At 32.4% G+C, this 144,179-nt stretch overlaps 2 protein-coding genes and 1 long non-coding RNA gene across 3 annotated transcripts; 2 read left to right on the top strand and 1 right to left on the bottom strand.

The window, feature by feature from the left end:
- Nucleotides 1–15,481: 15,481 nt before the first annotated feature.
- LOC148271541 (ubiquitin-conjugating enzyme E2 T-like) lies at nt 15,482–28,539 on the top strand. The gene is made up of 2 exons (XM_088241270.1): nt 15,482–15,884; nt 19,310–28,539. The coding sequence occupies exons 1-2, from the start codon at nt 15,641–15,643 to the stop codon at nt 19,522–19,524; spliced, it is 459 nt and encodes a 152-aa protein (XP_088097396.1). The 5' UTR covers nt 15,482–15,640; the 3' UTR covers nt 19,525–28,539.
- LOC148271540 (kxDL motif-containing protein CG10681) lies at nt 27,203–31,286 on the bottom strand. Its single transcript, XM_088241269.1, has 3 exons — nt 31,071–31,286; nt 29,199–29,372; nt 27,203–28,677 (listed from the first exon to the last, which is right to left on the bottom strand). Exons 1-3 carry the CDS (start codon nt 31,208–31,210, stop codon nt 28,254–28,256), a joined length of 738 nt encoding a protein of 245 aa, XP_088097395.1. The 5' UTR covers nt 31,211–31,286; the 3' UTR covers nt 27,203–28,253.
- Nucleotides 31,287–59,202: 27,916 nt separating this feature from the next.
- Nucleotides 59,203–124,298, top strand: LOC148271539 (uncharacterized). The gene is made up of 2 exons (XR_015825068.1): nt 59,203–59,650; nt 122,676–124,298. It is a non-coding gene; the product is annotated as an uncharacterized LOC148271539 (long non-coding RNA).
- The last annotated feature ends 19,881 nt before the right edge of the window (nt 124,299–144,179 follow it).

The raw sequence follows: 144,179 nt of genomic DNA, 5'->3' as shown, positions 1-144,179 counted from the left end.
GTTATGTGTTTATTGTTACAAATATCATTTTATGTTATTCTTGTACGTATATTTTTGTTGTCTATTGTTTGTGTCCATATTGTTATTTATTGTCTTTTCTATTTGTGTTGTTTTCATGATTATTATAATTTGTAAATCCATGTAACTTGTTTTCGGCCGATGTTCTCATGTTTTGGTCAAAGGCAATAAAGGAAAAAAAAATTACAAATCTTTTGGCACGGCTCTTCACAGCCTTTTGTTTATAAATCTGTACGCTATTTCCCTGTGAGGATGGAACGCCATATCACTCTGTCTTTGCATACCCACCTCGCTTCCTCTACATTCATACGCTGATTATTCCAACTTGTGACATGTCCACCTTGTTATTCTCGGTCTTCCTTAATTTTTGCATCCATCAATATTTGCATTGTAAATCTCCTAACCCGTTCTTTCGCTCTCCATTTGTCCTACATGTCCAAACCAGCGCAGAACTCTTCTCTTGATTTGGTCGATAATGCTTGTCTCAACCTTACAATACGAATGAACCTCGACATTTGTGCACCCATCATACATAGTTTTATCACAGGGAGATCGGATTTTGACAGCATCCAGCCTACTTTCATCTTTGTTTTTCCAATTCCATACTTTACTTCTATACATAAGGCTCAGCGCCAGGACTCCATTGTGAGTGGCTAATTTCAGCTTGTTTAAGGGCCGGATTTATAAACATCCGTTAGTAAGCTCGAAAGCAGCATTTTTAACAAATTAATATTTTATATATCTGCCGATTATAGCATTTTATATACGTACGTAGCATTAAAAGTCATTAAATTGATGGTTTAATGGTAACTACCCGATTTCGGTCGCTTGTCAATGTACTCTACAAACTTAAATTTAAGACGTACGTATTATAAAAAAATTCATAAGAAAAGACTCTTGTCAAAGTAGTAGGTGTATCCTGCTCCGGAAAATTCCTTCAAAGACATGAACCTGATCAACATCTAGAGCGATGTGGTTCAGCATAGCGGTAGCCCTTCCGACAGGCATAACATCGACAAGTTGGTCCTGTATATTGGAATATGACACAATCTGTACTGACCCTGTCTTACGTATTATCAGGAACATACAAACCAATGCTCATCATAATCTCAAGATTATCGATCATACCGCGCAACAATGGATAAAAATGTGAAGACAAATACACATTCCTTCTAGCCTCTAAACTGTTGTAGCCAAGCGAACCCTGGAGAAACTCGGTCGGGCAGAGCCAAGGATAATACCATTAAGATAAATGCATTACGATCTTAAGAGCCAAAGCCATATTTGACGAATTCTTATTTGATTATTTCTTACATATTAATTACTATTTATGTATTTTTACATCGCGTTGTATAAGGCAAAGATTGTACACAAAGTATTAGATATATTATTATATTATATAGTATTCCAGTCTCAAGACTCGAAGACCGAGTTTTCTAAGAAGCGCTACTTTCCATCTGATTACGTCGTCAAAAAGATTACGCCACTGGCCGGTCATTTTTTCTAGCATTGCATAACATGCAATGACATGAATGAAATCTGTCGTATCAAAAAATAAATCTCTGTTTATGAGAAAGTTTTATTTTTTCTCACATAGATAGTAGTAATAGTATCATGTTATGTCAAAAATTAAAAAGTTATCGCGTTTTTTACATGAAAATTCACTCAGGTGGGTGGTATTTTTATTTTGGGCGGGTGGCTCCCGCCAAAGAAGTTCCAAGGCTTAAAAATCTAATTTTGGGTAGATTTAAACTTCCTGCTTGTTGCAATTTTACAAATTCTGTTCAAAACATAATCATAGAACGAAACAACAAAAATCTTTAATATTTCTGTCACAAATATTCATCACATATTTTTAATACTATAATTTATATATTTTGTTAACATGTATTCTTTGCTATCATGTTCATTTTATATCCTGTTGAAAATATTTTTATTCTAATGTTAGGTTAGGATAGATTCTGTGCTTAAATGATGTTAGAATTGACGTTGTTTATAATCCGCTCCAAAGCCCTAAGACAATAAAAGACTTATCAATGTTGATATAATCAACTCGAATACCCCTTACAAAAATTATAATATTTGTATGAAATTATGAAGTTGGTATGTTAAGCTATGGTTTCCTAAAAAAGAGGTACCGTCATGAAGTGGTGGATGATATCATTAAAACATCTGTACCAACCAGATAAAACGTATTTGTGTTTGAAAATTACTGAAAATGTGATTTGGACTATCAAACTTTTTTATTGATTTTGTAAAAAAATTTGCTCTAAACTAAGACAGATTTTGACTTCCAATGACTCCTCATCTTCCAAATATACCTAATCATAGGCTATGTTTGTCTAGATTGTCGGTTTTCCACCACGGTGCAGTTTCATAAAAATAAGTTAATTTGACATCTCTGGTCACCGTTCAGACGGCCATCTCGTTACGCCCACTGCATCACAGAATATCATTGCTGATAGATAATGGCAACGCTTTCCTAGGGAACCATAGCTTTAGAGAATTAAGACATGGAAGGCAATTTGCCACTGGAAACACCATTTGTTATGCGCTTATAACATTAATTATTTATCATTGATGTTCCCAAGTTAACTCAAAATTTCATACAAATATTCCAATTTAGAGTTTGTATTAAATAAACATTGATATTTTACAGTGCGTTTGTAATTAAGGCTCTGGTAAATCCATAGTCTACTGCGTCATATTAACACTAATCTTCATACAAATCTGCACAGGTAATCAAAATGGCCGCCAAAGTAGGCCCTTCAAATTGTTTTGACACAAAAAGTACCAGGATGAATATTGAAGCTGTCCAAAGCTTAAAAATAGAAAAGAAAGTTTAAATGGTATACCTACTCAAAATATTGATTGCTTTTGCTAAGGTCACCGCGTTTAATTTTCGAATTGGTGTTGTAAAAGTGTAACCATAAGAAGCCACAAGAAAAACAGAGCTCTTAATTTTTTGTCTATCATAAAAAAATATATAATAAACAATAGAATATTTTCACAAATCGGTAAATGACGTTGAAAGTATATTTAATATTTGAAGTGCATTTTTACAATTCTAATGATATAACTAACAATTTTCGGGTTGAAAAACGAGCAAACACAAAATGGCTTGCTGTTGGCGTCACGTCATGCCCGCCCAATGAGCTTCTAACAAACATTGCGTACAAGTATTGTACCTGCTGTGTGTCCCACAGGGCGCGAAACATCTCGTTTTCAGGTAATTGCGTAATTTAAACCACTGTAGAAAATTTATTCGATGTCGCACAGAAAAAATAATAATACCGTTACTATCTTAATTTTTTACTTATTTAAAAGTAAATTTTAAAATGTGAAAAGACGCTTCTGCATTACTGAAATATATTCTTAAATGAAAAGAGACAAACAGAAAAAATGTAAATAATAGGGAAGATATAATAAAATAAAATTGCATACAGGTGCTGTTTATGGATCGGTGTTTAAATGGTTAATTAAAGCTCGCAATTTTTATGTCTCGGATGGGGTGAATGCTCCTTATAATGCTTCCAAATCTTATATTATGTAAATGTATATTATAGATACAAGGGTATAACAAATAGATTTAACACAATACTTTTGTAATATTGTACATTGAATCAATTTGTTACTTATCAACTTTTGGTTGCCTTTTTGCCTTGGGTTTTATAAATTATAATTATAAATAAGATAAATGTTGAGCATAATAACACTGACATATAAATAAACACGCTATTCCAATACTAGCTGCTACATCTCATATTTAGCAAATATTGCGTTGCCCCAATTCGAAATTGAAAAGATGGCAAATTACACATGAAAACGTTTGTGTGAAAAAGAGATATCCATGCATATTTCATCATACTTTTTACGCTACACTAGAGGGGTTCGATTTTATTTTTGAAATCCCCAAGATAAATTGTTGGGTCTATGGACCTTAAAATAGTGTACACCCAAAGAAAGGATAATATTGTCCCGTCCTCGTGTGAATAGAAATTTGCAGAAAAGGACGATAGACCGAGACTTTGACACAGAAATAGACAGACAGGCTATCTCTGCGGGGCAATGGGTTGCCTTCACCACCGCACGAGGCCGCATTGTCCTTGTATGAACGAGCACAGACAAGACAGTAAGACAGTAGTCACTTTTGCGCGTGCGTATCGCTTCCGCTCATTTATTCTGATGAAAATTTTGGCAAAAAAATGCCTTTTTTATTATTTTGTCCTCCGACAATTCCTATACGTCTCGATATAAAATAAATAATATTTTTGGCAGACTCTGCTCTTAACGCGCATTGTCGTGTATTTATTTTTGCAGCGTTCTGCGTGTGAACTGTGTCAACTTGTTGCATTGGCCCATCGTCCTGTCCTGCACGTTCAAGGCTGTTTGCGGAGCTGAAACAGGACAATATTGTCTTCTCTATTATACTGTTCTTGTGTGAACCCAACTTAACTCACTCAATATTTAAATACATACTTCTTCCATACTTTGCAGTCATATGGATCGCTCACTTAAATGTTCCAATATTTTGACAACGAATTATGCAATTAACTGTAAATATCACATAATATTATTATAAATGTTGGGATGTCACCTTTTTTAAATGTATTGCACCGAGGATATATAATTTAACAAGATTCTATTTATATGTTTTGACATTAAAATATTATGTCAATCAGGCCCATTGGCCTCAAAATTTTCACTCTTGTTTTTTCGTTAAATACATGTTTTGAGAATTTTAAGATGACATTCGGTGATATTTCATAACTTGCTTATCTTACTTAATTGAAAAACCCAATTAAACAAATGAAAAAAAAATGTACTGTTTTTTAGAAAAAATGTTTGGGATTTTTCGCCCATTCTATGCAAATTAGGCTTGAATTAAAGGGATTAAAACCTATGTCCTATTATATTTGCTTTATTTTGCTTACATGTAAACTATGTTCAGGTCAAAACCACAATCTGTAAAAAGCGGTTTCATTATTTAAATTATGTTTAAAACCAATCTCATAGATCATACGCATTCTGGCAAAAGGATTTAAATCAATAGAGGTTTGCAGTTCAAATCCTTTATTTGAATTCCACGTAAGACTTACGCAATTGGTTTAAAACGCGTTTGAAATAATGAAACCACTTTTTCCAGATTGTGGTTTTAAGCCTGAACACGATCAATATTTAGTATCCACCTGTAAGATTTACATAATGTAAAATTCATAAAATAATATTAAAAAATCACTGGCAGCTTTCTCGCTCTTACGACATCTAATATTTTGGAGGGGTTGTGTTTTAAATGAGGTTTAAATTTAACCTCAAGGTTAACGTACTGCCTTCAGTTATAGACAATATAATGACTCGGTTATTTATAAAATAATTGTATGAATTGGACGTGGAAATAAAGTCTTACAAATCTTTTATTAAAAATATGTACATGTATTTTAGTTTTTTCATTTATCTGTGAATTTTCAAATACAAATCTGGTCGGCGTATTACTGTGTAAAATAATTTATTTTGTATTATTAAGATATGCACATTGCGGAAAGAGTAAAATAATATTGCCATATAAAAAATATTCATAAAATCTTACACTGATAAACAGAAGAAAAAGACATAAAAAAGATCATTATTTTTCTTTACTATTTTATTTTATTAAGTAATATTGACAGACAATTGGGCATGCGTACAGTGGAATCTCTATATTTGTCAATCCCCATATTTGTAGCATTCGATATGCGTCACATTTTGATGTTAATTTTTTTCCTATTTCTGTTGTCACTCCCATTGGATGACACAAACAGACAACATTGGTCTAGTTCCTTGTTCAATTCAGCATTTCTGAATCATCGGCAAGACTGGCCCCATGATCAGAATCGGAATTATCATGGGCTGTTTTGTTTTAATTGATAGTAACTCTTTTTGTACCATTTTAAGGAGTTGGAAACTGGTTAGTTAAATTTCAGTTATTAACCATGGAAAAAATGGTTTCTTTATTTGTTAGACCCTCAAATTAATCATGAATATAGAGGTTCCCCTGTATACAGATTACATACAAGATCATATAATATTGCTAGACCGCTCAATAATTGAAAAAAGGTGTAGTTAATGATAAACATCGCTTCTGATCCTCAAACTGTTGTAACCAAGCATACCTCGGAGAAACTCAGTGGAATAGAGCCATGCATAATACCTGCACTCTCTCTTGTAGAATAATCTAAGAAATTTATTTTGTACCTTTTCGATTATAAGAATGTACTTAAACTCAAATTTTTCATTTTATTTACAATAAATATGTTTGAAATATAATTTCATTATTGTAGTATTAAATAATATAATTTTAATATAATATAACATAAGGATTATCTTGAATGTGGTTAAATTTGAAATAAAATGAAATGTTTATAAATAACTTAGTATTTCTGATATAAATACGTACAAAAGGGTATCAAATGTTTGCCTTCTGATTGAGAACAAAAAGGAAGCCACAATCATGGACACAGTACGATGTATACAAACTTGGTTCTATGCGCTTTCTGGTATATTATAATTCTACGGTGACGACACTGATTCGTATAATGGCCACACTGATGATTAAACGTCAAATTAAATAGCTGCAAAAACGGAAACAAAACTATTTTTTTTATTTAAATTATTTATTGACAATTCTTGATGGAATTCCATTGTAATTTTATTTTTTTATATATTTTTTTTATTTATTAAGGAAAAACAACAGTTGTTATATAAGAATACAAAATATAAAAAATAATACACACATCCAGTTAAAGTTTTTCACAAATATAATGAGAGAACATGTTACACAGTAAAGAGAAAAATAATATATTATATAAGACATGAGAAAAAAAAAGAGCTCTGAAAAAGATGAGGAAATAGAGTGGAGGAGTGAAAGAGAGGGATTTTCATAATATAGTTGACCAATTCAAAATTTTGATATTATAATAAAATAAACATAATTAAAGAAACATAAACTTATTACACACTGACACATGTTTTATTTTACAGTGTTTCAAAAAGTTTTTTTTTGAAGTCACAAAATTTTGAATTAAAAATATGTAAATGGGGACAAAGTAAATTAAATTTGGAGCAGCTACGATAAATAAACGAGTTTTGAACATAATTTTTTTCGGGCAATAAATTATAAAAAAATTTAACTTGTCGTGTTGACTTTACGGGACAATTGATTGAAATACGCTCCAAGAGATATGGACTATCGATAAAATTGTTTAAAATTTTGAAGAGGAAAGACAGATCAGAAATGCTTCTACGTTTAGTTAGGGAAGTTAAACTATGAAAGGAAGAAGAGTCTTCATACGAGTCAAAATATGTAAGAGATTTACGATCCAGAAGTTTAAGGAATCTATTCTGTATTCTGTCTAGTTGTGATATATAAATTGTATATTGAGGATTAATGATGTAATAACTTATATTTACATATAAGTCATTAATTTAAAAATACTTGGTACACTTCCACTTATTTATTTGACCAATTACACCAATAAAATCGGGGGTTAAGGGTCATAAGGGCGAAACTACAAACAGACAAACACAGTTTTGAGATAAATGATAAAATAGTTTTAAAAAAAAAAAACTGTCTTTTAAGGGTAACAAATAAAGAAAATAAAAAATACAGTTAATAGAGCATAAAATGTTTTAGAGACAAAAATATGAAACTACGCTTTCGTCTATATGACCCTAACTTGCGCTTACATTAGTAAATTAACAAAATGATGTAAAAGGTGTTTTATTCTTCTGACTTTAAACAAAACGCTTCATTTGTAGTTTCACACAAATTTATCTAGGTAACTACTTATCGGATGAGTTTCATCTTTTTGTCACTAACAGGATATTTTGTTTGAATATCAGATTAGTACTTAACACAAAACAGCATTTCTTGTAGTTTCGCCCTTATGACCCTAAGCCCCCGAAATAAAACAAGTGTTCCAAAAATTTATCTTTTAGTTTCGTTTTATAATAAAAAATCTTTAGGCCAAACATTAATTAATAGCAAAGGTCAGGTCAACAAATGAAAAAAAAGCGAAATATATGAATTAACATGTACTTGTCCTGGTTCATATATAGGACAAAGCGGGAGAGCAACTAAATATAGACTGAAAGAACATTTAGCTTCACACAGATTAAATAACGATGTATCAAACTATGCATCACATTTAAATAAATTAAAACATAATTTTGACGAATCAAAAAACATGAAAATTTTACTTGGAACATAAAGGTCAAAAGTTAGATAGATTAGAAATTTTAGAAATAAATAGGATAAAAAATAATAGCGCTAGAATTTTAATAAATCAGCAGATAGAATTTAAAAATTCACCCTTATTAGCCCCCTTAGTTGGACCCTGCACATTGTAATAAAACAATAAATAATTTCATATAGTATAATCCTCTCTTAAAGTACACCGCCAACACATGTTTCAATAATTTGTCTCACTCTGTTCCATTGAATTATTGAGCATTGTATCTTTTTCAACTTATTTTTAAAATGTACCTGCACTTAAGATAATATTTAGTTTTATATAAATTATCCTTACACTGTATAATATTCACCAGTCTGAAGACGCCCATTAGAGGGTGAAAGCGCTAATTGGTCAAATAAATAAGTAGAAGTGTACAAAGTATTTTTAAATTAATAACTTATATGTAAATATAATTTATCACATCATGGAATAAAACTAATACGGTTTGGTCAATTCAACCTATAGTCCTTAAAATGTAACATGATTAGAATGACAGTTGTCAGAAAAAGTGACGACATAACTTTGTAGTAACGTCAAAGGAGTTATTTATATTGACACACGAAAAATCATTTGTATCTGGTGTGTTAATTTATTTTTTTAATACAATGCTTGAAATATAAATCAACACTAATATATAAAATCAGCTTTAAAACTAAAAAAAAACTAAAATAAACTTAATTATTAACGACGTTCTTACAAGGTTACATCATTTTGTAAAAACATTAGAGATGGGACAATTTGATCAATGTAAATTGATTGAATAAAAAAATAATTCATTTGGTATTGTTCATGAAAAAAGTATAAATGTCTCATTTTTTGGTGAATAATTCTGTTAAACACACTATAATAGGCTTGTTTTTGCGTTTTTCATATCAGTTTTTGGAAACAGAGTTTCATGATTGCATGAAATAACTGATAAAATCGATTTAAATCAGTAATTTCCCATTACTATTTACATTAGTTTGGCAGCTGTCATATTAATCAAGCTATATTTTAAGGACTATAGTTAAGTGTTTTGGGTAATGTTTAAGGTCGCAATAATGTCCTAAATGAAAATCATCATGTTTGATTTCACGTGTTCATATTTTTTGACGTCTAATCATCAGTGTGGCCATTATGTGAAGCAAGGTCTCGTCACTTAAAAAAAATAGAACTCTTCAAATTAATCACTCTAGGGCAGTGGTCGGCAACCGCGGCTCGCGATCTGCATGCGGCTCTTTGGCCACTCGAGTGCGGCTCACACAGCGCAACTTACACTTTTTGTTCAATTTATTTAGTCTACGGGTTCCATAGAAAAACTTCAAGGACTATTGCCTTTTGAATTATTGAGGATATTGCAAATACTGTAATTGAATGCATGGAGAAGCATCATATTAAGCTTGATGAAATTATTTCAATTTCAACATAATATGGAGCGAGTTAAAAGTATGACCAAAGTGAGGAAGGTTTTTTTTATATTTTTGAAGAATAAAACAGTCACGAGATACTTGTTTAACATTGCATCATTCACCAATAGGCGAAAAATATCAAATGTTATGAATTTGGTGATCAAGATTGTCAACACAGTTGTCGTTAAATCTCCTTTTCATCGCCAATTTAAAGAATGTTTACTCAGTAACATAAAGTAAATACAGAGATCTTCACTGCAAAATAAGGTTCGTTGGCTTTGAAGAGGAAAGAGTTTAAAAGTAAAAGAAATTTGACTCTCAAAAGAAATCTTAATCGTCGTAATGCTGATCTTTGGCTCTTTTGACTAATGAGTTTGCTGACCACTGCTCTAGGGGTAGAGAAGATCCAGAACACCACCCCCGGTTAAGTACAGTGTTAAAAATATTTATAATACCGGTTTTAAATTAAAACCTCAACTGAATTTTGCAGATTCTTGCAGATTTCCAAAATGTATTATCAAATCAGTTTTATTTTCAAATTAATTCATTTAAATAAGTAAGCCTACATCATACATTGAATCCATTGTAATTATGTGCAAATTGTCAATTAAAACCAATTAAACAGTGGTTTTAATAAATAAATAATTATTAGTAGTGCCTGAGAGGTATAATGGATTTATAAAGATATGTGTATTATTAATTGTTATGTTATTTGTATTTTAGAGCTAAGACATTGTAATAATTTATTAGACAACTAAAATAAGCATGAAATTTCTCTAAAAGTATTAAAATATAAACTTTAATCCTTTACGCTACATATAATATGGTTTTATATAACTTTTGAATTAAATGAAACGGCCACATTTCATTGTGTAATCTTTATTTTTTAACGATGAGATATTTTAATAATTATGTTTAACAATTTGTATTATTAATTTTATTTTTGAATCTTGCTTATTTGAATGAGGTTTAATCCATGCTCGAGATGCATACAGAGTTTAAGTATATTTTTATACACTCCCAAGCATCACTTTGTTGGCGGCCATTTTTTTTTGTTGTCAAATGCTCATTGGTCCTTGTCATTGGTGATATATATTTTTTTCCATATACTAATTTAATTCGCTAAAATTATTTGTTATGAGGCTAACTTCATATCTGACCTCGCTGATGTATAATAAATAGACACATTTTTTTCTATACTAGCTACGTTTTATATAAAGCAAATATTGTATTGCTCTCAACAATAAAATATATTAATATTGGGAGAAAAAATATACCCCAGGCATAGAATTAAGAACAATCCGCAAACCGCATACGCGCAGAACAGAAGGCGACTAAACTACTCTTAAAGGAGTAGTTTCATATTTTGACCCGTTAGGTTCTTTGTAGACGTCGCTCAATACGCAACTTCTGATTTGAATTCTACTATGCCGTGTTGTGTCGTATTTAAGTGTAGAAATACTGCTGGGATCTTAAAAAACAGGATGGGATCACATTTCATGTGTAATTAGCAAATGCATGTATAAGTAGCAAATGCATTACTTAAAAATGTAATTATTTTACCATCCGTCAAATTGTCAAAGAAAACAAAATGGACATTTTCTTAGTATCGCTAGAGTAGTCAAATTTTTATGCTTTTTTGCTCATCTAATGAGGGAACTAATGAAAATTAGACCTCTCGGATTAAACAACGCCGTAGTGGATATTTGACCGACATTATCTTTAAAACATCAAATATTATTTTACATGACATAAAATATCCATTTTATGCTAAATAAAATTTGTTTTATTTGTAAGTTCAAAGTTCATTGATTAAATTACTCTTAATAAATGACCCTTTACTTATCTTCTCTGTTGTGTCAATCAATGTTTCCGCATGTATAATAAAATGTTAGAGAAATTAACGAATTCCTTTTTTAAAAAAATATAATTACGTTTCATTTGTATTATCTTTATATTTTTTATGATCCAGCAATATTACGCGGCAAATTCGCGCATGCGCGCGGTGAAAGTGGGCCAAAATGGGGGGTTTTTAGGACACAGTCCGATGTATTTAAACACGATTCTACGCTCCTTCGGGATCATTCTTAATTCTATGAACCCAGGGATACAATATTAATATTGATAATTAAAATATAAATTCTGTGGATGGAATAAAGTATCCCAGAGTTTACTTATATAGATAAAGGGGAAATTAAAAATATACAATTTTTTAAAATAAGGCTATAAGGATTATACGCAAAAGAAATAATGTACAAAGAAATTAGTTTGCTCACAGTAAAGCAGCAAATGAAATATAATGTAGTAATTTTTATACGTAAAATAATTAAGGGGATGAATAATATAAAAAACTAATCAAATTTAACCAACAATGTCATACATATGAAACAAGGGATGAAAAAATATAAGATTACCAATGAGGAGAAAAACAGAATCTCCAGACTCATTGTACAAGGGATTGAAGCTGTACAATGAGTTATCTCAAGATATAAAAGAAATAGAAAGAATTGAATTATTTCAGATAAATTTAAAAAAATGTGTTCTTGAGAAATTTTGAAAAAAATAGTAATATTAATAAAAAAAAAATTTTTAAAAATTCAAATCACGAAACACATACTAATATTTATATGAAAGAAAGAGATATACATATTTTAGCATATATATTTCTGTGCACCTTGTTACCATAGATACTACATTGACTGTCAGCTGTCACTGTTACTATTAATGTAGTTTGTAATTGCAAAAAAATAACTTATTATCTTTTAAATTGGGTTTTATTTATGAATGAAACAATATATATGTGCTGTTTTTTTCAGTTACAGTGTAATTAAAGCTTTTTCTTATCACAGGAAGCGGTTTTCTTTGTAGAATCGCGTTTGATCACGACGAAAGTCTGTTGGAGAATGAAGAAAAGTAAGAAAAATACCCATGATTTTACGCCCCTCTAATGTGTCTATTTAATTATATGTCATTGGATGTATGGAATGAACCTCAGAGTAATAATTTGCTAGAGAAGCCCAGTTCTATTGCATAGAACTGAAGCTTACCAAATTTTTGTTTTGGTTGTTAGTTTAGTAACAAACGTGTAACGGATGGTTTCAGTTTGCGCTTGTAATCCTCGACCTGAGTACCTACTGCCCGTTATACTGCTGTAAACTGTAGCTAACTTTGTGGTTGATAATCATAGAATGGTTTTTGTCCATACGAGTGACCATTAAGCCAGTGGCGTACTATTACTCTAAGGAATGAACCAATGTTGAATTAAAATGAGGTCACAGTGAGCTAGTAAATATTAAAAAAGGCTATAGTCAAGATCCGCAATGGTGGCCAGCGTTGCCAACCTATAATTATTCCCCCAAAGGCCATAAGCAAAGATTGTTTGAAATTTCACAGATAAAAAAAATCTGTATTGAAATTTTATTGAATTCGGTCGATCGGTAGATTGCTCCCAAATTGGCAATGCTGCTGGTGGCACGCCAATGAAATTTTAAATGAGTTAAATTATCAGTAGCCATTTTGTTTTGACTCATTTGAAATTTTGTCTATGGAATTTGTTTTAAAATGTCATCTGCGTTTGGTGACTTTGTATTTACATTTTTGGACACTATCATGGCCTTTAATTATAATGGAGTAATGTATTATGTTATAACTTTTTCAGCATATGTATGAATACAAAATGTATTAATTATAATAAATTTATAAGATACACCAGTTATTTTTTCAAATTGCATTACATGAATTGTGTTAATTTGACAGAGGTAAAGTATAGATTGGTTGTGATGATCTTATATAAATTTAATAAATAATATGTGAACTAAAATGCGTAACATGTATAGTTTGCCGATTCCTGTATATTATGGAGAAAATATATGTTCTGTTAAAGCAATTTTGTTTTCATTTACCAAAGTTATATAATATTATAACTCTTTCATTGCTATGTTCCATTTTCTCTGATTGCTGTGTTAAGTTAGTGCAATTGATGGCTACGTACTCCGATGCAGCAAACAAACTTAATCAAATGTCTGGGAATTAACATTGATCCCATAGAATTATAATAGTCCGGAAACCGCATATGCGCTCATCAATTTGATGCCGACTAAACTATTCATAAATGAGTAGTTTTACATTTTGGCTTAATAACCTAATGGTACTCTGCAGATGTCGCTTAGTACGCAACTGCGGATTTAAATTCAACTATGCCGTGTTGTGTCGTTCATAAGTGTCAAAATACTGGGATTAAAAGGGAATACGGTGGGATCACATTTTATGTGTAATAATAGGTATTATTTAAGAATTCGATTATTTTACTATCTACCAGATTGTTAAATAAAATTAGGTGAACATTTTTTTTAGTATCGCCAGGGTAGTCGAATTTTTACCCGACTTTCTATTATAATAAGTCTTAGTTTAATATTAAACGGTATTAATTTACTCAATTACTAAATGATTTTTTTACGTTTGCCTGATAAAAGTACCTGTTTTTTTTTAGTTCAGTCAGTAAAATATTTTTTGTGGTAAAACAATAAACATAACACAAAATTACCTTATATTTGTGTTATAATAATATATTGTTCACGGTCTGGCAACATTACGGGTCCACTTCACGCATGCGCGCAGACGGGATGTTGGGTAGAGGGGGGACTTTTGGGCACAGTACAATGTTTACAAACTTGGTTCTATGCGCTTTCAGTTCAAGTTCAGTATATATATGTTATATACAGCGGTTGCTACGGATTTTCTCCAACGGGTCTGTTATTGATACAAACGCAAGGCCAAAACCATAACTAGAAACGCGGAAATCTGGGAGCCATTGAAGAACTGCAGCCGAAACCGAAAAGGAGAACATATTAACACGGGATGATTTTTAGAGATATAAATTAATAAATTTTTCATCACGATTTAATTTGTATGGGGTTATGTTTTATATTAGTAATTATAATTACAATAATTATGGTCAAAATGTTCCCACTTATGTCCTAGGGCTTAAATGTTACGCAGTGTGTAAAGTGGCCACTTAAACCAGCAAGTCACAGGTCATTAGCCCTGTTAATGCCTAGACTTCCATATCCCTTTTCAAAACCACAAATGCAAGGCGGCCTCCGTGGTGAAGTGGTCAAGACGCTTGATTCACTCACGGGAGGTTCCGGGTTCGATTCCCAGTGAGAACACAAAAACAAACTATGTGATTTTTCTCAAGCCGTTCTGTGATGAAATTTAACACTGTAATCGGGCTTGTTGTGGTGCAAAAAAAGTGATTATAAAGACAGTGGTAGGTATTTATTTTAAAGACAAAGAAAATATTTCTGGATAATAAATTAAATAAGATTCATTTAAAAGAGCAAGATTATTGTTAATAGATAAATTACCCATGAAATAATAATTAAATACTTAATTGAAGAATTTGATGTTCAAACATAGGCAGAATAGTAAATCATGTAATAATCATAGAATTATTACAAACTAGACGTTGACAAAAAGCATTAGCAATGTATTGTGTTAGTATGGAAGTGTTTTGATTTTGTCAATATTTCCTGTAGCAGATGTTCAAAAACTGACTCCATCAACACGTTATCGATTTTGTAAAAAACTTTTGAGATCTAAAGTCAACTTGTTGTTTTTTTTCAGTAAAATATACCATCTAGCACTTGGTCAATTTTTTTTTTAATTTGACTGAAATGAAAATGATGGATTTTCCTCGTTTTTTTGTCATAAACGAATGTAGAAGATGATTTCCCGCCAAAAAATAATTATTGTCTATTGTCTAATTTAAAAGTTCCGGAACGTCAATGTCAAACGTCAAAATATGCCATCATACGCGGTATTCGGTGAAACGTAGTGCGCAAAAATACTTCAAAGTGAATTTTTCACGTTTTCATATTGAATAAAAGGTTTTCAAGTATCTATTTTGAAAGTACAATCCTTCGAAATTTCTAGAATCTCTTCACATTCAGTTGACATGCAAAAATGCGTGCCGTTAGAATAGCGAAAGAGTTGGACAACTTAAGGAAAACTCCTCCATGGGGTATATCTTGTAATACGGTCAAAGACGGAGTCGTGGACAACTTGGAGGCCACGATAATGGGCCCCAGGGAGTCTCCCTACGACGGTGGCGCTTTTAAAGTACAGATCGACGTGCCTGAGAAGTATCCTTTCGAACCTCCGGTAATCAAATTTGTGACGCCGGTTTATCATCCAAATATTGATAAAGGTAAGTTATTTATATTATTGGGTAATTATTATAACCGAGTAACTTCAAAATCAGCATTTTTGAGATATCCACTAAAAACACACTTTAAAACCAAACAAACCATTACGCCGTTTCTCCGTAAGGGTAGGCAGAGAGGATAGAACGCCACATCACTCTATCTTTGCATACATATCTCGCTTTCTCTACATTCATACATCTTTTCATGCACGCGCGCCGGTTATTCCTACTCTTGACATGTCCATCTTCAAGTATTTGATGGACTTGATCGTGCCATGTCTTTCTCGGTGTTCCTCTATTTCTGCATCCATCAATATTTGCATTGTAAATATTCTTAGCCGTTCTTTCACTGTCCATTCGCTCTACATGTCCAAACCAGCGCAGAGCTCCTTTCTTGATTTTGTCAATAATGCTTGTCTCAATTGATCTCAACATTTGTGCATCTATTGTACATAGGTTTACCACACATTCGCCTGAGAGATCGCATTTCGACAGCATTCAGCCTACTTTCATCCCTGTTTTTCCAAGTTCATACTTTGCTCCCATACATCAGGGTCGGGACCAGGACTCCGTTGTGAACTGCTAATTGTGTCTCTTGCGACAACTATTTATTTGCCAAAGTTGATTTAAGCGCACCGTTCACTCTGTTCCCGGCACACCCTCCTTTCAATATCTTTCTCAGTCATATCATCCCTTGTGAACATACTTCCCAGATACACAAATTCCTCTACTTGTTTTAGTATAACTCCATTCACAGTGATTTCACATTTAGTGATACTTTAATTTCTTTAAAAAATCATCACATTCGATTTATCGACATTCATCAGCAAATCGCTTCCCTCGCATACATCGTAGACCTTTGTTACCAAGAATTGCCGTTCCCCTTTGTTGTTAGCAAGAAGCACTGCATCATCAGCATACAAAAGAAAGTTGACATTCAAATCAAAACACGTTTTTGTATCCATGAATGCTACGAATAAACAAGTGCTTCATTCAAATCATCATAATATTGTTTAAATGCATCACGACTTATTTATAACATTTTAAGGAACTGTTCGTATCATTTGAATAACAATATTTTTAAAAAATGCAACTAAAAACTACATATCCCACCTTTAGGACGAAAACCACTTAACTAAAAAAGAACTTAAAATGAGTCAAGATCATAAAACTACTTCAATCCATATTTCTGCATTTGAAAAACACAACATTCGGGTGGGAATAGGACAAAACCGTTCCATCGGTCTCTTTTTTACTCATAGAATTTAGATTCCGTGTCAGTACGGAAGCGACGCTATTAGTGTTGTGTTTACATTGCTGTGTGAAGGACCCAACACAGACAAACATATAGTGACCGAAAGTCGGCTGAATCGATTTTATTCCAATACAAATGGCTAGTTTACTTTATTTTTAAAAATATTAAAATGACCAATTTAGCTTTGTGATTATTTCGTTCCGACTTACTGATAATCTTAGTGACTTATTTAAGTTTATGTCATTTTATTATTTAAATTATCAATAATCTTAGTGAATTATTTAAGTTTATGTCATTTTATTATTTAAACCATTGTTTTTCAACCTGTGGGTAAGGATTTGGCTGCAAGAGCTTGGCGATGGAGAAAGCAATGCATCCAACAAGCGTTTGGCATCTGTTCTTTCAGTCTAGCAATAAATCCACTCTTCGCACCAGTCATGGCTTTTGCTCCGTCACTACAAATAGCAATGCATTTTTGTGCCCAATCGATATTCATATCTTGCGTAGCTTCAAGGAACATGTCATGCAAGCATTGACCTGTAATATTTTTGGGAAGTGCCTTGCAAAATAGTATTTCTTCCATTATTATTTCATTGGATTCAAAACGCACAAAAGCTACAAATTGCGCACAACTCGCAATATCCGTTGATTCATCAAATTGCAGGGATACAAAAGAACTTTTCATTATTTTTTCTATGACTTGATCACGAACATCAGTCGCCATATTGCTTATCCTGCGTTGAATGGTATTGTCAGAGAGAGGTATACTTTTGAGCTTTTCGACCTCTTGCTTGCCAAACATAATCTCTGCTATATCTAAAGCCACTGGTAAAATCAAATTTTCGGCAATAGTGTGAGATTTCCCTGCTTTAGCCACACGAAAAGCTACTCGATAACTAGCGAGCAACGCTTTCTCATTCAGGTTGGACATTTGTCCTATAGCAGTTTTTTGACGTTCAAGAGCTTTTAATTTTTGCTCAAAAAATTCCACGGGTTTATTTTTTCCATTAGGATGGTTTGTGTTTAGGTGGCGTACCAACTTCGGTGGCTTCATGCTTTCTCTTGACAAAATTTCAAAGCAAATTACGCACTGCGGTTTACTGTCAATCACAGTAAACCCAAATTTTAAATAAATGTCGTCATAAAGACGTTTTTTCTTTATTCCACTACTCCCGCTAGACGTTGATGGTTCTGATGATCTTTTCAGGAATTTATCTATTTTAAATTATAACAACTAAAATAAATGCGTACCGTAAAACAAGTGGTTCGCGCTCTTCAAACAATTAAACAGCAGACATGACCACGCGTGACTTACGCTCACAAATCAGTCTATAATTACTCCAACTCCAAGGCACCTTACAGTCCACATAACACCGAATTTACACTTCTGAATCGTTTCCACTTATCAGGATTGCTTCTGATTCCACTTGCTTCGCTGTCTTGCATCAAACTGCCATGGCCGCGGTCGACCGCCGTATTTATAGGCCAGCGCATTCTAACAAGAATTATCTCGAAGCGTAAAGAAACGTCTCGAAACTTGTGGATCTTTCGGACTACCAGCGCCATCTGTTGCTAACATCCGGAACCTGCACTAGTTCCTAGTATTACCAACAGATGGCGCTGGGAGTCTAACCCTAACGATATATTTTATTTATTTATATACATCTAATATGTTTGTATTTGTTTGTTAGTTATCAATTGGCCACGTATTCAATTTGAAATTATATGTTTTACTTACTTAATACTTAATTATATGTTTATATCAGATTGCAAATAACGCAAACGCCTAAAATTTTTGTAAGTATTATATATTTTTAACATACATGGAAAAAAGGGTTGGGGGGTCGCGAAATATTTTTTGATACTAGGGGGGTCGTGTCATGAAAAAGGTTGAAAAACGCTGATTTAAACTATCGAGAATCTTAGTGACTTATTTACAATTATGTCATTTCGTGAATAAATAAAAACATGTGTTTGGCGACCCGATCTGACCTAATAAAAATTATGTCATCTTATTTATCAAAGTGCTTTTGTTTGTTGTTTTTTTTTCAATCTAATAATGAACCATTGATCTCATGTATGCCCAGCCCCGTCATATAAAATCAAATTACGACAATTTTTAAGATGACTCCTTTTATTTTTTTACAAAATCATACAGAACTTTATATTTTAGGTGGCCGGATATGTCTGGACCTAATCAAGATGCCTCCCGCTGGGTCCTGGAGGCCCACAGTGACCCTGGAGTTCCTCCTGCTGGCCATACAGACCTTGCTGGACAGCCCCAACCCTGACGACCCCCTCATGCTGGACATCGCCAATCAGTTTAAGATCGACCGGGCCGCGTTTGATGCGGAAGCCAGGAGCCAAACAAAGAAACACGCCATGTGAATAATTGCATCTGTTGATTTTCTGGAGAATTTAAGAAATACGATGTTTAAACATAAGCACAGTGTGTACAGTGGACACTTAAACCAGCCAATGACAGGTGATACACCCTATAAATGTTGTCCATCTCTGTTGTAATATGTCAATCACCATTATTGTCATCATTAGTATTTTGTCAGTATATGTTATATTCCTGACGTATGCAGGCCAAAGGTTTATGGTATGTTGCATTGCTCGAAAATGAAGGCAGTTTTATCTTAAAATTATTTTAATTTGAACTCATTTATTCTCATAATTATTTTGAAATCCTTGCAAACTCTGATACTTCGTAATATATTATATTTGTTAGACTTCAGTACAATAATTATAAAAGTTCAAGAATGTGCGACTAGCTAGGAAGGCAAAACCCGAATGAGCGCAGAGCTATTATGCTGTTGGTCACGACAAAACCCGGTCACTGGTAGAAATTATAAATAAAAGTGGAAAAACGAAATGCAGTATTTTTAAATAATGTAACTATGTATTTAGTTTGTGTAAAATCACTAAAATAAATTTAATATGCCGACCGGTTTCAGAATATGACTGCTACTTTGTCATGGCTTAAAAATAAACCAACTCTAAATAATTTATTATATAAATAAAAGACGAGTGATACATTAATCCACAAATCTGGAATACCCAGTGACTGGTTTCATCGCTTTCGCGACATCTTCAAGTCCTCGAATATAATAAATTACAATGAACTTCCATCAAGAATTTTCACTTACAAACTGAAATGTTTTAACTCTAAATAAAACAATGTGTAAGTGCCATCGTTAGAAGTCGGAGAAAATGCTCAATTTTCAAACAAACCATCACGCCGTAGGGGTAGGCAGAGAGGATAGAGCGCCATATTACTCTATCTTTGCATACAGACTTCGCTTCCTCTACATTCATACATCTTCTCATGCACGCACACCGAATATTCCTATTCTTGACATGTCCATCTTCAAGTATTTGATGGACTTGATTGTGCCATGTCTTTCTCAGTCTTCGTCGTTTTCTGCATCCATCAACATTCGCATCCTAGATCCTTTTAGCCGTTCTTTCGCTGTCCATTCGCTCTACATGTCCAAACCAACGCAGCACCCCTTTTCTGAACTGCAAACTGAACTGAACGAAAGTGCAACCTGTCAAAACAAGTTTGCATCGCTTATCATTTTCTTGCAATAGTCACATGACCGTCAAGTTGATCAAATTATACTGCGTAAACCAACTAAGAGTCGTTTAATTGGTTTTACATGTTAGCAATGAATGAAAAAATTCTCATTTTGTTTACATGTTAGCAATGAATGTAAAAATTCTCATTTTTGGTGAAGCGTTTACGATTATTGCAATATAGACGGTTCTCACAGAACAGTTCCTATGGCAGCGTAGTGCAAACAATTGTCTAGTAATTCCGTTTAAATGCTTCTAGCACATTTTTCATGAATATCTAACATTTTATTGCATAAATCTAAAAGAAAAACAGGTTATTTTTATTTTTTTTATTTTATTTTATTTTATTTCATTGGAAAGCCAACAGACATTTATACATTTATAAGAATCAATTATACCATAAATACATATCATAAAGTCCAATTAGAGGCTTCCACATAATATTGTTATTGTAAATGTTGTCACATAAAAATTATACATAACATAAAATAACTAATCATACAAAACTTATAATATTACTAGAAATGTAAATGAATATTGGTCACACAGTTGCACATTACAATAAATAATACAACTATAGTTGACCACACAGTGTTCATTTATTATATGCCTACATGCAGAACTGCACATCACCTGCATAATATAGGCTGCGGATTCAAGGCGCAACATCATAACTTGAATTATTTTTGGAAATTTCACTTTTAAAGGAAGTTAAAGATATATTATTAATATCAATACAATTTAATTTTTGATTACACATATGGCAGGTTCTATTTACAAATGAATTTTGAAAAGATTTAGTTTTACATTTGGAAATTTTAAAAAGAGATTGGTTTCTGGTCTGCGTTACTGGGACTCTAAAATTAATAAGTGACAGAATCTTAGGGCAATCTATCATGTTATTCAAAGTTTTATACATAAAAATGGCATCAGCCATGTTCCTTCGAGTTTGGAGAGTTTGGAGTTTAGGTAAGTTTATAGACTCATCTGGACCTGTATTCTGAGTCAACCGTCTAAAATTGCAATACGATAAAAATTTTGATTGTATAGATTCAATTCGGTTAGTGTATTTTTTGTATTGAGGGCTCCAAGCGGGAGATGCGAATTCTAATTGACTTCGAACAAATGTGAAGTAAAGAGTTCTAAGAGTGCGCGCATGATTGAATTCTCTCCCTATACGGAAGAGGAAACCTAACATTTGGTATGATTTTTTCACAATTGAGTTGACATGTGCCTCAAACGTTAACTTATTGTCAAGTAGAACCCCGAGATCCCGCATCTCATTAACTTTAGTAAGTACTTGATAGTCAAGGCAATAATTATGGATGATTTTAAAGTTGTTCCTTGAAAATGTGAGCACAGAGCATTTTTTAATATTCAATTTTAGTAAGTTTTGTTTACAATATAAATTTAATCTATCGAGATCTTCTTGGAGTTTGACACAGTCTAAATTATATTTTATTTTTAAATATATTTTCATGTCATCAGCAAAAAGTAAAAAATTTGCAAATTTAAAGCACTTACCAATGTCATTGATAAAAATTATAAATAGTAATGGCCCCAAATGCGATCCTTGTGGAACGCCTGAGGGTACATTTACAACATCGGAACTAAACCCGTTTACGACTACTGATTGTAGTCTATTATTAAGGTAAGACGTCAGCCACCTATGTAGATTACCGTGGATACCCAAATTCCATAATTTATTGAGTAATATACTATGCGTAACAGTGTCAAAAGCCTTTGAATAATCAGTATACACTACGTCTACCTGAGTTCTTTCGTCCATTGCTTTTAAAACAGATTCCAAAAATACAACAAGATTAGAAGTGACGGATCTAAATTTTACAAAACCATGTTGGTTCTCGATGATAGTGTTTTTGACAGCATTATAAAGTTGACTGTAGACTATTTTTTTCAAAAAGTTTGCTGATAATAGTTAATTTTGAGATTGGACGATAATTTTTTATATCATTTTTTGAACCAGATTTATATATGGGTGTTATAAGGGCGCTTTTCCACATATCAGGAAATATGCCTTCACTTAATGATAATTGAAATAATAGAAATAATGGTTTGGCGATTTCATAACAACACATTTTAATGAAATATGAAGATATGTTATCACTACCCCCGCTTGTACTGTTTGACAAACTTTTAATATGACCAATAATCATCCTTTTTGAAATTGAAATAGAAGATATGTTGACATGATCATCAGTTTGTATGTTTGTATAAGGTAATTGTGTGTTGGGGGTGCAATGATTGAAGGAAGTAACAAAATGCTTTGAAAATAACTCACAAATATCACTGGGATTGTCCGCTGTAATATCATCAAGAACCATAGATTGCGGCAAACCATGATTTTTGTTTTTAATCTTAACAAAATTCCAAAATTGCTTTGGATCTTTACTAATTTTAATCTCAGAGTCATTTACAAAACTTTTAAGGCAATCTTTAGCCATTTGTTTTTGTCTTGCGCGCAGAATATTAAACGCAATCTTATCAAGGGGGTTATTAAATTTCTTCAATTTTTTGAAAATTTTGTATTTTTCTTTAGTGAGTTTAATTAATGCTGGACTATACCATACAGGATACGAGTTATTTGCTTTGCATTCTCTCGTGGGAATATTTACAGATATAATTTCCCTTAAGATGTGATAGAATCTATCCACAGCAGTGTTACAAGAAAGATTAAAAAATTCGCTATCCCAGTTGATATTCTGAAGGGAGTTATTAATTGTATTATAATTTGCCTTTTTAAATAATGTTACAGTACGGGAGTGATTAGGCATCGGTGTAAAAACGGATAATTCAAGTTTAATACATAGAGCGATATGGTGCCGACACTCAGGGATGAGAGGCTGGCTAATCTTGGAGACTTCCAAATTATGAGAACTTACGACTAGATCGAGATATTTGTTGTTATTATTTGGTATACTGCAATACTGTGATAGACTAGTAAATGATAATACATCTGAAAATTTAGCTGTAGTAACAGTTTGATTACTATTTGCCATATACATGGTCCCATCGATACTCTTATGCCAAGAGGCTTGGGTTATGAATGCTTATATATTTTTTCAAGCCAACATTACTAGAAATAAATAACAAGTAGATACCTTAAATACATCTAACACATGTGTTCAGTGTTTTACATCAAGACTACAGATTCTCAGAAAAGAAATTAGGGACAGAGTAGGCTTAGAGTAATAACCTAATAGAGTCGCCCATATGGAGAAAAGCCATTTAAGATTATTGACTACGAAGTTAGCTACATATTACAGCGATACAACGGGCCATAGGTACTGGGTTGAGAATTGTAAACGCAAACCAAAACCGTATACTGAATGTTTGTTGTTAAACTTAAAACCAAACCAAAAACTTTAAACACTTTTGTTCCATGCAATAAAGCTTGAGGGCTTCTCTAGAGAATTATTACTCTGAGGTAGTAGGTATTCCATTGGATATTTTTAAAAATGAAACATTTTGAGTGAAGGACTGTTATTTAAATCTTTAATTTGGTTAGAAAGATTATTTATTGACAGCTTAATGGATTTCTAACTCTACACAAAGTAAATACGTAGTTATATTATTTAACATGGAAAATCACAAAGTTAGTGCTTCAAATATTAATTTCACAGTATTTTTATTATTATAATATTGTAAACAGAGTGGTGTGGCGTTCTATCCTCTCTGCCTACCCCTCCGGAGAAATGGCGTGATGGTTAGTTAGTTAGTTAGTTTATAATATTGTAAATGAATAAAGCCTAAAGAATAACACAAGAATTTTTTATTATTAATTTATCTTATTACAAGTACTTAAAATACAATATAAAATATATGAATAATATGTATTATAATAATAAAAATATGTATACAGTTTTATTACACTTTTATTTGTGATTTTTTACAGTGACCTGGTTTCGTCATGACCGACTGGTAAAAATTGTAAATAAAAGTGGAATAAAACAATATATGTATTTTTATTATTATAATGAAAATGCAGTTCCACCAAGAAATGTCAGTAAAAAAACTCAATCTCATAACAAATATTTTAATAAATACACATTTTGAACTTTATTTTGTTTCATTTTTGTACTAAACAAGCCAAGAGAAAAATCACATTTTAATTATTGTGATATCACTGGAAATTGAACGCTTATTCAATTTCAAACATATGTTAGGCTAACTCCTTAGTCCTTACATTGAGGGAGCCGCCAACGATGAAGACAAGATTAAAAAAAGTCAACCAAAACCTTTATTTCCAATCTGTCTCTCTGGTTAGTAAAAAAGAGTACAGGAATTGATATATGTACAGTAAAACCGGGATATAACGAAATCCAAGGTACCAAAAAATAAAAATTCGTGACAACGAATTCCCACATATAACAAAAAAAATCTGGTTTTGCAAGACTTAAAAACGGTTATGAATTACGCTATTACTTTAGGTAGGTAGGCTTTTTGTATAGTCTATTTTGGCATCAATAAATAATTTTCCGTTTTTGGTGGAGATTTATAAGACTGCTTCTTATACCCTCAATTATAGTCCTTAAAATATAGCTTGATTAGAATGACATTTGTCAGCAAAAGTGACGACATAACTTTGTAGTAACGTCTAAGAAGTTATTTATATTGACACACAAAAAATCATTCTGTCTGGCGTGATATTTTTTTTTTATACAATGCTTGACACATAAATATAGAAAATTAGCTTTAAAAAAAAAAAAAAACTAAAATAAACCTAATTATTAATGACTGTCTTACAAGGTTACATCATTTTCGCATTCGCAAAAACGTTAGAGATTGGACAAATAGATCAATGTAAATTGATTGAATAAAAAAATAATTCATTTGATGTTGTTCATGAAAAAAGTATAAATGTCCTATTTTTTGGTCTTAAACACACTATAATAGGCTTGTTTTTGCGTTTTTATATCAATTTTCGCAAACAAAGTTTCGTGTTTGCATGAAAAAACTGATAAAATCGATTTGATCGGTACATGATTAGTGATCATTAATTTCCCATCATTATTGACATTTGTTAGGCAGCTGTCATTTTAATCAAGCTAAATTTTAAGGACTTTAGTAATTGATAGTAGAAATATGCATTACGAATAAAACATGGATTCATTATATCATACTCTTACAACATTATATTCAATACTAGCAAAAAAAGATCTAGGGAGATGGACTCTAGCGGACGATTCTATCATCTTGCCTCCATGCGCAATAGTCATCGAGCATTTTCTGTTTTGCACATTCTTTTACCCCGAATTTGTATGAAAAACATGTACGTTATAATATTAGTGTGTATAAAACAGTACGAAAACAAAAACAATGGCATATTTAGCGTTCCTTGTTTCAATGCGCGAGTTGTCACATATTATTATCGCTCGTTTACCATGCCAGACTTATCATACTGTTTATAATATAGTTAAACTTAATATACAAGTTGACAAAATGTACCTGTATTAAGTGTAAACTCATCATTATTTAAAATACCACAGTGAGAACGCATTATTTATTATTTTATAAAAACAAATAATGATTACACGTGGACAATGCAATATTCTTCTGTCCCAGAACTCGACCATTGTCCACATATAAACAGCAATTTGTAGGACAGAAAACTGTTCCGAGACATTGTCACGGAGATAGACAGGCAGGCTATCTCCACTCATCCTAATTTTCAGGCAATGGCATAATATTATTTATACGTTCTCCATACTCTTCTGCTTTGAAGAATTGTTTTTTGAAGCAGATTTAATATGATGAGAAACTACAATCATGGTCATTTGACTTTTAAAAAATAATACACAAAATTAGTCGATTCCTCCTTACTCGTGAAACCTGTTCTAAGGACGACTGCACAATAGGGTGAGCCGATATTTTTTTCCGAATTTCGAAATGAAAGGGGTCTAAACAGTTGCCTTTTGTCTTACTCGGAATGCAAAAAATATCAAAAAAATATTCGAAACTACTTTGGGCCCTCAACCTTTTTTTTTTTCCGAGGTTTTTACTAAACCAGCTGTCCTTTCATATTTAAGTAAGAAAATCAGTCCAATTAAATTTTATAATGTGCATCAAACCTTATTAAATAAGCATCTCAGGGCGTGAGTTGCTCTTTGTTTTGTAATAAATTGGTAGCATTGTTTTAATAAGCCATTGTTTTCGTCAATATTAGCCAGGCGCTCAACGGAATCAGTTCCGCGGAGTGTAAACTTTTTGCATTTTGGTGGTTTCAAAACGTGTTTGAATTTGTAATGTGATTAAGTTATATCTTTACTAAAAAATAATTTTATCAATATAGATAATTAACAAAATGTTCAGACAGTGATAAACTTCAAACCTCGGTTGAGGGCCAAAAGTAGTATGGAATATTTTTTTTATTAATTTTTATGCTCAATTTCATGCAAAATGCAACTTTTTAGACCCCTTTCACTTTGATGTCTAAAAGAATAAAAAAACTTCATACATCATCCAATGTTAAAAATTTAATTTATTTCATTTGTATGTCACTCAAGCATATCAAACAATTTGGCAGAGAAATAATCCAAAGTTTTAAAAATTTATACAGCTTGCCCACCACATACCGCACACCGCATCAGAGGACATTAGTCTCCTTGGCGATGCCCACATACACGGAAAATTTGCTCATTGTCAAACGAGAAAAGCTTCCCGAAGGAGCTTTCTGAAATCTGGTAGCCTTAGCATCAAATATGTACTTCATTGGATTGAGAAAAGAGGGAAGTGAATTCTTCACTGACTGGATAAAAATTTATACAGATGGAGTCGTTGGTATTTTTGAATAACTTTCATAATGCCTTTTGCACTTTAATTATTTACCACATGTGTAGCTATAGCGAATCCCACCCTCTATTGGTTTGTAAAGTGCATAGTATGCTCTTTTTCATGAGTAGGGTTCGAACTTCAGGCCTCTGATCCGTGAAAAGAATCCACACTAACTCTAGCGCCAATTTTAAAGCTGGAAACTAAAATATAATAAAAGAAAAAAACTACATGGCTATATTAATCATGGACACCTAACGTTTGTACGAACCCCATAAACCTAACCATTCGACGAATGATTTTTGTGGTGGAGATCTAATTGAAAACATGTTTATTATACACATATGAAACAAACGTCGTTGGACATGACTGTCTCTTGAGAGACCGTGGTAAGAACCGAGTTGACAAGCGATAACATGATCATCGACGTGCTTGGCAAAAAGATACAACATATTTGCTATCAAAGGTGAGGTGTCTAGGGTTAAAGTTCCACAAAAAAATATGACAAATTTCTCTGGCTTTCTTTCCATAAACACCAAATTTGTATGAGCTGTTAGTTTACATATTAATACTTAACTTAATCATTTTTAATTGAAAACAAGCCATAAATGTTAGGAAGCCATTTTGCCAAAAAACTGTTTAAATGTCACTTAAGTTTCTCTGGTTCTCAGCGCCTTATATGACTTTAAAAAATTAGTTTTTAAAGTTAATTTGAACATTGACTAAAAAAACTTCTGATTATTTTAACCAGTATCTGATGTACAATCCCCGGAACTATCACTGGGATTAGAATTATCAGAAGAACTACTTGATTTGCGGCTGTTTTTTTTTGTCATCTTTTTCTTTAACACATATTTTTTATCATCTTCCTTCCCAGTGCCACTTTCTTCTATCTCGCCACCTCCCTTGAGTCTCTCTTGTTCTTCAATCGCATCTGTTACTTTTTCATCGATCTCCTGAATAGTCTTGTTTTCCTGGTCGCTAGGGCTCTTTGAGAACACTTGCGAGATGCTTGGCCGAAGCGTTTCCGTAGATTTAGAAATATCTTTGGTCAAGCTGGTTGAGGGTTTAGGAAGCTGGGCGTTTTCCTCTTCTTCGTCATCCTCTTGAGAAGCTTTCAAAAGAGCTGCTTTTTGAGCGATGTCGAATGCTTCTGGATATTGCTGGCTGTAAAAGTAAAAGTTTATTCAGTTAATCACAAATGCGGGAATCTGAATAACGCAGCTTAATCTTGGTATCTTTTTCTATTATTTTATTTTATTCGTCCCTTGTTTACTATGCAAACCTGTATCAAAACAAATGTTTTATATATTGATCGTTCAGTTCAATATATAAAACAATTGAAGGTTTGGGAGCAGTAGTGACAGGGGTTTAAAGTACATATTTTGAACATTATAATTTTAAAAATCAATGTAGACATTAATGTTTGTTTTTACTGCGTGTTTAATATGTTTCTTCCAATTCTTCCAGAATAAAAAATGTCTGCTTTAAAACAGGTTTCACCTAGTTGGGCAGAGAAGATGTATTCCAAGGAAATCATTGAAATAATATAGTTATAAGAAATGTGCAAAAAGAGAAAAAAACATGTAGTAGATATTATGACTTTATTTTTTGTGGCAAATATTAATATCAAATATTGGAAGTGTCTAACTCATGAACTCGATGAACGATTGCACAGTAAAAATTACCTGAGTTTGGTCTTCAGCACTCTGATCTTTTTAAAAATAAAATCTAGGTCTTTTTTCATATCCACTAAGAGTTGAGTGTGTTTCTTGAACTCCGCTGTTGCAACTTTAAGCCGGCTAGAGCTTAACGCGTTGCAATTGGTTAACATTTCATTGGTCTTCTCAAATCTTTGGAGCCTGTAAAAATATGAAAGAGTTATATTTTAGCTTGTCAAAATCTTCACCGACTAACAAAGCTCATGGAATAATGTAAGAATTTTCTTTGGTTTATGCAAAAAAATGAAATATTACAACTTTCATACACATTTAATATATTATATGCATATATTTACGTTTCCCAGAATGCAAAAGAGATAAAAAAGCTTTTTCGTCTACCATATTGGGGATTGACATCTTACGATGATGTTCTTTTTATTTTTGCTTAATAAATATTACTAAAATCACATAATATACCGTGTTTCAATGAGTGCCAAATAAAAAAAATGTGGATAATTTTTTTAAAAAAATTCTTAAATATTTTGTGTTCCTAGCTGCACTGTTATTTCATTAGTTCATTCAATCAAAGAAAAACATTCCTTTGTAAGCATAATGATGTCCAGTTCCTTATTTTGGAATTAAGATATTACTAACAACAATTGAAGAGTGATTTTTCAAAGAGTCCTGAGTCAAAATTGATGAATTCCATTGGTAGGTGGAGAGGATAGAACGCCACATCACTCTGTCTTTGCATACATACCTTGCTTCCTCTTCATTCATACGTCTTCTTATGCACGCACGCCGATTATTCCTACTTTTGACATGTCCTTCTTCAAGTATTTGATGAACTTAATCTTACCATGTCTTTATCGATCTTCTTCATTTTCTGCATCTATCAACGTTCGCATCGTAGATCCTTTTAGCCGTTTTTTCGCTGTCCGTTCGCTCATGTCCTTACATCTCCAAACCAACGCAGCACCTCTTTTTTTATTCTGTCGATAATGCAAGTCTCAGCCTTACACAGTTCACGGATCTCGACATTTGTGCACCTATCATACATCGTTTCACCACACATTCGCCTGAGGGATCGCATTTCGACAGCATTTAAACTGCTTTCATAAGAAATGTTGATGATGGCAAATTACCAAAGTGTATTTGAGTGATCTGATGCATAAATCGAGTCTAACTTGATCTGATAAACACGGACAAAACACAGATAACTGTTTTTCTGTAAACAATAATTTTTGACTATGAAAAATCACTCTTCAATTGATCTAGATCTCATACTTATATAAATACGGGACAACCCAGTGAGGGAACATTATTCTGTATAACAAAATAATACAAAATTGTAAAACCATAAATAAATATAGGGCTACATACTATTGTTGGGTTTCTTGCACAAGTTGGTAACTAAATTTTACCAGGAGTGAGATGTTGCACTTTTAAAGTTAAAAGCTTACCCCAAATTAACAATTCAAATAAAACTGTAAGCTGAATATTATAAACGATTATTTTTTGTATTTATAAAAGACAAAATATTTTCATTTACTTTTTAAATAAAGATTATTTGATACCATTTATGAAGACATATCATTTTTCGAAAATTTGTAGTTACCGACTTGTGCCAGCAACCTGATGATATTATGACACCGAAAAATTGGTTCAACGATATAAAAAGAACTTAGGATGAATGTAACGAATTGATTAGTAGAAAATCTAGAATGAACTGTGATGAAATTATAAAAAAATGTTAGTAACGATATTTTCGCTGAAGAAGTTTCTAGTAATTAAATTAGTGTGAAGAGTTATTGCCAACACTGATTGTTTTTTTTTTAAAATCATTTTGAACACAAATACACCAGGAACACATTATAATCAAATAAACAAAAGTATTACATTTGTTTTTGGGAGCGAATCATTGTTTCTACATCAGTTTGATTGACAATTCCGGCTAAACCTTGAATAAAAACCTCAGGAGCCGAATAGTTCTGGAAACATTCGATTGAAAATTCACTCTCCGGCGTCCCGTTCGCCATTTTCTAGTATTATTGTTTATTTAAATAAAATTATGAATAATATTTATAAGAATTTGACATCTGACGTTTGCCGATAAAAAGGTCTGACAGTTAAAACACAGATAATTTTTAGACTCTTCCAATAAATAAGTAAGCATATACCATAAAGTATAATTTTAAGATGGGACCTACCCAATCTATTCAGCAGCCATATAACATAAATATATGAAATTGAATGTTTTTTACTGTTGCTCATGTTTTATCAATTCAATAATTATAAGTGATATTAGATAAATAATCCAGTAAGTAACTAAGCTTTTAAGGAGGAGAAATCAAATAAAATATCATTATTGCCAGCTGTACAAAATTTAAATTCTAATTTTATTGTCAATATTATTACAAAAAACTACCAATTTATAATATTTTTATCAAAGTTATACTGGATTTTCATAAAATTTATGCTGAGCGTAAAGTAAGTCAGACGCTATGACCGCAACGAAAATAACAACACCTGGGATGGTATTCCAAACGCTCTCGTGGCCGTATTATCTCGTGTATTTTGTATGTAAATACTGTTTTCTCGTGCCACGAGAGTGGTTCAGAATAGCACCCCTGGAGTGAGCCCTGGGCTGCTATTCCAAATGCTCTCGCGGCCGTAGAAAAAGCTTTTATCTCGCGTGTTTACATACAAAATACGCGAGATAAAAGTGTTTTCTCCGCGCCCATGCGCGAGAGCGTTCGGGATAGCAGCGCTGGGCTGGTACTGTGAACGGAATTGCGCGCAAAGAGATCGCTCTGTTAGCGTGTATCTAGAACGTAAATGCAGGCTATAAATGCATTTTCTACGCTCGCTTTTGCGTTCAGAATACCACTCCTGCAGTGCGATTTTAAACGCGCTCCAGGGGTACCCACTGAAGAATTGCACTGCTGGAAAAAAATATATTTATATCACGAAAACAGTTATTATTTGTATATGTTTTTGCCAAATAAAGCCCCCGCCACCTGCGATTTTTCGTTTCTTCCGGAACGTAAATTACAATGTCGAGGAATGCGTTTCGACTTGAAAAAAGCCCCAAATCGCTATAAAACTAATCGTCATTATCAAATCCTCATCGGCACCTGATGGTGCGTGGGGTACCTACTACATGGCTACACCAAACGGAGCAAATCTCAATCATCTGTTACAGGAAGGTAAAGTGATCAGTTTTACGCTTCAGGCACTAGTAAAATATTGCAGCTTAAAAGGATATGCGATGCAAGACAATTTTGATGAATATTGTATTTCTGTCACTTTTTTGCAAATGCACCCCTGAAAGTAGCCATCGAGTCAAAGCACTCTTATGGCTTTCTGATGGTTATTTTTCACACGCAGAACTGTATTATTTATCCAACTGGAAACAGACAAAGAGTTAAATTCCATTTCAAAGGCTGAGACAAGCATTATCGACAAAATCAATTTTGAATGGAGAAAAAATGACTAAAATAATTTACGGTACGAATGTTGATGAATGCAAAAATGAGGAAGATCGAGAAAGACATGGCATTATCAAGTTCAACAAATATTTGAATGCGGACACGTCAAAAATCGGAAGAATCGGCGTGCGTGCATGAGAAGCTGTAGGAATGTAGGGGAAGCGAGGTCGGTATGCAAAGAGAGAAGGTATGGCTGGTGAAGCTGGCGGTCGTGAGACGCTGGCACAGCTAGTATGAAGCTGGCGGTCTAAATGGACGCTGGCACAGCTCGCTTGATGAAAAGACACGCACTTCACTCATAGAATGTTATTTGTGTGCCGATTTCAATTTTTAATTTTATTTTTTCATATATATAATATTTGTAAAAAAAGTAAGAGAATCTTGTAACGAAAAACTTCCTCAGAGACGTGAAAAATGTCAATGTCCAAAGTAATATTGTTCAACATAGAGATAGCCCTTCCAACAGGCATAACCATTGGCAGGTTGGTCCTGTATATTGGAATGTGAAACAGTCTACGCCGACGCTGTCTAAGGTATCCGGATCATAATTTCAGGGTTGTCAATAATACCGCGCAACAATCGAAGGTAGTACGTAGTTAAATTCACATTCCTTCTAGTCTTCAAACTGCTGTAACCGAGCACACCCTGGAGAAACTCAGAGGGATAAAGCCATGGATAATATCCGTACTTCTTCATGTAGAGAAGCCGAAGAACTATCTTCTGAACCCTCTCCACCATAAGAGAGTACTTCAACTCACACGGTCCCCAAATCATCGAGCCACTCTCGAGTCTACTTCGCACCAACGAGTTATAAAGAATTCTCAGTGCTACCAAAAACCCTGGCAGTGCGCAAGACGAATCCTAACATCTTCAATGAACTACTACAAACTGTTTCGATCTGATCATGAAATGTCAGGGAACTCACAAAAGTGATGCCTAGATCTTTAACCTTCGCAATGCGCATAAGATTCTAGTCAATAATTCTTTAGCGGAAAAAAAGCGTTTTGTGGGCCGTGGTGAAAGACATAACTGAGCAATTTGAAATATTGAACAATAATGATAATTGATGAAATATCACGTTTTTTTCAAAACATTTTTAAAGTAATAAAGGTCTATGAAATACTATACAGTAAAAAAATAATATTTTTTTACTTATTAGTAGCGTAAAAAATATTTTTAAATATGTAATTTTGAATTCCTGCAAAAACGGTCATTCTATTGGCCACGTTCCTAATACGTCACGACTCGTGTTTATTCGTTCCTGACCATTTCAAATTCGTTAAGAATATTATCACGAACCTTGACGTCACGACTATCAAGGCCAAACATGTCGCGTTTTTCTAGTGAAGTGTTTTTAAAAATAATTTTATAAATTTATGTATGAAAACATTTCTCCATAATATCCATATTGATAAGCCAGTTCATATATTTTTATCGGTATTCGTAGTATGTGCTATTTCCCTATTATTTTTTCTGTCTTTCGCAGTGAAAAAAATGTTTGTAGCTCGTGTACATTTTTATTTGGTACAGTGACGGTTGTAATATTTTTTATTCCCAACTGTACATATTTTTGGTTTTTAACTCATAGGCGATTTTTCCTTTATTTATTTTTATGTTTTTGTTACTCATATAAAAAAAGTATACTTTGTTGTTGTATTTTTATCAAATTTTACTTTTTTATTATTTTTTGGTATTTTTATAACGCTTTTTAAAAATTTAAAAAATAAAGGCGTTTTTCAACAAGTCTTTTTTTTTACTGGACAGTATTTCACGGTCACTGGTCACATCAAAAGCAGACACAACTGAAAGGCATGTATCGAGACTCAAATGCGTGTCGAGACTGGACCCTAGTCGAGATAGGCCCTTTTGCACATGCCACGCCAATCCACCCGGCCCGGTAATTTTACCGTGTACACCCACCCTTCAAACGCATACAAAATGAGTCACCTTTTGTAGGGTGTACCCGGAACAATTACCGGGCCGGGTGGATTGGCGTGGCGTGTGTGAAAAGGGCCATAAGCTGTTGCGTAGTTGTTACGTGTTCGCATACCGTTCCTGAGGTCCAGGGCTCGATTCCTGGCAGGGTTGAATGTAAACATTAAACATTGATTTTACAGGTTATTTTAACTGCGCTGACCATTACAAATTACAACTTAAACGCGCTGAGAGGAAAAAATAAAGAAAATAGTTCATTATTTTTGGTGGGAAATTCTTTATTATCTATTATTTGAAAATATTCCTTTTCCATTGTTGTTCTCACTCGCACTTGTGAAAACGGATTTCCTTGCTTTTTGTCCCCGTCGCTCTCATTGTTTGAAGCCGCATCTGGAATGGAAGCCAGAATCTCTGTTTATGATATATGGACCCGTGCGTCGATACGAATTCACAACATTTAATTAAAATATTTACAAATTCAAATTAAATTTGATTGGATTCGATCATTTTGTTAATAATCTCTCTCTTATTATTATGGTTGCTTGCTTAACACTAATATCATAGTCTTAGAGTTTTATCAAACTTATTAAAATATGTTTCCAAACCTCTAAATTGTGTTTTATGATCCAAGTAGATATGGGATTTTTCAGTATGCTAGTAATTTCAAAGAACTCGAATTCCCTTCTTTTTTGTTTTTAATATAGTTTAAATAATTGTTAGTTCAGTATATATTGTTTTCTTGAAGGTAACACATATTGGAATATCTATACCGTGGCTTCAATATTATAGTCCCACACCACCGTATGGACTTTTAAGTAAAAATGCATGATGTTTATTGCCGATTACCTGAAATCCGATAGTATAAAATAGCTTAGAAAAATCAGATATAATTCTGAAAATTCTATTAGTTTTGTTGCTATACAAATATAATTTTATTTCTTTTAATGTGTTGTGTATTTATAAAATTATTACTTTCTTTGTTTGTATATTTTTTTTTATACTTATAAGTATATGAAAATGTATTTATTTTTTTGTTTGAATTCTTTACAAGTTACTTACAATTTGCTTTTTAATTCAATTACTTTTATTATATCCATATAAAATTATTTTTTTCTTTTTTACTATGTAAAGTTTCACTTTTTATTTTGCATGGCAGTATGCTTCTTATTGTTTCTAAATGTATACAAAAAAGCATTGTTTATCTTTTAAATTTTTACGCACTATGTTTGTACTTAACTGTATATTTTTTGTAAATGCCCCTTGGGCGTATTGTAAAATTAAATAAATAAATAAAAATAAAAAAAATAATATTCAACACATTAGATTATGTCTCATACCTATATGCAACAAGTTTTTCATTGAAGTGTAGCTAAACATAACAATTCTAATGGCTTTGAAAATGTATTTCCGTATATAAAGTCGTCGTTGTATATTTTCACATGTAAAAATAAAATTAAAAGTATATTGTTAACAATATTTGAGTTTGTCCAAATGTTTGCGAACAAAAGATTGGATTTCACCCCCTCGGGAGCCAGTAAGATAAAAAAATTACAACAGGGATGGAGAATACCTTAAATAAGGGAATATGGAAGTCTAGGCATATTTACAAGGCTTATGACCTGTCAATGGCTGGTTTAAGTGGCCACGATGTTCAAATATGGGCAGAATGGTGAATGTTACTACACAGTGTGTAAAGTGGCCACTTAAACCAGCCATTGACAGGTCATAAGCCCTGTAAATGCCCAGACTTCCATATTCCCTACTTTAAGGTATTCTCCGTCCCTGTTGTAGTTTGTTAAGTATATTGTTAAGTGTTTTCGGCACGGGTACCCAGTGAGGTCACATTATTTTTATTATTTATCATTGTTTATTTTGGAAAAAAATGAATAAATAAATAAATTTTATGTCGAGATGACAAGTTGGTAAAACATACCGAGGTAGATAGAGATAGTACAGAAGTTAAGTAGGTATACCGTCTCGGTATGTACCGATGAAGATTGCCTTTATGATCGCGGTCCTGAAGCGCATATTATCTTTTTATATAAAAAAACGATCAAGATACTAATGATGGGAATAATCGAAATATTTAGATAATCGAAACACGAGCATTCGAGATACGCAAATAATCGAATTCAAACATCGAAGTGAAATGTAAGAAAAGGGCAAAAAAAAAAAAAAAAACAACGTACGTATCTGACTGCTGGGTAGGAGTAAATATATGTGTAGTAACAAAGTACTTCAAAATAACAATGATAAGTTCAGCCCTACGGGAAATTTGATATAAAACATGTTTTATTACGCACGGTAAAAATTACAACAATAAATTGTAAATTTCTTGAAAATTTGAAAATGTATGAAAGAAAGTTTGCCAAAATCAACCAATAATATAACGTTGTGATAGTTATATGTCGGCCTACCATGCAAGAGGTCTCGGGTTCGATTCCCGACATGGTCTATTTGAAATATTTATTTATAAGGGTGTTTTCACACTAAAATATTTCATAGTTCCTGGACTGGTATCTAAAGCGTAAGACTGATCATCTGACCTTTATGCAACACAAAATGATCAAAATATGCTAAGATTGGTTTACCAATACAGTGCCCTATGCACCATTAGGTGTGGAAAGGGAATGATGATGACGATGATAGTTATCCTATTTCCGGGAAACAAACTAACAGACGTGAACTTAATACGTCACACGCAGAGTAATTTCAAAATAAAATCCAAATTAAAATCACAGTTCTGATGATACGACACACAAAAATGTTAAAAGTTGTGAATGTTTACCCACATGTCAGAATTCATATCTCGATTGTCTCGAAATATCAAGTCCGAATTCATATCTCGATTGTCTTGGAAAACCATTCCGAATGAATCCACTCGAGATATCTCGATTATTTCTCCGATTAGTACGAGTGAACTCGATTAAGCTAGGGTTTCCTAGGACAGCGGTGCCCGTATCTTAACGGCCGTAGTGAACGGTGATGCGGTGGACAGCCGTCGGAACGGTGACTAGAGAGTGGTTTCCTAGGAAATCGGTGTTAATAAATGTTATAAAAACCGTTTTCCTAGGAAACCACTCTCTAGTCACCGTTACAACGGCTATCCACCGCATCACCGTTCACTACGGCCGTTAAGATACGGGCACCGCTGTCCTAGGAAACCCTAGCTTTAGTTGTAAGCATTTCAAAATGTCTCGATCTTTTTAATAGTCGAATATTTCGATTATTTTAATTCGATTATTCCGACCATTTGCGGCCAGATACAGTGCGATTGGTATGCCGATGTAGTAAGGAATGATGATAATCTTTTTTTAATAAAAATAAAGATTTTAGAGAAGGTAATAAAGAAGTCTAGGCATCCACAGGGCCTATGACATGTCATTGGCTAGTTCGAGTGGCCACTTTACACATCGAGTAACATTCACCATTCTATTAACATTTATTGTACCATTTTTAATACAATTTACAAGTTTTAAGCAAATATATTATTTTCATACGCACCCATACACACGCACCCTCTCCCTCTTTCATTCCCACACGCACATGTATCCTCTCCCTCATTCATTCACGCATACACACATTCACATACACATGAATACAAACGTCACACAAATACAATTACTAAACTTCTTTTCTTATATATTATGTGTCATTATATTTACAGTGGATTTTTTTAATTGGCTTTAGTATTGTTAAGATTTTTCTAATTATTTTGTTTATGTAATAGCTGTAAAAATCCCAAATAAAATGAAATAAAGAAATAAAATAAATAAATAAACATAATTCAACAGAGATGAAGAACATTTAAGAAAGGTAATATAGAAGTCTAGGCATCTACAGGGCTTACGACCTGTCGATGGCTGGTTTAAGTGCCCACTTTACACACTGTGTAACATTCATCATTCTGCCCATATTCGAACCTCTATATTCCTTCAATTATTTCATCTGTTGATGTTGGTGAAGTTAAAGAGCTGAAACCTTTATTTATGCGGGTGAGATTCATCCAAATGAATTATTTCACCTACATATTAGGCAACACCTGAAAATGTTACTTTTCCTGTAGATGCCTAGACTTGCATATTGCCTTTCTTAAATGTTCTTCATCTCTGTTGAATTATGTTAATAAGAACAGCTCCCCAATTGAATCCAGTCCTTGTCTTTGTAATTTTTACAAACTCAAAATATTGTTGATTCACCATTCTGCCTATATTTAAACATCTGTTTTCCTTCAAATCTTCCATCTGTTGACGTTTGTGAAGTTAAAGAGCTGAAACCTTTATTGTTGCGGGTGAGATTCATATGATTGAATTATTTCACCTACATACTAGGAAACGCATAATTTTTTTTTTCAATTTCTATACTTCTTCATGAACCAGAGAGGATTTATCAACAATATTTTGAGTTTGTCCAAATTTTTGTAGACAAGGACTGGATTGAAATCCCCGGGAAGCTGTTAATATTAACATATTACAACCAATATGAAAATGAAGGTTTTAGCTCTTTAACTTAGCAAACATCAACAGATGAAAGAATTGAAGGAATATAGATGTTCAAATATGAGCAGAATGGTGAATGTTACACAGTGTGTAAAGTGGCCACTTAAACCAGCCAATGACTGGTCTGGACTTGCCTAGACTTCTACATTAACTTCTCTTAAATGTTCTTCATCGCTGTTGTAATATGTTAATATTAACAGCTCCCCAGGAAGTTAAATCCAGTCCTTGTCTACAAAAGTTTGGACAAACTAAAAATGTTGTTGACCTAACATATTTGTTTTAAGTACAAATTTTGAGCAATTTTTTTTTGACCTTTCTTTTTTTTTTGGTTGGGCGAATGATACTGCTTTCAGCAATACGCCCCCGCCATGCGTACATTTTTGTACTTGGAGTTTATTAACTCTTAAAAGACTGTGGTAAATAATCCCTTTGCGCGCGGTGATGTAACATCGTGTTACCGCTAGTAAAAGGTAGAATATTCTAAAGTTAAGACATTTGAAAAAAAAAATGGTGACATACTGTTTAATAATTCCTTTTCCATAATTTATGCAAATAAACATAAAATTTAGCCCTGTTTTTAATTCGTTTTTGTGCATACGATGACAGTTGAATATTGTATTGTTTAAAGCGTATTGAATTTCAAAATCGATATCCAGTAAAAATAAATAAATAGGAAGAAATTATAAGGAATTTAAGGAAAGAATCTGATTGAGATCTACAAAAAACATGTACTGTTTGTAAACATTCAAAAACATTTTTTTTTCATACACTAAAAAAAATCTTTCCATCTTTTTGTAAATGCATTCTCCTCGAATGTAACCCGGGTAGATCGATAAATAAAACATTTAAGCTTCTTACTTCGTTTTTAAATATTAGATTGAAGATTTATCTACGAACACGCACAGCGCAAAGATCTATATTTTTCTGAAAACCGCACGTAAATCGGTTTAGCCGTTTAGGAGTTCAGTGACATCACACGTACCGAGGAATTATATACATAAAGGTACTCGCATATAGGATTGTACGAGTACTGTGCAATTTATTTATTTATTTTAATAGTATAATTATACATTTTCACAATTAAAAAAAAAAAATTCACTCGTTATACTTTTACTAAAATTCCACCAAGCCACTTTCTGTAGTTTGTTGGTGAAGATTATATTTATACTAACTTAATAATATTATGTACATTTATAAAAACAATGAATAACAGATAAAAATGAACAGCCGGAAAGATCAGAATAAACATGTTTATACAAAAAATAATAAATAAATTTATTTTTTAAATACAAGAAAATATATGAAAAAATAAATTATTTACACATAAACTACTTACTATTCATATATAAACTTTTGATCGAGTGGCCACTCACTTATTTTCCTCTTGTTACAATGTGAGTTAAATTTATATGCTTTTGGTAATAAATTAAAAATTCTAGGAACTAAATATTTAAGAGTTCTATTTCCATACTTATTACATACTTTTGGTACTACCAAGCCATCATTAGACTTAATTAACTAATAACACTTTGAGCACCGGCCGAATACACATAAAATTTACCCTGTGCCCGGCCCATTTTTGTGAAATTTCATGCTGTGTGAAGGGTTTCTTCAACGTGTCATAATTATGAAAATACTAGGTTAAATCAATTGTAACTTCTCATATTTATTTGGGTCAATTTATTAAGTCATTTTTGAATGATAGTTTTTCCGACATTGGCCTCTATGGAAAGCCACATTGCAATGTTTGCACATATATCTACAGGGTCTCATTCCTTTTTTGTGTTTTGTATCCCGGAGCCGTAAACACGTGATTATAATAACCACGCGTTGTGTCCCGGTCCCGTGTTTTTATGTAGTTTACCAGCGGCAAAACAGTACTAATAAAAGTAACTAGATGTCAATAAAATGCACTTTTTTGAACAGCTGGTAAACCACGTGAAAACACGGGACCGGGACATAACGCGTGGTTATATAATCACGTGTTTACACGGCTCCGGGATACAAAGTGTTAATAAACTATTTTTAGGTTAGGTTAGTCTACGAGCATTTTGACACACCCAAACCATTGGTATATCGACGCTTAGTTCCTTTTGTGAGCATCTCGTCACTGGAAACAGACGTCAGTTCCAGACATTTTCCCTTATTTTCTTCAAGGGCTGAACGGTAGCTGAAAAAATCCTTTCGAAATTATATTATTTGTTGGCGTTCAGAAAGCGTAGTCTAAATCACATTTACGAGCCTTAATTTAATTACGTATTTTTTGTTTTATAAAAATCCAAATACTCTAGTAACTTTATGTTTTTTTAAATAATTACAAATACAGTTCTAAGAATTGGGAAATTTCAATTGAATTTATATAACAGAATGCCCGTACGAGGTTTTCGCGTAACCTATTTATTTATTTATGACAAAATACAAGGTTTTTAAACTTTACATATTACATTTTATTATATATTTTATTTGTACGAAATATTCCCAATCAGTAAAAGTGCTGGTATGAGGGGATATTACATATAATAACACAATAGTTTAAATAAAAATTCAATAAAATAACATCACATATCACTCGTCACACGGGCTGTAAGAACTGTTTTATTTAGGTGTTTTTTAAGTACGTACATGTTTTGTATATTTTTTAGATCATTAGAAAGTGAATTGTAATAATTTATTGCTGTATACAAAAAACTGTTTCTTTTTCTGTTGGTCCTAGGTTGTTCGCAAGTTAAATCATTTGATGGTTTCGTATTTTTTTTTATGTATGTTGTAGTTAAAATGAAATTTAATATTTGTCTTTATTTTATTCTTTTTCATCTTAAATATAATTTTAATTTTTTCTGTGTAGATCAATTCCTCTAGATTGAGCATTTTTGTTGTTCTATATAAATCTGTGGTTCTAGTATATTTATTAAAATTAAATGTTACTTTAAGTGCTTTATTCATTGTTCTTTGATTGATTCTTGCATATGTTTACTGCATTGCGACCATATTATTAATCCATATTCAAAGCTAAACTACTTAATTCCGAGAACACATACGATGTTTGCTCGGAGACACTTTTCATATATAGCTCCAAGAGTGTTCAACGTCTTGGATGAACATATTAAGTTCTCCAAAACATTGTCTATATTTAAGATGAAGATCCATAATTGGATTTTAATCGAGGGGGAGAGACCACTGTATAAGATTGGTTCGGGAATAAATTTATAATATCGATGCTGTCTTCATTATTATTCATATACGTGTGTATATCATCTTTGAATAAACTCAATAGTGATGCATAATTATTTGTAAATAATTGTAATAAATTTTAACTTGAATATTATGTTTATTAAATTACATATTCTACCATACTCGTATATGTAGATGTGTTACTGTTATTACTTTATTGTATTATTTTGTATTTATTATTAATATCAATTTAATAACCGAATTGAATTATAAAATTACTGTAAATTCTTAATAACTTTTTGCCATGTATTATATAACTTTTCTGCATTCCATTTTATGACATGTATAAATTTTCATTATTTATATTTTTCTATTATTATTGTGTATATTGTTTCGATTATTATGCATATTGTTTAATATGTTTATAAATGTTTTTGATTTATATATAGAAGAGTCCCGACTTTCTAACAAAGAATTTTCTAACAAGTTGGGACATAAAAAAATATATTTGTGCTCTATGATAAAATTGTGTATTTTGCGCATTAAATAAAAAAATAAATAGATGAATAAATAAACAAATAAATAAATAAAAAAGAAAAAAAAAAGATGAATAAATGTATCTATGAATAAATGAGTAAATGTATGTATAAATAAATGAATAAATGAATAAATGAATAGATGAATAGATTAATAGATGAATAGATGAATAGATGAATAGATGAATAGATGAATAGATGAATAGATGAATAGATGAATAGATTAGATGAATAGATGAATAGATGAATAGATTAGATGAATAGATGAATAGATGAATAGATGAATAGATGAATAGGTGAATAGGTGAATAGATGAATGAATAAATCAACGAATAAATAAATAAATAAACAAAAAAATAAATAAATAAAGAACTAAATAATTAACTTAATAAATATATAAATAAATAAATGTGTTAACAGGGGTGGGCTGCCAATTTTTTAACAATGGGCCGCGGGGGAAGGTGGTTGGGAGGGGGGTTGGTGGGAGAGGGGTTAGTGGGATGGTTTTGGATGGGGAAGGGGGAGGGGGGAGGTGTATCAATTAGTTCTAACTAACCAAAACACTAATACATAATAATTAAAAATACTTAATATGCACATCAAACAACAAAAATTATTATTATAAAAAGTAGAAAATTCAACAACTCAAATATCGAATATTAGTTGTAAATGTACTTACCTACCTCAGATTTCAAGAGTGAGGTGTTTCAAGATTAGCGCAGAAATTTCACGTTGATTAAAAATGTTTTACTATTATTATGACCAAAAAATTATCAAGAACACCAAACACACATCACATTTTTGAATGGTATTTTTATGACCTTGTTTGTATTGAAGCAGTTCTCATAATTATATCTGTCGGGGCCTTGTATTTACTTAAAATATTGAGTATCAACTTAAATGTTATATATATGTGTAATCATTTGTGTCCAAAAACAGTGCCCATAAAGGGAAGAAAAATGTGCACGTGTGAAGCAAGACGGATAATCGTTAAAACAATCGCAAAAACGTAGCGTTGAACATCTAAGAACATATGGAAGCAAAATAGTGTATTATCAAACATCGGCGTTTTAAAGCATTGTTAGGCAATTGCAAGCAATTGTTACCCTATATGGACAAAAACGGATAAGTCTCTTTTATTGCGCATCCCTAATAAATGTATTTATCTAAGCCTCTATTTTAGAGGCTTGTCAGCAGGTGGGTAAGAGGGGATATGGAAGAAGGTAGTGAAAAATTCACCACAACACCCAGACCCATTGAGAAGAAAATCTTCTAGGATTTTTGCTGCAACTGGCGGGAATCGAACCCGCGACGCCAGTTTCCCAGTCGGCCATCTAACCAACTGCGCCACGACGCCTGTCAATAAAAAATCATCATCAGTTGACTGTAAGAAGTTGCCATTTGGCAATAAATCCACCAATGTACAATTTAAATTATGTCTAACATGTTAAATTATATAAATAAAAATCACGTATTCCAGGAAACAAAGTTAAATTTAATAATATATTTAAAAATGAATCCATTATTGTTCTAAAAAATAACGAGTGAGAATACGTTTTAACTCATGAACAGAATTAGTATTGAAAATATCTAATATTTGTTTTAATTCATTTCCATATCGATGTATCCTGGATATAGGTAATTCACCCTTTGATAGATAATTATGTAGACAAAGCCGATTTTTTTACTATAAAATAAATAATATGGAAAAATGTGATGCCAGAGGCTGATGGTGGCCTTACGTACAGCACGGCGGCCATTTTGTTAACAACTCAGGGAAAATATTACCAGATGGTTTACTTGTCAATAACAGGGAGTTCGCCTCGAGGTTCGTTTGGTTAGAAAAATAATAAATACAATGTTTTTGGGCAATTTTACAAAGAGTTTTACGTTGGGACACTAACCGCCGATGGCGAATTTTGTAATTCCGATTCCGCTAGAAAAAAACATGATAAATAATTGAATATGTTATTGATGTAGAACGAATATAAAAAAAAAACAAAAATGTAATATGTATTTAACATAAAAAAACAAACTAAAATACCATAGAATTAAGAATAGTCCAGAAGGAGCGTCGAATCATATTTGAATTGTTATTATTATTATTATGGATAACTTATATATCGCCGTTTTCGTAAAATAATACCTCAAGGGCGCTTTACATAGTGATTCTGTAGTTTATTATTTTTTTTAAATTTTATTGAGGCTTTTAAATCTGTAACTTAATTAAAACGGTTTATTTTGTTTCACATGCTACGGATTTATTCAAATGATTTAGAGAACAAGTGGGTTTTAAGTTTTTTCCGAAACATCACTTCACTTTTACAGCCTCGCGCCTCTGCTGGGAGAGCATTCCATGCCATAGGGCCTGCGACCGCAAATGCGCGTTCACTAAATTTAGTGCGCTGTTTGCGTAGAGGTACAATAACTTTTCCTCTCGCCGTAAACGTAGCTGATCTAAGCGTGAGACGTCTGTCAGCTAGTTCATCTGGAATGCATAGTTCCCTTAGATATTCCGGAGCAGAGTTGTGCAGTGACTTATACATAAACCAACAGAGCTTGTATTCGACCCTTTGTGGAAAACGTAGCCAGTGTAGTTCCCAAAGTAGTGGAGTGATATGACAACTTAGAGATTCCGAAAATAAGTCTCGCTGCACCATTCAATACAGATTGTAGGCAAGTCATTTTGTTCATTGCTAGACCTGCATAGATACCATTACAATAATCGACTCTACACATTACAAACGCATTTATTAATTTGACGGGCGGCATCAACCGGCAAATTTTTGCGTATGCATTTAATTTGTCTCAGCTGGTAGAAGCATGAACTTATCGTCCTACTTATTTGAGCGTCAAGAGAAAGATCAGAATTGAGTAAAACTCCCAGTAGTTTAACGGTGGGTAAAGTGGTACTCCTACATTGGGTAGGGCCGTATCCTGGATCAAATTCTGGCGTTTGGCTGAAGCCACCCATAGTTGTTCCGTTTTTGATGGGTTTAATGTTAGTCTGTTTTCAGCCATCCAGTTTCCTATTTTCTCGATGCATCCATCAATTAAATTCACAAGCACACTTCTCTCGCCTGGTTTGCAATAAAAATAAATCTGTGTATCATCTGCATAGCAGTGAGACCACAATCCACATTCTTTGATAATGTTCTCCATATCTTTAGTGTAAAGGAGATAGAGGAGTGGTCCGAGTACTGACCCTTGAGGCACTCCTGTAGACACCCGAAAGTTGGTTGAGCTTTTACCCTGGAACACAACTGCATATTCTCTTTCATTAAGATATGAACTGAATCACATATGTGCCTGATCACGGATACCATAAGTTTTCTCCAGACGTTCAAGCAAAATATTATGATCTACAGTATTGAATGCAGCACTCATGTCCAGAAGAGCCATCAACACCAGATTACCAGAGTCTACCGCCGTTATAATATTAGATAGTACTCTTATCACTCCCGTCTCCGTGGAATGAAAACGTCTCGGATTAAACAGCGCCGGTGGACATTCGACCGACACTATCTTTAAAACATCTTATATTATTTAACATGATGTAAAAATATCCGTATTATGTAAAATAAAATTTGTTATAAATTTTAACTTCAAAGTTCATTAATTAAATTACTCTTATTAAATGACTCTTTACTTATCTATTGTGCTGTGTCGATCAATGTTTCCGCGTGCACAATGAAATTTTAGAGAAATCGAAAAATTGCTTTTTTTTAACCTTACATTTGTGTTGATTATATTTTTTCCCATCAATCAATATTACGTGGCGACTTCACGAATGCACGCGGCGAAAGTCAGGCAAAGTGGGGGGATTTTCGAACACTGTCCGATGTATTCAAATATGATTCTACGCTCCTTCTGGACTATACTTAATTATATGGCGAAATTTCACGATTGCCATTTATATTTTGAAAAAAAATCTTTGTTTTCATATTTTAGTTTATTTATTTTAACATTTATGAACTCATAAAGTTTGACAGTAAAATAGCCTATTTTTTTGTATTTTAAAGTGACTTTCAACTCATTAATATAATATGCTTCGGTTTTGACTGAAACTAGAACATAAGTCGAAATTTGGTTTCTGTTTTTGGTTAAAAATCTTGTTTCAGTTATACGGTGTTTTTATACATCAAAAACATTTTTTCCGCCTTTCCGCACCCAACGGTGCATACGGCACTGCATTGGTACACCGATCGCAGCGTATCTTGATCATTTTCGTTACATGAAGGTAAGATGATCAGTATTACGCTTCAGGTACCAGTCCTGAGACTATGAGATTTTCTGGTGTGAAAACACCCTTTTAAATAAATATTTCATATCAACCATGTCGGGAATCGAACCCGAGACCTCTTGCGTGGTAGGCAAACGCACTGACCGTTATATCTCGAGATTTCATGTATAAAAACACGCTGAGATATTTGTGAAAAACTTAAAAAAAAAAATTGTGAGATTTCTAATTATGCTTCACTTACTCGATGAAGAAAGTTAAGTTTGCGGTGTCAATTAGTATAATTGAAATCTGTTTTAGCAAGATTTAGAGACGGTTTTGAAGTACGCTATTATTTAGGTAGGTGGGTTTATATGTTTAGTTCAGCATCAATAACTAATTTTCGGTTTTTGGTAAAGATTTCTAAGGTTGCTTCAAATACCCTCAAATATTATTTCAAAAGTTTTGGGGCATTTTTATGCATTTTAGATAAGATCATTTATTTTGAAATAAAATTCTAATATCATAAAATATCTCACATAGCATAGTTATTATTAAATACAAGTGCTTATTACTAAAATGATTTAATAGTTGACTACATTTTAGTGTTTTCACATAACTGCCACCACTGCTTTTCCGTCCATACTGTGCGGGGGAGTCCGTGTGTCGTATCAAACAGTTTTTGTGCTTTGCAACCTGTCCTTTGTGCTTCTGACATTTCTCCACCACTGGCGTAGGAATAAAACCGTTCATCTTATATTATTATTTATTTATTCTAAAAAAGGAAATCAAGCACAGAAAAATACAGAAAACTAGAGCTGTGGTTGACACTTTCGCTTACAATGTCCTGGGTTAGGTTATGTCAGAAGATATAGATACGCGGCGTTTGTTGTATTAATGCAGTGCCCTATGCACCACTATGTGATGGTGCCAGTAATCGGTTATTTAGAGTGGTAGTATATTTATTTATTTATTAAATATTCAAGAGTTTAATTATACGGCTTAACACGGGCACAGACTAAAAAGCCAAGTTAATAAATTTATAAACAAATGTATTTTTAAATGAAAAAATAAATTGGATATAATTAATTAAAAAGTGCATAATATTAAGAAAGGCAGCTGCCAGCTGATCTCGTATCTACGGTGACGAGTAATACATAAATACATTAAGAAAATATTTATGTCAAAGGTGTGACTAAAAAATATGGTGAACGAATTTTATAACATCAACTGCTGACGCTACATACATTTTAAGTAATTATTTCGATAGCCTGGTGCCTGTAGTTCATTATGAATTTTGAACAACGCGTCATAATTAAGTTTTGTTTTAATTTAAGTTTAGCTCATAATGTCAATATTTATTTTAGCTAATATATTAAAATCAGTGTATGGCGATAATCTGGTGACTCTGAAGACTGTTTACCAGTGGTGTGAGCGATTTAAAAGCGGCAATTAGCCGACAATGGCCGGGACGTCCTTCGACCTCAAAAACAGATTAAAACATGTAAAAATTGTCAAAAATGATTGGTTCAAACAGACTATTTGAGAGTTTTTCGAAGAACTAAACATCTCATTCGGGTCCGTGCAAAGCATTTTGACTAGAGATGCGCCGAATATGGATTTTTTTAATCGACCCGAATATTCGGTTCATTACACGTGCGGTTTGTCGCGCTGAACAATTTTGTATAGGTTCTATAAGCAACAGGAAAAATGTTAAATACTTCAAATTTGAAATAAATTAGGGTACTATTTGCAAACCCGGAAAAATCCATCTTTCTTTATTTTGAGCAAATCACAAACAACTAATACAATATTTATCAACAACATTTAAAAAAAAAACTTTTATGATAATCAGTTAAGATTTTAAATGTAATCAATCATGACAGAAGCATGATTATGTCAATAAATAGCCGTGAAATAATAAAATTAATTTTATACATTCCAACTTTACAATATTCAAGTAGAGGTTGCCATGTTTGCAACAAACCAAATAATTTAAAAGTCAAGTTCTAACAAATAAAGCCGTATTTTTAACTGAAAATGTTATAATTATTGTAAACAATTGTATTCTGAATAAGTTTAAATTAAGATTTTGGATTTTGCTGGGTTTGAAAGTAGTACCCTCAAATGTAAATTATATAGTACGCTTTTTCACTTTTTTATTGATTGTATTTTTGGAGATCCTCATTTCATTTTACTCTGTTTTTACTATGTTTGTTTTTAAATACGTGATATAATACAAGGGGAAGCGTACGTCACGGTACACATATCTACGCTCTAAAATGCCATAGCTATAGTTTGACGTCATAGTTGAAGAGAAAAGTCTCCCGACCGACTACAAAGATATACTACCGATACCCCCACCATCAATTTTTGATGTAAGTACATCGGTTTATACCGACGGGTCTAGAACCCCTCGATGCGTTTATCTACGCATTAAAAGGGACAAAAATTTTGTTTCACCGACCAATTTTTCCTTTAATTATGATTTATTACAAATTTTAATCGTTTTGAGGTTGGCACTTTTTTTCTTAAAAGCCAATTAAAAATATGAGAGAGAAATAAGTACATTTTGAAGTCGAATTAAATTTAGACATAACTGTCAGTTTAATAAAACGAACGCCTAGATGCGAAAATAATGTCGCCAGGTTCAGTCCTATTAACATATAAGAGTATCTAGGCGTTAGGCAGTTACCACAGTAAAATCATAATTTAGTTATTATATTTTTTCCATCTGTTTTACTATCTTTCTGAGAGAACGTATCGAGAGTCGGCCTTGTAATCGCTCAGTACTACTTCAGTAGATAAATGCAGACGATCGTTAAGCATATCGTTCTGGCAATGGTTGAAAGTCATATAAAAATCATATGCAAGCGAGCTTTTTTGCTTGAATTGGGATTTATTAAAGTTTATAATCGCTTTGCAGTGGGCACTTTCTACCACAGAAGCCTATTTAAAATATAAATGAGAACTATTTTAAATGTTAATGGCGTAAGGAGCGCGGACTAATTGTTTGCGGTCATTCCATTGGCTTGTTTCGATCATATAATGTCGATATGACAAGTAGGTAGAACATACCGAGGTAAGATACAGATAGTACAGAAGTTAAGTATACCGTCTCGATATATACAGATGAAGATAGCGTTCATAATCGAGGCACAGGAATGCTTCCAATCATGGAATCAACGTTAAGCAATGAGCATCACTTTGATGTTGGCATTGAGTTGTTTTTAAAAAAAAAATATTTATTTAAAATAAGTGTTTGTATTTAAAATTTATTTATAAACCCTTTACACACATTTAACCAAATAAAATTTATTGGTCAAATTCATATTCTAATATTAATTATAGTATTTTTCAGAGATTGTCTGAGTCTTTGGCTTAGTTTTATCTTATTGTATAATTTCAGTCCCTGTAGCTCAATCACAAATAATTATCGATGTGCTTAAAAACCTGCTAAGCATTTGGGCGATCACAATAAACAATAATGAGCATGCTTAAGTTATCGCGGTCATAAGTCAACGCGTGTGTAATCTCTAAGTCAACGCTTGTGCCGGTTTGTTTTTTGTTTTCCTCGTAAATAAATACAGTTCTCTGGAGAAAAATCGGCGTTTACTATAAAAAATAATACAATATATTGCATTTGCAAAATAGTAAGGAGTATCTAATACAAAAAAGTGAAAAATAAATTTAAAATTACTATGGCGACTGTTTTTCTTGACATTTGGCTTGCCAACCGCCGCGCAATTGCAATAAATAGCGTGATAAATAATAAATAAAAATAGCAGTTTTGGAATATTTTCCATATTTACACCGGTGAAACTCAAATATGTGATTGCGCAGCAGGATTATCCGTCGCGAAACATAAATATTTTGACATTTAATATTAGATGTTCACAAATGTTTCATTGTGATCGCGAATACGATAAACAACCATGGTGATAAATTGTTAGCACGTCGCTTATTGGCACGTCGATTGTTATTTGTGATTGAGCTACTGGTTTATTTGTCTCGACTGTCCTTGTCTCGTTTTATATAATGTTGTATGTGATATTGTTCTGATATTCTCGTATTGTGTCCGTGTTAACTACATTTTTTTTCAAGTTTTAGTTCTTTGTCTACAATTACACCAGTGCTAATTTATGAATAAATTTGAAGGATTCTAGTTGACAAAGTTCAGTTACATTCATTTTTTTAAAGAGTTCATTGACCATCAAACTAAGCAAAAAAATAAATATATACCGTACTATTATCGCTACGATAGTTCTCTTCGGCGAGTTGTCTTGATTGGAGGGTTGGCTTCCTGTAAACTGGAAATCTATCACAACACTTTATCTTTGGTCGATTTAGAAGAACTTGTGACATAATTTAAGTTATTATGAAAATAAAACTTTTTTATTAGTTTTACACAATTTTATTTTTGGGGTTTTTTCCCCTTATCTAAAGTGACCCCCCCTGCTCTAAGTTTCACTGATTAATTTGTTTATTTTTTGTTTAAATTCTATGACATTGTGAACAATATTCTGTGTTTACAATATAAGTTTTATATCACCCGCCGATGGGACGAGTGCTCTCCCGAAACTATAGTAGTGTTCTTGTAAAATAATAAAATTGTGTAGCACTAATAACAAAGTTTTATTTTCATAATAATTTAAAATGAAGTGTTACGAAGTCAAAAATATTAATTTAAGTTAATTCATTTTCTTTTTTTTAATACATTTTAAAGAAACTTCTGGAGTGAAATCACCCTTTTGGAAAGATATTTTATATCAACCATGTCGGGAATCGAACCCGAGACCTCTTGCATGATAGGCGAACGCGCTGACCATTACACCACGAGGCCGACAGTTTTTTTTACAAAATTAAAATTTTGAACCTTTCTTTGTAAGGTATTTGGTTACTGTACATAACCTGGAATATGCATCACAAATATGGAATTCCATGTACAATGTACAGATATCACGCATTGAAAATATTCTTTAGAAAATCTTTAAGTACGTGTGTTTCCGGTTGAAACTTGAGTTTAAATCCGATCAATATATTCAAATATGTAAAAAAAACATCACCTCTGCAAAAACGTCGTGAAATAGCTGAAATAATGTATCTATTAAAAATTGCCTCTGGTTCAATTGACTGTCCTGAACTACTATGCAAACTCTCTATTAATGTTCCTTCCAAAGTTCTAAGGAATCTCTTGTTTCATGTAATTACAGGCAAAATTCATATTTATGGCGAACTTTTAATAATTTTAATGTACTAACTAAATCATTAAACATAGATTTATTTGCGAATAATCATAACGAAGTGCGGAGTTTGCTTTCGAAATAATTCGTTGTGTTTTTTTCTTTTCTTTTCCATTTGCTTTTACGTTAGATTACGGTTCATCGTAGAATTAAGAATAATCCAGAAACCGCATACGCACATCAAACAGTCTGCGACTAAATTACTCATAAATGAGTAGGTTTACGTTTTGACCCATTAGTTTCTTTGTAGACGTCGCTCAGTACGCAACTCCTGATTTGAATTCAACTATGCCGTGCTGTGTCCTTTTAAAGTGTAGAAATACTGACAGGATCTTAAAGAAACAGGATGCAATCTCATTTCATGTGTAATGGGCAATTATCACGGATTTTATATAGTATATAGTATATCACTATATTAAAAAAATAGCTTGACGATTCCATTTCAAACTTCTTAAAATCTTACTTGAAATAAAGTTATATAAAAATTGCATTTAAAGCGTATTCCGTATTACCATTAAAAAAACAGTTAAAATTTACCGAAATTTATTAATGATCAGAAGTTATAGAGATAAATATAAACAATATATCCACTGATCAAAGTCGCCTTACGATTTAAATGTCGCCCCATTTTACGGTCGCCATTTATTTCAAGGTTGGCTAGAGAAGGGGAAAAATCATGGACAGCAATACGCGCCATTTCAATTTCTATTCGGATTACCAACATTTCAAACAAATGGACGATTCGTGGTGTACTGTTGGGTGGATTTGGATGATCGAATTTAGTACCAACCGAATAAAATAGCTTTTCTGAGATGTTGAAAATAGTAAACGAAAGTTATGAATGAAATTATTGATTATTAGAGCTTTTATAAACACTAAAAGAGTCATTGAGAAATAGTTTATTTTTACAATATGTTAAATACGATATTCCTCCCGGGTGATAATACCCTATTAGCAAATGAATGTGTATATAACAAATGCATTACTTAAAAATTGAATTATTTTTCCATCTTGTCAGATTGTCGAAGAAAAAAATGGAAATTTCGTTAGTGTTGCCAGGGTAGTAAATTTTTTTACCCTACTTTGCTCATCTAATAAGAGAATTAATGAAAATTGGACCCCGGATTAAATATCTCTGTGGTGGAAATTTGACCAACATTATATTCAAAACATCAAATATTATTTAACATGATATAAAAATATCTGTTTTATCTAAAATAAAATTTGTTTTATACTTTTAGTTTAAAGTTCATTAATTCAATTACTTTTATTAAATGACCCTTTGCTTATCTATTCTGTTGTGTCAATCAATATTTCCACGTACACAATAAAATTTTAGAGAAATTAACAGATTGATTTTTTTTACCTTACATTTGTGTTATGATTTTTTTCCCCACCAAGCAACATTACGCTGCGACCACACGAACGCGCGCGGCGAAAGTAGGGCATAGTGGGGGAATTATTGGACACATTCTGATGTATTCAAATATGTTTCTACGCACCTTCTGGACTTTTCTCAATTCTATGCTGTTCATTTTATGTTCAAGAATATTTTTTAATTTACTGTGATGCGACTTGTGAAAACCTGTAATAAGCTAATTTGATATTTGTTTTGTTTCATATATCAGACAAGTATAGCTGTTGGTTATCCAAATAAAGAAAAAAAAGAAAGATATTTTTTATTAGTAAAATACGCATAGTTGAATGAGTAGGTCCTCAGTTATCTTTGCGTCAGAATTTTTTGGCCCATAACATTTCAGTGCCCAGGCCTTGAGCCTAGGTAATGTTGGTTTACCGCTACCAGGGCACCAGGAAGTGGAAAGAGGTCTCTTGTTATGTTCTTCGCACCGCGGTATTATGTGTGTATTTACCCTCAGGTGAACGTCAAAAACAGTGATTGTTCCCCCGCAATCTCCCCCACCCGGGTCTGCGGCCGGACGGTGGTGGGGGACCACCCGCTTCACAACTGAAACTTGAAACGTTTGAATTCATTAATAATCTAAGCCTTGCTTAAATTTCCGTATACCAAGCTTATATCCTGTGTAAATTTTTACCCGGTATAAGAAAAAGGTTACTTTTAAAATCATTAAAGACCTAGTATAACTATACTTAGCTTATACTACACAAGGATATACCTTCTTATGCTCCCAATGAAATCAGAATCTTTACGGATGGTAGCCTGCTCGACGGCAAAGTGGGAGCGGCATTCGTACCAGGAGCCTAATGCTGGAAAGAGGTGACATTTTGTCACCCACTCGACAATAGTCGATTGGGCATCTCGATTGCGTTGTCATAATGCTATTCTTGAAAACTCTCCGACAATTTAATTACAAGGACGAATGAGAAAGTGGCAACACTAACAAATCCGGATTTATCTATGGCCTATTATGATTGAATGATTTTTAAAGTCTCGCTAAATACCTCGGCAGCATTCTAACAGAGACCCTCGACCCAGATATAGAAATTAAATGCAGAATTGAGACAGCAAGAGCTGCTTTTAATAAAATGAAATCCCTCTTCTGCAATGCTAATCTCAATTTGAAAATAAGGCAAAGATTGGTAAAATGTTATGTGTGGTCTGTATTGTTGTATGGCTGCGAGACTTGAACTCTGAAAGTGAACACTATGAATAGGCTGGAGGCTTTTGAGATGTGGTTGCATCGCAGAATGCTTAAGATATCTTGGACAGACCTGATAACGAACTCAGAAGTCTTAAGTCGAGCTAGAACGAACAGAGAACTCTTTACCACCATAAAAGTTCGCCAATCTTCATATCTGGGGCATATAATGCGTGGAGAAAAATAGCACTTGCTTCATTTAATTTTGAAAGACAAGATTGAGGGTCACAGAGAGGCTGGAAGAAGACAGATGTCCTGGCTGCGAAATATACGAGACTGGACTGGCTTCAGGACTGTGGAGCAGATTTTCCGGGCAGCACAGGACAGGGAGACTTTTGCCAGAGTGATTGCCAACGTTGGGGATTCTGACAGGGCACCAAGAGAAGAAGAAAGTCTCGCTGACCACAAAATCTATGATATGCATTTTGCTGAAAACAGCCAGCAATAGTAAAACTCTGATGAGTGTTATTTATTTATTCATTCATTTAGAATTACACTTGTTTAAATATAAATGAACTTATTAAGGTTTTTTATGCTGTAATAAAAAATACATAGTAAAATTAATTAGATTGAATTTTAATGACATGTGATGCAATATAATAACAATCCAGAAAAACAAGGCAATAAATAAAAAAATTAAAAGATAAACTGTAAAAAAGATAATCAGATATAAATTTTAAAAAAATAAATACAAATTTAGATTCATACACAATCAAATATACAAAATAATACTATCATTGAAATCAACCAAATGATAGTTAAATATAGTAGTATTGAAAAATAAATAAAAATAGTATCATTGAAATTTAAAAAAAATATATACGTATATAATATATATATATATATATATATATATATATATATATAAACACTATTGACATGATAATTGAGATTTGGTTTCTAGAAACTTACTCTATACTGTTGTAAGAAATAGGAGTAATAAATAATATGCCGAATAAGAGTGTGTACTAAATTAAATAAAACAAAACTACATAATGAAAAAACATAAAAATATCTAATTAAAATGAACATTATTATTATGTCATTACGCACTGTTCATATTATTTTATGTTAATATTAGGGTACTTAATTGTAAAGAATCAATGAATCATTTTTTTATAATATCTTTAAAAAATATTTAATTATGTTTAAAATAAATTTAGATGATTTTTTCAACTCTGGCTGACTACAAAACTTGAAATATTCATCTCATACAAACTCTGAATGTATGATGCGACATTCGTTTTAATGACATTTTTACATCATGAAATTTTCAATTGCACAAGCCAATTAAAAACTTCGCCCTTATATTTTTAATTCCTTATGAGGATCCGGCTATTTGGCAATCTGGATGACCGGAGCTCGGATAAGCGGAGTTCTACTGTACATAAAATAAAATAAAACAATGATATACACGGTTGAATGGCGGAATTACTGCCACCAGCAATTTCTTTAAGTCTGAAAAAAAACAATAAAGAAATAAGGGATTAATTAAATTTTTTTTTTTTTTAATGACTTTGTCTGGAGCTTACACGTATAAATAAATAATTTTATGTAAAGACTTAAGAATTTATTAAAATGAATTTCCCTCTATCTGACTGTCAGAAAAAACCGCTAATTTTCCCACGAAATTTTAAATTTATTTCGAATACATCTTATGATAAATACGCCCGTCCCGCTTTGACAAAGAGTAAACAGAAGATAGCGTTATACATTATATAGTAGATGGGGTCTCCAAACTACGACCCGCGAGCACCACCTTTCGAACCCGTCACAGTATAATTTGATTACATTGCTATCTTTGTATATATAATTCCTCTGTACGTGTGATGTCACTGAGCTCCTAAACGGCTTAACCGATTTACGTGCGGTTTTCAGAGAAAAATAGATCTTTGTGCTGTGCGTGTTCGTAGATATTAAAATCTTCAAACTAATATATAAAAAATAAGTACGGAGCATAAATGTTTTATTCACCAGGGTTGCATTCGAGGGGAATGCATTTACAAAAAAAATTAAATCTTTAATCTTATATGCATTCTCCATTATTTCTTTGATTGAACGCGAACAAAAAGAGGCATAGAAAATGCTCACTTTCGTCTACTTGATATTTCATATGGAAGGCTTGTAATAAAATAAAATAGTATAAATAGAGACTGTCAGAGGTTCGCAGTGAGTCACATCTTGCTGGAGGGTGTGATTCTATAAAATGCTGAGAACGCCCAGTTGCATTCCACCGGCAACACTACTGACTAGTCCAACTCGTTAGCGTCCACGTCGCGAACCCCGGGCAATGGGATTACACTCATAACGGTTTGATCACATCAGATAACATGAGTATGAAAGGCGAGTTTCTGGCCCCTCCAAACTAGTACCAACCAGCTGAGGAAAGGTTACCTTGACCGAAAAATCCACATGAGAAGGCAACGGGAAACCTCTCGATAGCTCAATCGCAAATAACTATCGACGTGCTAATAAACGACGTGATAACACTTTCTCACCATGGTTGCTTATCGTATTCGTGGTCACAAAGAAACATCCATGATTACCTAATGTTAAATGTCAAAATATTTACGTTTCGCGACAAATAATCCTGCTGCGCAATTACATATTTTAATTTCAACGGTGTAAAATATGGAAAATATTACAAAGCTGCTATTTTCATTTATTTATTTATTGTTTATCATGCTATTCATTACATTTAGCCAGCGGTTGGCAAGTCAAATGTCAAGATAAGCAGTTTTAATAGTAATTGTTATTTAATGTTTAATTTTTGTATTAGATACTTCTTACTTTTTTGCGAATGCAAAATATTATATTATTTTTTTATGGTAAACGTCGAAATCATTGGGTCCGCTTTTTTGGTTTGGTTAGAGTACGTAGTATTGTTTTGTTCTGGTTTTGTATTCAATATTTTGATTTTTTCATTTATTTCCGATATATTTTTTACTATTTGAGTAGACAAAGGCCTTAAAATCTTAAATTCTCCTCTCATTTCCGCATTTTCTGTTACTAGTTTTGCTATAATGTGATATAGGTTATCGGTTTCTGCGTTTATTTTGTCTCGGTGAAGAACTGAAAACTTCATTTTCCCTTCTGACATTATTGATTTTATATTTTGTATAAACGTGCGGGCTTCAATCAGGGGATTTTGGTAATACATATTTGACGTTTCCAGTGTTTCACCTTTCAGGGAGCTATCATTGCCTGGGCTTTTTGTGTATTCCTCTGGGTCAGAGTTTCCCTCTGAGAGAGATCTGACGATTTTGTTTCTCTCCTCGTTCTGTTTAGGTGATCTTGGTGTCAATGTTGATTTGTTAAATAGGTTGATAGGTGTGTTACTGTACATTTATTTTTTTATTATTATTTTTTTTTTCTTAGGCTAAAATAAATTTCAACAAAATTTATATCTATGTATATTTACGCAAATAGATTTATTTTTGTGCTAATCAAATTGCTTTCTCCCAGGCGTAAGTTTTCAAAAAAATATTGTCGATAAAACAGGTAGGCAAAAGTAGATTACGTGCTAAGGACCATGTAGGTAAAGCAGATTTAAAGTAGTATTGGTCGGTTAAAACAGGTAACTTCCTTTACCACTATGCTGTCCTGTCACAACATGAATTTTATTGATACTCGTAATTATCAATTTGTAGGTAATAGTTATGTTAAATATAATTATTTTTTTCTTTTAATTCTTGTTTTTACTCACTTATTTTTGGGGAGATCCTAAGTAATTTATTTCTTTTTGTTGCTTGTGTTTAGTTTTACAATTTAGTATGTATTTTTTTGTGCTTCACTTACATATTTGGTTGAAAACAATTTAGTATTCAAGAGCGAATTTTGACTGAACTATGTTAACTAGTATTTGCGACTTTATATTTTATTAGTCTGTACTTTCTATTAGCTTTTCAACTATTATCGTGTATTAAAATGTAATCGCCTAGTTTGGAACGGGATATGTACCCTTGTTAGCTGGGCAAAGTGAACATAAAATAGTGTTTATGATAAAATGTCTAAATAAATTTAAAAAATGAAAAAAAAAAAGGTTAATTGAAAACTTCAAACCTCAATATCTCAGTTCCATGAAAAGGCCAAATGATACCTTGTTGTTCACGACATTTATGTACACTTGAAATTCACATTTCATCACAACACTAAGCTGGTAACGAAAAATTATTTTACACACAGAACTGTTTTCTTTATTGAAAAGTTTTGTAACAATAAAAAGAATATTGAAAATTGTCGTAAAACGGTTTCCGACATCTGGCCAAGTTCCCGCCCGTATTTTTGACGTCTGGAGCGCCGTTCAGTCTGCTACCGCGCGCGGCCGGGGTTGCCCGCCTGCTCACGAATCCGCCTCCAGCGCGCAATCGCGATCTTCCGACAACAATTTACGGGTACCTACTCATACCGGCATCAACAATTACACAATATTTAAATCATTCAGCAGCCTTCGCGAAAATTCCACGGGAAAAATGGCGGCCGCGTAGACGTCAAAATTTTTAGCAATTGCAAATTATTGTTTTTTTGTTATTTTTAGAATTATCTTCTGACAGATGGGATCTGTTCTCACGATGTACTGGTGATTTCGCGTGTTCAGTGTTTACATGCTTCCCGAAGCATAAATACATATAAATACATACGTAAATACTCTTGTCAAAATTTTTCATCATTTGTTTCCCGCGCAATTTTTTTTGTTTGACGTTTGTGTTGTGTTTTAATTATTTTTTTGACGTGTTGGCGCCTTTGTATGGGAAATTAAGGAAGCCGGTAAGTCCCTTTAATATTTTAATGTTGTTTAAATTTATATACGATTTTAGATTATACAAAAACAAAAATTCAGTTTCGAACGTAAATCTTTAAAAAAATATATTTTGTAATAGTCATAAGACAGAAAAGTTAAAAAATGTGGATATATAGGCAGAATGATGAATGTTACAGTGTGTAATGTGGGGTCTTAAACCAGCCATCGACAGGTCATAACCTTTCCTGCATTAAAAGATGCATGAATGTAAAGGAAGCGATGATTGTGTGCAAAGATAGATTAAAGAGGCGTTCCATCCCCTCTGCCTACTTGAGAAACGGCGTGATAGTTTGTGTGTGTGTATTTCTTTTCAAAACCAAACGTTAAGTTTTTTCTTTGACGCAAGTACTTGCCTGTTCAATCTATTTATTATCTAAATAATTTTTTTACTTTAATCTCCGTCATATATAAATAAACGGAAAATTTTTGACTTAAAAAAAACTTTTTGAAACTGTTAATGAAATGTTTATGTGTAAAATTAATTCATGTTATTTTTAATATGTTTATGTTATTTATCGAAAGTGAATTCCGAATTTGTTTATACATTATTTTATTTGTTAACAAGCCTTTAAATGGAATGTCAAGTAGACGAAAGTGGGCATTTTCGACACTAGCTTATGTTCGCGTTCAATCGAGGGAATAATGCCGGCCGTACACTGCGCAAAGCTGCTCGCGATATTCGCACAGTGTACGGTTAATATGTTATGAATTATTATTCAATAATTGATATATTTATTTTTTGATTGGAAAATTTCCACATTGAAAAAACTTCACGTAAATTTAAAATTGGAATCTTAGAAAATTAAAGATGTCTCAACAATAATAATTTCTTGGAATTCGCAAATCATTTTACATCCGAAAACCATAGTTTAAATAATGAAACTGGTTGATTGATTGATTTGGTGTTTATTTTGTAGAACTCCATATTTAAACTTATAGTATAAGAAAGAATTGTCACGAAATTTTTGTTAATTTATTTGTAAAAATAAAATAAAGTTTTCAGTAGACTCAAATCAGTATTGTATTATTTAATTTAAAAATGAAACTGCTGTTGAAATTTTACATATTAATCAATAGACAATCTAGAAAGATTAAAAATATGTAAAGCCATTGATCAAAAACTCCCCATGTAATTAATAATCAATTAAATTTAACTTCGAGCTTTAAAAATATTCCCGTTTTAATTCATATTATCGCCTTATATCACGATCAAGTCGGCCTCGTGGTGTAATTGTCAGCGCGTTTGCCTATGATGTGAGAGGTCTCGTGTTCGATTCCCGACATGGTTAATATGAAATATTTATTTAAAAGGGTGTTTGTGAAAATATTTCATATTCCCTGGACTATTTCCTGAAGCGTGGGACTGATCGCCTCGTAACAAAAATGATCAAGATACGCTGCGATTGGTGTTCCAATGCAGTGCCCTATGCATCATTAGGTGCGGAAAGGGAATGATGATGATATCAAGATCTTCTGCACAGTTTTCGTCCAGTACATACATACCAGTAATATTTATTTATTAATTTATTTAATGCACAAATACACAATTTTACATAGACACAATTATATGTTTTTTTATGTCTCGACTTGTTAGAAAATTCCGTGTTAAGTCGGGACTCTTCGATATAGAAATCAAAAATATGTATTTACATATTAAAACAATATTCAAGTAATCAAAATATGCAAAATAATCTAAACAATATACAAAATAATAATAGAAATATATTAATAATAACAATGTATACATGTCAAAAAATGGAATGTAGAAAAGTGATATAATAATACGTATGACAGTGATGATATACACATATACGTATATGGATAATAATGAAGATAGCAGCGATGTTATATATTTATTCCCGAAGCAATCTCATACAGTGGTCTCTAACCCTCGATACAATCCAATGATAGATCTTCATCTTAAATAAAGACGTTGTTTTGAAGAACATAATATGTTCATCCAAGACGTTGTACACTCTCGGAGCTATATATGAAAAGTGTCTCCGAGCAAACATCGTACGTGTTCTCGGTATGAAGAAGTAATAACTTATCTATTATACGTATGTGAAAACAAATTATAATTGTGATTTTTCGGTAGGTAGACATACCTTTTGATTAGGATAGTTTATTTAATTGTGTGATTTAATACTTAATATAAAAAGCGAATTTCATCTCCGTTCGCCGTATGGCACATGTCGGCATTTGGCACCAAATTCGTATTATAAATAATAAGAAATATCTAATGTGGAATAAGTGTAATACGTATGTACGTAGGACATACGCTAGTACGATGCCTAATTGCAGGTATTCTCAAGCGTTGTTATTATTTATTGAGTATTTCATTAATAATCTTCTTCTTAAGCCTTATTCTCTCCACTGCTGGATAAAGGCCTCTTACAAACGTCTCCATTCCTTCCTATCACCCACTTTCATCATCCATGTTTTACCGGCAATACAGGCGATGTCACAGACCTATCTTTTCAGTGGCCTTCCAACACTTTTTTGTTTGCCCATGGTCTACACTTCATTCTGGGTGTCCACCTGCCATCATTTTGTCTCGCCAAGTGTCCTGCCCAATAAAATTATCTCTATCGACTTCTTTGCGTCCTTCCAAGTCAGGTTCTCGTCCAGAAGTTCTGACATAAACTGCCGACGAACAGTGAGAAGTGGACGTACAGGACGTCGTGAACCTGATGCCTTGTAAGTAGGCAAGCGTGGTTAAAGCTCTCAGGAGGCATCCGCAGTATATTGCCCAGTAAATCGTATCGCCAATCGTATTCCATTTATATACAGTAAGAAAATGATTGGCGCGAAAACTCTACCTTGAGGTACTCCAAATCTGATTGGTAATTGGGACTCAAGATTCCACTTACTTGTACTATTTGTGTTTGATTTGTCAGATAACTCCTTATCCACGTATTTTACATTTAATTTACTATGTTTACCACATAAAGTTAAGAATAGTCCAGAAACCGCACGTGCAGATCAAACAGAAGGCGACTAAACTACTCATAAATGAGTAGGTTTACGTTTTGACCCATTAGTTTCTTTGTAGACGTCGCTCAGTACGCAACTCTTGATTTGAATTCAACTATGCCGTGTTGTGTCATTTTAAAGTGTAGAAATAATGCTAGGATCTTAAAGAAACGAGATGCAATCACATTTCATGTGTAATTAGCAAATGAATGTGTATGTAACAAATATATTACCTAAAAATTTAATTATTTTTCCATCTGTCAGATTGCCGAAGTAACAAAATGAACGTTTCGTTAGTGTTGCCAGGGTAGTAATTTTTTAACCCTACTTTGCTCATCTATTGAGAGAACTAATGAAAATTGGATCTCGGATTAAACAACTCTATCGTAGACATTTGACCGACATTATCTTTTATACATCAAATATTATTTAACATGATATAAAAATATCAGTTTTATGTAAAATAAAATTTGTTTTATTTTGTAAGTTTAAAGTTCATTAATTCAATTACTCTTATTAAATGACTCTTTACTTATCTACTCTGTTGTGTCAATCAATATTTCCGCGTGTACAATTTTATTTTAGAGAAATTAACAGATTGCCTTTTTATTCCCTTACATTTGTGTTATGATTATATTTTTTCCCATCGTGCAACATTACGCAGTAACATCACGAATGCGCGCGGCCATTTTGGGGAATAGTGGGGGAATTATTGGACACAGTCCGATGTATTAAAATATGATTCTATGCTCCTTCTGAACTATTCTTAATTTTACGGTTTAACCTATTATAAGGATAATGCTCACTTGATGAAAATACACGCCGATTTTGTCGGTACTGAATCTAAATGTTCTCCTTTTCTCTAGAAACATGTAACGTTTATTACATGTTTTTTTAAAAGTTTTCTAAGATTCGATGTTGAATACCCCTTCAGATCAAAGTGAGATCCAGAGATACATATTAGTGTGTCTGCGGACAGTAACATATGCTGCCCGCATGGTGTCCGCGTAATACGAATGTGGAACCATAAAACTGCGTATTAGCGTACAGACAACTTCGCACCGCGCACCGTGTCATTGTACCGGTGCCTTATGGGTACTGGTGGATTTTTATAAGCTGGCGCGTGCGCTATACTTACACATACGCATTGTGCAGTATCAGTGAATAACAGGGGCGAACCGTGTATAGAAGCGATTATGCGCAGCTTACCATTATATTAGACCAACTATAATAATATTTTATTGTAACTTTATTTACAGAAAAACCAATAAATAATTTACATTTATTTTAAATCATTTTCACCGTTTGTATTTTTATCGTATTATAAATATAAATTTTAATAAAGCGCGCCAGCGCCTGCGGTGAGCCAAGAAACTAGCCGATTATTCCAGCTCATTTTTTCATACAAATAATACTATGAATGTATTAACCCCAGTGCGGGTTTTTTCTCCTATATTAAACTTGCAGATTATACGAATTATTTGAAGATTCTTGATTTGGAAAACAGTATTTCAAACATTGTTTCTTAAGGACTATTTTTCTTTGAGATGGTACTTTTGATATAAGACCATAATTACTTTCATGCGTCATATTGCGGGAAATAAAGCGCCCCACGCGGCCGTTTTGAGCACTATTAATTACTAGAACAATGCGGCCAGTTGACATTTCAATTGAATATCTAATATCGACTGAATTCATAGTGGTATTTTTTTATTTTTTTTATGAATTATATATTAAAGTAATGGATAATTTATCTATATAATATAATATATCACGAAGTTAGATAGTTTGAGTTGATTTCATGGATGAGAGTTGTTGTATCACACAGAACCACAGAAAAATATCAATTTATGGTATGTATTACTTACATTATATTATGTACCTCCTATGTAGGTACAAATATATGCAAAAAAAAATTAGCTTACCTGTAAATAAAATCACCATTCGCCACTGAGGTTTACTGCCATTTATATGTTTTGGTTGACGGCTTTTCCTTGAGAAGTAGGAACCTGAGCAGCCTGGCGGTACCTACCGCATTTCAACAATTCACAAATTCCAAATTCAAATATAAAATGTCTTCTATGATCCGCACGATTAACTAACTATGACAAATAATATTCCTACTGCTATCATAAAGTTACCGCAAAAGTTTCAATAGCATTATCATCACCGCATTCAATATCCAAAAATCCTGATACACAAAGCCGTATAATGAAGAATTCAATCATAAACAAGTACCTAGGTACCTACTTATCAATCAAAAGTCTTTTTCCAAATGAGTAGTTTTACGTTTTGAACCATTAGTTTCTTTGTGGACGTCGCTCAGTACGCAACTCCTGATTAAATTTAACTCTACCGTGTTGTGTCCTTTTAAAGTGTAGAAATACTGCTAGGAACTTAAAGAAACATAATGCGATCACATTTTATTAGTAATTAGCAAATGAATGTGTAAGTAGCAAATACATTACTTAAAAATTGAACTATTTTTTCATCAATTTTTTTACCCTACTTTGCTCATCATTAGATGCTCATCATAGAAGACCTAATAAAATTTGGACCTCGGATTAAACAACTTTGTTGTGGACATTTGACCGACTTTATCATTAAAACATCAAATATTATTTGACATGATATAAAAATATCCCTTTTTTGAAAAATATTTTTTTTTTTATATTTTAAGTTTAAAGTTTTTTAATTCAATAACTCTTATTAAATGACCCTTTACTTATCTACTCTGTTGTGTCAATCGATATTTCCGCGTGCACAATAAAATTTAAGAGGAATTAACAGATTTCTTTTTTTTACCTTACATTTGTGTTATGATTTTTTTTCCCATGGTGCAACATTACGCGGCGACATCACGAATGCGCGCGGCGAAAGTGGGGGGATTTTCGGACACAGCCCGATGTATTTAAATATGATTCTACGCCCCTTCTGGACCATTCTTAATTCTATGATTAAACCACAAATGGATTATTTTGTGGGACCTATTGTTATTTTTTATTTATTAAGTAAAAATGTAAATGAAAATAAAACAAAATGTTTTGAAAATTCTAAGCCTATCATTGAAATATTTTTTAAACGCTCTAGACTGTATTATGCCTTCAACGTTTGTAATTAAACCAACGAAATGTCGAACAGGTGTGCATATGCCTTCACAGTTGAATCAACACAGGTGTTTGGTAGAAATTTGATTTGTGCAAGGACGGTGTTATTGTTTCAGCATTGGGTCTGGTTAGATACCAAATAAGATTATTCATATTTTACCAGAACTAACATTGTCCAATTCTTTCATTAATTCATTTACTCATCTCATACAATCAACACATGCATCTTGCAAAAGAAAGACTATTAACTTCATTATATACTATTCGAAAATTCAACACAAAACGATATTTTTATTTATTTATTTTATTTCATTAATATAAACGGCAATCTGCCCTTTACAAACATTTATAATACTGCATATTTGGCTTAATATATATATATATCGTAGGCAACTGAAATGGCTCAAAATTAGACAGCGGAGAGACTATCACTCCCTCTCACTTCTGTTCAATGTACTTCATAGTCCTAACGCTCCTATATACCTGTATGAAAAATTTCAACGCTTATCAGTTCATGGTTTACCTCTTCGTTCTCATTCTCAAGGCACTCTCTTAATACCCATACACAATTCCTCTTTCTTCTCTAACTCATATAGTGTCCATGCGGCTCGACTGTGGAATCATCTCCCATCCACCATCAAAGATGTTACTACATTATCTCTGTTTAAATCACGTCTGAAGAAACATCTCCTTTCTCTTCCTTAATCTCTCCTCCTTTCCTTTTTCCTCTTTCTGCTTTTTTCCTTTTTCCCATTGAGTAATAGTTTTGATTTAAGGTAATTTATAAACAAATACGTTTATTTCTATTTTTATATATTTTTAACTTTTTAATCTTTTTTTTTTCTATTGAATATGTTCTGTAACTTGAATTATAAAAATAAAACTTTTATTTTATTGGTTGGTTGGAAGAAATTGCCATTTGGCAATAAGCCCGCCAATGTACAAATAACATTATGTACAAAAAGTTAAATAAATAAATATTTTTTTGAAATATAAATTTCCTTATACCCAAGATTTATATTCTTCTTCTTCACGTGTCATGTCGGGTCCCCCTGACGTTGACGATCATTTGGGAGAAAGCTTCCCTATCCTGAGCAGTTCGAAACAGCTCCTCCACAGATCTATGTCGAGCCGGGAGATTATTCCCACCCCTGGTCCATTTAAGGATCGCCTGGGACTCGGGGCCATTGTTTGGTTTCTCTTCATAGTGATGTCCTGGGAATTATTGACCGAAGTGGTTTCCCGTTGCCTTCTTCGGTGGAATTTTCTGTCGGGGTTACTTACCCTTAGCTGGAGGGGTCCCGTTTTATGGCGCCGGACACTCGCCATTCATCCTCTCCCTATCTGCTTTGGCACTGATGTTAATGCCAGTGGCCACATTGCCCAGGGCTCGCGGAGCCAAAGAGACCACTCATGGACGCTAGGGAGTAGGACTATTGGTAGTGTTGCTGATGGAATGTAACTGCGGCATTACACGGCATTTTATATGTACATATTTTCCAGCAAAATATGCACCACCGTGGCCCTACCAAACTTTGAACCCTAATAAGATTTATATAAGAAAAAATTAAACCTAAAAATTATACAAGATTTAAATTTGTAAAATTAACCTAAAAATTATTGTGCATATTCAGTAGAAAGTTTAAATAATAAAACATTCTACAGTAATAAAACAAGAAAATCATAAGTACTGATTCATACAGCTGGGCAAAGTGACCAATAAACTTTATATATTATGAAATGCATGAATAAATAAATATAATTACCATTCACCATCTTTGAAAAAGTTCAAAATGTTGGTTCTATAGGAACAATACCTTACACTAAAAATATCGGATACGTGGGAATAACTATTGCCGAGTTCATGAAGTCTGTTTAATACGGCATTACAAGTATACACTGTCCGTGAATTGTTGCTACAAAACGGTGGTACCTGTCTAGTCATTCTTCCAGGCACCCTAAAGTTGATGAGAGATAATAGTTCAGGGCAATCCCATATTGAATTTACAATTTTAAATAAATTTACAATTTTAAATAAATTTAAATTAATGTTTTTAGTTAAAAATCGTAATTTAAAAATTCATGACTGATTCTAAGTTTAAAATTAATATACCGTAAGAATTTTTTTTGAACTCTTTCTAGAGAATTTTGGTGACAGTTGTAGTAAGGAGTCCATATTGTAGAGTTATACTCTAACTGGCTTCTCACTAATGAAGTATACATCAACTTCAAAGTGACTATGTTTTTAAATTTCTTAGTCACACGTAACATGAAGCCTAAAATTTTTAGAGATTTACTAGTAATATTATTTATGTGTCTAATAAAGGATAATTTTTGATCAAAAACGACACCCAGGTCGCGCAATTCAGAAGTAAATGTTCTTTTATTTATTTGCTTTATTAAGTTGTTTTTAAAATCATCATCATCATCATTCCATGTCCGCTCCCTAGTTGGAACATATGGTGACCACGAAGATCCTCAAGACATCTCTGTCAGCTGCCAGCTCCTCCGCATCCTCCTAAGTCACGTACGCGTGTCGTAGTTCTGACACGAACTGCCGACAAACTGTCAGCAGTGGACGTCCAGGACGTCGAGAACCTGATGCCTTGTAAAGTAGGCAAGCGTGGTTAAGGCTCTCAGGAGTCATCAAAGGCACATAGCCAAGCTAATAATATAATAATACTATTTGGCTGATTTATATAGCGCCATTTTTGTGAAACCTCACCTCAAGGGGGCTTACAATTCTATACCTAAACTTACATTCTAACTAAACTAAAGTGACTTATTATATTTCCATATTTAAAATTGAGGTTATGATAGTCTAAAGAAGTGGGATTTTACTTGGGATCTGAACTAAATGGGACTGTCGATGATTCGTAAGTTTGAAGGCAATTGGTTCCAGGCAGAGGAGCCGGCGGCGGCAAAAGCACGATCTCCAAATCTAGTGTTTGGGGAACGCCAGATTTCGACAAGTTTTCCTCTTCCTGAATCAAATGCTGACCTAAGAGTAGATTTTCTTCGACATCTATTTTCCCTAATACAAAGGTCCGATAGATATTTTGGAGCCATTTTATGAAGGGATTTGAACACTGTCCGGCAAATCTTGTATTTTATTCTCTCTGGGCTTTTTAACCAGTGCAAATCTCGAAGATGTTGTGAGATGTGAGAATATTTTTTTACTCCCGTAATAAGCCTCGCTGCTGCATTGAAAACAGATTGAAGTTTATTAGTTTCAATGTTGATGATGCAGCACCGTTTGCAAAGAGGTTTTTGGCAGTCTTCGTATTGAACTGTTCATGGTCCACTGTTTTAGGGAAATGGGATTGAAACCAGGCGAAAAAGATTTATATAATTTCTGTTGTTTTTCCTAATGTAAAGATATACATACCAGTAATACCAATCAAAAATTCGTATTGATTTCGATAAATCTCTTTCGTCTCTTTACAATGAGGAAGTTCAGCGGTTTTTTTCAAATTTTTTATTCGTTAATAGACTGTTAAATTAGGTAATTTTTTTTTTTTTTTTAATTTTTACATACCGTATTATCGGCGCTACGATTTTTTAAAGTTTTGTATTTCTGAAATAACTCCGCGTGTGACGTCAGAGGTTCATTTCCGCTTATTCCCATTCAGTTCTTCCTATTGGTCCAGAAGCGACAAGCAGACCGGAAATCTTCCATAGCTCTCAGATCATAGGTTTATTCACATGAACCAGTGACGTCATTTAAAGTAGTGCGTTTTTATCAAAATATTTTTTATTATTTTTTCTGCATATTTTCAAGAAACTTTACAATACAATTTAATGCTCTAATTTTTACTCCGCGTAAGAAAACATTTTTTGTATCCAATTTCCCGTAGGGCTGAAGTTCCTCATTGCGCCCCCGTACTACCGTATCCCACACAAAAGCGATATAATAACACGTGTGCAATCTATTTCGGGCAGAGAACAGATGTACGCGTATGGCTCAAGTCAGTGCGGACTGCGGACCGGGCGTATGGCCGCCTCCACTGAATCATCTGTACGGGCCGAGTGGCATATGGCGCCCGAGTCGACTTCATTGCGCAATAAAAAAGCGTTCCATCTATTCACGATTCAATCGCAAAAGATACATTTGAACTAATTAACTGATCAAATTAATGAACGCCATTTTTAGTACTTTTATAGTTATCATTACTAATACCATACAAGGGAAGGCTCTAGCGTGGAATAACACGGTAAACTAACAGGCAAAACTAAACGAAAGACTCGGACAATTTTTACAGAAGATGTTAAAAATATTATCATTAACAATAGCGCACTAAATCAGGCGTACGCGCGTTTGCGGTCGCTGGCCCTACGGCATAGAATAGTCTCCCAACACAGGTGCGAGGCTGTTTCGGAAAAAACTTAAAACCCACTAGTTCTCTAAATCATTTGAATAAATACTTTTAATAAATACTTTTACTTTTAATACCCATCCACAATTCCTCTTTCTTCTCTAACTCATATAGTGTCCATGCGGCTCGACAGTGGAATCATCTCCCATCCACCATCAAAGATGTTACTACATTATCTCTGTTTAAATCACATCTGAAGAAACATCTCCTTTCTCTTCCTTAATCTCTCCTCCTTTCCTTTTTTCTCTTTCCTCTTTTTTCCTTTTTCCCATTGAGTAATAGTTTTGATTTAAGGTAATTTATAAACAAATACGTTTATTTCTATTTTAATATATCTTTGGTTTTTTAATCTTTTTTTTCTAATGAATATGTTCTGTAACTTGGATTATAAAAATATTTTTTTTATTTTCTCGGTTGGTTGGAAGTAATTGCCATTTGGCAATAAGCCCGCCAATGTACAAATAACATTTTGTACAAAAAGTTAAATAAATCCTTAGCATGTGGTGACAAAGCACACTGTTTTTCTTAAAGCGGTAGTCTGGTAAAACGCACGCAAAATACGGAAATCATACGATTTTGCCATTTTGAAACGAATGTTTTTTTTTAATCGCGCAATAATAAAAAATAAAATAAATGTCATTTAAATAAAGTTCTACAATTCTCTTTTAAATTATTTAAAAGATATACAAAACATAAACGTACTGAAAAAACACCTTTAAAAAAACTGTTCTTACAGCCCATGTGACGAGTGATATGTGATGTTATTTTATCGACTTTTATAAGTGTCATAATATTATTATATCTCCTCATACCGGCACTTATGCTGATTGATAATATTTTGTACAAAAAAAAATGTAATGTAGTGTAATATGTAATTTAACATGTAAAGTAAAAAACAATTTGTTAAATGAATGTAATCCATAAGGGTTTATAAAAAAATAAATTTCAAATTAAAATGCGGGAATTATAGAGCTATCAGTCTCTTTTGAAGCGAGACCTGTATGCAAAGACAGAGTGATATGGTGTTCGGTTCTTTCAGCCTACCCTTTCGGAGAAACGGCGTGATGTATATTTATATTTACTTATCCCATTACGTAAAAAAAATTGTATACATTAGAGGGAGTGACATTTTACAATAATGTGTTTTTAAAAATATTTCTGATAAGCAAATAATTTCAATATAAAATATGAATTGCAAAAAAATATAGTGTTTTCAATGAGTGTTACATAAAAAAGAATTATGAATATAATTTTCGACTTCTATCTTTTATATAAATTAGGGACCACATTGGCCCAACGTGGCAACTACTGTAGTGGAATAAAACCATGTAATAAACTGCCTTCATCAATTAGATATATTAAACCACCACATAGGTTTTCAAGAGCTGTTGCGGTGTGGCTCTTGGACAAGGCACAATGCCCTTGAAACATAATATATTATTTTTGTATCATTCTTTTTTGATTCAAATACGTATTCTTTATTATTTATTAATATAGTTTCATAAATGATACATGTTTTTTAAACGTTTATATATTTAGTTAATGTTATAAACTGTACCTTTCCAAAAAAAAGACTAGCTTTTGTGCTTGAAGAGTGACTTACACTGTTACAGTTTTTTGGTATATAATTGGTAACAATTTTAAGGTATATAATTTCTAATATACACAAGAAAAAAAACGAAATACAAAGAAAGACTGCAAATAATAATAAAATAATTAAAATTAAAATAGAACTAGCAAGCAACAGTTACATACAATATCTATATATATAATTCCTCTGTACGTGTGATGTCACTGAATACCTTCTAAACGGCTTAACCGATTTACGTGCGGTTTTCAGAGAAATATAGATCTTTGCGCTGTGCGTGTTTGCAGATATTAAATTCTTCAATAGAGTGTGTAAAAAAGAAGTAAAGAGCATAAATGTTTTATTCATCGATCTACCAGGGTTGCATTCGAAGAGAATTCATTTTCAAAAAATGGAAAGACGCTGTTTTTTTTTGTATAAAAAAAGTTGGTTTTTAAATGTTTACAAACAACATTTTGTGGATCTCAATTAGATTCTTTCCTAAAATTCTTTATAATTTCTACCCATTTATTTCTTTTTACTGGATTTTAGATAGTACTAAAACAATATTAAATTTTATAAATTTAAAAAAATCGTATTCCTACATAAGTACACCCCTTCTGTTGGTGAGAAGACCGGAGTTTGGCGTTTGCAAAAAGAATGCCATATTTGAAAAAATATTTATTTTATGTTTTGGAATTCAACTTAAATGTAATATTTGAATATTAACAATTTTTAATTTTGGAATTTAATCACAAACAAGTGCCTAGGTACCTACTTATCAATAAAAAGTATTTTTCCAAGGCAAGTTAACGTTCGGGCAGGATAACGTCTGTCGGGTCAGCTGGTCATTTATAAATACTTTTGTAAATGATATTATCAATGTTTATGAAAATACAAAATTATGGCTTTTTGCTGATGACAACAAGATTCTAAAACTTATTGAATCTCCCAATGGTTGTCTTTTTTTTTAACACGATAATAATTAACAAATGTGACACTGTTTGTGACACCTGATTCTTATAATCCGAATCATTTCTATCGAATTATATGTTATTCTTATTTATATATTATGTAGGTGCATATAATATGCATTTGTGTGTTCGTTTTGAATCAACGTTCGCGTATTGTCAAACCTTATTTTATTGTTGTCATTATTTCGTATTTACTGCATTTTGTGGTTACCTACCGTATTGTATTGGACTCGTCGCACATTATTCATTCGATGTGTATCAGTTAAATTTTAATATAAAATGCTTTTTTTTTTCAGAATACGGTTTTGAAATTTAACATACTTTAAAAAAAAAAAAAACTATTTATATAATTTCTTGATTTGAATTTTAACAAAAAGGTTTCTAACTTTTTACTAAGCTCTTTATTGTACCATTTTTAATACAATAACAAGTTTTAAACAATTATTTTTTCATACTTACGCACCCACACCCACACACACGCACCCTCTTCCTCATTCATTCTCACATGCACATGCATCCTCTCCCTCATTCATTCACGCATACACACATTCACATACACATGAATACAAACGTCACACAAATACAATTACTAAACTTCTTTTCTTATATATTATGTGTCATTATATTTACAGTGGATTTTTTAAATTGGCTTTAGCATTGTTCAGATTTTTCTACTTATTTTGTTTATGTAATAGCTGTAAAAAACCCAAATAAAATAAAAATAAATAAATAAATAAATTACAACAGCGATGTAGAATACCTTAAATAAGGGAATATGAAAGTAAAGGCATTTACAGGGCTTATGACCTGTCATTGGCTGGTTTAAGTGGCCACTTTACACACTGTGTAACATTCACCATTTTGCCTATGTTTAAACATCCATATTTCTTCAATTCTTCCATCTGTTGATTTTACTGAAGTTAAAGAGCTGAAACCTTTATTGTTGTGAAGAGATTCATCTGACTGAATTATTTCACATACTAGGCAACGCCTGAAAACAATTTTTAAATTTTAAAACTTCTTCTTGGACCAGTTGGTTTCATTACAATATTTGAGTTTGTCCAAATGTCCAATCCAGTCTTTTGTCTATGAACATTTGGACAAACTCAAATATTGTAACAATAATAATTGTTTTAATAAATGGTGCAACATCAATTGTCTCCAACTTAACATTGACAAATGTAAAATAATATCTTTCTCGCGACAAAAAAAACCCATGCAATTAAACTACACACTAAAAAATATTTCCCTTTCAATGGTTGCTGCCAGGGTTTTCGGTAATACACAAGTACTGAGAATTCTTTATAACTCGTTGGTGCGAAGTAGACTCGAGAGTGGCTCGATGATTTGGGGACCGTGTGAGCTGAAATATTCTCTTAAGGTGGAGAAGGTCCAGAAGAACTTTCTTCGGTTTCTCTACATGAGGGAGTGCGGATATTATCCATGGCTCTATCCCACTGAGTTCCTCTAGGCTATGCTCGGTTACAGCAGTTTGAAGACTAGAAGGGATGTGTATTTAACTACGCACTTCTTTCGATTATTGCGCAATAATTGACAACCCTGAAATTATGCGGAGCATTAGCTTTTATGTTCCTGATAATTACCATAGACAGCGTCAGCATAGACTGTTTCACATTCCAATATACAGGACCAATCTGCCAACGGTTATACCTGTTGGAAGGGCTATCTCTATGTTGAACAATATCACTTTGGACATTGACATTTTTCACGTCTCTGAGGGAGTTTTTCGTTACAAGATTCTCTTACTTTTTTAACATATTATTATTTGGATATTATGTTTACTAATGTGTTTTATTTTTTATATATACCTAATTTTACCTAATTATTTTAATTATTTCTAAATGTATGAATAAAGATATTCCATTTTGTTATGTACATATATATGAACAAATGAAATTGAAAAAAAAAATGCGTTATAGTAATTAATTAAAAAAAGAAATAAAATATGAAAGAAACCATAAAATTATACATTGATTGAATTAGGTCTAACTTACATAAAAAACTCTATTTTCTTTTCGTGTTTTTCACATTAAAAAAAAACCGGGCTGTATTCGAATCTGTCGAATACTGAAAATCTCCTGGCGCCATTCTGTGTCCGAAATCCATAGACAATAATAGCAGTAATAACCGTAGACCATAGACCATGGATATAACGCAATAACAGAAGCCAAGGGGGGGAGGGGGGCAGCGACAAATGGCGCGCGCCCGATCTGTCACCATCTGTCCAATTTCAAAAATAGAACGCACGTGCGCCGTGTATCCGTTTCCTTATTAGAATTTCTTCCGAATTTAATTTTGCCCCTGAACATTGGCGGGGTAAGATGGGATTAGGGATGTCCGTAACCAATGACTAGATAACCGAATGATTCGATAATCAAAAAAATCGATGCGGATTACCATTATTTCCATATCCGAATCATGCATATCTGAATCAATGCATAGGGAACTTCATTGGTACTTCATTTGCAGCGTCACTAAATCACTTTTGTTACCTCGAATGTAACGTTACTAAATATTATATTTAAACATATTTTGTTTTAAATGGGCAATTACCATGGATATTTTTATTAGCTAATAAATAAATCTAAAAAGTATCAAGCTTACCGGTACTATTTTTATTAAAATCTGTTAAGAAACGAGGGAGATATAAAGGATTAAATTCTAGTTATTTGAATGGTGCCAAAAACAAACAATTCGTGACGTCATTAAATATGACGTCTTCGGATGTTTTGTGACGTCATCGGATTTTTTTCATCAATGTCTATGGATTTTATAGAGTATTGTAGATTGCTTCCTTTTTCTATGTGTCGTCTGTTTACATTTACGGAGTCCTGTCACTTATCAAACGCTACGAGTTGTGATTTTTAATTTTCATGATAAATTGAATTAATTTAAAAGAGATTGAAAACCATAAAATAATTTTAAAAATTCGAGATGTAAGATGTAATCCGTTTTCACTTTCATCTGTCAGTGCCTGGAACTGGAGTGTGGAGTGGGTAAGAGGGGGCTTAAGATAATATGCATAGACAACTCTCCTTATATTTTTATATGTGGCCTGTAGCATTACCAATATTAAAATAAATAAATAACTTCTGTGACAAAATTTATTACCAACTTACGAAACGATCGTTTTCAAAAGACCTTATTTTCCAAACGAAAATAATTAATGAAAATATTTATTATTAGGGCTTATTTAAACACTAGGAGAATCTTTAAAAAATTGTTTATTTGTAGAGTAGGTTAAATCCGATATTCCCCCCGAGTGATAATACCCTATTGTAGTTTGACTTTTTTTTTTTAAAGTCCCACCCAGTTACCCGGATCTGATTTCGATGTCTTGTGGCCGCTTTTATGATCTGTACATTGCAAAAACAAATTTAAAGCTTGAATGACCGGTTAATATTTTTATCATATTTTAATATTCTTTGTTTACAAAAAATTCGCGGTATTTAGAATTTACATTTACTGATTTCAATGCACGTATCACCCTAAATGTATTTTTTTCAATAGTGAAAATCACTCATTAAAAATATAAATATATTATTTTTATTTTATTGGTTCTTTTACAATTTATGTATTACTTTTTTTACATTAAACACAATGTTCCCTCACTGAGGTGTCCCGTGCCGAGGGAGACATTTTGTATCCTTCTTAAACATGCCTTATTAAACACACTTAAATCATAAATAAGAATAATCAATTAAGAGAGGTCGATTAAATACTGTAGAGGAAAAAAAACTAGTACTTTTTGGTAGCATAAAAAATGTTTATAAAATTATACTTTTTAAATTCCTGCAAAAAACGATTCATTGCATTGGCTACGCTCCTAACCCGTAACGATTTGGTTTAATTTTGACCTTTGTTTGTGACCGTTTAAATTTAAATAAAACGCCGTCACGAATCTTGACGTCAAAATTGTCAAGGCCAAACATGTCGCGTTTTTGTAAAGAAATATTTTTAACAATTTAAAAAAAAACTTACGTATGAAAACGTTTTTCCATACTATCCATATTCTTTTTGAAAACACAAATAATTTTCTTTAAGTATTCGCAGTATGTGATTATTCTAGATTCTTGGGTCAGCCAACAAATATCCCAGTCTTGATTTCTTTGATAACAAGTTGTCTTCTTTCATACGATCACTGAATCAAATTCAATTATAAACACCTCTCTCGCTTCCACTCCCACCAAGTCTACTATATACTATTGTGTCTTTCTACTTTCCTTTATAATAATTTTCTATGTATAAATATATCCATAAAAATGCCCATGAGCGTAGAAATAAATAAATAAATATAAAAATAATAATAATAAATAAATAGATAATTTGTAGTCAAATAGGATACTTTTTTTCTTTTGAGTAAATGACATATCAAGACATCTATCAGAATTCAATAATAATTGATTGTCTTTGCAATATCGACAGATTCTATCTCAGTCAGTTTGAAAAACTTCGCAATCATTTATTGAAGACATAATTTTCAATACTTTATTGTCACCAGCGTAAAAGAATAATAATTTAGTTTTGAATGCATAAACTTATATCAAGATGTTCCATTTTTTTATTTTTCTCAAAAAAACAAAACACTTTATAGAATCAATAAAATGGTTTCAGTATGTCGGTACAAATATAGGAAACAAAAGAATAGAAATTACACCATCAATTGTAATAGAAAATGAAAAACTTAATGAAGTCACTGAAATTAAATATTTAGGTGTAATGTTGGATTCAAAACTTACATTTCACCAAAACGCTAAGATGGTAATAAATAAGATTGCAAAAAAAATATCAATTTTGGGAAGGATCAGAAGATTTATTGATAAGGACTCTTGCTAAACTATTTACAAAGCAATTATTGAACCACACGTTAACTACTGTAGTAGCATTTTATTTTTATCAAACAAAGAAAAGATAGATAAACTAACTGTATTACAAAATAAAGCCTTTAGAATCATTTTGAAAAAAAACAGATACACGAGGGTAAAGTCGATGGTAAATGAAATGAAATTATTAACAAATAAACAAAGAATATTTTACAATACAATGATATTTGTTCATAAAATTATAAACTCTAATAAAAAAACAGAATTTTGGAAAAAAAATGATCGGAACCAGCATGAACACGATCACAATACTAGAGAAAAGAACAAAATTAGATTTCCATTTAGGAAAAAGGCAAAGTCACAAAATTCAATTTTATTTAAAGCAATTAAAAAGTATTACGAAATGGAAAAAAATATTTATGAAGAAAAAAAACATATCAAAATTTAAAATAATGGTCAAGACATATGTGATAAACAATTTATAAATTCAATATATTTGCCATGTTATTATTAGAACACACATAACAATATGTATGATATGTGTGCCCTACTTTAAGATTTAAATAATAAAAAATATTAATAATAAATATATATTTATATAAAATGTGTCTCAACATTATAAGGATAATTTTTACTATAACATAATAATATTTATGCTACGTATGCTCTTGTTTTAGTTCGTCAGTGTTACTATTGTAATATTGATGTTTTTTGTTTATATTTCTTGATAAATCTCCGTAGTTAATGATTATGATAATATTATAACTAAACTTATCAATGAAACTTCTTGGTTTAGTTTTACTATAAATAAAGTTTATATAGTTTTCTATATATATATTTGTAAACTTCCCTGTCAAAAATCAAGTATTTATGTATAGTAGTTGAAATGTGTATTTTCTACTCTGTTGTATTTCGCCATGTGTTCTTTTCCCACCTTTTAAATAATAAAAGCTTAATCCCAATTTCGGCCCAAAAACTCCCAAAAATGAACTGTTTAGCAAACTAGTTGTAAATATTTATGTTTCTGTCCCCTGTTAAAATACTTATTTGATCTTATCTTTAAAATATGTTAAGAATAGTATAAAAACTGTAAAAGTTGTAAACAATTCACCAGTCTTGAAGATGCCTACTTAAGCGAAAGCAATCGTTCGTCAAAATAATAAAAAGTAAAACTAAACCAAAAAGTTTCATTGATAAGTTTATTAATAATTTTATCATAATCATTACTATTGTACTATTGTACATTAGTGAGGGTGAGTATTTATATGTTGTGTGAGAGTATTTGTATATTTGAATGGGTGTGTGAGTATTGTATGTATGTGACAAGATGTGAATATAAGTGGACTTATAGGTCAATGATTATCAATAATTATCTGTTTTTTAAAACCCTTATTAAGAAACCTATCAACCACATTATCAATCGATGTAAAATTGTCAAGAACGCTCCGGCCTAAAACCTAAATTTTAAAATATGTAAAAAATAAAAAATAAAATAAAACAAAAAATTACATATATGTAAGTACTTATATACACACATACAAGTATAATTTCATGTATGTGTGTATGTGTAAATATGTATACAGGATGATTTTTTTAGAATATCAATATTGGCTTTGAAAGTTATTTGTTCATATAAAAATTTAAATAATTTGTTCAACTACTGTGTGTATGTTTTTTACTACAGTGTTAATGAATATTTTATATACGTTTTTTGCTGAAAAGGATATTTATTTCCTCACTTTAAACAAATTTTAAGAAAATTCTAGAATCCTAATTAAAAATATTAATTATAATTTAATCTAACTGTACCTACATAATATTTTATTTTTTTGGACACTTTAATATTGTAATTATTTTCTCTTGTTTGAAAGAAGGGAGGACTGTTAGCTCCGTATTACTCTGTATGGATCCGCCGGCGTAAGGATTTTTAAGTCCTAGTAAACAAAAAACTTTTTCTTTTATTTTTTTTATTATTTCATTATAATTGTAATATTTTATTTATTTTTTACGTGTGGAATGATGCTGAGTGGCTATTTTAATGTAAGCTTTTTTCTTCTGTTTTTAACACGGTATTTAGTAATGCACAGAAAACTATAATTGGCCTATAATTTTGGTTCGGTTAATTTCGTCTGTCTTTATATAAATATAGGTTAAGTATTCAAAAGGTTATAAATTAATTTGTATAAATTTTTTTAATATTGTTCTTTATTTACTATTTTTTTCTCATGTATTTCTATAATAATGTATAAACTTATATGTATGTATATGTATGTGCATGTATGTGTGCATGTATGTGTATGTGTGTGTGTGTATGTATGCATATGCATGTGTATGTATGTGTGTATGTTTTCATATGTAAATTTATTAAATATTTTTCTATGTACCCTATACCTATGTTGGTACATTTCCTTATTTTTACTTATTATTGTATCTTTTAGTTTTTCTTATGTTATCTTGAATAGGAGCAAAAATGGGTAATTTAAAAGTCAATTGTCTTTTGTATGCTGACGATGCTGTACTCCTTGCTAACAACAAAGAGGAACTGCAATTCTTGGTAACAAAGGTCTACGATGTATGCGAGAGAAGCGATTTGCTGATGAATGTCGATAAATCGAATGTGATGGTTTTTGAAAGAAATGAAAGTATGACTAAATGTGAAATCACTGTGAATGGAGTTATACTAAAACAAGTAGAGGAATTTGTGTATCTGGGAAGTATGTTCACTAGGGATGGAATGACTGAGATATTGAAAGGAGGGTGAGTGCCGGGAACAGAGTGAACGGTGCACTTAAATCGACCTTGGCAAATAAATGCTTGTCACAAGAGGCAAAATTGGCAGTTCACAACGGAGTCCTGGTCCCGTCCCCGATGTATGGGAGCGAAGTATGGACTTGGAAAAACAGGGATGAAAGTAGGCTGAATGCTGTCGAAATGCGATCTCTCAGGCGAATGTGTGGTAAAACTATGTACGATAGATGCACAAATGTTGAGATCCGTACATTATGTAAGGCTGAGACAAGCATTATCGACAAAATCAAGAAAGGAGCTCTTCGCTGGTTTGGACATGTAGAACGAATGGACAGCGAGAGAACGGCTAAGAATATTTACAATGCGAATGTTGATGGATGCAGAAATAGAGGAAGACCGAGAAAGACATGGCATGACCAAATCCAACAAATACTTAAAGATGGACATGTCAAAAGTCGGAATAATCGGCGCGCGTGCATGAGAAGATGTATGAATGTAGAGGAAGCGAGATCTGTATGCAAAGATAGAGTGTTGTGGCGTTCTATCCTCTCTGCCTACTCTTACGGGGAAACGGCGTGATGGTTTGTTTGTTTGTTGTATCTTTAATTTGAACTGAATTTACATACTTATTATTTTTTTTTTTTTTTAAAAAAAGAAATATTTGCGTTCTTATGATTTACCCAAATATTTAATTTTGAGGGCCATTCTCAACGAGTTGTAAATAACTCACTATTAGAAAATGGAATCAAGTTGGGGTAGAGTGGGATTCGAACCACGGACCTTTGGTCTGTGAGTCCGAGACACTGGCCACGGGACCACAACCCGACACATGTCACTGCTGCACTTGAATGTAATTTCTAATATATGTAAAAGCCCGTAGGGCGTGTAAATTAATAAATAAATATTTATTTTTTGTTGTAATGCCTGTTGTTTTCTTTCAATAAATAAAATAAAATAAAATATTTTATTACTTTTTAATGACCCTATGGGCGTTTAAATATTTAATTATAAATAAAATATGTTTAAATTTCAAATACAGAAAAAATAATTGACATGTTTCAAACGAGTTCGGAACATTTGATTGAAAACATGAACAGACGCGATATATTTTACTTAAGGTAGGGGGTTAGAGGATTATGGGCTGGAGGAGGGGGGGGGGAGAGTACAGGGGGGGCGCCCCCCTCGCACCTGGTCCACCCCCGTAACGGATTTCACCCCAGAAAGGGTTGCACCATCTGACTATGTCGGTGTATTTCAATCCGACCCTGTTTTATTCGAACTTTCATCGAATCAATTTGCAGGAAAATTTATTAGATTGGATTCTTATTAGGATCCTACCTAGTCCAAACTCCGATAAAATAATAAACCATTTTTACCCCGTATGAATGGGTGCGATTCCCAGAAGGTTAAATTTTCAATAATGTGTTTCGTATGTTGATTAAAAATCGGTGTAAAAACTAGTAAAAATATTCAAAGTGTTTTCAGGCGTTGCCTAGAAAGTAAAATACATAGAATTAAGAATAGCCCAGAAGGAGCGTAGAATCATATTTGAATACATCGGACTGTGTCAAAAATCCCCCCATGCATACTTGAAGTCACCGCGTAATGTTGCCATCGCAAAAAATATAACCGCAACATAAATGTAAGATAATTAGTTATTCCCACGTATCTGATATATTTAGTGTAGGGTATTGTTCCTGTAGAACAAACCTTTTGAACTTTTTCAAAGATGGTGAATGGTGATTATATTTATTAATTCATTCATTCCTTAATATATACAGGTTTTTGTTCACTTTGCCCAGCTGTATGAAGCAGTACTTATGATTTTCTTGTTGTATTATTGTAGAATATTTTATTATTTAATTTTGTTTTTACGTTTATTCTTTAATTATTTAAACTTTCTACTGAATATGCTGTATAATATTTTAAATATAAATCTTTTATTATTTTTAGGTTTTTAGATTTGCCGATTATGTCTATAAAATAAGGATATTATGTATACTAATGTGTTTTTTTATATATACCTAATTTTACCCAATTATTTTAATAAGATCTATATGTATGAATTAAGATATTCCAATTTGTAATGTACATATAAATGAATAAATAAATTGAATTTTAAAATTGAAAAATTAAAATAAAATAAAATAATTAGATAAAAAAAGCAATCTGTTAATTTCCCTAAAATATTATTGCACACGCGAAAACATTGATTGACACAACAGAGTAGATAAGTAAAGGGCCATTTGATAAGAATAATTGAATTAATGAACTTAGAACCTTAAAAATAAAACAAATTTTATTTTACATTAAACGGATATTTTTGTCACGTTAAATAATATTTGATGTTTTAAAGATAATGTCGGTCAAATGTCCATTACGGCGTTGTTTAATCCGAGAGGTACAATTTTCGTTGGTTCTCTCGTTAGATGAGCAAAGTTCTAGTCGATGATTGGAAACTGATAAAATCGTTTCTCCTTAAAATGCATTGAGAAAATTATGCTTCGCTTTGTTGTTTTGCAAAACTCATCTCGCCGTACTCTTTGTATTATTCACTCCGTTTTCTTTCTTTCATCAGCAGGGAAGCTAAAATTCCAAGTAATCAATTGAAACCAATGTTCTTATTAATAAAAAGTAGCGTAAAAAATTAACTACCTTGGCAACACCAACAAAATATAAATTTTGTTTTCTTTGACCATCTGAAAGGTGGAAAAATATTAAAGTTTTTGAGTTTCGCACTTGCTACTTACACATGCATTTGCTACTTACACATGAAATGTGATCTCATCCTGTTTCTTGTTGATCCCAGCAGCATTTTAATACTTTAAAACGACACAACACGGCATAGTTAAATTTAAATCGGGAGTTGCGTACTGAGCGGCATGAAATGGGTCAAAACGTAAAACTACTCGTTTCTAGACTTTTTTAATTCTATGATAATACTATTTATTTAACACTTTATATACATATACAATATATATACATATAAGGGCGGGCATATTGCCTTAAGGAAATTTTTCTCTACCTACCCAAACCGTTCAGTTTGAGAAAATAACAAATACATGGACATATTGAATCTTACAATTTTATACAAAAATTAAAAACAAAGATTAACAAAATAAAAAAGATGAAAAATTAACAATATACTATGAGGAGAGGAGAGGTGATGGGAAGGAAAGAAGAAGGATAAAGGAACAATTTAAATATTCAGATAGTGACATTTCAATCTTGAATTAAATGTAAATAAGGAATGGGCGTCTCTAACATTAGTAATACTACTATAGACGTATAGATTAGCCGTTGAACATTGACCAATTAATGTCATCAAATAAATAAAAACAAACAAACCAAAACAGCGTAATGTAGCGTAAAAACCACGTTTCTGTAGTATTAAAGATATCTGCGTTCTTTTCTGTACGTTTTTAACGTTTTCCCTACCATTTGGGTGCTCGTAATTACGTAATGACCGTTATAAAGCGGACCCTGCATATCTGCGAACTGTCACTTTGACAGTTGAAGCTTCCAGCGTCCGCCGCAAAGCATCAGCGGCGCACGGTTCGCGTTCCGAATTAAATTTTTCGTGGTACTTTTCTACGATATTGCCATCTGTTTTCTATGAAAACTATTACCCAAGTCTTACTAAGACGAGGAACCTAGGGGAAGTGCGGACAAAATTATATCAAGTTTTTTATTTCGTTCAGTTTATTATTATGTATTATAAAAGCCAGAACAGAATTAAAAATTATAATCAATATTTAAAAAAATAAAAATACTTGTGTTTTTATAATTTCTTCTTCTTCTTTTAGTGCCTTGCCGGGTCCTCCCGACGTTGGCGATCACTACAGCGAAAGCATATGTATCTGTCCTGCGCTAATTTTACATTTCGCAGCCAGGACGACTGCTTATTGATGTACTCGCCGTAGTGATTCCTTGGAAAATATGACCAGAGTGGTTTCCCGTTGCCTTCTCTGGTAGATTTTTTGTTAAGGTTACCTTCGCTTAGCTGGTTGGTTTTGGTTTTGAGGCGCTAAAAACTCGCCTTTCATCCTTTCGTTATCTGCTGTGATCACGCTGTTATGAGTGTGATCCTATTGGCCGGGGTTCGCGACGTGGACGCTAACGAGTTGGACTAGTCAGTAGTGTTGCCGATGGAATGCAACTGGGCGTTCGCAGCATTTTATAGAATCAAATCCTCCAGCAAGATGTGACTCACTGCGACCTACTGAAAAGTAGACAACTTAGAAATCTTAGAAATTAAAAAAGCGATTCATAATAAGAAAACAATCAATAACTAAATTAACAATATTTCTTTTAGTCCTCTTCTGTGTTTCGAAAATATTGATATCAAATTACCACCCTTGTAAGAAAAAAAGACTTGATTTATTGGGTCCACATGTAGTATTTAGTGAACATGATAAAAATAAAATAGGAATCAATTCATTAGTTACGTAAACCTTGACGAAGAAGCTTGTTTGCATTGAAACCAGTCATAACTCCGACATAAGAGCCGGGCTTTCAAGGCGTCCACTAAGTACGTCACGAAGAACCCCCGTGTCTAATAGTAGACGGCAATCTTCTAAATTAAGCAAGTGGTGCTTTTTGCAGGAAGACATAAAATTGAGATGGTATTCCTGCATCTCCAGTTAAGATGTTTAAGAAATGTCCATTGAATTTTCTCGAACCTTTCTTTATGTGTGACATATTGTGGAGACCAAACAGAAGAGGCATACTCTAGCAAACTGCGAACATATGCAAAGTAGACCATTTTAATACACGCGATATCTTTAAATACCTGACATGTACGAAGTACAAGATATATGTGTGCACGGGTCAGTATGTCATCGAAGTGATTCTCAAATGTAAGTTTGCTAACAAGAATAACACCCAGATCGCGTACGGTATCAACTCTCTGAACAGGTTGGTTTCCTAATATATAATGATATGGGATGGGATGTCGACCTCGCGAAAAAGAAATAAGCAAACACTTTGATACATTGACGTTAATACGATTTTTCAAATAGTATTCTGTCAAACCAGTAGTGTCTTTGATACCAAATTTCTAGTGAAGCTCAGATTTTAAGAACAAGTATAATATGAGTAAATGTTGAGTAGGTACCTACAATAAATAACACAGAACGGACCATGTCTGTAGGCATCTTTTAGCATTTTTATATTTGTTGATAAAATCTTCATAATTATCCTATATTTATATAAAGACAGACGAAATATATCAACTTCACCATACTCGTTACCTAGCCGGTGTAGTCTGGGTATTGGTGAATTGTAATAATAATTATCCTAATTATCCTAAAAAAATAAAATAATAAACATATCGGACCCCATTCGGGTATTCGAAAATTTGGATAATTGGTTTTTTTCCGACAAAAGGTCTATTTTAATTCATTACTGTATGTATGTTGAAGATGAGAGAAAAAGTATTTTTGAATGAAAAGCGCATTTAGTTAATTAAATGAAAAGGCAACTCTTTTACATGTTAAGCGTAGTTACAAGTGCTGTACATTAATACAGTATGTACGTACCGTACTGTAGATGAGAGTCATCTCGCTGAATCATCTTGCTGAACATCTCGGTCAAAGTAAGCTGTTTGACTGTCATGATCGATACCTTGAGAAAAAAGCTTGTTTAGCTTTGAAACCGGTCGGTGGAAAATTAAATAAAATAGTGGTCAAAAACAAAGTTGTTAAATTTATTACAATCTGATTTACTGTCTTTTAGCACCTGGTGCTCATCCAATAATCTACATCTCAACTTAAGTAAGTGCAAGGTTATGAGATTTTTTCGTTTGGAAAATCCAATCATATACGACTACTCACTGAACGATGAAATATTATCATCTGTGTCTAGTATACGAGATTTGGATATTATAATTGACACTAAACATTCTTTTAAAATTCATATTGAAAATGTTATCAATAAATCCTTAAAACTCCTTGGATTTATAAACAGAAGCACATCTGACTTTAAAAATATCAATACCCTTAAAACTTTTTTCTGTTCCCTAGTTCACCCGCACCTAGAGTGTTCCTCTATTGTCTGGTCTCCATATTATGATGTTCACATCAAAAATATTGAATCAGTTTAATATAGATTTTTAAAAAAGATAAGCTGGAGGTTGGGCTTATCCAGAGACCAATATACGTATAATGAGTTAGAAACTAGCTTAAATATATATTCTCTTTAAGACCGTCGAAATAAATCCGACCTTCTAGTCCTATTTAAAATTATCAACTTACTTTTTGATGCGCCTGAACTACTGGGCTCAGTAAAATTAAATATCCCAACTAGAAACCTCAGACAAAACTTACTCTTTCATACCGATAACCATAGAACTAACTATGGTTTTCATTCCCCGTGCCCAAAATTCTTAGGTCTGCCAACCAGTCTTGATTTCTTTGATAACAAGTTGTCTTCCTTCAAACGATCACTGAATAAAATTAAATTATAAACACCTCTCTCCTGCTTCCACTCCCACCTTCTTCACGTGTCATGTCGGGTCCCCCCGACGTTGACGGTCACTTGGGAGAAAGCTTCCCTATCCTGAGCAGTGCGGAACAGCTTCTTCACAGTTATGTGTCGAGCCGGGAGATTCTTCGCACCCGTGGTCTATTTAAGGACCGCCCGGGACTCGGGGCCATTGTTTGGTTTCTCTTCATAGTGATATCCTGGGAATTATTGACCGAAGTGGTTTCCCGTTGCCTTCTTCGGTGGAATTTTCTATCGGGGCTACTTACCCTTAGCTGGAGGGGTCCCGTTTTATGGCGCCGGACACTCGCCATTCATCCTCTCCCTATCTGCTATGGCACTGATGTTAATGCCAGTGGCCACATTGCCCAGGGCTCGCGGGGCCAAAGAGACCACTCGTGGACGCTAGGGATTAGGACTATTGGTAGTGTTGCTGATGGAATGGAACTGCGGCATTACACGGCATTTTATAGGTACATATTTTCTAGCAAAATATGCACCACCGCGGCCCTACCAAAATTTGAGCCCCTAAGCCACTCCCACCAAGTCTACTATATACCATTGATTCTTTCTACTTTCTTTTATAATAATTTTCTATGTGTCAATATGTCCTTGAAAATGCCTATTGGAAGAATTTGTGTATCTGGGAAGCATGTTTTCAAGAAGAAAAAGAAGATGGAAGAGTAGAAAAAGATGTTGAAAGAAGAGTGAATGCGGGCAACAAAATAAACGGAGCACTAAGCACAGTAATTTCTAATAAAAATATGTCAATCGAAGCTAAACTGGCAGTGCACAACGGAGTTTTAGTCCCAACACTTATGTATGGAAGTGAAACATGGAACTGGCAGAGGAAGGATGAAAGCCGAGTGAACGCGGTTGAAATGCGATCTCTCTCACGAATGTGTGGGAAATCAATGTATGACAGGGTTACGAATGATGAAATCAGGCGAGAGTGTAAATCTGAGACAAGTATAATAGATTAGATTAAGAAAGGGTCTCTGAAATGGTTTGGTCACGTAGAACGAATGGACGACGAGAGAATGGTAAAACAAGTATATATGGCAAAAATGAACGGCAACGTTAGACGAGGACGACCAAGGAAGACGTGGCATGATCAGATAAACCAAAATCTTAAGTCTGGTCATATCAAAAGCAGACAGAACCGAAGGGCATATATGACAAGATGTATGAATGTGGAAGAGGCTAGGATTGTATGCCAGGATAGACGTGTGTGGCGGTCCATTCTCTCTGCCTACCCCTACGGGGAAATGGCGTGATGGTAGTAGTAGTAGTAGAAGTAGCGAATATAAAAATAAATAAATTCATTTTATCAAAAAAATAAATGTTTAAGTGCAGAGTTGTGCAGTGACTTACATAAGCCAACGCAATTTGTATTCCACCCTCTGTGGTACGCCTACGCGTAGCTGAAGTAGTGGAGTAATATGACTGAACTGTTTTAAGGAAATGTGTTTTATTTTTATGTGTAAATAAAAAAAAATGTCTGTACGAGACAGGTAAACGGTAGGTCTTCGGGCAGGTATATTTTTTATTAAGATAAAATTTTTTACAAAACGAAGAGAGATAAATCCCGGAACCGGATGCCTGTGCACATATTGAAAACATAAATATATTCCTTTGTTCTGACATGCAATAGCCACGTGTTTTCATTTGCTATCAAATAGATTAGCACACCTTTACAAGAAAACAATACATTGCATAGTAGGTACCTAGTAGGGGAATCTGGGTTCAGTTGGCGCAGGTTGCAATAGGGGATACTAGGGTTAGTTGCTAATTCAAAATATTATACAATGGTGTAAACGAAACTAACTGTTCTTCAATGTCTCTAAATGTTTTGTCATGTCGTACACAAGAGCGTTCAAAACAATTTATTTCCCGTATATCATGGATGGAGTAAAGCTTGAACGAGCGTCGACGTCCAGGGATCTCGGGGTGCTGTTTGACGCTAAGTTATCATTTAATCTACATTTAATATCATTATGCAGTTACTCCCTTAAAATGCTTGGATTTGCTCTTAGAAATGCCAAGATTTTTTCAAATATTCAGGATCTGAAAACACTGTATAATTCCTGGTAAGAAATCACTTGGAATTTAGTTCCATCATTTGGTCGCCAAATGAAACCACGTATTCCTTAATGAAAGAGAGGGGTTATCTGTATCTCAGGGAGTATGGATTTTACCCGTGGCTTTTCCCGACTGACTTCTTACTAGGAATGCTGGGCTGCCAATCATTTATTTATTTAACACTTTATATACATATAGGATTTATATACATAATCATCGTTAGGGAGAAGGGATATTCATTTGTGTGTTCCCTTTTTTTAACTCATCGGTGGTCGCATACATAATTCCCATATTCTGAATGAAATCGGTCTATTTGTCCCTGATAATTATTTTCGACAAAGGCAACACAGGTTGTTCTATCTACTACGATGCAGAGTCAACCTGCAAATGGTTATGCCGGTAGGTAGAGCAGTCGTGTTATTTAATCGTATCGCCTCGGATGTCGATATATTTCACGACAGTGCGATTTCTCTTACGAGGGCAATTTCCAAATTGTAATATAAATGTCAATTTTACATGACTATTTTTTATTTCTCTTTTCTATTTAATAAATCTGATATGTATATTTTGTGATGTGTTGAGAATTAATTGGGTACTCCGTAAAGTTCTTAATGTAACTAAAAATAAATAAATGAAATGAAAATAATAAATATCCGATAGCAGGGGGGGCATATAATATCATCGTTATCAAAATCTTATCCGCACCTGATAGTGCATAGGGCACCGCATTGTTGAATTGGTTCAGCTGGTGCAGCTGCTAAAATAAACAAATACAATTCGACTTTAAAATTTACTTATTTCTCTCTCATATTTAAAATAGGCTTTAAAAAAAAAGTGCCAGCCTTAAAATGATTAAAAATTTAAATAAATCGTAATTAAAGGAAAAATTGCTCGACTGAACAAATTTTTTTTCACTATCAATGCGTAGATAAACGTATCGAGGGGTTCTAGACCCCTCGGTATAAACCGATATACTTACATCAAAGTTTGATGGTGAGGGTATCGATAGTATATCTTTGTAGTTGGTCTGGAGAATTTTATCTTTAACTATGACGTAATATTGAAGCCATGTCATTTTATAGCGTAGATATGTGTACCGTAACGTACGCTTCCCCTTGTTACATATCGATGTACCTACTCAAAACTTGAAGGTGGGTGGTCGGTAGTATATCTTTATAATCGCTAGAGGGAATTTATCTTCAACTATACCGCCAAGGTGAAGGTATGACGTCTTTATCTTCCCATCATAATCGAGGCCCTGATAACAAACTCGGAAGTCTTAAGTCGAGCTAGAACGAACAGAGAACTCTTAACCACCATAAAAGTTCGTAAAATTTCATATCTGGGGCATTTAATGCGTGGAGAAAAGTACCACTTGCTTCATTTAATGTTGAAGGGGAAGATTGAGGGTCACCGAGGGGCTGGAAGAAGACATGTGTCCTGGCTGCGAAATATACGAGACTGGACTGGCTTCAGGACTGTGGAGCAGATTTTCCGGGCAGCACAGGACAGATATACTTTTGCCAGAGTGATCGCCAACGCTGGGGATACCTGACAAGGCACTAAGAGAAGAAGGTAACTTATTACACGAACGTAATGTGATTAAGCTTACGCTTCAGGTGCTAGTCCAATGACAGTAAAATGTTTCTGTTTAAACATTTGAGGAATTTGAGAGTTAAGATATTTTATTTTATTTATCTTATTAACATAAACGGCAAATCTGCCTTTTACAAATATTTATAATATAAACATATTTGGCTTAATTTTTTATTTTTTTTCAAAAACATGAATATTAAAAACAAGATTTAAAAAAAAAAATCATTCCAAAAATTATACAAGATTTATATTTAAAAAAATAACCTAAAAATTATACAGCATATTCAGTAGAAAGTTTAAAGAATAAAACATTCTACTGTAAAACAGCAAGAAAATCATAAGTACTGTTTCACACAGCTAGGCAAAGTGAACAAAAAATTGTATATGAAATGCATGAATAAATTAATATAATTACCATTCACCATCTTTGAAAAAGTTCAAAAGGTTTGTTCTATAGGAACAATACCCTACACTCAATATATCAGATACGTGGGAATAACTATTGCCGAGTTCATGAAGTTTATTTAATACTGCATTACAAGTATACACTGTCCGTGAATTGTTGCAACAAAACGGTGGCGCCTGTCTAGTCATTCTTCCAGGCACCCTGAAGTTGATGAGAGATAACAGTTCAGGGCAATCCCATATTGAATTTATAATTTTGAATAAATTTAAAAGGTCTATAATATTTCTTCTATCGCAAGATATAAGGCAATTATATATTTTTAGAATAAAAATGTTTGTGAAAGCAAATTATTCTATCAAAACTCTGAAGGAACCCTTCTACGCTACCAGAAGTCAAACTAGAGGATGAGTCACGAGGTCTACCACAAACACTAAATTCGGGCAAAGAAATTTCAGTTTTCTGGCCCCCAAAATCTCTTTTTCTTCTCTTTTAGGCTATAAGTGTTTTTCTATTTCTTCAATATTGTTTTTGTTTATAGGAAACATATTCGTAAGCCATATTTGCCGCAACAAATCGGTTTCTTAGAACAGGCATTTGCCCATATAGGAACCGATTGCAACATTAGGCATACTAATATTTCTGGCTTGCCGACCCTTCATATACTGAGCCTACTCCTAGTACAAGCAGAAATTAGCCAGAGTGTTTTTTGTGCCATTTTTGTAACAATGTGTGTTTAAACTAATAAATGAATAAATAAATAAATAAAACCATGACCCGGATTCAATTTAATAAATTTGTAAAAAAATGGTTACTGGGTCGAGAAAAATCGGAAAATTAACTCAAAAACATTCTTACTTAATAAATGGTATAAATTAATATTGTATAACTGTATAGCTAATTAACTAGTGGGTAGTAATATTATTGTTTATTTTGCATAAAAATGTCTGCCTTAAAACAGGTTGTACCTAGTTAGGCAGACTAGACATGATCCAGAGAAACCTATTACCTAACTGTGTACGTAGTAGATAATCATCATCGTTCCCTTTCCGCACCTAATGGTGCATAGGGCACTGCATTGGTACACCAATCGCAGCGTATCTTGATCATTTTTTTGTTACATGAAGGTAAGATGATCAGTCTTACGCTTCAGGTACCAGTCCAGGGACTATGAAATATTCTAGTGTGAAAACACCCTTTTAAATAAATATTTCATATCAACCATGTCGGGAATCGAACCTGAGACCTCTAGCATGGTAGGCTTACGCGCTGACCATTACACCACGAGGACGACAAATAGTAGATAAAGTAATTGTTATTTTTATTTATTTATTTATTAATATACACGGCACGCAGTGCCTTTTACCTTAAAAATATTCATTTAAAAAATAATATAAACTAATATAAATATAATGTGAAAAACTTAAAAATTAAATATAAAAGTATTATTTTGCATAAATACTATATAAATAACACAGCAGTTTTGTATAAAAAATATATTTAAATATAAAAAAAATAATTAAACAACGTTTGCAGATAAAATTTGGAAAGGAAAATATTTTTTATATATTTTTCTTTAAAAGGTACAAAATACAAGTAAATTAAATACAATAAAATTATTTTTTCTCAAAAAAAAAAATAGTAATAATAATGACAATCAAAGTATGTAATTAAAAAAGATAAGTATACACGTAAATATGGTACACAATAGTACCCATACAAAAAGTTTTTGTTAATAAACCATGATTGTTATTATTATTATTATTTATATCTAATCACCTTTTAATAAATATTTCATGTCGACTCTCCTAGGAATCGAACCCAGGATGTCAGGCTTGGTAGTTGAACGCACCAAACACAACACTACGAATCAGACTTATTTCCACTTGATTTCCTTTTTAGAATTTTTACCTGAGAGCAGCCATCTAGTCGAACACACTCGCCCAGGATTCTTGTTCCGTTTCACACACAGAGCTGTACTTCTTATCCACCTTATGGACACAGTCAATAAATTTCTAAGAGGGTTTAATTTAAGTACTAGTTAACAATGATTTGAATTCGCTCAAAATATTGCCGAATTTTTTATATCTCTCGATTCTCTCGCCTTGGGCACGCAAATTTTGTTTGGATTGATAGCTCGTGGTTTACAAACTGTGGGAAATGGCACATGATAAGAACAATGATAACGCAAGACGTAACGGGGTTGGGAAGTACGAAGGGGTAGAAAGTAGGGTGGTCACATGTCAACAAACCTCAGGAACTCACACTTATTTTTATTTTTTTAATGGAATACAGGTAAACTCACATTGGTCGCGGTGGATACGTTCTGAGTTCGATCACAAATAACTATCGACGTTCTTATAAGCGACGTGATACAATTTCTCACCATGGTTGTTTATCGTATTCGCGATCACAATGCAACATCCGTGAACACCTAATATTAAATGTCAAAATATTTACGTTTTGCGACGTATAATCTTGCTGCGCAATTGTATATTGGAATTTCACCGGTGTAAATATGGAAAATATTCCAAAACTGCTACTTTTATTTATTTCTTTATTTATTATTAATCATGCATTTATTGTATTTAGCCGGCGGCGGCGGTTGGCAAGCCAAATGTCAAGAAAAGCAGTCGCCATAGTAATTGTAATTTAATTTTCACTTTTTTGTATTAGACACTCCTTACTATTTTTCAAATGCAATATATTGTATATTTTTTTATAGTGAACGCTGGTTTTGCTTTTCTTGACATTTAGCTTGCCAACTGCCGGCTAAATGCAATGAATAGCATGATAAATAATAAATAAATAAAAATAGCAGTTTTGGAATATTTTCCATATTTACGCCGGTGAAATTCAAATATGTAGTAGCAGGATTATACGTCGCGAGACGTAAATATTTTGATATTTAATATTAGGTGTTCACGGATGTTGCATTTTGCGAATACGATAAACAACCATGGTCAGAAATTGTTATCACGTCGCATATTGGCACGTCGATAGTTATTTGTGTTTGAGCTACTGGTTAGTGTAATAATAGATAAATAGTTATCTTCTTTATAAATATAATTCCTCCGTACGTGTGATGTCACTGAACTCCCTTTAAACGGCTTAACCGATTAACGTGTGGTTTTCAGAGAAATATAGATCTTTGCGCTGTGCGTGTTCGTAGATATTAAAATCTTCAATCTAATATGTAAAAAAGAAGTAAAGAGTATACATGTTTTATTCATCGATCTACCAGGGTTGTATGTGAAGAGAATTCATTTACAAATTTATTTATTTATTTATTTATTTTATTTTATTTAGGAAATCCACACATTACCACACATTCACCTGAGGGATTGCATTTCAACAGCATTTAACTTACTTTCATCATCATTTTTCCAATTACATATTTCGCTCCCATACATTAGAGTTGGCACTAGAACTCCATTGTAAACCGCTAGTTTAGCCTTCTGCAATAAACATTTGTTTGCCAAGGGAGATTTCAGTGCACCGTTTTCTCTGTTCCTGGCACTCACCCTCCTTTCAATATCTTTCTCGGTCTTTCCATCCCTAGTAAACATGCTTTCTCGATACGCAAATTCTTGAATTGCAGTTAAAACAACCTTTATTTTATTTGGGAAATCAACAGTTCTACATACATATTTATAGTAAACAAACAAATATAGTGTATAAACTCAGAACTAAAAACAGATTTCCACAAAGTAGACAAAGTTAGTAAAGAAAATATATTACATGTCAAATTAATACATATAATTTATACGTTTAAAAATGTTATTTTCATGTACTCATAAATATTTTTCAATAATCAAAGAATTTTTTATATTTATTTTAAAAACATTAAGTTACTGTAAATTGGGCTGGATTAGGACAAGAATGCTTGAAGAGAGGATAAGGAGGGGAAGGGAGATGTACATATGTATTATTATAATGTATACTAAGTTACACTGAAACTACAATGGCTACGTTTTCCATAGAGGGTCGAATAAAAAACTCTGTTGGCTTATGTATAAGTCACTGCACAACTCTGCTCCGGAATATCTAAGGGAACTATGCATTCCAGATGAACTAGCTGACAGGCGTCTCACGCTTAGATCAGCTACGTCTACGGCGAGAGGAAAAGTTATTATACCTCTACGCAAACAGCGCACTAAATTTAGAGAACGCGCATTTGCGGTCGCAGGCCCTATGGCATGGAATGCTCTCCCAGCAGAGGTGCGAGGCTGTAAAAGTGAAGTGATGTTTCGGAAAAAACTGAAAACCCACTTGTTCTGTTTTCAATCATTTGAATAAATCCGTATCATGTGACAGCAAAATAAATTATTTTAATTAAATTACAAATTTAAAAGCTTCAATTAAATTAATTTAACAATAAAATCACCATGTAAAGCGCCCTTGAGGTATTTTATTACGAAAATGGCGCTATATAAGTTATCCATAATAATAATAATAATAATGCATTTTTAGTGTAAATTTTAAATGTAACAGAGTGATATTTGTGTAATCTATATTTTTAAATTTTGTATTGTACACTGAAAAAGTCCTACGAAAAAAAGCATTTTTAACATACGATGTTTTACTTATTGATACATGAAACAGGTGGTACCGTCTACAAATCCTAATGCTAATTAAATAAATATAATTGATAATTAAAAACGAAAAGCGTAAAATGGTTACCCCCGTTGAGGGTAGACCGAGGGAAGGGTAGCTTGCCCATGGAAGTATTATGTTTAGTAACACGAAATGATTATTGGAGCTGAGGGTAGCGGCACGCTGCGGTACCAAGCCCCCATCATCCCCTATGGGAATTTCTCTTGTACGAAACACCTGTAACTATTTACCTTGGTCTATTGCTTTCATTTCAGTAATTTATTCCTTAACTATGATTTATTACATCTATCGCGACCCTTAAAAATATAACTGCCAAACGTTTTTCCTATTTTGCCGGTAGTAATTATATTTATCTTTAATTCAATTCCATTCAATTTATTCAATACGTTTATGTACATTACGAATTACACGTTTCAATTGATTTATCTATTTATTCATATATATGTACATTACAAAATGGAATATCTTAATTCATACATATAGAAAAAATTAAAATAATTAGGTAAAATTAGGTAAAATTAGGTATATATATATATAAAAACACATTAGTATAAATAATATCCAAAGAATAATATGTTAAAAAAGTAAGAGAATCTTGTAACGAAAAACTCCCTCAGAGACGTGAAAAATGTCAATGTCCAAAGTGATATTGTTTAACATAGAGATAGCCCTTCCAACAGGCATAACCGTTGGCAGGTTGGTCCTGTATATTGGAATGTGAAACAGTCTATGCTGACGCTGTCTAAGGTAATTATCAGGAACATAAAAGCTAATGCTCCGCATAATTTCAGGGTTGTCAATAATACCGCGCAACAATCGAAGGAAGTGCGTAGTTAAATACACATTCCTTCTAGTCTTTAAACTGCTGTAAGCGAGCATACCCTGGAGGAACTCAGTGGGATAAAGCCTTGGATAATATCCGCACTCCCTCATGTAGAGAAACCGAAGAAATTTCTTATGAACCCTCTCCACCATAAGAGAGTGCTTCAACTCACACGGTCCCCAAATCATCGAGGTTTCAAGGTATATAGCAGCCGCAAAATATTTTTCAGTCTACACCAGTGTTTCCTTCAGGGGCATAACGCCTCAGAGGTGAGGCACTACGCTTCAGAGATGAGACACGTCGGCATTTCGCATATACAGGGAAATACTCATCGGTCATACAAAAATTGCCTGAGATGTACAAAATTTAAATATACGCCAAATTGTAATCATCTAAAAAATTAAAATTTTTGTTTTGTAATCATTTCAGTTATAATATATGTATCAGAATAGGTTTTATTTTATTTCATTAGGGGTTCATATGTTTACAAACATATTACAATATGATTTGAAATTGTACCTGCTGTTTAATTAAAAAGATGCCGGTGGGGCATCTGACTTTTGAAAACGGCGGGGCATGGCATAAAAAGGCTGGGAAGCACTGGTCCACACTCACTTAGAAGGTTGCAAAAATTCTTACCCATTAAACCAAGCATCACTACTACCCATTCTAGATTACCCTGATGTTTCCATGACCGATTTAAGCTGTGAGCAACTCGATAAACTTGAACGACTTCAGAATACATGCATAAGCAACTTTGGTTTCTATGCCCCAATGTCCAGAATGTGTAGATTAGTCAATTCATCACACGACTTGGAATTTTTTGGGATAGATCTTCCGGCTTTTCATAGATCTCTTCGCGACTCAACAGTGTGGGATGAAGCTGGATTGGCATGGTTTAGCTCAAAGTTTTTGGACTTTCGTTTTTTTTAAAGTATTGTATACAATTATTGTTTTGCCCTTGTTTGTCTTTGCTAAATAGTTTTATGTTCTTTTTGTTCAGTTTCTTGCATTTATGTTTCTTCATGTAACTGTTGTAATTGGCTTAGGCCGTACATATATAAAAAATAAATAAGGTTCATTTTTGGTCTTAGGAAATATGACCACATTTCTGATTATCGTAGGCAACTAAAATGGCTCTAAATTAGACAGCGGAGAGACTATCACTCCCTATCACTTCTGTTCAATATACCTGCGTGAAAAATTTCAACGGTTATCAGTTCATGGTTTACCTCTTCGTTCTAATTCGCCAAGTACTCTCTTAGTACCCATCCATAGTTTCCCTTTCTTCTCTAACTCATATAGGTTCCATGCAGCTCGACTGTGAAATCATCTTTCATCCACCATCAAAGATGTTACACAGAATCTCTTATATATATATACAGTGGTGCCTCGCATAACGAACGCCTCGCACAGCGAACGCTGCACACAACGAACTTCCTTTTCGTTCATTTCACGATTCATACAACGAACTTCGCTTCACACAACGAACTTCGCTTCACACAACGAAGTCGCCCACTTCACACGATCACTGCCGATTTATTGCATCCTTCCGCGCAGGCAGTCGTTAGTCACTGAGCAGTACGCTTAACTTACGCACGTGTCGCAGCAATCGTTGAAGAGGATGTAGAGGAGCTTATTGAGGAACACAAAGAAGAGCTGACAACTGAAGAGCTCCAAACACTTCTGGCCCAACAACAGGACAATGCTCAAAGGGAAGCGTCATCTGATAACGAGGAGCAACAATCAAACAATCAACCAATTCCAACTGCTGACATCAAGAACATCCTGGTCAAATGGAAAGCAGTTCAGGAGTTTACCAATGCCCACTATCCGGATTCCGCTGAAGCAAACAGGATCAACGACCTGTACTCCGATACTCTTGTCCGTTATTTCCGGCAGATGTTGAAGAAAAGAGAGAAACAAACGACTTTGGACAGGTTTTTCACTGCACCATCGGCCAAAAAGCGGAAAATGGATGAAGATGTGCAAGATTCGATTATTTCTTAAAATTAAAAAATGTGTGTCTTTTTCATTATGTTTTTAGATGTATCTAAATAAAAATAATAACAAAAAATTTATCTTTTTTTTTATGTCATCTTACCATATTTTATGCTACAGAACGAATTATTTTTTTTAACATGTATTGTTATGGGAAAACGCGTTTCACATAACGAACTTTTCGCATAACGAACTTGCTCCTGGAACGAATTAAGTTCGTTGTGTGAGGCACCACTGTATATATATTTTTAAATTTTATTTTTATTATTTTTTCACGCCCATAAGGCTTTTACATACATGAAAGTTATACAAAATATAAGTATATAAACAACATTAAATTTAAAAAATACAATATAAAGCAACAAATGATAGAACAGTGTTTCGAAGTAAAGTTGGTACAAAAAAAAGAAGATGAGTATATAAACAACATAGATTTAAAAAAAAAAAACACAATATAAAGAAATAAAATATAGGAACAGTGTTAAGAAGTATAGTTGGTATAAAAATAAAAAGATGAGTGTATTAACAACATAAATATTTAAAAAATACAATATAAAGTAATAAAATATAGAACTGTGTTAAAAAGTTAAGATGGTTTTAAAAAAATTAAAACAATATAAATATATATTTCTATTTTTTTATTTATTTTTTTAATAAGCTAAAGAAATACAATTAAAGGTTTAAAGCAGCTAGGTACATGTTATAAAATACAATATGAACAGAATATTAAGTTCTATTTGATAAGGAACATATACATTGATATTTAAAATTTACAAGACTCACGCTAAAGACATCGATGTTAGCATATTGGTTCGCGAGTACATGCATCCGCATTACTGGCGAATTCGCGCTGTAATTGGTCGATGATGGACCGCAGTAGAACAGAGTATTACATCGGGTAACTCGACCAGGCACTCGCACATTAATCAAATTGATAAGTTCACAACAATCGAACATCGACATTATTATTTTAAACAAAAAAGCCAGTCATTTAATTTTCGTCCGTTTTCTAATGTTTGGATGTTTAAATAATCATTTAAGTATGAGTAATTTATGTATTCAATCGGTATACTTAATTTAAAATTGATAAAACGCAAAATATATATACGCACGTACGCATGTAAAATGGTGTGTTTGTGTGTATTTGTATAATAGTAAATGTACAGGTGTCGTATTTGTGTGAGAGTACGTGTCCAGGTGTGTGTAAGTGCGAGCATCATTGAAATAAAAAAAATAATGGAACCGGGTGGTCCTATAGCTAGTAAGAGGATGCGCGGTCAGATTTTTCTTCATTTATTTATTTATTTATTTATTTATTTATTAATGAAATCATACAGTCTTTATATAAAACAAGGTACAAAAGAACAATTTTAAAAAGTAAGACCAATTACAGATTTCACACTAATTTATTATGAATGCAGGAGGAGAGGGGAAAAATAATTTAATTCTAAAAAAGTAAAAATAAAAATATTACATAAAAAGTTCATACAAAGGAGAAGACATTGTAAAGCTACTCTACTTTCCTCCCTCTCTCTCTGCTTCCATGAACATTTCAATTTAATTGTAAAAAAATCACAACTAACAATAAATTATTCGATGCAGGTAGATGTAGGTAAGTATAAATTAAGACTTGAAATCAAATGATTAAAATTAAAAGTAAAAGTTAAAATTAAAATGAAAAGTTAAAATTAAAATTAAGTTAAAAGTTTAAATTAAAAGTTAAAATTAAGAATTAAAATTAAAAAGTTAAAATTGAAAGACAAAATTAAGAATCAAATTAAAAGTTAAAAGTCAAGCAGTAAAATTCATACAAACGTATCCTCGTATTTCCTCCCTGGATTATGGCACTAAAGCGATGATTTTTGTAACCACTAAAGATATCTATCATCGTCGTGGCTGTAGTGTTTGTTTTTTTTATTTGTTGATAAACAGTATTTTATAGGAGCTAGGATCACCCAAAAACCCTTAAATGCGCCTAGTTTCATCTGCCGTCTTTAGTTTGTACGTACGGTACACAAATACGGTATCTATTTTTGAAAAAAGCAAAGAGTACCGACGTAGATAATTTCTTTCTGATACTCCATCTTAAAAAAATCATTCGGTTCAATTTTGGGGTAGGAAAAACAAATATGCGAGGCCTCAATTGTGTCAATTTTCGTTTGGCATAATCTGACGCGACGAACAGTTTTTTGCACAGTACGCGGAAAGGCAACTGCAAGAGACAGAAAAATTGTATTCATATTCAAATACCTATTTATCAAACCGCTCGTCGACGCATATCTTGATAATTATTCGAATATTTCAGGAACCGAATATTCGATTTTCTCAGTGGGTTACTGTTATTGCAAGAAAACGTCTATACGGCGGGTGAGAAAAATCGCAGATGGTACGAATCATTTTAACACTTTTATATCTAGCAATATTTTCAAACTAAACTTAAATACAGTTTTTCATTGAGAACCGACATTTTTAATTACACGAAAATGTTTTTGTCTTAAATAAAGCATGTTTAAAAATAAACGAAAATCATAAATAATTGAATATTTTTTTATTGTAGTATTTTAAAGTAGTTTAGACTACTTCTAAATTAAGATTTAGAAAAAAAAAACTACACAACACTACACAGGGGTAGGCGTTTGAAAAGTTGCCAACCTCACGCTGCTATAGCAACCAAACGGCGAATGACAGTGCGCTCATGTTTTGACACGTGTCAGTCTTTTATATTGTTCATAATTCTTCCATCTAAAAATCAGAGGGATGATTGTTCAAATATGCTGGATAAGAGGACATGTTGGTATCGTAGGATATGAGAGAGCGGATGAACGAGCAAGAGCCGCAACTTGTAAAAGAACGGCACCTTTCTTCTCAGAATTTCCCCTTAGCTTTGCTAAACGCTGCATAAAACAAAATACGCAGCAGCGTTGGGAGAATCATTACCGCTTCTACAGGTAAAATCACTAAAATGTTTTTACCAACGCTGGCTGATGCAGCAAACTTCCGTCGTCATCACCAACGTACTTTCGAAACGACCCAAATTTTTACTGGACACGGAGCTATGAAAAATTACCTATATAGGTTTAAATTATGGAATGATGACTATTGTCCATGCGATGATATTTCTTCACAGAGTTTCGAACATCTGTTATTACAGTGCCCATTTTTCAGTTTACAACGCCATAATCTTGAAGCAGAATGCAGGAAAGATAGAATATCCTTAACAGATATCCACACTGTAGTTAAAAGTAGTTATCACGCGCCATTGTTCTTGGACTTTGAAGCAATGGTGATTGGACTCATAAAGGTAATAAACCAAAATCAGTGATCGAACATCCCATTTCCAAGAAAAACCGTACGCCTTGGCCTTAAGGCTACTTAATACAGGGGTCCAAATATATATTTAAAAAAAATATATATATATAATTCTACCGAAGCATATCGAAATGGAATTCAAACTCAACAGTGTTATTGCTGTGTATTTGGCTGGAAAATCGCAACCAGTCATTATTAATGAGCTACGACATTTACATGTGACCATAATGTTTGTGTATCGGACCATTTCACGTTACAATGATACTGGTAGCATAAAAAAAAACCCCATAGAGGTGGACATACAAAAACAGCAGCATCGACAGAAATGGTTCGAAAGGAGAAGGCCAGAATTAAACGTAGTCCACGACAAAGCGCAGTTCATTTGGCGAAAGATCTAAATGCGTCTGCTCTTAGCATCGGGCGCATATTAAAAAATGATTCAATTCAATTCAATTCATTTATTTAAATAAAACATATATGGAGTTTTTAAAATAAATGATATGCTATTTAAATATAACATATCATTTATTTAAATAAAACGTCAGAATTCGTCACGTTTAAGAATGGTTTTAAGTCATCCGCAAAAAACAGAAAACGCGAGTTCAATATTACACATTTAAAATTATTTATGAAAATTGTGAACAACAATGGACCCAGGTTAGAGCCTTGAAGGACACCCGAAAAAGTGTGGAAACACGCGAATATACCGTAAGAGACGTATTGGTTTTAATTTTAGAGGTAGCTCGCCATTAATTTTAACACGCTACCCGAGAAACCGATCTCATACAGCTTATTTAATAAGACATAATGGTCGACAGTATCAAAGGCCTTGGCGAAGTCATTATATGATGAGCAGCTCTAGATAAAAATCTAGGAGAGACACGGTGGGCAGACTTGTGTACACTGCTGCCAGTAAAATCCTAGCTGTACCTGTTCGGTTTTTTTAAATTATTTATCATATTATACCGTGCGTTCGAAGACGGCAGATAAAACTGGGTGCTTTTTTGGGTTTTTGGATGGTCCTAACTCCCATAAGAAACAATTCATCAAAAAAGCAAAACAATAGATACACGCCAATAGTAGATAACTGTAAAAAAAACATTGCTCTTATCATCTATAGTTCTTAAAATATAGCTTGATTAGAATGACAGCTGTCAAACTAATTTCATTAGTGATGGGAAATTGACGATCACTGATCAAATCAATTTTATCAGTGATTTCGTGCAACCATGAAACTCTGTTTCCGAAAATTGACAGAAAAAACGCAAAAACAAGCCTATTATAGTGTGTTGAATACATTTTTTTTTATTCTTTCAAATTACATTGATTAATTTGTCGCATCTCTAACGTTTTTGCAAAATGATGTAACCTTGTAAGAACGTCGTTAATAATTAGGTTTAATTTAGTTTTTTTTTTGTTTTAAAGATGATTTTATATATTAATGTTGATTTATATATCAAGAATTGTATTAAAAAAATTAATTAACACGCCAGATACGAATGATTTTTCACATGTCAATATAAATCACTCCTTAGACGTTACTACAAAGTTATGTCGTCAGTTTTTCTGACAACTGTCATTCAAATCATCTTACATTTTAAGGACTATAGTGCCATAATCCAGGGAAATGGCACGAAACTACGTCTGTATGTAAGACGTAAGACAGCGTTTTCTTTTACTAGTCACAGGAGCACAACCCGGTTCACGTATTTACGCGTAGACTGCCGGTTGCAAAGAGGTTAAAGTAAGTCTTCAGATGTGATCCCGAGTTGTGTAGTTCTGTAGTTATGTATATATTGTGGGAGCCATAATTCACATGACTGGATATGAATACAACTTTATTCAGAAATATGTGTATTTTTATATTCCGACATAACATCTATCATTCTATGCCTACTTATTTACTGTACATTTTCCGCACCAACAGTAACTCAATCACAAATAACTATCGCGTGCTTAAAAACATGCTAAGCATTTGAGCGATCACAATGAACAAGCTTAAGTTATCGCAGTCATAAGTCAACGCGCGTGTAATCTCTAAGTCAGAGTGTTGCAACAGAGAGAACAAATTTCGATCTAAATAACTTCATATAGTCCTAAAAATGTAACATGATTAGAATGACAGTTGTCAGAAAAAGTGACTACATAACTTTGTAGTAACGTCAAAGGAGTTGTTTATATTGACACACGAAAAATCATTTGTATCTGATGTGTTAATTTATTTTTTTAATACAATTCTTGAAACATAAATTAACATTAATATATAAAATCAGCTTTAAAACTAAAAGAAAACTAAAATAAACCTAATTATTAACGGTGTTCTTACAAGGTTACATTTTTTTTCAAAAACGTTAGAGATGGGACTAATTGATATAATAAAATATAATTCATTTGATGTTGTTCATGAAAAAAGTATAAATGTTTCAATTTTTGGTAAATAAGTGTGTTTAGGTCATAAGCCCTGTAAATGCCTAGACTTCCATAATCCCTTTTTTTAGATATTCTCCATCCCTGTTGTAATTTTTTAATCTTAATGACTCCCGAGGGGGTGAAATCCAGTCTTTTGTCTACAAACATTTGGACCAACTCAAATATTGTAATGAAACCAACTGGTCCAAGAAGAAGTTTAAAAATTGAAAAATTGTTTTCAGGCGTTGCCTAGTATGTGAAATAATTCAGTCAGATGAATCTCTTCTCAACAATAAAGGTTTCAGCTCTTTATCTTCACTAAAATCAACAATTGGAAGAATTGAAGAAATATGGATGTTCAAACATAGGCAAAACGGTGAATGTTAGACAGTGTGTAAAGTGGCCACTTAAACTAGCCAATGACAGGTCACAAGCCCTGTAAATGCCTAGACTTCCATAATCCCTTATTTAAAGTATTCTCCATCCCTGTTGTAATTTGTTAACACTATAATAAGCTTGTTTTTGCGTTTTTTATATCAATTTTCGGAAACAGAGTTTCATGATTGCATGAAATAACCGATAAAAATCGATTTGATTAGTGATCAGTAATTTCCCATCACTAATGAAATTAGTACGACAGCTGTCATTCTAATCAAGATATATTTTAAGGACTATAGGGAGGAACTCCAGCCAGTCTGCAAACATTTGGACATTTTTAAACCTTTTTTTTAATAATTTACTTAACAATTTTAACTTTGGTGGCCATTTTCAACGAGTTGTAAATAACTCGCTATTAGAAAATGGAAATCAAGTTGTGGTAGAGTGGGGTTTAAACCTCGGACCTCTGATCCGTGAGTCCGCAACACTAGCCACGGGACCACAACCCGATTCAAATAATATCATCTTTCCCTTTCCGCACTTTATAGTGCATAGGGCACTTGATTGGCACACCAATCGCAGCGTATCTTGATCATGTTTGTTACATGAAAGTAAGAGTCTCACGCTTCAGGTGCCAATCTAGGGACTATGAAATATTTTTAGTATAAAAACACCCTTTTCAATAAATATTTCATATCTACCATGCGGGAATCGAACCCGAGACCTTTTGCATGGTAGGCAAATGCGCTGACCATTACACCACGAGGCCGACATGATGTGGTAAAACTTAACAAAAGAGATTTTAATGACAATTGTATCAAAATCGTTATTTAAATTTAGCGAGTACTCTCAGGTAAAAATCCTGCAAAAGAAATCGACTGGAGATTAGTCGGTCTCATGGTGTACTCAATCACAAATAACTATCGGCGTGCTTAAAAACACGCTAAGCATTTGAGTGATCACAATGAACAATAATTAACATGCTTAAGTTATCACAATCATCAGTCAACGCGTGTGTCTAAGTCACACTCGTGTCGGTTTGTTTTTTGTTCTCCTCGTAAATAAATACAGTTCACTGGCGAAAAAACGGCGTTTACTATAAAAAAGAATACAATATGGGGTCAAAGCACCAGTAAATGACCACCCCCCAGTAAATGACCATTGGTTAATAAAACACAATATAATAAGAATTGCTACATGACGTGTCCAGTCAAAAAACTTTTAACACTAGAAACTATGACAGAAGCAGTAGGCGGACACATCTTTTGGTAAGAAACAAATCTATCATCAACGCGTGTGTAATCTCTAAGTCAACGCTCGCGTCGGGATTGTTTTTGTTTTCCTCGTAAATAAATACAGTTTATTAGCGAAAAATTGGCGTTTACTATTAAAAATAATACAATATATTGCATTTGCAAAATACTAAGGAATATCTAATACAAAAAGTGAAAAATAAATTACAATTAGGTATTAAGTGGTTTAATTTTATAACTAACTTTGCAGTTTGAGAACGGACGCAGCAGTTTCCTTTAGCGAGCGTCTTGAGGATGCAGCGGTGGATCTGGTTTGGAGACGTGCTGCGCATGACTCAGGAGAACCTAAATCCATGTTACCTCTTCTTTAAACCTGCCGTCCTGGAAGGCCGTCGATGACGATCTTTCGACTTTATTCGGCAGAACTAAGGGGCGCTGGATTGGTGTGGGAAGAGGCGATAAAGTCTCCTGGAGGCAATGAGGAACTTCAGCCCCACGGGAAACTGAATGCTATTTTTTTTCTTGGGCGCGGTAAAAATTACAGCATTAAATCGTCCAGCAAAGATTCTTTAAAATGTACGAAAAAAATAATGAAAGCTATTTATTAAAAACGCACTACTTTGATTGATGTCGCTGGTTCATATGAACCAACCAATGATGCGAGAGTTGGGAAGGATATCCGGTTGGCTTACCGTAAACGGACCAATGGGAAAAACTAACATAAAACAACCTCTGACGTCACACTCGGAGTTATTTCAAAAATACAAAACTTTAAAAAATCACAGCGCTGATAATACGATATGTAAAAAATATTTTTTATTTTGTTATTAAAAACAAAGTAAAAAATTTAAAAAAACCACTTAACTTCCTCATTGGTGATGTCCACATGCTCCACTTAGGAGCGGATATGGAAAAGAAGAAGACGAAAGAACATAAAAACAAAGACACTATCTTGTAAGGCAGATTTTTTTCTTATTAGAAATGAAATCCTTGTTTTAATCGTAAGTTTAAGTGGAATGACGTATAATATCAGTGTGTGTCCGGACCGGATAATGTTGGCGAATAGATTTCCGGCAGGTAGCCATTTTTAAACATAGTAAAAACTGGGTTTAATTAAATTTAGAGAACGTCAATTAGGGCATACCTTGCTTCGTATTGTGTCTGTTTTATATTACTTGCAGACATTAGCTCAAACTTTACACAAAACAGACCCAATCAAACTAAACAGTTTCTTAAATAAGACACATCCATGTAATCCAACACAATGTCTAAGCAACGTATTTATGTACATGAGAAATGTAACATGGTTTAATTTTCCACAGAATTGGCTACGTTTTAAATTGATCGGGGTCCGTATTCTAATAGGAAATTAAAATTAAAATTTTAAAAAGTAAGATTACGTTTTCTGTATGAAAAATAGAATATGTTTACATTTTTTTTCTTATCAGGTTCAATTATAGGTTACTGATAAAGACACATACTTTGAGTCATTTTTGTACATGAATATCGATGTTAATTTATACCGTCTGGATATGTAACGATGAAGATAGCGTTTGTAATCGCGGCCCAGATAATCAAATGACACATAATGATGCATACGTTTGACCATGACAATGTATAGTGATAGTTTTCTTTTTCTTCTTCAGCCTTGTTCTCTCCACTGCTTCTTCCAAACGTCTCGATTCCTTCCTATCACCCGCTTTCATCATCCACGTTTTACCGGCAATAGAGGCGATGTCGTCGACCCATCTTTTCTGTGGCGTTCCAACACTTTTTTTGTTTGCCCGTGGTCTCCACTTTATTACCTGCCATCATTTTGTCTCGCCAAGTGTCCTGCCCACTGTCATTTCAATTTTGCTGCGCGATTCATGATATCCACGACCCCGGTTCGGCGCCTCATTTCTTCATTTCTTACTCTGTCTCTTGGACATACACCGAGCATCTGTCTTTCCATGGATCGTTGCGTGCATTTTAATTTCTGGCTACTTTTTGTGTAACAGACATGGTTTCTAGTCCGTATGCTGTCACCGGCAATATGCACGATTCATATACTTGTCTTTTTAAGCATATAGACACTGAGTCATATCTACACTACAAGTCGAGATATTTTATGTAATAAGCTAATTTAACATAAATCCGTTAAGGGAAAAAACACCAAGGGACAAGGGACGCCGTACTGGGGGGCCATCAATAACAATATTTCGGATGTATTCAGCGGAGCTTATGGAGCAGAACTGACTTGAGAAGAGGTGAGATTGTTAGTCGGCGACATGATATCCTGGAGACGTCTAGTAAGCGATGTCTACATGCTTCACTCAGGGGCAAACGTGGCAATTATTATTTTCTTTCTTTTCTCTTTTTACCAATGAATAATTATTTTACCTAATGTAATAGGACGACAGAGATGAAGAACATTTAAGAGAAGGTAATATAGAAGTCCAGGCATCTACGGGGCTTATGACCTGTCAATGGCTGGTTTAAGTGGCCACTTTACACACTGTGTAACATTCACCACTCTGCCTATATTTGAACATCTATATTCCTTCAATTCTTTCATCTGTTGATGTTTGTGAAGTTAAAGAGCTGAAACCTTTATTTATGCGGGTGAGATTCATCTAATTGAATTATTTCACCTACATACTAGGCAACGCCTAAAAATATTATTTTTTCAATTTTTATACTTCTTCATGGACCAGGTAATTTATCAACAATATTTTGAGTTTGTCCAAATTTTTGTAGACAAGGACTGGATTCAACTCCATGGGGAGTTGTTTATATTAACATACTACAACAGAGATGAAGAACATTTATATATACAATATTGTTGATAAATTACCTGGTCCATGAAGAAGTATAGAAATTGAAATAATAATATTTTCGGGCGTTGCCTAGTATGTAGGTGAAATAATTAAATTAGATGAATCTCACCCGCATAAATAAAGGTTTCAGCTCTTTAACACCACAAACATCAACAGATGAAAGAATTTAAGGAATATTGATGTTCAAATATAGGCAGAATGGTGAATGTTACACAGTGTGTAAAGTGGCCACTTAAACCAGCCATTGACAGGTCATAAGCCCCGTAGATGCCTGGACTTCTATATTACCTTCTCTTAAATGTTCTTCATCTCTGTTGTAATATGTTAATTTAAACAGCTCCCCAGGGAGTTGAATCCAGTCCTTGTCTACAAAAATTTGGACAAATTAAAAATATTGTTAAAGTAATAGGTACTGTATATTAGATAAAATGATTACATAATTTTTTTAACCAAAGAAAAAAAAACATTCCTTACAAAGTGATTATAGTAGGAACAATGTGACTTCAATTTGAATTCCTTAATGTGGTATTATGTATCAGCGAAAATGCACTAAGTCATGTCAATCAACTATTATTTTGAAAAAAGGTTTTAAAAGTTCAGGTATTATTTATTAAACCATTGAATAAAATGTAGTAAATACATCAATTAACCATTTTTTTCAGGTTGGCTTAGTAATGTTTAGTAAAAAAAAATTTTTCGTTACAAACTTTGAACTTCAATTATCTCAGAAGTAGTGATTTTGACTTAGTGCTTTTTCGCAGAATACCCACGATATTGCCTCCCGTAGATTAAAAAATGATAAATTAAACTTTTCAACACACTTAAACTCGCTTTACCATACTTTTGACAGCGAAAACAATATTACATTTTGAAACATTTTGAAAACAAGGAGAAAATATGAGATAAATTAGAATCATTAGAAATTAATTGAATTAAACTTAATGCAGTAATAATTAACCAGCAATTGGAATTATCAAACTAACCTTTACTCAAATTATTAATTTAATACATAACTACGCTCTGTTTGATTTAATTATTCACAACTAAAATAATATAATTAACATAAACTTGACTCTCAAAATGTATAACTTCAATTCATAAACAAATGTATTATCTAAGTATGTATCTTGAAATATTTCGTCATTCAGCTATAGGTATTTAAACTTCCCTGTCAAAAAATCAAAGTATTGTGCTACTGTTAAAATGTGTATTTCCTACTCTGTTGTATTTTGCCATGTGTTCTTTTCCCACCTTTTAAATAATAAATGCTTTATCCCAATTTCGGTCCAAAAACTCCCAAAAATGAACTGTTTAGCAAACTAGTTGTAAATATTTATGTTTTCTGTCCCCTGTTAAAATACTTATTTGATCTTATTATCTCTAAAATATGTTAAGAATCGTGTAAAAGCTGTAAACGTTGTAAACAGTTCACCAGTCTTGAAGATGCCTACTTAGGCGAAAGCGCGCATTGGTCAAAATAATAAAAAAGTAAAACTAAATCAAGAAGTTTCAGTGATAACTTTATTTATAATTTTATCAAAATCATAAACATTTAAGTTTGTAAGTGAAAATTCTTGATGGAAGTTCATTGTAATTTATAATGTAAATAAAACACGAGTGATACTTCACCAGTCTCGAAGATGTCGCGAAAGCGATGAAACCGGTCACTGGATATTCTAAATTTGTGGATTATAGTATCACTCGTGTTTTATTTACATAATAAAATCATTAACTATGAAGTTTTATCAAGAAATATAAACAAAAACATCAATATTACTTAAATATACTCGTAATTAAAACATTATTATTATTGGTGTATATAAATTAGTTAGGTTTTTTATGATTATTTTAGTTTTTTACTGTTTGTTATGTTAATGACAATTAGGTTAATTAGATGGATTACGTTTTTTTTATTGTTATTATTATGTCAACTTTGTTAAATAGCTAATCTTAGGCATGTTTTATATTTCGTAAAATGTTTCCCTCGGCATGGGACACCCCAGTGAGGGGAACATTATTCTGTATAAAAAAAGAATGCAAACAATGTAAAAGTATAAATAAATAAATAAGACAATGAAAAAAAAAATTAAAAAAAAGTAAATAAATAAATAAATATATGAATAAATAAATGAATAAATAAATAAATAAATTAATAAGTAATAAGTAAAAATACAATATTACAACTAATTTATTTTTTTTACATTAATCAAACACATATATTTACACAACATTATTTTTTGGTATGTGTATTTTTTTGTACATACACGTAAACGCTCGAATATCGATAATCCTGAATTTGAAAAAATTCTACCTCATCTCTGTAGGAATATTGATAAAAAATATATACATATATTTACATTAACATTTCCCATTACGTAAAAGAAATAAACAATTCTTGTGTACATAATGCGGAGTGACGTCTTACAATAGTTTATTTTATTTGAATTATTAATAGTTTTAGGATGACATATATAAATTACAAAAAAAAATATAAACAATGTTTTTAATTAGTGTTACATAAAGAAGAATTATAAATGTAACTTTGCACCTCTTTCTTAAATATATTGTATTCCTGACTGTACTTTTTACTATCTTTGTTCATTTCATTAAAGAAAAATATTCCTCTGTAAGTATAATGATGTTGTGCTGTAGTTGTTTTTAATTTGGGAGTTAAGATATTACCACCTGTTCTAGGTCGCGTACCTACGTTTTGTGACCTAGAAATACTACTATTTATTTTGTCTATATGTATTTGAAGCAAACAATTCTTTTTATATAGCAATTTTATAGATAAAACCTTAATTTTAAATAATTGAACAGTGGGAAAAGTAGACGTTTTTTTCAAAATAACTTTTATAATTAATTACGAAGTTTAGTCAATTAATTAATTGATTAAATACGAAGAATGTTTTTGAAACAATTAAATCTGCTTTCAAAAATGATATACCTGTAATTCTTAATGATCATTGGGATGGTAAACCAAAAGAAGCATAGTTAATTTACGAATCTCTACTGTATTCGTGAGTCCGATGTCCGATAACATAGGCCATTTATAGAAAACAGACGATAAAGCTCGAATACTAGTTAATGTCAATGTGCTAAACACAGTTAAGACGCTGAAATAAGGATGTTTTGTGCTACATTCATTGGATTTTAATCATGTTTTTCTGGACACGGTAACAACACGAATATTATATTGCCTTTTCTATTTTCATTCATATATTTGGTGTTAACATCATTAAGGTATATAACTAGAGAGAAAATGAGCGTTTGAAATATAGTACCTCGACCTGCGCCCAATTGGCATATGTTTGATAGAACAGACTTATGTCTGTTCTGAGCATTCTCCGTGTACTTTTCTCCTCGCAATTACTATTTTTTTTTAATTTTATTTTTTTATTTTTACAATACGCCCAAGGAGCATTTACCAAAAATATACAGGTAAGTACAAACATAGTGTGTAAAAATTTAAAAGATAAACAATGCTTTTTTGTATACATTTAGAACAATAAGAAGCATACTGCCATGCAAAATAAAAAGTGAAACTTTACATAGTAAAAAAGAATGCCTATATATACGCTAAGATATTATATATATGCAAAAATCAATCTGTAAAAGCGATGGTATAATGGTATGGCAACTGAAATGGCTCAAAATTAGACAGCGGAGAGACTATCACTACCTCTCACTTCTGTTCAATGTACTTCATAGTCCTAACGCGCCTATATACCTGCGTGAAAAATTTCAACGCTTATCAGTTCATGGTTTACCTCTTCGTTCTTATTCTCAAGGTACTCTCTTAATACCCATCCACAATTCATCTTTCTCCTCTAACTCATATAGTGTCCATGCGGCTCGACTGTGGAATCATCTCCCACCCACCATCAAAGATGTTACTACATTATCTCTGTTTTAATCACGTCTGAAAAAACATCTCCTTTCTCTTCCTTAATCTCTCCTCCTTTCCTTTTTCCTCTTTCCTCTTTTTTCCATTGAGTAATAGTTTTGATTTAAGGTAATTTATAAACAAATACGTTTATTTCTATTTTTATTTACTTTTAGCTTTTTAATATTTTTTTTCTATTGAATATGTTCTGTAACTTTAATTATAAAAAATAAACTTTTATTTCATTGGTTGGTTGGAAGAAATTGCCATTTGGCAATAAGCCCGCCAATGTACAAATAACATTATGTACAAAAGTTAAATAAAATAAAATAAAACATTATTTTTTAAAGCTTTCCTAATGTGAAATATTTCCATATTATTTACTTTTAACCCTTTATTATTTGTATGTAAGATTTTAACACCTGTATTTTTATTAAAGTCATGATTTAAATTGATTAGGTGATTTGCTTATTCGGAAAAATTATTATTGTGAAGACACCTCATATTATATTCTTTAACACGAAAATCAAAATTTCTTAATGTTTTTCTAACGTAAACTGAAGGACGAAAATTGCATTTTAATTTGTAAACACCTGAATTATTTAATAAACTATTTTCATCTTTATTACTAAGCAATAATTTACCAATATTGTTATTTGTACAAAAATGTATGTTTGTCCTAATTAGTGCGTGTGCTTATTAAAATGCATGTCGTGTTGGTTTTATATTTTTGTGCAACAACTATGGTGAAGGTGTATAGTGGGTTTTGCATGTTGGTTAAATTAGTGTCCTGACGAAACCGGTTTACATTAAAAAGTTGGTAAGTATACAAATATTTAATAACATTCAGTTATTTCAATAAGTTTCTATTTCGGCCGAAAATCTTGGTTCGGCCAGTCACTATCGGTTTTATAATCTAGGTACTTAAAAATGTATATCATCATCACCCAGTGGTGCATAAAGCCCTTCGTTGATAAGCCAAACGATGAAAACATGTTCTTACATAAGACAATTTTAATTGAAATTTTTTCGTTCGTCGCTTCATTGACTGAATTTGTTAGCAATTTTTCTAATACAAAAAAATTGTTTTCAGATGATTCAGATTGCTCCATATCAAAACAGCTGTGTTTTTTTAGCTGTTTCTTTGGACACCTGCGTCAATTTTAAATAAGTATAATGAAAAAACAGACATGACATATTTTAAAAATGAAAAAATTAAATGTTTAATTTACGTTTACATTCACAGATATTAATAAAATATTAAATGCTCGGATGCTTCACAATATAAAATTACTTATATGGCCATAGTTATGCGGACAAATTTTTATTGCCGTATTTTTCTAAGGATAAAATCCTCGTTTTACGCGTGTTTTTTTACTCGGTCTTTTAATAACACGGTCCAAAAATCAAACATTCAAATATTTGTACATTAAGACACAGGAATTTATGTATCTGGAAAGCAAGTTTACTAGGCATGGAATGGCCGAGAAAGAAAGGCGAGTGCCAGGAACAGAATGAACGGTGCACTTATATATCAGCGTGTTTCTAATACACATGAAAAAACATACAACTATTACAAAATATCAAGTAAAGACAAAAATAAAATTGTACTGAGAATTTGAAAAACAATAGTACAATTTTTTTTACAAAAAGAGTTATAAAAAAATAATAAATGTAATTAAATATTTGTATATAACCACTTATTGTCTTTTCTATGTCTACTGGTTTCGAGACGTACCCGTCTCTTCGTCAGGACACCAATAAAACTAACATGCAAAACCCACTATACACCTTCACCCTAGTTGTTGCTTTTTATTTATTTATTTATTTATTTACTTAAGTTAGTTAATATTACATTGTATATTAACTAATATATTTACAATTATAACAAATACTTATTAAATATTTCTTACATAACTACATTATTACAATAAACATAACATTTTTTTTTTAAATCCGTAAGTTTTCTTTCATTCTTCATACTTTCAGGCATCTCATCATACAGTTTTAACCCTTTATACATTAAGCTATTTTGTGATTTTGTTTTTTTGTTAAGTGGTAGTCTTATCCTATTTCTATTTCTTGTCCTATATTCATGTACATTTCTATTTAATATAATTTCACTTATAAAATACTTTGGCATGAGATTATTAAACACTTTATATATAAATACAAATACATTATACAATAGTTTTTTCTTTATTCCTATCCAGTTCAATTGTTTTCTCATTTTTTCAACACTATTATATTTGCTTTTTTTCAGTATAATTCTCATTGCTCTATTTTGTAGTATTTCAAACTTGTTTATGTCTCCCTCGTTAGCTAAATATAATATAGTAGAGCAATAGTCCCAATGAGGGGCAATTATTGTTTTGTATATAAGTTCTGCACTCTTTTTATTTATTTATTTTTGAATTCTTCCTAGGAAGAAAATCTTTTTGAAATTTTCTTATGTATATATTCAAAGTGTGATGTTAAATTTAATCTGGAGTCAAGAATAATTCCTAAGTATTTCATTTCATCAACCCTTTCAATAATTTTACCATCAATATTTACATTCATTGTTATGCCATGTGCTTTATTACCTATTTCCATATATTTTGTTTTACTAACATTTAATTTCAATTTATTTATCTTTAGCCATGACGATATGTTTTGTAGATCTTCATTCAATTTATTAATTGAGTCTTCATAGTTTTATCAAACAGCACGCAAACGCAAACGCGGTTGTTTCAACTATTTCTCAAACAACATAGAATATTTTCATAATTTAATCAGTGTATTTTGTCCTAATCAGTGCATGTGCTCATTAAAATGCATGTCGTGTTGGTTTTATATGTTTGTGCAACAACTATGGTGAAGGTGTATAGTGGGTTTTGCATGTTGGTTTAAGTGGTGTCCTGACGAAAAGACAGGTACGTCTCAATACCGGTAGACATAGAAAAGTCGGTAAGTGGTTATGTACAAGTATTTAATAACATTTAGTAAAATGTTTTATCACAAAATTAGTGCTTTAAATATGAATAATATAATAATAACATTTTTTAAACTTTGATGTCTAGGTTTTTGATTTGATAACTTTTTAATTTTTTTAAAATTATTTATTTATTATTTACATACAATATTGCATTTGAGTTATTTTTAAAACATTTTTTTTTTTTTCCAGGACTCGCCAAGCCAATTTATATGGCTTGTCGGTAAAGATACTTTACATTAAATCATATGATAGTCCTACATAGTTGTATAATAATAATTACTACTAACTTAAATATAAGGAGCGAAAAAAAGTACATATAATTTATGCTTTCAAAAAAAATATTTAGAAAAATGTAAAAAAAAGCAAAAAATAAGTGAATGATAACGCAATCATAAGATGAAAAATAAATAAATACAGAACCGGAGTACCAAAATTTAAAACAGAAGTGTGTACATATTTAATAGGCACAAATCATTTTATTAAAAACATTAAATAATGTTTTTAACATACCCATATCTATATCTATATCTAAGTCTATATCTATATCACATCCCCATCCATATCCATCCATATTTATACCCGTACATGCACACATACATATCCATACATACATATATACACATATATACACATACATTTGTCGATGCGTTTTGAAGCTGCAAGACTTTTTGTGATGTTAGCTATCATATTATGTAAATGTTATCAACTATCAAATATCTAAATTTCAACCGTCCATGCGCTCAATAGCTGCAAGACTTGTTGTTATCTAAATTCTTTTTTTATAAATCTGCTTTTTATTTCGTTTTTAAAATATCACTTAAATTCTAAACTTCATTGTCAAATAAAAAAAAATAAAAATAAAAATGTAAATAGGGGCTAGATTTCTTATTGTCCATGCGCTCTGTAGCTGCAAGACGTTCTGTTATCTAGCTCACATATATCATAATTGTAATATATCGTAATTGGAGACGAGGAACTAGAATCCCAACCGTCCATGCGCTCTGTAGCTGCAAGACGTGTTGGGATATTTATTTATTATACAGCGCCCTTGAGGTGATTTTCACAAAAATGGCGCTATATAAATTATCCAAACATTATACATACATATGAACTTTTTTATTTATTTAATAGCATAATTATACATTTTTATAATTTAAATATATTTCACTTGTTTTATTTTTACTAAAACTAAAATCCCATCAAGCCACTTTTTGTAGCTTGTTGGTGAAGATTATATTTATACTGACTTAATAATATTATTTATATTTATATAAACAATGAATAACATATAAAAATTAACAGCCGGAAAGATCAGAATAAACATGTTTATACAAATAATAACATATAAATTTATTTTTTAAATACAAGAAAATATATGAAAAAATAAAATATTTACACCTAAGCTACTATTCATATATAAACTCTTGATCGAGTAGCCACTCTCTTATTTTGATCTTGTTACAATGTGAGTTAAATTTAAGTTCTTTTGGTAATAAATTAAATATTCTAGGTACTAAATATTTGAGAGTTCTATTTCCATATTTATTACATACTATTGGTGCTACCAAGCCATCATTAGACGTGAAGCGTGTATTATGGTTATGTTTGAGAGGAAACTTGAATGTATTACTATTAAATTGTTCCAAAATGATGCAAAGCCACAGTAGTCCTCGAACAGGCAGAGTTTTGATTGTTTTGTACAGGAGATCATTATTACTTCTTTGTTCGCAAATCTCTGCAGGTACAATTCGCTTAACTATAGAATACTGTAGACCTTGGATCATTTTAATATTAGTTTTAGTCGAATGTCCCCACGACTTTATACCATATCTTATTATTGATTCTACTAAAGAAAAAATAACAATTTTAAGAGATTTTAGGCAAAATAAAAGATAACTTATAAAAAGTACTCACAAGAGTCCGCAATCGATCACAAAGTTTAAATATATAACGATCCCATTTAAAATTATGATCAATAAAAATACCCAAATACCTATACTCCTCCAAAAATTCTATGAGTTCACAATTACATGTGTTAGAAATACCATCATGCAAGCAATTTGATGGCATAAATAATGTTCCTTCCCACCAGATAAATATTTTATCGATTTTATTCTGATTTCATAAAAATCCTTTTATGTAATCTGATACTCATGTACAAAATTGTTATTTTTTAATCGGCAAAGCAACCCTGGGAAATGTTTTTTTGTAGCCGGAAGCGAAATCAGCGGTTCACAATGTAGCCCTGGCGCCGACTCGTATGTATGGGAGCGAAGTGTGGAATTGGAATTGAAATTGAAATTGAATTAAAAAAGCAAGGATGAATGTTTGCTTAATTCTGTCGGAATGCGATCTCTCAGGCGAATGTGTGATAAAAATGTCTTCAATAGGTACACAAATGTCGATACCCGTTCATTTATTGCATTTAGCCGGCGGTTGGCAAGCCAAATGTCAAGAAAAGCAGTCGCCATAGTAATTGTAATTTAATTTTCACTTTTTTGTATTAGATACTCCTTACTATTTTGCAAACGCAATATATTGTATTATTTTTTATAATAAACGCCGATTTTTCTCCAATGAACTGTATATATTTACGAGGAAAACAAAAAACAAACCGACACGAGCGTTGACTTAGAGATTACACACGCGTTGACTTATGATTACGATAACTTAAGCATGTTCATTATTTTTATTGTGATCGCTCAAATACTATATTTTTAAGCACGTTGATAGTTATTTGTGATTCAGCTACAGGGGGCACGATCTATCAGCTTAGTTTATAGTTTCCCATTACGATTTTCAAATGGGCTAATCGCTGAAATAATTATGCGCCATTTTGCGATGTAAAAAGTCGCCATTACGCATTCATTCATACCAATTTACATTCGTTTCATAACCTCTCGTTCGGCCAAATTCAAAGTGCTTTATAATAATTCTGGCGCCCAATTCGTGTCGCCTAAATTTATAGCCGAGACGCGAACCATCAAAGGTGGATTAGCATCTGCGACATCTGCCGGAGTTTTTCCTCACTAATTGCATCGCTATTAAAAGGTACTATGAGAACTATGTACCTACTTAACCCTTCCCGGACCCCGACCGTGAAAATACGTCATACCTTTAACTAATATTTAATTTTAAAAAATATTAATAAAATATACAAAATAATGAGTGAGTAAGATATACGAAAAATTAAAAACCGTATTAAAATATGCGTATAAAAAGAAACATAAAAATAACAAGAAATATATATATGTGCATGCATAGAATTAAGAATAGTCCAGAAACCGCATACGCACATCAAACAGAAGGCGCCTCAACTACTCACAAATGAGTAGGTTTACGTTTTTCCCCATTAGTTTCTTTGTAGACGTCGCTCAGTACGCAACTCCTGATTTTAATTCAACTATGCCGTGTTGTGTCCTTTTAAAGTGTAGAATTACTTCTAGGATCTTAAAGAAACAGGATGGCATTACATTTCATGTGTAATTAACAAACGAATGTTTAAGTAGCAAATTAATGAAGTATTTCGTGTCACACGACAGGGGACATTAAGATTACTTTTGGAGAGATTTTTTATACTGTCTTAAACGTTGTTTTTAATAAAAATGAAATATCACATACAAAAAATACCGATAAAAACATGTGAAATGGATTGAGAAAAGTATAAGAAAAGTTTTAAAGTTTAAATTTAAAAAAAAAATGCATTTTCAAAATCAATATGGATATACTGTGGAGAAATGTTTTCATGCATAATTTTTAAAATAAAATTTTTGAAAAAAAAAACTTTACAAAAACGCGACATGTTTGGCCCTGACAATTGTGACATCAAGATTCGTGTCGATGTTCTATTTAGATTTAAACAGTCACAAATAAAGTTCTTAATTTAACCGAATCGTGACGTGTTAGGGGCGTGATTAATGCAACGAACCGTTTTCACCGGAATTAAATTTTTTTAAAAAAAACATCGCCACAATTGAAGATGCAGTGCCCTATGCACCATTACGTGCCAAAAGTAAAAAAAAAAAAAAAAGATAATGAATGCATACAAAAAAATATTTTTTCGACAGTATTTTATTTAAACCAGCCAATGGCAGGTCATAAGCCCTGTTGATGCCTAGACTTCCATATTAACTTTTCTTAAATGTTCTTCATCTTTGTTATAATATGTTAGTGTTTCATTGATCCTTATTCTTTTAAAATTGTTAAAAAAGTGATATTTCTCTGTGAAAGAAATTTTTTAATTAAAATAGTCGCTTTTGTTAATCGTATGATCGTTTAACTCATATTTGAAGCACTTTTTTACTGTTATTGATTATAAATGAAATAAAAATAAAAAAGCTTTGTTTTTCACCTCCTATTTTTATTATTATTTTGTAATACGGCACACATAAACATATTCTTATGTGTGCTAACCAGATAATGACAGGTCATAAGCCCAGGAAATGCCTAGACTTCCATAATCCCTTTTGAAAAATGTGTTCCCTCTCTGTACATCAAATTTTGATATTATGTTTAATATGCATTTAGAGCAAGTATCAGAATAACCTAAAATGTTCCCTTTGGCTCCGAAAAACGAAAAAAGAATAAATGTTTTTCTATGTGACGATAATTAATGGTAATGAAGGACGAGGACGACCTAGAAAGACGTTGCATGATCAGATAAATCAAAATCTCAAATTTTTGTTAATGTGAAAATTTTCAATGCAAAAAAATTGACATCAAGTATTTTGTCCCAGAAAGGGTTGAACCATTACGATATATTATATAACTTCTTCATTAACGATATATTAGCGAAGGGCATAAATTAAACACGTGTTAAAACACCCTTTCAATGCTTACTCTCTGTCCCTTTTGTTGGAATGAAAAGTTATTATCGAACTGAAAAATATTATTCTGTTCGAGTTTTTCAGTCTTAAGGCTGTCAAATAAAAATTAATAAAATCATACGATTTTGCTATTCCAAAATGCCGTCTTCTCAAAATCACGCAATTGAAAAATAAGGTTTTTAAACTTTAGATAATGACTATAAATTTCGAAGGTATTTCTGATAAAAAATATACTTCAGAGCTTAATTTTTTATGTTTTTTTTAATTTGTTTATTTTTCCATAGTACAGTACATTACGATTTTTCTACAATATAATATTACTAAAAATACATCTTAAAACTAATGAAGCGACCGCAGAAAGCATAAAAAAAAAGTGCAAATATATTTAAAATTAAATGTAAAGAGTATATATGTTAAATATACAAGGTTATATATATTTTAAATAGTGAATATACATAGGTTAATATAAGTGTTCATATTGAACAGTTTGAATATTATAAATTAGGAAAGTAAGTGAACAACAGTAATAAATAATGTTAAAATAAGTACAAATGTAAATATTATGCTATAAGTTATATACGACTATGTTTTTCATAGAACTGAATAAAATAAGTTTAAAAATTTGGAAAAAAATGCCCACAAAGACTTCAACGTCTGAACGTGAATACTCCCTTTTTTATATTTGTTATTACTCTGTAATTATAGTAAATAAATATGTAATTATAGTAAATAAATAAATATATAAAGGACACGCGATTTTTTTTACAAAAAATAAGCACCACTAAAAAAATTCAAATCAAGAAAGAAAAATAAAATCTACCCGAACTTGATTTCCATTTTCTAATAGTAAGTTATTTACAACTCGTTGAAAATGGCCACCAAAATCGAAATATTTGTGTAAATTATAAGAACGCTAATATTTCTTTGAAAAAAAAAATCGGCAGAATATACAAAGTCGTACTCATGGCTAAACAAATATAAAGTAAGAACAGAAAAATAATATTAGAGTAAACTGCTTTAACATAAACACGACTCAAAAAAACATCTACAAAACAAGACTTATTTGAGGTACAATTTTTTTTTTAAAAGGTGCCTCTGTATTCTCCATGCTAATCCAAAACCTCAGACCTACTTTGAACTTTACAAAGATATAACGTTTTCCAATAAGGAACTTCAGCCCTACGGGAAATTGGATACAAAAAATGTTTCCTTGGGCGCGGTAAAAATTAGAGCATTAAATTATACAGCAAAGTTTCTTGAAAATGTACGAAAAAAAAATTTGAATTAAATCGTACTACTTTAAACGACGTCACTGGTTTTTATGAACCAACCAATGATATGGAAGCTGTGAAGGGTATCCGTGTTGCTTACCGTAAACGAACCAATCGGAATACACACGCGAAGCTATTTCAGAAATATAAAACTTTTAAGAATCATAGTGCTGATAGTACGATATGTAAAAGTGATAATACAAAATTGAATTAGTTTAATAGTATATAAACAAATATTTTTTTTAAAAAGACACTGAACTTTCTTATTTCTTAAGTAGGATTTTGAAGGATCTTGGACTAACATGGAATGAGTGCTTCTGTACATATAATTACTTTTAGACCGGCAGATTAAGCCACTTGAAATTTAGACTTAACTTTGTTTTTTATTTATTTATTTGAAGGACTTACGCAGTCCATTCTAACGATAGTAAATACAATTTCTTATAATAGATACAGGCACTAATAAAATAAAATACAACTAAATAAAATTAAAGCTAGGACAAAAAAAGGCAAAATTACTACCTCAAGACAAGATCCGGTCTATCTTAGTGATTTTTTAAATCTATAAAGACTTGCACCAAAAAAGTCCAGATCTTGTCTCGAGTTTACAATACGAAACAATCGGGACATTGGCGCATGCAAGCCATAGTTTGTGCTGTGCTGATCTAGGAACATTATTTCGCAACCGGCGGATCGGAACATTGAATGCCACTTGTTCCAGTAACGATGGTACATCAATTAGGCCATTCAGCAAATTAAACATAAATATGGAGTCAATGTTATTTCTACGTTTTTGTAGACTTGAGATTTTTAACATTGACTCCATTTCTCCGTAAGTGTAGTCTCCCCCCTCGAGGCCAAACATCCATGCTACTTTTCTTAGCTTTATATTGTATATTATATTGATACTTTTATAAAAATTAAGTATTTATGTAAAATTTGCTTTCATCATTTAAAGAGAATTCATTGAACAGTAAAGTTATTGAAGAAAAACTAAAATTTCGGGTTTAAAAAAAAAATAACAGCATTTTAAATCTCAAAAATTTGGTGGTATTTTTTGTAAATTCGTCAAATTGATGTTCGAATTTTTTTTAATAAATCGTAATTTAAGGAAAAAATATTCACAGGAATAATTTTTTTGCCACTTTTAATGCGTAGATACCCCCAAATTTACCAATTCAAACCTGTTAATCTGTCACAAATGTACTAATTTAAGAACATATTATTATTTCTTTAGTTTTGACATCATGGTATTTTTCGTTGCAGATTAAAGAATGGAAGGAAAGGCGATAAAAGAGGAGCAACCTGATAAGGACTCTATCACCAGCTCTGCTCCATATCCTGGGGAAAACCAGCGAAGGACGAAAGGTCAGGGTTTATTTATATTTTTTGCATTATAGTTTCAGATCTTAGGTCAATTTTAGGCCGAAGCAGATCGTTCGATTTTTGCTATAACCTTCGATCGAAGTCGAAGCTAATCGTTCGGTTTTTGCCATAATCTTCGGCTGAAGTTGATGCCAATTGTTGCACTGTTGCCATAAATTTTCGGTTGAAGCCGAAGCCAGCTCAGCCAAGTTCAGCTCTCGTCATAACCTTTTTGTATTGTGAATCGTGTAAATATATTCACCTTTGCGTTTTAAAAATAAATTCAAGAAAGCGGACAGTTAAATTAACTTCTCCAAACTGACAATATGAGCTAGTGGATGCAGCGAACCATCTATTGGAAATGTACTCAGACCAGAGAAAATCAATATGTAATAACACTGACTAACCTGATGTTAAGTCCTCTTCCTTGTCGGCGATCAACTCACGCTGTCAGGGAAATTGATCTAGTACTGCACGCACACAATTTCGTCTAAAAGCGGCGGATGGTGGTGAACGGCGATGGATGATGAAATGTTTGCGGCGTTATGCGAGTTTAGGGGAAGCTATAATAATTTTCACGACGAAATAGCGAAATACTTTTGTCAATTCAAAAAAGCGTGCGTTAAATTCAGTCGCAAAAGCGAAGAGAGGCGCGCGGGCCAAACAGTGCAGCCAAACCAAAAATGTCCCGTCAGGCGTAGCAACCTCACAAAACCAAAGTTAGCCAGTATCTACTTATAAATATTTTTTCTGGCTAAAATATACCGTATCAAATTATCGGCTCAACCACTACCAAAAATAAAATATAATATAAAAATCTTAGAAATAGCAAATATTATTTTGACCTCAATAATTTGAAAAAAATGATTGACAAAACTCATGTAAATATTCGTGTTTGAATGGGATATACATATTTCTTTAGTTTATTAATTTTTATTACCATAGATACGACCTGGCAGTTGTCAGTGTTATTTTTTAAGTAATAAATAAAATTGTGGAATTGTACATAAAAAATAACCAATAATCTACTTCTATGAAATTTTCTTCATTTTTGTTGTTAATTAATTAACTATCTTCTTATTCAATTAATTGGATTGTTAATTTTTTTCGCAACAGAAAGATACATTTTTGTGAAGGTAATATGGACGTCAGAGAATTTACAGGGCTAATGACCTATCATTGGCTGGATTAAGTGGCCACTTTACACAATGTGTAGCATTAACCATTCTGCCTATGTTTTAACATCCACATTTCCTAAACTCTTTTATTTTGTGAAGTAAAAGAGCTGAAACCTTTTTCGTGTGGGTGAGATTCATCCGGCTGAACCAATTCGTTTACTAGGCAAACTCGTCAAGCACTCGATTTTTGTAATCTGGGTTTTTACCTGAAAGCAGCCATTGGGCCGAAAGCGCTAGTCCAAGGTTCTGATTCTGTCGCACACAGTACTGTATTCTATATTCGCCCGAGCACACTGTATTTTTCACGCCAAATAAAAGTAATCTTCGTTTCAAATTAAAAAGAAAGTAATTTATAATAAACCCCCCATAATATCCCTATTAATTTAATGCAGGTGTGGCTATTTTAAATCGAGTAATTTCCTACCAGCCAAATGGTGTGATATTTGTTTCCGCTGCGATTCTCAACATTTAAGGCATTATCAACTTATAATACCAGATTTCCTTACTCTTTCCAGACCATCCCTATTTCTATAACAGTAGCTCAATCACAAATAACCATCGACGTGCCAATAAGTGACGTGATAACAATCTATCACCATGGTTTGTTTATCGTATTCGCGATCACAATGAAACATCCGTGAACCCCTAATATTAAATGTCAAAATATTTATGTTTTGCGACGTATAATCCTGCTGCGTAATCACATATTTGAATTTCACCGGTGTAAATATGGAAAATATTCAAAAACTGCTATTTTTATTTAATATTTATCATGTTATTTATTGCATTTAGCCGGCGGTTGGCAAGCCAAATGTCAAGAAAAGCAGTCGCCATAGTAATTGTAATTTAATTTTCACTTTTTTGGTCAAAGCACCAACGAATGGCCGTTTAAGGTTCAGCTTGTAGTGAAATCCACATTAAAGGTATAAATTTCATTATTTAAGCGTACAAAATAAAAGAAAACAACAAAAAACACATTAATTTTTCTAACTACTTTTTGTTTTTTATTGAAATACGAGTATTACAATTATAATTAATATTACTCAAAAAAAATAGCAGAATCACTAGTGAATGACCACTACTACCCTAGTAAAAATAATACTCAGATTTAGTTACATCATAACATTTTAAAACACCCTAACACATTAGAATATGGATAAATTCAAAGAATTGCATAAGAAATAGCATCAAATAAAACACTTACCACACTTTTCCTTATAAAAACACTATCAATCTCAGAACAATAACGGGAAGACGCACTATTACCCTTTGACAATTCACAGTTCAAAACTGATATATTTGTTTCTTACCAAAAGATGTGTCCGCCTACTGCTTCTGTCATAGTTTCTAGTGTTAAAAGTTTTTTAGATTTTTTAGAGTAATTTAGGTCTAATTTCATCAATATGGTCACCCTGCCATAATGTTCATGTTTATAATATAGAAAACATTCAACATAAATTTCTACGATATATAAACTACAAACTAAACATTCCAATACAAAATGTGAATTATGACTATTTATTAACACTGCTTAACCTAAAAACACTTTCTGAAAGAAGAACTATTAATGGTCTCATTGTACTGTATAAAATTGTAAACTCTCTTTTTGACGCACCAAAAATACTTGAATTGATTAATTTTAGAGTACCTGCTGTCAACACTAGGAGTAGTTTATTGTTTCATTTCTCCAGTACTTCTTCCAACCAACAAAACAATTCATTAATACCGAGACTGCATAGGTTAGGTAACACTTATGGAACGTCTGCAGACATTCTGTCCAATTCTTTACTATCTTATAAGTCCACAATATCAAGTTTATTTGTAACTGCTCGTCAAACTATTATTGACAATTTAATTCCATTTATTAAAAAAATACTTACTTGTTTATTTTTATTACCATATACTTGTTTTTTATTTTTTACTATTATATCAAATTGCATTGTAGTATTTACAAATACGCATTTCATAGATACATATTTTTATTTCTTATTTTTTCGTGATAATATATGCTTGCTTGTTTATTAATTTAACATAAAAATGTCTTTCTTGCTTACCGTAACACTTTATTTTTTGTTTGCTTTGCAGAATTTATTTCATAAGCTTAATTTTTTTCTTTTTTTTGTTTATATGCTGACTGTTTTTTCTTGCATACCTTTGTTGTTATTGTTTTTTTTTTTTTTTACTTTGTAAAACTTTTTATTACTTCCTTTTTAACTAATTTCACATATTTTTTCAGTATATTCTGTGTATTTTCACTTTTATTTTTTGTAAATGCCTTTTGGGCGTTAATGAACAAAATAAATAAATAAAATAAATATGTCCCTAATTACATACATCGTACACCTTTTATTGTGATACCCTACATATCAATAATATCTACTTTTCATATACAAAATATTTTTGAGAATGCTTATTTTTTGGGTTAATTAAAAGCAGTTTGAGAATATGCGGAAGAAGAGTGTGTAATATATCACCGAATTATGAGTTAAGCTCACATTAATATGACGGGAATTGCACCCCATCCCTTATCCAGCCATTTTATTTCCTTCAACGGCCCCCCAAACCAGATTACTCAATCTTTTAATTATGTTTTTTATTTAAATTGTTTTATAAATTATACATTTGTTACCACTGACGTATAATAAATAGACACCTTATTCCTTTACTAGAATTATACCGTGATCTAAGAAGTAGCAAATAATATTGCATTTAAAAATATAAAAAAAAGATATACATAAGAGGTAAAACAGAGTTTAAAAAAAAGAAGGATATTTTTTTTATTCATAAATTTCATAAAAAGTACATGTTTTTGTAAAATTCTAAACATATCTACCTTTACAAATCTAGTAAATGTTATCACTGTAACTCTCCAAAAAAGAGACTAACTCTTGTGCTTGGAGAGTGACTTAAACTGTTTTAGTTGTTTATTTATAAGAGTTTATATAATTTTAAATACGAGTACATGAAAAAAAAAACGTAAATATAAAGAAAAACACTTAAACAATAATACATTCATACTAATTAAAATTTAATGTAGTTTTTACACGAGTTCAAAAAATTTCTTCAGATTGACTTTAAATTTATTTATTGATATATTATTTTTAATTGTTTTTAGGAAGATTATTACAATTTTTTACACCTTTGAAGACAAAGCTATTTTGACCATGACTTGTATGGCATTTAGGAATTGTAATATTATGTTGGTATCTAAGTGACTTATTCATTTCAAATTATTTTTTTAATTTTTTTTATATATTTGTACAATAGAATTTATTTTATAAAGAGTGTCTACTGTATGAACCTTAAATATTTTATATAGACTTTCTGTATTGAATGTTAAAGGTTTCTATAAAATTACTTTAATAATTAATCTTTGTACTATTTTAAGAGGGTTTAATATATTAAGTCCAAATAATTTCTCCGAATTCGCAAATCACCTAATCAATTTAAATCATAACTTAAATAAAAATACAGGAGTAAAATCTTACATACAAACATTACAGGGTTAAAAGTAAATGATATGGAAGTATTCCACATTAGGAAAGCTTTAAAAAATAATGTTCTTTTGATCAATAATCAAACAACCTTTCAATATGGTCTTTTATACGATATTCCACTGTAATGGTCACAACCTATTAAGCTCACCCCCTCCCTCCATCCCCTGTCTTTTTTCAACTATTTCTCAAACAACATTGAATATTTTCATAATTTAATCAGTGCATGTTTGTCCTAATCAGTGCATGTGCTCATTAAAATGCATGTCGTGTTGGTTTTATATTTTTGTGCAACAACTATAGTGGAGATTGTCAGTGGGTTTTGCATGTTGGCTTAATAAGTGTCCTGACGAAGAGACGGGTACATAGATAATATTCAGTAACATTTAGTGAAATGTTTGACCACAAAGTTAATGCTTTAAATATTAATAATATTTTATCATCATTTATACACTTATAAACGATATTTCACGTTAAAATGTCTAAAACGACAGCATGTTTTCTAAATTGTTCAAATTCGAGATAAATGCGATCCGTTTTACTACTGAAAAATGTGACAGATGACAGATCGCAGGCTTATTCCAGTGTTATACCGCGTTGGACGCAGGTATAAAGTGAAATAAGTTTGTATGGTCGCTTTTTCAGCTCTATACCGGGTATTACTTTATGCGAGGTTTACAAGTAAAAAAAATGCTACGCCATCCTTATTCTATTTATTTATTTAACTTTTTGTACATAATGTTATTTGTACATTGGCAGGCTTATTGCCAAATGGCAATTCCTTCCAACCAACCAATAAAATTTTAGTTTTATTTTTATAATTCAAGTTACAGAACATATTCAATAGAAAATAAAGATTAAAAAGCTAAAGATATATAAAAATAGAAATGAAAGTATTTGTTTATAAATGATCTTAAATCAAAACTATTACTCAATGGGAAAAAGAAAAAAAGAGGAAAGAGAAAAGGAGGAGAGATTAAGGAAGAGAAAGGAGATGTTTCTTCAGACGTGATTTAAACAGAGATAATGTAGTAACATCTTTGATGGTGGGTGGGAGATGATTCCACAGTCGAGCCGCATGGACACTATATTCTATTACTGTGCCTCGGCGTAATTTTATACCAGGTTTAAAAGTAAGACCCACAGTGCACCCCGTTTCTCGCACCTACTATACTTAATTTTCCTTATTCAGGATTTTTATCTGAGAGCAGTAATTTATTTATTTGTTTATACTCTTACAATTTTTGTATTATTTTTTTAATACAAAATTATGTTCTCTCACTGGGGTGTCCCGTGCCGGGGGAAACATTTTACAATAAGCTTAATGAAACATTCCTTAAATTAGTTATTTAACATAGCCACAAAAACCCTAGGTCATCAGGTATCAGAACAACAAGAGAGTTTAAGTATGTTGATGCATTAAAAACATGATACAAAGTTATTATAAAAACGCTATTATTTGTTTATTAAATACATTTATTGCAAAAATAAGTGTACATTTTTGATACCAGGGAATTCATACATAACAAGTGAATTAAAAAATGAATACGGAGCGTCTTCTGGTTAGGATAGTCTCCATCTAAAATGGTTCAGCCTCTTCCAAGGTGGAGATAGATATTACTTCCCGAGTTACAAGAAATAACACATTAGTTGACAAAACCCCCAAATCTATGGATTAAATCAATTGTATTTCCCAATAGCGTCGGCTTCGTGGTGTAGTGGTCAGTGCGTTTGACTACTATGCAAGAGGGGTCTCGGGTTCGATTATAGACATGGTTGACATGAAATATTAATTTTAAAAGGTGTTTTTACGCTAGAATATTTCATAGTCCCCGGACTGGTACCTAAACCATAAGACTAATTATCTTACCTTTATGTAACAAAATAGATACTCTGCGATTGGTGTACTAATGTAGTGCCCTATGCACCGTTAGATGCGGAAAGGGAATACGTTTGTTTTATTGGGAAATTGATGTGTTTTCGTCACAACGGACAACATGTGTTGCATGAAAAAAACAATATTAAATTACCTACTTTTTGCATTTTTATGAAAACGCAACTATTATTTGTCATTAATATTTTTTAATTTCTCTATTTTTGGTGCATTATAACAAATTATTTCATAAATGGGGTAAAGAATTACAAACGTCTATGAGCTTTGTAGCTGCAGGACTCGTTGTAATCTAGCTTTTATTTGTATACGATAAAAAAAATAGAAACATAAAAAAGATAATTTTTCCAAATAGTGTAAATGGGGTAGGTTTCATACCGTTCTTCAATGAGCTCTTTACTATTATTAAATTCTATCATAATTGGAAGCAAGCAACGACAATCCCGACGGTTCATGTGTTATGTAGCTGCAAGACGTGTTGGGATATTTATTGTAAAGCGCCGTTGATGTGATTTTCACACAAATATAAAAATTACCTGTAATAATAATGAAAATAACTGGCCCTAAATGGCGAGGCTCAAATAATGAAGAACTTCAGACCTACGGGAAATCGGATACAAAAAATGTCTTAGGTAAAAATTAGAGTATACATGATCCTAGTAAGAAGCCAGTTAGAATATGGGTCCTCAGTTTGGTCTCCTCATCATGTTACCCATATAAACAGTGTGGAGAAGGTCCAACACAAGTTTTTAAGATTTATAAATTTATAAACATTCCAATTAAAGAGCTTAACTATAAATGTTTAATGAAGCAGTTAAAATTAATATATATTAGTGGTAGAAGGGAAATTCCAGATTTAGTGCTGCTTTTCAAGTTATTAAATAATGTTCTTGTCAGACCCGAACTTTTAAATTGTTTGAATTTTTTTGTGAGACAGCGTGGGACGAGACAAAATACTTCTTTTGGTGTTGATTTGCATACTTCAAACTATGCTAAATACTCAACTATTCTACGGCTCCACATGTTAGCAAACAAACATGGAAACTTAGATTTATTTCATTTATCTTTATATCAATTAAAAGCATCACTTATTAATCACTTCTTTTCTAAATGATAAAAATGTACTAAGTGTCATACTTGTTTTACTGTTTATACTATTATACATCGCCTCTGTTACTTTAATACTTTTTATATTTAAAACCCTTACTCATTGTTAGTTTGCTGCATACCTATGTATGTTATAATTTCTTATTTAATTTTTCTTTATTATTTCCTTATTTTCTGCTGATTTTATTTCATGTATCTATATTTTCAATACTGTGTTCAGGTGTTTTGTTTCATTATAATTGTTTTTCAATATTATTTTATACTTTGTCGAGGCGTAAGCCGTGGAAATAAATAAATAATAAGAAAATAATAAAGTAATTAATCTAATTAACCTAATTATCATTGTAAACATTATAAGCAATATAAACTAAAATTATCAGAAAAGACATAACAAATTCATATAGACTTGTAGATAAAATTTCATAATCAGGACACAAATTTTTACCCATTTGGCTTAATCCACTCGCACTTAATCCGTGCGCAACCCACCTCCACTATACATTTCTTTCATCGATAACTCAGCCATTTTAGAGAGTATCAATTTTAATGTTCCTGATGGCTATCTCCGACAGCGTCCTGCCTCTGGTCATGCCGATTGGAAGAGCAGTCAAGCAGCTGAACATTATCACTTTGGAGATCGACACCTTTCACATTAAAGAAACTAAGTTTAAGAGGCAAATACTCTTGCTATTAGAGAGTATTATACCTTAATAATGTCGAACCATTGCTCAAGGGTTCTTGGTTTGATATAAAGTTCCAATTTAACGTCTTAAATCCTTTGTTATGTTAATTTGTAAATGAATAATTTGAATTTGAATTTTTGAAACGTAATATCAATTTTATACTGTGAGTACTTACTAATTGTCCTTATGGACAATGGAAGTAGATTGTACACTTTAAGTAAAAGGCCAATCCTCTTTGGCCGAAAGTTGTATTACTTTTTAATTGTTTTGGCAGCATTAGGGTGGAGTATCTAGTAATTATTGTATTTTTTAAATGAGTTTTGGATGGTAGAGAATAATGTTTGTGTGCATACAGTAACAGATTTTTTACATACAGTTGTTTTACCGATGTTACATTAAGATTTACGAATATACCGAATTGAGTCACAAACACTTGTTTAGGATTCTGGTTATATTTCGCATATAAAATTGTCATCTTCATCTGTCCCATATGGTTTAACAGTGTTGAATATTTAAATTAAATAAACGGTTGAGTGCCCCTGCATACAGACCTTAATGTATTCTTTATTATCTGTCGGACCCGCAGCCCGCATCGGATCTTCAATTAGGACAGGTATCGCAAACCCATATAACACAAAGGTCACAGATTCTAAAGTTATGCACGTTTTTGTTATTTGATAAAAAGCATAGAACAGTTTGATAATGGTTTATATTCGTTCTTCAATATCAAAATGTACCATATATTTTTTTTAATTTTATATATTTATTACAACAGAAATGAAAAAAAATTGAACGAAGGTAATATAGAAGTCTAGGTATCTACAGGGCTTATGACCTGTCATTGGCAGGTTTAAGTGGCCACTTTAAACAATGTGTAACATTTACCATTCTGCCCTATTTGAACCTTTATATTCCTTTGATTGATCTGTTGATGTTTGTGAAGTTAAAGAGCTGAACCCTTTATTTATGCGGGTGAGATTCATCTCGTTGAATTATTTCACCTACATAACCAGCCAATGACAGGTCATAATCCCTGTAGATGCCTAGACTTCTATATTACCTTCTCTAAAATGTTCTTCATCTCTGATAATATGTTAATATTGACAGCTCCCCAGGGAGTCGAATCCTTGTCTACAAAAATTTGGACAAGCTCAAAATATTGTTGATAAATGCACCTGGTCCATGAAGAAGTATAAAAATTGAAATAAAAAAGATTTTCAGGCGTTGCCTAGTCTTGGCAAAAGATGACCAGAGTGGTTTCCCGTCCTTCTCTGGTGGATTTTTCTGTCGGGGTTACCTTCCCTTAGCTGGTTGGTTCTGGTTTGGAGGCGCTAGAAACTCGCCTTTCATCCTGTAGTTATCTGCTGTGATCACATCGCTATGCGTGTGATCCCATTGCCCGGGGTTCGCGACGTGGACGCTAACGAGTTGGACCAGTCAGTAGTGTTGCCGGTGGAATACAACTGGGCGTCACAGCATTTTATAGAACCACACCCTCCAGCAAGATGTGACTCACTGCGACCCTACTGACGGCTCAAACTCCTTTTTGTTATTTTTAATTAATCAGGTTTTTTTATGTGCATATTTTTTGGCAATTTTTTTTTACCAACTCTTCTTTTGACCAGTCTGTTCTTTGTTTGGCTAGAACATACTGCTTTCAGCAAAAAGTCCACCAAAGTACTCTATCTTTTTGTACTAGAATTAACAAATTACAACAGGAATGGAGAACCTTAATGAAGGGAATATGGAAGTCTAGGCATTTACAGGGCGTATGACCTGTCATTTGCTGGTTTAAGTGGCCACTTTACACACTGTGTAACATTCACCATTTTATCGCTATGTTTAAACATCCATATTTCTTCAATTCTTCCATTTGTTAATTTTAGTTAAGTTAAAGAGCTAAAACCTTTATTGTTGTGAAGAGATTCATGTGACTGAATTATTTCACATACTAGGCAACGCTTGAAAACAATTTCCCAATTTTTAAACTACTTCTTGGATCAGTTGGTTTAGTTAAAATATTTCAGTTTGTCCAAACGTTTGTAGACAAAAGACTGGATTTCACCCCCTCGGGAGTCATTAAGATTAACAAATTACAGCAGGGTTGGAGAATACCTTCAAGAAAGAAAATATGGATGTCTAGGCATTTACAGGGCTTATGACCCGTCATTGTCTGGTTTAAGTGACCACTTTACACACTGTGTAACATTCATCATTTTGCACATTTAAAAAAAATTAACATTTAAAAGAAATATTTGCGGTGATTTAACCAAATATTAAATTTTGAGGGCCGTTTTCAACGAGTTGTAACCAGGTTTTAACATCCATATTTCTTCAATTCTTCCATTTGTTGATTTTAGTGAAGTTAAAGAGCTAAAACCTTTATTGTTGTGAAGAGATTCATCTGACTGAATTTATTTCACATACTAGGCAACGCCTGACGTTTGTATTAGAATATTTAAAAAAATTAAATAAATAAAAAAATATTGAAAAAAAAAACCACTCAACTTTCTCATTGGAAACTGTAAGTTGACAACGCCTGGTTGGGAGGCTACCAACAGCGTTGATGTGTGTGTATATGTCTGTGTAGCTATAATTTGTATGTATGTGGAGTAGAATTTCACTTGAAATATTAGCGAGTACCAAGATTTCGATGTGGGTGCCCCTAGAATCGAACCCAAACCTCTATACTTCGCTATACGACGCAATTACAGCAGTACCTAAAAGTAAAATTCTGAAAAAACATACATTCGTTCGAGCCATGGTCGCCAGAACATCGCAACCGTCATAAATAATATTTTACCGGAGAATATTTCGTCCCGGTCAGGCAAGTCACCCAAAATCCACCATTTGCCTTGGAGGTTTTATGTATCCAACTCAGGTATTTTTAATCAATTCCATTGGTAACTTTTTCTTTCAGATTCATTTAAAAATATTTCAAAGGTTTTTAATGAGGCAAGGTGGCTTAAATTTAGTTAGGTGACTTTTTTGTTTATAATCAGGACTGTGTTAGCTGTAAGAGTTAGTAAATGGAAGAAAATATTAGGAATTATTATTATTTTGTTCTGGTTAAACATATTTTTTATTTAAACAAATATGTTTCAACATGTTTTCGTTTTATGATTTAATATGTAATTACATAAAGTAGCACAGTTAAAACAACTTATTCTGATTTGCTCTTTTTTAACATATTTTTTTATATTTTTTTTATTTATTTTTCAAAAGTATTAAGCAAAATATTCTTAAATTAAAGTCCTGCTGAGTTGCATATGAGTACATACAACTCGTCAGCAGGTTCTTATAAATTACATAGATTATTTACACTTAACCTACATTAACAATAATTTTACTTGAAAAACAATTACAGATTACACTATGAAAAATTAAAAACTATCACTAATACAAAAAACTTTTTTCTAATAACCATAATTTGAGCAAACGTCGAACTCCGGTATTTAACTCAGTATTTTTAATATTGTTTGGTAACATGTTAAATTTTTTAGGTATACTGTATTGCAGTGTCCTTTTGCCATATTTACCAAATCTTAGATACATCTTAGAGTCCGTACTATTCCAAAGTTTGTAATAATTTTTAAAATTAGAATTTTTGAAATTTTTGCATGGTCATATGTTAAGTGAAGATGTCTTTCGATTCCAGATGTTTATAAAACAGGGTTGTCACAATGCACGACTTTAGGCGAATTTTTACAGAGATTGGTAGGGAGTAGGGAGTTTAATAAAAACGTATATTTTAATTTACTAACAAGTTTACTAAAAACATTTTAAATAGCAACAATAAACATTATAAATAACATTGTCGTGTACATAAATTAATTTAATAAACAAATATGCAATTATAATAAAAAAGTTAAAATGCAATAAAGTAAATTTATTGATTTCGAAAATTAACCAATTTGTTGAAATGTTGTCTCACTGTTGTAACTTACATTTTAAAAACTGGTTAAACAGGGTCTCCAATTACAAAATATTTTCCGAATTTATTAGAGAACTAAAAACGGTAATCTCTATTAAATTTTATTCTAAAACTTGTATCTTTGGATAGATTGAAGATGCCACTTCTGATTTGGTGAATTGGGGAAATCACGCCGTTTCTCCGAAGTGGTAGGCAGAGAGGATAGAACATTCTATAACTCTTTGTCTTTGCATGTAGACCTCGCTTCCTTTACATTCATTCATTTTCCAATGCCGTACACAGATTTTTCCGACTTTATAGTACATAAATATGAAATGAATGCATATTTACCCATAGCGTGTTAGACTTTTGAAAACATGTGGGTACGGCTTCATTTATTACAAGTACCAATTTTTTTTTTGTCCAAATTAATGGATAAAAAGTGGTTGCAACACACCCAATTGTTATTTCCAGGGGACAATTGTTCCGCCCTGTCGCATGGATCCATTTATTCCGCCTTATTTCATCTATTGGGAATCCAAGAAAAACCTTAATTCATTATGGTATGCTTATAAATTTAATGATAAAATGATTACACTTATAAATAACATTTAAGTTAATACTTAATATTTTTAGGTAATGCACAGCCCTGGCAGTCTTAATTATAAGAACTGCCTCAACACATGGCCATAAAAATACCATTCAAAAATAGTGCAGATGTATTGTCATCTCTGTTAGTTTCATTCAATAAACGAAAAAATCACATTCTTTCAGTGAGATAAAATGAGATAGAATTATTTCCAGATGTCGGTAGACTCGGTAAAAGGTCTTTGAGTTCGCATTTCTTGAACATTTAATGAAATATTTGGATTTAAACGATTTCACAAAATTACATAAATCCAATGTATAGGGTATTTGAATTACACATAAACAAATGCTATAATAATTGCTCAAATGGTAGTAAATGATAGTGGTGCATTTATGTTGAAAACTACCAAAAAAACGTATTTGATAAATAACTGTGAGAACTAAAACGTTTTTTCCCCTTTTTAGTTCTATTATTTGAACATTCTATCATGACACAAGTCGGCATAATTAATTTTGATGTAATTAGCACTAAATACGTAAAACAATTTAAATCAAAATAACGACAGAGCGTTTGACAGTTCGAAGCAATTCTGCCCGCGTACGTAAAAAAATTAGCATCGTACAAATTCTGAAATCGACTACGAAACAAAAAATGAGGACCGCACCCACAGATTTTTTTGTCTCCCTTTCTCTCATTTAGAACATATTGTATAAAATTCGAATGGCATATCCGATTTAATGCTGTAATTTTTAAGGTTAGTGGCTTTTGACTGAATGGCGACGTTCGTCTTTTTAATGGGGGGGGGGGGGATTAAGGGTTTTTTTTGGCTGATATATACTATCAAATTTAAAAAAATATATATATTTATGTATGGTATTATAAGCGCAATGATTTTTTTTATTTATGAAATTACTCCACCTGCGACGTCACAAGTTTTAGCATGAGTTCTGCTGATTGGTGATTTGGCTTTCCGGAAACAGGAAATATATCACAACACCTGGAAGACCAGAAAACAAAAGTAGTAACGAGACAGTTGGAGTCTCAGGAGCCCTCTCTGTAATAAACAGATCCCTTTTTTTCTTCTACGCAGTCTCAATTCAAGGGATTGGTTTGCAGCAAAGTCCTGCATCTCGTCGTCCACTGGCCTCTATTCTCTGCAGCCCTCTTCAACTCGACATATGAGGCGCAGTTCAAATCCTCGCACACTTGCTCCAAATACTCCCGTCGGGGACGCCCTCTGTGATTTGTCCCCTCAGCCATTCCCTCTATATGTCATGCAGGAGACCCTCATGGCGCATAATTGGCCGATCCATTGGGCTTGCTCAGAGATGGTTTTGATTAGGGTCCCTCCTTCTTCGATTCTGCTGAGAATCTCGTCATTAGTGATTTCTCTGGGAGATTCCTAATATTCTTCTGTAGCAACACATCTTAAAGGCTTCTTGACTTTTTTATCTCTTTCGGTAAGGCGCCATGTCTCACAACCGTACATCAATATGCTCCATATATGTCTTGGCAAGTTGCTGGAGTTAGATTATTTGACTCGAAAATCTTTGATTTTAGCTTAGTTTAACCTTTTTTAAGCTCATTTTAACAATAAATATAAAAAAAAACGAAAGCGTTACACATTACGTCCTAATATAATAGACCAAAAGAAGATTTGTTAATATATGCACACACTCACGAATGCTTGCATATCAATCTACAAGACTGCAAATGCACAAACATAGATCACGTATCAAATTATAAGTATTTAGGTATTATTATAGATTCCACTTTTAATTGGGAAGAACAGATAAAAACAGTTTGCAATTAGCTAAGAGTTTGCCTACTTAACATGTACCATTTAAAACCATACATACCATACCCAGTGCTGAGACTAGTTAACTTGGGGCTAGTTGACCCAATTATTCAATATGGACTAAGAATATGGGGATTAAGTTTTAAATCTTATACGGATAGAGTCTTGAACTTACAGGTACAAATTTTAAAAATTATCGTACCTGTAAAAATAAAGAATAACAATAAAAGACAGACGAAAGAAGACAACAATAAAATATTATTTGATTTTGTTAACGTTTTGCCAATTAACAAACAGTGTGAATATAAGATAATGACAGATCACTTCCTCGATTGCAATTTTAAATCCAAAATAAACCACCAGATCATGACCAGACAAGTATCGGCACAGCAGCTGATGGTACCACGACAGAAAAACTACTATGGTGACAGAACAATGGGTAGTGTAGTACCAAAACTGTACAATTTAATACCAGCTGAAAATCGTGAAGAAAAAAACGTAATTTCATTAAAAAAAATAGTCAAAAAATTATTAAACAGCAAGTGAAACTTAAGTGTATAAATATATCTTATTCTTTAATTATTATTAAACTATGTACTTACTTATAAATTAAAAAAAAAAAAAATGTAATGTAACCCGCAGACAAGCTTCGGCTTTGCGGGAACAAAAATACAATTTTGTATGTTATTTACTTGTTAAAATGAATAAAACTTAATAAAAAAAAAAATTAAAAAAAATGAAAAAAACACTGAATTTCTTCATTGATTTTAAAGAATACTGCTCCAGCTCTAATGTTATAATCCTGGAAAAGAATACGGAATACGTTTGTATTAAGAAAAGTCAGACCGCGTTTCCTCTTAAATAATTTATTGAACAATAATTCTTTTTCGTTATTAGAAAACAAGCATAATTGTAATAACAAATTACAGCAGGCCAAGTGAGTTGGCCGGTGACGCCATAAGTCAAAGCACCGCGCCGTGCAACGTTTACTTAGGGATATATTTTCCATTTAAACAGCGGTGCCTCGGCCATAGATTTTCCGTAATGCAGATTACTACCCCCCTTCCATGGAAAGCGCTGCCGTTCGAAATTCAAACGCCTGGCGCCATATTTGGATCGTTTATCACGATTACTTAGGTACTCCGAAATCGCGATGTTGACGTTTTGTATGTAGGTAAACATGTTAATACTTTACGTAGCGTATTGATATGTCCCGTATTCTATGCTTAGTGTTTACAAATCAGCCATTTTCATTACGCAATTTTACAGTCAGTTAATTATATTACAAGCAGGACTGTTACATGCTAGAAGATTCGGCCCTCGGGGCCTCATGTAATCAGCCCGCCGGGACTCGGTTTAAGGTGATCAGTCTTATCAGGTACTGGGAAATACTGCTGTGCAAAAACTCCCGGTTCTTACGGGCTTGTTCCCTTTGGATCTGGAGGTCCAGCGACGATCCGCAAATTTCAACGAGTTGAAATATTTCAGGCGAATTATTTTAAGCAGACAAAAGCAACTTCTCCTGGCTCTTGCTAGAGCATATAGGACATGCTTGACGGACCCACTCCCGGTTCTAACGGGCTTGCTCTCTTTTGACCTGGAGGTCCAGCGACGATCCGCAAATTTCCACTTAAAAATAAAGTGTTTCTCTGTTATTGGTGGCGTCTGTCTACTCCCAACTTAACGAATGTCTCAATAGAATGTACATGAAATGTGTTTAAATGCTCTTCTTGATGCTTGGCAATCGCGATGGCAACCTTTATTTTTTTTCCCTTCAATCCGTCCGCGCTTAAAATCTACTTGGGTTATCCCCGACCACTGGACTACGCAGTTTTTATCAGGCCATGGTAAATTTAATCAAATATTATTTGTTTTCAATATTGTTGATTCCCCTTCGTGATGCTGCGGATATCCTTATCAGTCTTTTGAACCCATCCTTTCCTTATAATTACCGAATGAAGCTTCTCGCTTCTATCCGTGGCCTTGTTATAAGTCCTGCCGGATATACAGATATGGTGGATTCCAAAAAAAAATTTCAAGGCTTCAAAAAAGTTTTGTAATCATTTCAGCGAATTGATCATGTCCAATCAATTTAGACCCAGTCAGTGAAGAATTCTCTTCCCTCTTTTCTCAATCCAATGAAGTGCATATTATGTACATTTGGATTACTTTCTTTTAGTAAAAAGATGCTAAGGCTACCAGATTACAGAGAACTTCTTCGGGCAGCTTTTTTCGTTCAGAAATTTTTTCCGTGTATTTGGGCACTGCCAAGGAGACCTGTCTTAAGATGCGGTGTGCGGTATGTAGTAGGCAAGCTGCGCAAAAACTTTTTTTTTTATTTCTAAGGCAATCATCACGCTTATGAGAGCCTTAATAGATTTGCGTTAATGATATATAATAAAATGGATTAAATTAACCTAAAAAATCATAGAATCTATTTAAAAGCACAATGGGTATAGCCATGGCATGATCTAGGCAGACATGAATAGTGTGTCATCTCAAGTCAGAAGTGATAACACGGCTTGCTTCTTGAATGCATGCCTTGCTATCAGGGGCGAATCGTCTAAATAAGCGATTATGCACAGCTTACCGATTTATTAGACTTCTGATTATAAAGTTTTACAGTAACTATGTTAATGAGAACTTAAATGAAATAATTGTTATTTTTTTAGAGAAAAAAAATATCTGTGAAGTGCGCCCAACGCCCAGCCCGTTCTCAGTGATCGATGAAACCAGCCGATTACCTCAGCTTATTACTCCATACAAAAAAGCAAACTATATTTTACATATTTAATCCAGTCACGGTTTTTAACTACTAAAACAAGCTTGCAGATAACAAATATTCTCTATTTGGAAACTTCTCTATTTGGAAACTAGGTAGTATTTCGAACATTATTTCCACGTAATATAATCTCTTCTAAAGAAATATCTCATTTTTCTTCCTTAATCTCTCCTCCTTTCCTCTTTCCTCTTTCTACCTTTTTCCCATTGATAAATAGTTCTGATTTAAGGTTATTTATAAACAAATACGTTTATTTATATTTTTATTTATCTTTAGCTTTTTAATCTTTATTTTCTATTGAACATGTTCTGTAACTCGAATTATAAAAATAAAACTATTGTTTTATTGATTGGTTGGATGAAATTGCCATATGGCAATAAGCCCGCCAATGTACAAACAATATTATGTAAAAAAAGTTAAATAAATAAATTTCCGAACGACTGTTTTTCTTTGATTACTGTTAACAAATCACTTATTTATTTGACAATAGTAGTCTGCATTACATTAATGTATCACATAGGATATGTGTCGGCAAAGCCGTTTTGTCATTATTTATTTTAAGAGGAACCACGTGTTTTCCGCTGGCCAATCTCTAGAATTTAAATTAGAAAATTGTGACACGAATAATAAAAATTCAATATGATTAAAATTTTATTGCACCCATTACAATCGATTTATGCATAAAAATAATTATAATCCTTTTTGAAGTTTCTGTCAGAAACAGCTGTTCACCGTCCGCCATTTTGCGTTACGTGTTTCGCGCCATTATCGCTGTCATCATTAGTTCCGTGCAGATCTTAGCGCCGTCCGCTAATTGGCCGAATCTCAAGATAGATGGCGTGATTTTTCTATTATTTTTTTCTTTCTCATTGTTCTCGCGGACGCCTTTGCGAGTTCTCCCGGCAGATGTGACTTGAGAATCGAGTGTCGCCATTTTTTTCGTTTTAGTTTTGTTGATTTTAATGTCCAATACTTTTAAATTGTTAAAATATATTGACTAATATAATTGATCGTTTATAAATAGAAAATAAATCAATAAATAAAGTACAAGAATAAGTGCACTTTGGCGGGCTCACTGCTTAAAACAATATCTTCCTGCCAGCCAAAAATAAACACTTTTATACACTCCATTTTACAATTCTTAAAACACTATTTTGAGTTTGTCCAAATTTTTGTAGACAAGGACTGGATTCAACTCCCTGGGGAGCTGTTTATATTAACATATTACAACAGAGATGAAGAATGTTTAAGAGAGGGTAATTTAGAAGTCTAGGCATCTACAGGGCTTATGACCTGTCAATGGCTGGTTTAGGTAATTTACCAACAATATTTTGAGTTTGTACAAAAATTTGGGCAAACTCTAAATATTGTTGATAAATTACCTGGTCCATGAAGAAGTATAGAAATTGAAAAAATAACATTTTCAGGCGTTGCCTAGTATGTAGGTGAAATAATTCAATTAGATGAATCTCACCCGCATAAATAAAGGTTTCAGCTCTTTAACTTCACAAACATCAACAGATGAAATAATTAAAGGAATATAGATGTTCAAATATAGGCAGAATGGTGAATGTTACACAGTGTGTAAAGTGGCCACTTAAACCAGCCATTGACAGGTCATAAGCCCTGTAGATGCCTAGACTTCTAAATTACCTTCTCTTAAATTCCTAAAATTTTCAACAAGATTCCTAAGCAGATCTTAAGAGAAAATGCTGACAAAATTTTAAAGAAAAGAATGATTAAATGGCTAATATGTAACAAGGCTTTATATTGATTATTATTTTATTTTAACAGTCAACTATTTAAATTTTGTGTAAAAAATACGTATGCTTTTTTAGTACTTAATAATGTTTATTATTAGTTTTTAAATTGATATAATTTCTCTAACGTTTTTCTTTGTAAAGGAAAAATAAGAAACTTGCTGACAAGCCGGTTTCGCGGTTTAGTGGGTTTCATTATTTTTCCTTTTATATTTTTCTGTTTATGTTTGTTTACCTTCTTAAATAAAAATTAAATACAAGAAATACTGGCTAATAGAAAACCTCAGATATAAATTTGTTACAACAGAGAGGGAAAATGTTTTTGAGAAGGTAATTCAATTCAATTAATTTATTTGAAATAATACATACATTACAAACTGATAATTTAAGACGTACACATGATGAAAAGATAAAAAATACATAAAGAGACTCATGTCAACGTAGAAGGAAAATCCTGCTCCGGAAAACTCCTTCGGATACATGGAACAGATCAATATCCAGAGCGATGTTGTTCAGCATAGCGGTAGCTCTTCCGACGGCAGGGTGGTCCTGTATATCGGAATATGAAAAAATCTTTGCTGACGCTGTAATTATCAGGAACATACAAACCAATGCTCATCATAATCTCAGAATTATCATACCGCGCAACAATCGATAAAAGTGTGTAGTCAAATACACATTCCTTCTAGTCTCTAAACTGTTATAGCCAAGCATACCCTGGAGAAACTCGGTCGGGTAGAGCCAAGGATAATACAAGGCATATGGAAGTATAGGCATTCACAGACCTGTTATTGGCTGGTTTAAGAAGGCACTTTACAACCTATGAAACATTCAACATTCGGACTATGTTTAAGCATCCACGTTTTCTTATCTCTTCCATCTGTTGACCACCATTTTAAAAAATGTTTCCCCTCTCTGTAGCTACAAATTTGGATCTAAAAGTGGTTTCCTGGGAAAATCGTATTGATAACCCCGTTAAAAAATAAAACCACTGTCTAGTCACCGTTACGATGGCTGTCCACCGCATCACCGTTCACTACGGCCGTTAAGATACGGGCACCGCTGTCCTAGGAAACCCTAGCTTTAGGGAGGAAAGCGGCCTGTCTGTGGACGAGTTTTCTGTGGTTTCCTCGTCACTAGAGCAAATGCGGAGAAGCTCTTGAAACAGGTCACAGCCGAAGCATCCCACCAATCCTTACATAAAATAGCTAAATAACTTAACAAAGTTTTTCATTGAAGTAATTTTTTTTTTTTTTTTTTGTAGTAAACAAATAAATAACCACCCCTTTGAAGTAAATATAAACTTTGTACATTACAAGCAAGGTAAAAAAATAATTTAACTCACATATTAAAAAAAAAAAGCAGCCTTTCTACAAACAGTTGGACATACTAAAAACATCGTTAAAAAGAACAATTGGTCAAAACTTGTATGTCATAATGTTTTACGCTTAAGGTTCTAGCCCAGGAACAATAAAACATTGCAGTTTAAAGGATTTATAAAATCAAAATTTCACGTCCACAGTGCTAGGAATCGAACCAAGGACCTCAAGAATGACTACTCAACGAGGCGGACTTATCACCACTCGATTTCCTTATTCAGAATTTTTACCTGAGAGCAGCTATCGAGTCGAAAACACTCTGAAAACACACAGAACTGTATTCTCTACTGCTTGGATACGGACATATACATATATATATCTGTAAATACACATATGTAATTATAATACGACTGAAATAAACATTATCGACAAAATCAAGAACGGAGTTTGACGTTAGTTTGGACATTAGAGATGTGTATTTCGGTTTTTTTTTATAAAAAAAGCAATAACAATTACCGTTTTACAAATTGAGCTGTTTAATGAAGACGTTTAACGTTTGCCCTATTAACATATAAGAGCATCTAGCCGTAAAATGTTGCCGCTACAAAAAACAAATTTAGTTATTATATTTCTGCCATCTGTTTTACTATCTTTCTGAGTTTACGCATCGAAACGTTAAAGGAGCCGACTTTGTTATCGCTCGGTAGATAAGACGAAAGTTAAGCATACCGTCTTAGTAATTGTCAAAAGCCATTCAAATAAATCATGTTAAAGCGAACATTTTTTGCTTGAATTTGTATTTATTTGAGTTTATAAACGCTTTTAAGAGGACACTTTTTATCACAGAAGCCTATTTAAAATAAAAATGATAGCTATTTTAAATTTTATAAG

Source organism: Micrasema longulum, unplaced genomic scaffold (genome assembly GCF_059751315.1).
Source record: "Micrasema longulum isolate JH-2025_06_02 unplaced genomic scaffold, ASM5975131v1 h1tg002810l, whole genome shotgun sequence".
NCBI lineage: Eukaryota > Metazoa > Arthropoda > Insecta > Trichoptera > Brachycentridae > Micrasema > Micrasema longulum.
Note: the sequence above shows the minus strand (reverse complement) of the source record. Positions and strands in the feature narration are given on the sequence as shown.

Bases quoted from the DNA above. Each gene is read 5' to 3' on its own strand.
- LOC148271540 (XM_088241269.1), bottom strand. From the start codon at position 31,210: ATGGCGAACGGGACGCCGGAGAGTGAATTTTCAATCGAATGTTTCCAG. The intron at 29,373-31,070 runs GTAATACTTTTG...ATATTTTTACAG, and splicing joins ATTCGCTCCCAAAAACAAAT to GCTCCAAAGATTTGAGAAGA. The intron at 28,678-29,198 runs GTAATTTTTACT...TTACTTTTACAG, and splicing joins GTGCTGAAGACCAAACTCAG to CCAGCAATATCCAGAAGCAT.
- LOC148271541 (XM_088241270.1), top strand. From the start codon at position 15,641: ATGCGTGCCGTTAGAATAGCGAAAGAGTTGGACAACTTAAGGAAAACT. The intron at 15,885-19,309 runs GTAAGTTATTTA...TTTATATTTTAG, and splicing joins TCATCCAAATATTGATAAAG to GTGGCCGGATATGTCTGGAC.